Source organism: Corvus moneduloides, chromosome 1, assembly GCF_009650955.1.
Source record: "Corvus moneduloides isolate bCorMon1 chromosome 1, bCorMon1.pri, whole genome shotgun sequence".
Taxonomy (NCBI): domain Eukaryota; kingdom Metazoa; phylum Chordata; class Aves; order Passeriformes; family Corvidae; genus Corvus; species Corvus moneduloides.
The window spans coordinates 164,904,122-165,044,126 of NC_045476.1; the positions used below are offsets into that span (position 1 = coordinate 164,904,122).

Below are 140,005 nucleotides of genomic sequence, written 5' to 3' on the forward strand. Positions count from 1 at the left end.
GATATTCCTGAAATCTTCCAGCTGGTCCCATATGGCCCTCTGATATTTTGTCCCTCGCCAGAGCCAGGTGACAGAATGAAAGGAGCCCATGTGGGCAGGAAGGACACAGAGGACACGAGAAGAACCAAGGCAAAGGAGAAGATTAAATCCCAGTTTACAAGAATTTGGAATTCATGAAATTCAGGGAGATTCTGGAAAGAGTAGCAGGGGATTTAACGGGAGGTGAAAGTGGAAGGTGAGGTGGAAAGATTTATTTCCCTTGACAATGAAGTGGAGAAGGAAAAGAGAATGTTTTGCTTATCTTGTTCTAAACCTGGTTGAAATTGTCACATGAGAAGGGCAAACAATTGTTTATTTTGGGGGGAAAATGTGATTTTCATCGAACAAGTGCTGTAATGCAAAAGTAGCTGTGAAATTCAGATGTTGTTACTAAATGTGGAATTTTGAGTTGGCCAAAAGCTTTGAGAAGCGTCGCAGAAATGATTGTGATTAACATAAAGTGATGGGAAAAGCGATTAAAAAAAAGTGCAAAGCCCCAAGTTTCTGGGGAAATATTCCCCACAGAAATTCTACAACACTTCCACTTCAGTTATCCCACTGAAATAAATTCCAGAACACCCTTCTTGACCAGAAATTAAATCTTTATAAGATGACTAAACCTAATCCCTTCTTTACAACCTTAACCCAGCACTGCGGTTTCTCCCCTTGCACAGAAACACGTGGAATTTGCAGTGCTGTTGGAATAGGATTCCCCTAAAATCCAGCACAGGATTGTCCTCAAATCTATCACAGGATTGCCCTCAAATCCAGCACAAGATTCCCCTCAAATCCAGAGCAGTATTCCCCTCAAATAAAACCGGGCTGGAGGCCTTTTTTCCAGGTGCCTCTATAAAAACCTTCCCAAAATTCAGTGCTGCACTTTTAAGCTGGGAATCCCGCACTCCCCAGCTCCAAGATTATTTTATTTGCCTGTTTTAGCTGTAGTTCTGCTCCTCCAAGAGCAGAAGGGAATCTCCATCCCAAGAGCTGCAGTGGATCTCCATCCCATCTCCTCCATCCCCAAGCCTGGAAATGCAGCAGAAACCCTGGAAAGGGATGGAGCAGAGACCTCCCAACCAACTCAGACACCATCACCTTTCCCAGGCTCTTCCTGCCCATTTCCCACAGGAAAATCAGGAGCAATCATTCAGCAGCATCTCCAAGCAGGCACCGACGTGGCCTTTCCGTGAGGACAGATTCCAGCAGCGTTTTCCTTACCTTGGACATCTCCAGCATCTTGGGGTGAGACCTTTACCTGTTTTAAAAGCTGGAACAACCCACCTTGCAGAGATCCCAGGAGAACTTCCCGGTGCAAATTCCTGCAGGACCAAATTCCTGGTCCTGTCTCAGCATCTACAAAACAATTCCCACTGTTGTCTGCAATGGGAATAACACAAACATCTCTGACCTTTCCAGACTGACACCGTTCCTTATCTCTGAGGGGTCTGGGAGACCATCAAGCTCTGTGGAGTGTCTGGAGCTGCTGGATGGAAGAAAGTTGGGAAAGGCCTGGAGAAGTCTTCCAAGTGCTAAAAAGAGGAATTCAATGTGAAGCCAAGCTGATTTCTCAGGCTGGTCCTGGTGTGGATACAACAAACACACTCTAGAATAACACAAATCTTTATTTTTCCTGACAGTTATCACACACGTGCTATCAAAAGAGCTTTTCCAGGGAAAAATTAATATAAAACAACAGGGGGAAAAATAGGAGCTACACTGCCGTGTCACGTTGGGATCTGAAGCAGTGTCTGGGAATAAAACGGGGTCGCTGTTGGGAATATTTGGCTGAGGTTTCTCACTTGGGGAATACCTTGTGGCTTCTCGGGTGATCACATCTTCTGCCACCCCTGATCACAATCCTGCCCTGAGGACACAGATCAAACTTCCCACGATTCCCAGCAGGATCACGGCGTAGTTGATCCGGATGCTGTTGGCGCCGCTGAAGTTGCACAGGGAGGTGCTGCAGCACTTGGTGGAATAAGCGGCCATCCCAAAGTCCACGTTGGTCTCAGGACAGTCCACAGAGCATTTCTTGGTGATGCGGTGTCCTATATCCTTGCCTGGGTGGAGAAGGGATAAGAAAGGAGATCTGGGATTTAGGATTCTTCTGGAAGAGCTGAGAAGAGGAGGTGGATTTGCAATTTGCCTAATTTTCCACACAGCAATTAAAGCTCACAGGGGGTTTGATGGGGCTGGGTGTGATTCCACAATCCCTAGATAAAATGTGGGACACTGGAAAGTCCTTGATGGAAACCCACACCAGCCTAAATCGCTGGTCTGGTTGCCCAGGTGGTGGCCAGTCAAAGGTTGTCCTTGAGATCTTGGAGGTCTTTCTTAACCTAAATGATTCTGTGATTCCTGTAGGACAGCAATTCCAATGCATTCCCAGATTTTAAAATCCTGTTCTTGACACCCAACCCCTTTCCATTCTCCATACCAAAACATCTCAGATCAAACACCAGAGGCTGCTCCTGAAATCTGGGTGCTCCAGCCAGCCCTTCCACAAGGTGGTGAGGGCCTGGCACAGGTTTTCCAGAGAAGCTGTGGCTGCCCCATCCCTGGAAGTGTCCAAGGCCAGGCTGGAGCAACCTGGTCTAGTGGGAGGAGTCCCTGGAACGAGGTGATCCTGAAGGTCCCTTCTACCTCAAAGAGATATTTGAGGTATCTCCAAGATGCACAGCGAAGGATTCACACCCATCACATTGGGACCCTTAAACCTCAGAATCATCCTTTCCAATAAAACCAAACAATTCCCTAAAACAAAATTCCCCAGCAATGTCTCTAGAGGAAAAAAAAATCCAATTTCTGGGACTCACCAAAGCCAACAGAGCTGTATGTGGTCGTGCAGTATTTCTCATGGTCCTCACACTTGTAGGTTTTCAAGCAGTTCCAGTTGGAATGTTCATTGTCACAGGTGTAGCAAAACAGGGAGGAAGCTGGAAAAAACACCCACGACACAGATTAGTGGTTCCCAGCAGTTGCCTCCTGGGAAAAAAGGTGCCAAAAGCCTTGGAAAATACAAAGGGAAGAGTCTGGTGTGAACAACTTTTCACAGCAAGGGAAATAAGTTTGGGTTGGATTAATGGAGCTGAGGAAGCAAAGATAGAAAACAAACCAAGTTTTCTTCCTGGACTGGAGATTTTAGGTGGTTAAATTTACATTTTTCAGCCTGAGCAGCATTTTCAGGTGGTTTTTTCTTCTCCCCAGGATCCACGTTGGCCTTGTTGAAAACCAACCTCCAAAAGCATAGTCTGGCAAGGAGAGGAGGAACTGGTCCAATTCTAGAGCTCAGTTTTAAATGTTTTCCCTCTACAGCTGCAAAACCCTGCCCATACATGAATTAATTAATGAGTAATGATACCCCTGGGAGCCAAATTACTGAGGCACCACAATAAAGGGAGTTCCCTGGGAGAGGCTGTCCTGGACAATGGATGGATTATTCCTATCAGGACCTGGAACAACATGTTCTCCACGGAATTTTTTCCTCAGTGCCGAGCCAGGTTTATCACCGAGCCAGAAGAAAGTGGGATATTGCTGGGCACAACTGAAGTAAATTTAATCAAACTTCCAGGCTGGCCATTACAACACAGATGTGCCTTCTCGTTCCCTGGAGGTGGATTCACAATTGGTGGAAGTTATTTCCCTCCTGCCCAAAATTCCAAGGAATACTCCTCATTTCGGGGCAGGGGTAACAGAGGCAGCTGGGCTGCTCTCAGGAAATCCTGCTCCATTGTCACCAGCGGTGAAGAGCTCTTGGCTAAAGGTGAACAAAAATTACAAACCAGCAAGGGGTCTCCATGAGGCTGAGATTTCCCTGGTTCTGTTTTTCCCGACTTTCTCAGCCTGGGAAGGCTCTTTTTGCACAGAACAGCCCCTTCCAATTGAACTTGGGCTTGTTTTTAGCAAGGAATCCCTTCCCAGTGACCCTCCAAAGTTTGTTCTTGATTCAAGCTCTTGTCTGAGGTTGCGTCTGCCCATGACACTTGGTTAAACAATTCCAGAAGCAGTTTTAAAAGAGAGTTGAAATCCCTTTTAGTCTCTAACTATCCCAAGCAGGAGGGAAAAAAGCCTCCCCTCTGTGATCTGGGGAGCTCTGGGTGTCTCAGCGCAGGACTGACATGCTCTGAAACCTTCCCAGATGCTTCAAGGGAAGTTGGACGGGGCTTGGAACAACCTGGGATAGTGGAAAGTGCCCTGCCCATGGCAGGGGGTGGAACAGGAAGATCTTTAAGGTCCTTTCCAATCCAAACCATTTTATCATTTGCTGATTCTCTGCTCCTTTCCAGTGCCAGGTGTTGCAAGCTCAGGTGTTCTGCATAGCAGGAGGTAAAATCAGCCTTGTTGCAAACCAGATTTAAGTTCTCCTTCTCATCTCTCACTATTTCTCTATCACTTGGGAATTTTCAGCCTCCCACCTCTCCTCTGCAGGTTCCCTGACCCGAGCTGGGGGCTCCTGTTCTTTTGCAGGCAAAGAAAAACCCAGACCTGGCAAGAATTATTGCGTTTTACAGACTCCGGAGCGCTCCCTGATCTGTTTTTCTGCCAAATTTCCCAAACCACTTCCTGCTGCAGATGGAGCCGAGTCCTCAGCACGTGCCTGAGAGCAACTGAAAGCACTGATGTTCCCTAAGTGATCCAAGGAAAATCCCTTCCAGCCAGGAAACAATAACAGCTTGAGCCATTAGAGCTGCTCTAAAGCCTTTCCTGCGTCTTCCCTCCACCCTCCATTAGCTGGAGCTTTGCAAATGCAGCCAGAAATAACCCTAACGGTGCAAACTCTGCTCCTCAGGCTGGCAAATCCATGCCCAGAGCCAATATTTCCCAACTGGATATTCCCCCACAATTATCCAGGTAGGGCTGCACCTCCTTTTAAAGAGGACAAGAGCAGAGCGTTGTGCATCCCATTCCAAATACTCCCAGGCACTTAACAGCTCTTCCAATTTAGGAGCAAAGAGCTCTGAGGCCTCCAAATATCTGCCAGCAGCCTTGCTACTTAATGGGAATTGTGGGGAATAAAGTGAAGCGCTGGCAGGAGATGTGGTGCCAAGACCAGCCACGCTTTCGTCCACAACAGCTCCTCAAGTTTCATTCAGGAACAAAAACCAAACCAAAGGCAAAAACTCTGAGCCCTGCTTGATTCCTGTCAGCGTTTTTCAGGTCGTGTCTTCAGCTCTGAGTGGTTGGAGGTGGATATCTGAGGGTGTGAGAAACCAGAATTCTTCTCCTCTGGGTTACAGAGAACCCACCCAGGAGTGAAGACTCAACCACACCAAATATTTCTCGCCGTGGCTGACACCGAAAAAACCCCACCAAGACCTCAGCAGCTGCAACAAAAGCTGCCAAACCCTCTTGTCCCTCCTCTATCTCCTTGTTTTTCCTCTCCTCTGGCTCTCCCAACCTCCGGAGCTCCTTACCTTGCTGGGCACACAGCACTGCAGCCAGCAGGGCGACCAGAAAAGCCTTCATGGTTGGTCCTTGTGCCCTCAGAGCCAGAGCAGTGGGGGAAGATGCACCCCAGGAAGGTTTTATACCGGCACGGGCTCCTCTCTGGCTTCCTTTGATTGCAATAATTTGAGGTTTGGGCAGTGCCAGCACCCAAGATGTGATCAGTGCTGGGTGTGTTTGTGCGTAGCAGCCTATTATGAGGCTGCAGATAGCAATGTTTTTTACCTCCCCCTCTCATCCCATCTTTTTTTCCGAGGCCTACTCCTGTCTGCATTGCTAATTTGGGGAGCAATTTAGCTGATCCAAACACAGGAGTCCCTTCTTGGGCTGAGCCACGAAACCTGGAGCGAGTCAGAGGCAGTCGTGCCTGGCTGGGGTGGCTCCTTGCTTGCTGGCACCCTCCATCCTTTCTCTCTGCCATGGAATGGGAGCTTAATATCTCTGGGAAGTGGGAGAGGAGGCAAGGAAAGATTTCTGGATTGTCCAGAGCCATTCGGAATTATCTCACTTGTGCAAAATGCTTTAAGCAGGAAACAGCAGCATTCCTACAATCATGGAATCATGGAAAGGTTTGGGCTGAAAGGGACCTTAAAGATCCTCTTGTTCCCCCGCTGATCCCGCTCTTTGTGCCTGGAGATGTCACTCAGAGGCTCCCATGGTCGGACAGGGATGGGATCCCTGTTTTGTTCTTCTGTTCTCCAGAACCACCCAGGGTTTCCAGGTGACAATGTTTGTCGCTCTCTTGAGACCAGCTCTGGACTCTGTCAGGTTTTTCCAGTCCCCCGTGACCTTTCCAGTCTTTCTGGGCTCCCTCCTTCTGCTCCCACAACACCTCTTGACTCAGGGTGCAGAAGAGCCAAATGACTCAGGGTGCAGGAGAGGCGCAAAGTGCATGGAAACACCTGCAGGAGTTAAAAATCGACAAATAGGAGTGAAAATGACAGAGAAATAAAAGAAATCCTGGTCCAAAAGTCTTGGCAGGACCCTTTAGAGAGAGAAATCACCAAGGGGAGCTCAGGGTCAAGGTTTGTAAGGTCCCAAATGGTGTGGGAACAGAAGAAAGAACATCCAGGTACTCTTTGTTTTCCCCAAATGAATCACAGAACCACGGGATACCTTGAGTTGGGAGGGACCCAAAAGGATCAATGAGTCCAGCTCCTGCCCTGCACAGGACACCCCAAAAAATCCCACTGAGAGCTTTTTCCAAGCTCTTCTGGAACTCTGGCAGTCTTGGAGCTGTGATTACTTCCCTGGGGAACCCGGGAAGTCTCTTCATAGTCTCTTCCTGGGCCCACCTGCCTGCAAAATCCTGGAAAGCTGGACCCATTCCCAACCCCTTTTATGAGTTTTTTTTGCTTCCAATCATTTTTTCTTTGCCCAATTCCTCCTTTTCTGCAGCAGCTTCAACCCTCAGTGATTCTGTCTCAGTGTCCAGAGGGTGGAGGGGATGAGCCCCCAGTGTTCCAAGTTTTCCATCCTTCCCTCTGGTCTGACCTTGAGCAAGAATCTTGAACAATTTCATCCTTTGGGGAGGATGCGAAAGGCCCACGTGACAGATAATGCAGCAACAAGATTTCAGAAATAATCTGGGGAAAAAAAAAAATTCTCTCTGAGCAAGATTCCTTATAAATACAGGCATGAAAAACATCAGGCAGGAAACGGGATCTGCTGGAGCGGGGAGGGAAAAAACAGGTATTAATCCACATGTTTGTTTAATGTATAACACCAGGGCTGTCTCAGGCAGCTGGAAAAACGGAAAATGAAACTTCCCTTCCATCCCATCAAAAATCCCAAAATGAAAATGAATTATTGCCCCAAATCCAGCTCATCTCGGAGCCAATCGAGCAGAAAAATGCAGCTCCTCAGCGGGAAGAGGGAACAAGGCTTGAACACAGCCCACAACAAGCAAGGAGAAAAGCTTTGGAATTAAAACAAATGAGCAGTAAATAAATGAGGCTGTTAAAGCGAAGTGCAGCTGAATAGAAAAAAATGTCAAGTGAGAAATGGGCTGTGGGAAGTGGGAATGTGAGAGAGCTTTTAAATAGATTAGAGAGAGGGGAGGTTAATAATAATAATAATAATAAACAAGATTAATATTTCACACAGAAGTGGAAAGAGAGAAGGAGGGAGAGGGGAAATATTGGTGCAAAGCAAAATAATTCAAGGCAAGCACACAAAGCTTGGGGGGAAATAATTAAGGAGAGGCAGAGTGAGGGAAAGGAATAAGATGGGATGGGAGGGAAGTCCCTTCTATGTGGAAAATGTCCATTTTCTTATGTGCAGGTCCTGTTCAGGTGCTAAAAACAGCCCTTCAAGGGGCTGGGAAACTGCAGAACTCCCCAAATCCCAGTTTAACCAAACACTGGGGGCTCTTGTGCAACCTGGATGGGGAAAGCATCCAGGGCATCACCTGACCTCTATCCCAGTGTCCCTGGAGGAGGCTGCCAAGGCTTTGGGAGGCACCCCAGGCTCTGGCCAGGTCCCAAATCCACACTATTCTTAGGCCCTGTTGGCATTGCAGTCACGCCCAGGGCCACTGCAAGGGCTCTGGGCTCCAACCAGCACCATGGCACTGGGGGGAACAGTGCCTTTGGAAGCAGAATCCAGTTTTTCCAAGCAAAGGGTGAAAAGAGATGGAAGAAAATCCAGGGCAAAGAGAACTGAGGGAGTGGGAGTGCAGATGGTGCCAGGAGAACACAGCGGGGAGGTGTTAAAACCATTTCCCAGGGGCGTAAAAAAAGCAGGGTGAGGGGAGGGCAGCAGGGTGACTCTTGCAGCAGAAACTGGGCCAGGTGGGTGTCACCTGATGGGTGTCACCCAGTGAGTGTCACAAAGGGAATTAAACAGTTAACAGGGCCTGGGAGTTTTAGGAAAAAGAAACCTTCACCCACTTGGGGCTTGGCAGCCACAGAGGGTGTTTGTGCCAGACTTTGGGAATGCCTTGTGCAAGGCCAGGCCTTTTTGTGTAACTGGAGTCAGACAAAGCGTGGTTTCAATCCGGGATGGAGGGATGGGATGGAGGCAGATCCAGAGGAGTTTAAATGTCAACACTTCCCACTTTCTCCCCTTTTTTCTCTCTGGAGGGTGGCTCCAATCTCAGCTCCCCTCAATGGTGCAGGGAGGAATCTCTGCTTCAGCACAGGGTTGGGAAGTGCAGCCTCAAAAGGGAAGGGAGAGGCCATGGATAAGGTGGGAAGACATCGATGGTGCTCCTCATGTCCCTGAGTCACTCAGATGGTGCAAGAGGTCCAGCCTGACTCCAGACAACACCAGGCTGATCTGGTTTTGTCCTCTCCTCCTTCTTTGGAGGCTCAACGGAGGCCAGGTTGCTTCACCTGGACCTGCAATGGGTTTGGTGAAGGAGGAGGAGGGGGAAATCATGGGATCCAGAAACCCCTGGAAGAAAGGAAAAGCCAAGAGTGACATTTTGCCTTTTCCACCTAAGGCCTGCTGCAGGCAGCCTGCTCCGTTCCTCCCTTTCCCAAAGCACACCTGGCACAGCTGTTCTGGCAGGCTCCAAACAACAGGACACAGCTCCTCAGGTCATTCCCAGGGCAGAGGCTACCAAACTTCCAGCTGGGAAGGACGGGAGTAGCCCAAATCCACCATGTGTGGCTGAAATACAAAGTGATCCAGGTGGACTTCAAGGCCAGGTTGGATGGAGCTTGGAGCAGCATGAGGTAATAGGAGACATCCCTGCCCATGGCTGGGGTTGGAATGAGATGGTCTTTAAGATCCCTTTCAACCCCAAACATTCCATGATTCTGTGACTTCCAACTCAGCAGCTGTGACGGTCACCAGGAGCCTTCCTGTTGATCTCAAGAGTTGAGGAACTTGAGTCCTTTGGTGCTGCAGCCAACAGGGAACCGAAGCCATTTCATCACATTCCCTCAACCTCCAAGATCCTAAGGGATACTTCAGCCCCATCAGCTTGGAGCGACATCAAACAGCACCATCATGCCCGGAGTCAACCTCCATGATTCACACCCCCACCAAAATCCAGATGGAAAGGCCAGATCCTGACTCTGTCATCAAACAGGGCACCAACGCCACCCAAGGCGTTGGGCCACCAACATGGCTTGGGCACACCCCAGCCTGGACGGTGCCCTGGCATGGGGCTGCTCCTTGGAAGCCACTTGGATGTAACCACCCTGTTTGTGGAGGAAAGGGAGTTATGGACGTGAATCACCCTCCTCGGAGCCAGGGCCAAGGTTTGTTATTCGGTGGTGGCATCTCCACAGCCAGGAATGGGAAGGTTGGAGACCTGCGGGGTCTGAGGCGAAAAGGGCAGTGAAGAGGGTGGTTGGGAACAGAAAGAAAAGAAGAAAAGAGAGGAGAAAAATCCAGTATCCTCTTGGAATTTCCAAAAAAGAATTCATTCCAGTCCCCCTCAAGGAGGGCACCACTGGCTGCAACAATATTTGGGAAGAAATAACCCCTCTCCCTGACAAATCCCACATCTGCCATTTTTTTTTCACTGAAAGTGGAAATTTCCTCTTGTCCAATCCAACCCTCCTGATCCTGTTTCATAACACGAGGAGTCAACATGCAGGAGCTAAAATGGGATCATCCCCTGCACCACATGATCCCACAGGCCCTGACAAGATCTGATCCCTCTTTGGAAATCTTGGCCTGTGATAGGAATCTCAACCATGCCAGGACAAATAATTACAGAAAGATGACCAAAATCTTTGCCATGGAATATTTTGGCCGGGGTTTGAAGAAGACAAGTAGGTGACAGCTGCTGTGTTTGTCTTCACAACATCTCTGTGAGCACTGTGGGGGTTCTGTGTTTATTTTGTGGGTGTTTTTAAATTAAACTCCAAGATCCAGGATGGTGTAGGGAGCTGTCACCAGAACCTGCCAGGCTGGTGTGACACAGCTTTGGTGGCATTTTGAGGACATCCCCGGGTGTCTGTCCAAGACAGCTTCAGTCATCTGCATTTTGGGTCATCTTCCATAAGAACCAACATTTTCCATATCTACTCATTTCAATGTGCTTTGGGTTCCTGACTCATCTCTTCCACGATGGGTGTTCCAGGCATGGAAGTGATCCTCTGCACTGGAGCCAAGAGCTGGAATTTCCAAGCTTAGGTGAAAGCTGGGAATCAAAAGAGATAAATAAGTTTTTTTTATCTGTGGAAAATGTAGGATGAGCTCCATAGAAAATCTGTCTGCTCTTCATGGAATCACAGAATTGTTTGGATTGGAAGGGAACTTAAAGATCATTGAATTCCAGCTCCCTGCCATGGGCAGGCACACCTCCCACTATCCCAGGTTGCTCCAAGCCCCGTCCAACCTGTCCTGGAACACTTCCGGGGATGGAGCAGCCACAGCTTCTCTGGGCAACCTGTGCCAGGGCCTCCCCACCCTCCCAGGGAGGAATTCCTTCCCAATATCCCATCTAAATCCACCCTTTTCCAGTTTTAATCCACTCCCCCTCACCCTATCGCTACTCTTCATTTGTTTTAACTTCTCTGGGTCGGGTTTTTTCTCAAGAAGATCCCAAGTGAGACCAGAAAAATCCAACGAGAATGGAAAAAAACTCAGCCCATGTGTGGGAAGATCCGGATGCTCCGGTTTCTCTCCTGCCTCGCTCCCGCCACCACAGCCAGGCACGGCATCAAAAGCCCGGTTGGGCTGGTCCTCGTTACGTCCAGAAACTTGTCACACCTCGTGTAATGACCCCGCTGAAACCTCCCCAGCCACGGCCAGGGACAGCAAGGCTGTCCCCAGGGAGAGCCCATGCTTGCAGAGGAGCTCCAGAGCCAGGAAAAATCCTGGCTGAAACCATCCCAGCCCCACGGGTGTGGCCACCAGGGCAGAGGAACAAACAGTCCTATCTGAGAACTCCATCGTGTCCTTCACTGGAAGAGCTGATGGGCACTTTCCCAGGAGGGTTGGCCAAAAATTCAAGGCTGTGTTGTTGTTTGGGTTTTTTTTAATTATTATTATTATTTTGGGAAGGTGGGGAATGGTTGTATCAGGGTGGGACAGAAGGAGGGAAAGTTATTAGTCCAGCTCAGGTGCATCCCTGCACATTTCAGCTGCGTTTGGCTTCTTCCCACCACCCCTGGGGTTTGGTGAGAGCAGCTCAAGTGCCAAAATCAAACCCATCCACTGGCAGAGCATCCCCTCCAAGCCCAGCTTGGAAACCTCATGGATGGCAGCCTGGGAGTGGCATGGGAATCAAAATCCACCCACACAATCCAGGGAGCAACAGAAGGGTTGAAAATCCACCCTGGCTTTGAAGGCACCACCTGCTTGCCAAGGAAAGGGCACGGTGGGAACAACTTGCCCCATGTTGATTGTGCACATCGTGTTCCAGGCTTTGACTCCTTCCCAAATTATTAAAACTGTCAGGAAAAGGACAACCAGGTCTTGAGGGGATTTTAAAAATGTTTCAGCAAAGAATTCCAGGGCCTTGAAATCGAGTCTGAACAGGGAAAGGCATTCCCAAAGTCACAGGCATGGGAGAGATTTGGCTCCTTAGTCTCCCTCCTCTCAAGGAGCAGGGGAGGAGGAAGGAAGGAGGATCTCCAATGGAAAAAGAGGTCCATGAAAATTCCCACAAACTTATCCTTCCATTTCTGGAACAACATTCTGCAATGCTATTTCTTGGCATCAGGCCCCAGTTTTGCTCCCTGCCTCCCCACGTGGAAGAAAATCCACTTTCCTTCCAGCTGAAAGGGAAATGGGATGAAGGAAGTGCAAACAGAACCAAATTTGGGATCAGCTGAGCACCTGGAGACCAAAAGTTCTGCCTTTGTTCCCTGGGCATGGCTTTCCCAGAGACATCCTGGGAATCTCCTCTCCTCCACAGCCCTAAGCGGAGCCTCTGGTGGCACTTCCAGAGCCTAAATCCAGACATGACATCCCCTCTGTCCTCACTGCCACCTGGTCCTGGTGGTGGGATGGGTCCTGCCCACCCCCTCTGATCCATCTCATTCCCCTGGGGAAGGGTGACCAGAAGAGAGGAGGATGCACCACGCCATCCAAGCAATCCTCAGGAATCCTCAGGAATTGCTTCCTTTGGGTTTCTCAGCCAGCTGGTGGTCCTGGGCAGGTTCACAAAGTGCTCCGATAACGAAGAAGAGCTGTGAATAAACTTCTACACCAGTAAATCATTCAAAAACTTGGCATTTTCCCATTATCGACACTCCCATGCCAAGAAACTCCACCCGGTCCATGCCCAGGAGACGGATTGGGATGTGTTTTGGGGATGGAAAGGGTGCCACAAGCACGCTGTGCCACATGTCCTCACAGCTGGGGGACATCCCCTGCCCTGTGCTGTTTATCTGCCTGCATGGAGCCTCTCCCCATAGGATTTAACCTCGGGATCCTTCACGTGTTTGCTTCTTCCTGTTCCTGCGGTGCCGACTTTAGGGTGGAGGATTTGGGGTGGGAGGTGACACGATCTGTGGGGACACTGATGGGACAGCCTCCAACCCAGCTCCCTCTTGCTGCAGAGAAGAGGAAAGACCATTTCAGGAATGCCTGAACACCACTCCTGCCGGTTTCCTTGGAAGCAGGACAGCATCCAGGGGAAGCTCTGTGTTTCTGCCACCAAACCTTGGGGACCGGGGGTATTTTAGCAAATGAAATGTGGTTAAATGCAGAAAACCACCAGGCTCTGCTTCGCCAGAACCCATCAGCCCCAGAAGCAGGCAGCAAACCTTGGGAAGAGCATCTGTCTGCAGATAATCCAACCCTGCAGCAAGGGCCACGTGTCCAGGGAAAGCATGGAATTCTAAGCATAGGGAAAAGAGAAACATTTTTAAACTGCAAGAGGGGAGATTCGGATCAGATGTTAGGAAGGAATTCCTCCCTGGGAGGGTGGGGAGGCCCTGGCACAGGTTGCCCAGAGAAGCTGTGGCTGCCCCATCCCTGAAAGTGCCCAAGGCCAGGTTGGACGGGGCTTGGAGCAGCTGGGTCTGGTGAAAGGTTAGGGGGTGGAATGGGATGAGCTTTAAGGTCCTTTCCAATCCAAACTATTCCAGGATTCTTTGGGGTTTTTCTGCTATGGGGCGGGGGTAAAGCACCACCTCCCTCACTCCCTGCTGACATCCAGCTGGGAGCTGGCTGATGAGCAGACAAACCAGTTTCCCACTTTTCCAGGGTGGAGCTCATCCCTGAGATCCTCTTTGCTCTCCTGGGCGCTGTGGCAGAGCTGTGATAGTGGTGGGGAGGGGGCAGCTGCTGGAGGGGGAGGCAGGTCAGTGGAGCTTTCCAAGGTTTTCTGAGGACACAGGGTTCCCATCCTGAAACCCACCTCATTCCAGGGACCAAATCCTGGTCTCAGACCTCCTCTGTTTACACCTTCAAGACCCTCCAAGTTGAACAAGGGGTCCTGGATCCCACCAGACCTGCTGGGCAGCCTCAACCCATCGTGTTGTCACCCTGGTGACACCAAATCAGCCAGCGGCCAAGTGACCGAGGCCCTGAGCAATGGCCACACCCTCATCTGCTCCTCTGTGTCCACATCAAGCTCCTTTGTGACAGGGAGGAGGGCAGGAATGTCTTTCTGCAGCGTTTGCAGGCCTGGTTTCGAAGAGAACTCCCAACAAAAGCTTTCCAGTGAGTCAAGGAACAGCATTTCCGGAGGAGGGAGCGACGTGGGAGCAGCCCCGGCGTTGCCTCCACAGTTTCTGGGAAGGAGAAGTTGGAGCAGCACGGAGCTGCAGGGACCTGGGAGAGGCACAGACACTGTGGGTGGGCACCTGACCCTCCTCATCCTGCTCCAAGGTCATCCCTGGGCCAGCTGGATGAAACATTCCCAAGGGACTGAGATCCAAAGAGCCCTCCAGGTCACCTGGAGTTGTTATCTCCATTTTTATCACATGAATCAGACACTGAGTGACTCTCCCGAGGTCAGACACAGGGAAGTGGTGGAAAAGCTTGAAGTCCAACCTGGAACACCCTCTCCCAATAAAAAAACTCGGAGAACTTCTTCCCTGCTCCACTTCCCTGGAATTGCTGAAGGAATCAGGTCAAAGACAGGGTGAAAGCTCAGAGAAGAGGAGGGAAAAAGCGGAATTTCCATTATTAGGCCAAGTGCTGGCCCTGTGTTTTGGCTGTGGCCATTCCTGGAGGGAGTCAGGGACAGGAAGATGCTCAAGGAGTCCCTGCAAAGAGGGAATGTGTAGGAAAATCAGGAAAAGGCACCCAGAATGGGGCAAAAAGGCACAGCCCCATCCGATCTGATCCCCCCTTTACTCGCCAAAATTCCATGGGTGCCAAGAAAATAAAGTTCCCTTCATGCTGCCAGGCCCATCCCAACAATTTCGGGGATTCCCAGGAGTGGGACAGAGGGTCACATTTCCTTCCAAGCTGCCCATGGCTACAAGCTCTGGATTAAAACCGTGCAGGGCTTCGGGATTTGGATGGAAATGCCCCATTCTAACACAGGGTATTGGATGCTCCAGAATTATCCCAGAGTCCAAAGCAAGTCACATCCCAGATTGCCGACGGCGCAGGAGCGAGCAGACACTGGAGAACAGCCAGGACCTGGAATCAGCAGGATGGACCCACAGCCTGCGTGGATCCTTCCCTGGGCTGCTTCCAGCCCAGCCGGCTCATCCCTCACACGGCTGCTCGCTTTTTTTCCCTGGAAATTGCTCCTGGATCAGCGGCTTTCCATGGGCTGGCACAATTCCATGGCCTGGGACAGAGGCAGCAGCTCCCTCTCGTGGGGTTTTCTGGCTCTTCGTGCTGGAAACCAGCCAGAATTTCCCAGGAAAGTGGGGTTTTTATTGTTGTGTCTCCCTGTCCCTCAGTTCAGAATATTCATTAATGCCCCAGACATGGAAATTTTATGGAAAAGTGCCAACTTCTATCAAATTCCACCTCGTAGGCGGGTGGGTTTTTTATAGTTTTGCCACCTTTTTTTTTAAGTTGGTTTTATTTTCCTCACTCAGTCTGGGATTCAAAACAACTCATTTAGGCATGGAAAGGGTCGATCCTTTGGATTCACTCACCCAGGGCCTCTGGAAAGATTTGGGGGTCTCCATGGAGCCACTCAGGTGCTGTCCTGGCAGGGGGGGGGCCCCAATATCTGCAATTTGGGGAGAAGATACAGACTGAGGCATCCAGCATTTAGATAAGGCCAGGACACGAATCCCCAAAAGTTATTTCAGTTTGGAATGCTGGAAATCCAACGTGTTTCATGAAGTCAAAAGTTAAAAAAAAGGAGAATTAAAATTTTAAAAAGCACATTTTTGATTTTTTGTTTCACTCCATCTTGACCCCCAAGCAGCTCCAGTGATTTCAGCGTCCAGCTCTTGGTTTGGAACATTCCTGGTTTCCCCCAAAAGCTGGAATTTCCCCCAAAGCTGCATTCCCTGCAGCTTTTCCACCCAAACTCCCAGCAGGAAACTGTCACGAGCTCAGAGACGTGTTTGTGCATCTCTGGTACCTGCTGGGAACAGCCAGGTCACTTCTCCCCTCTCCATCTTCCCTGGTTTCCATGCCCCAGCCGGTCACTCTGGAATCCCAGTGCTCTTGGTTACTCCCCAAACCAAACGAGGACCTCACCCCCTTCCCTGAACCCTACAAAGAATTAGGAAACACCTCTGGGGTTGCTGTGCCTCAGAGAGGAGGTTTGGGGTTTTCCTGCCTGGCCCAACACTCATCTCACGTTGGGGGTGGCAGGGGCAACAATGAGGTGGCCACTGGTCACACGTCACCATCTGATGTCCCTTCTTCCATGGATCCCTGCCTTGGGAATTGTTCTCCCTCTTCTTCAAGGTTTGATGTCTCTATCCCATTCCTCCCTCCCTCCCAGCACTCCCTCAGCCTTGCCCACACACATGGATTGGCACAGGGATAAATTTCTCCACAGGATTTGGCTGTTGGTGGCTCTGATAGCAAAGGTTCCTTCAGGACCTGAAGGAACCACATCACGACTCCATCCAGCACGTCCCTGAGGTATTGAAACTGGTTATTATCCATGGCCAGGCATTTATTATTCCATGTGGAAGTGTTGCTCCATGTCAATTCCACGTGATCCTGCCGGCTCCAGCCGCTGAAAGGGCTCTGTGTTTGCTTTGTGCTGCCTCTTCCAGTGCCATGCTCAGGGAATTCTGCCTCCAAGGAGCTTTTTCCATGCCTTGGAGGACAGTATCTCCCTCTCCCCTCTGTCCCCATGTTCATCAGGTTGGGTGTTCCCTCCCCAAATTCCTGCAATAATGCCAGGATGAGCCTCTGGAGCATCTTCACCTCTGTCCAAGCCTTTGGATGGGGTCAGAGAAGCTCAGAGTGGTCTGGAGTGAGGAGAAAAAGATTTTGCCAACCCCTTTTTGTTTAGGATCCACCTTCCCAATCCAAGGGGTGGATGTTGCCTTGCAGGACACAGCTCAGGGTCATTTTCCGGGCAGCCTCATCCGTGCGTTAATGACTCCCATCTTTCTGTGGTCCCAACTGGCCCTAATTCCAGGTCAAAATTAGTGGTTGGGAATCACACCCTCCTCTCCTTCCTGCACATCTCAGATGTCTTGGAGAGGAGTAATTGCCACCAGGGTTGATTGGCATTATGGGAGGAGAGATTTCCATATCCTTGAGCTGCAGTGGGAATTACAGGATCATGGAATGGTTTGGGTTGGAAGGAACCTTCAGGACCGTCCAGTTCCAACCCCCTGCCATGGGAACACCTTCCCCTATCCCAGGTTGCTCCCAGCCCCATCCAACCTGGCCTTGAACATTTTCAGGGATGGGGCAGCCACAGCTTCCCTGGGAAATCCATTCCAGGGCCTCACCCCCTTCCCAATAAAGATTTTCTTCCCAATATCCCATCTAAGCCTTTCCTCTTTTACTTTATTTTTTTATGATGTAGAAAAATAACCCTTTGCTCTTCAACCAAGCCCAGGATGATTTATATTCCCTTTCTATTATCCCATGGATACAAGGAAGTTTTTCTGCAGCAAAGGCACAGCAAATCAAGCAAAAAACCCCAGCCAGTTTTGCTTTAAAGCAGCAAAAAGAAATTCCCAACTGTGTTTTCCTGCAGGCTGGGGGAGCCTCTGTCTCCATGACTGCAGGAAGAATAAATCCAACCCAATGAAATATTAATTATTAGAGCCTGTCCGACTGGGATTCCTCAGTACTTTCAGAGAGCAGAAAAACTCTGGCGCACAGGAGAAAAAGCACACAAATCCCTTTTTTGTTGTTGTTGTTTTTTGTTGTTTTTTATGAGGAAATATTGTGTGATGAGTAAATTAGGAGTTTTGGGTTGAGGGAAGGGAGGGGGCTGGGATTGCTTCAGGGTGGGAAATAAAAATTCCTGAAGAGGGTTGGGAAGAGATCGTGGTGTAAATAAGAGTAAAAGGTTCCTTCGCATGGTAAGAGGGAGTGAAGAAAAGAAGTTGATTAATAGAAGAGAGACACATCCCTGCAAATTCCCTGTTCTGCAGAACTTGGGAAGAAACCCTTTATCCTGAGAAGCCCCGGGCTCCAGCCTGAGGCAGCTCCGCTCAGCACAGCTCAAAGCCCCTTTTGTCCCCGTTGTTTACCAGGCTTGGGTTGGAAGCACAACACAGAGCGTCATCCCTTGGCTGAGGAATGTTTTGCAGATTTGGGAGCTTTGACTCGAGTTAAAGCATTCCCATGATTTTTCTAGAGCAAAATTCCTCCAAAAGGTGTTGTTTAGGAGAAAGGAGAGGCATTCAGAACACATCTGGCAATGAAAAACCTCTGTTGTCTTGTCATTGTTTATTTTTCCAGCTCCTTTTCACCCTCATTTCTCTGCAGCCTCTGGAAACATCTCCATTAAATATCTGGCCTCTCTGGAATCTCTGTTCTCCTTATAAACCTCTCCAAGTTTCCTCAGCAGCTCAACCCAAATGCTGCAAATGCTTTTCATGAGGGGAAGCAAAGGAGGCACCGATTTCTTCTCTCTGGTGCCCAGGACCTGAGGGAAAAACTCAGGTCCCTGTGTCAGGGAAGGTTAGGCTGGATTTTAGGAAAAGGTTCTTCATCTAGAGGGTCTTTGGGCACTGGAACTCCCCAGGGAAGTGGTCACAGCACCAAGCCTGACAGAGTTCCAGAAGTGCTTGGAAAAAGCTTTCAGGCACAGGGTGGGATTGTGCAGGGCCAGGAGTTGGACTTTGATGATCCTTGTGGGTCCCTTCCAACTCAGGATATTCCATGATTCCATGATTCCCCTGCTGGTGCTTTGGGAGATGGCAGAGGGAAAGCCAAATGAATGGATTGTTGGAAGACACAATTCCAAGTGGTAGTAATTGTGAATCCAGAGAGCTGCTGCCCCCCCCCCCCTCCCGACAACAGCAAAGCACGTGAAGGAAGGGATTCCCAAGGATGCTGGAAGCGGAGGTGGGGACAGATGTGCAGATAAGAGGGGTTGTTCTTTTTTCCCAGCACCTGCCACTCTGTGGCTCTGACTGCACCCAAAATAGGATAAAATTCCAGAAGAAACCCCTCTGGAGATGCAGGAAGTGCAGAAGGAGCATCTCCCTCCCAAAGCTGAAGGACAAAGACATTGAGGGGCTGGAGCGTGTCCAGAGAAGGGAACGGAGCTGGGGAAGGGGCTGGAGCCCCAAGAGCAGCTGAGGGAGCTGGGAAAGGGGCTCAGCCTGGAGAAAAGGAGGCTCAGGGGGAAATTTCTGGCTCTGCAAAACTCCCTGACAGGAGAGGGCAGCCAGGTAGGGGTCAGGCTCTGCTCCCAGAGAAAAAAGGACAGGACAAGAGGAAATGGCCTCAAGTTGTACCAGGGAAGGTTCAGGTTGGACATCAGGCAGAATTTCTTCATGGAAAGAGTGGTCAGGCATTGGAAGGAGCTGCTCAGGGAGGTGGTGGAGTCCCATCCCTGGAGGTGTCCAAGGAATGCCTGGATGTGGCACTCAGAACTCTGGTGGGGATACTGGAGCCACAGAGCTGAAGGTTGAGAAGAAAATGAGAAGAAGGTTGGGAGACACCACAGGGCAAGATGATGACCACAACACTTTATCTGTTCCTCATGTTTGATGTCCACACCTTCTTGGGGGAATCTGGCAAGGCTCTTCAGTCCTTCAGGATCCATTTTCCCCCAGCACCACTGAGCAGGTGAAGAAGGACATGGAATGGGCCTCCCTGGCACCTCATGGCCGAGCCAGCCGGGGCCCCGGGCACGCACTCAGGTTGCACAGGAAGCTTTGGCAGCAGTAGGAGGTGTAGGTGGCCAGGCCCAGTTTGAAGTTGTGGTGTGGGCAGGTGTCGGAGCACTTCTTGGTGATCCTCTTCCAAAAGGACAAAAAGCCTGGCCCAGAGAAGGGAGAGAGCAGAATTAGCAGTGGGATTTGTTGAGTGATCCTTTGTGCAGATGGATTTGGGTTGATGAGTCCCATTGTCCCCCCGCAGCCCCAGACATCAGCATGAGAGCCATCCTGGCCCCACCACAGCCTAGGAATTGTTGGTGGCCTCCTACGCAAGGAATTCCATATCCATGCTGGGCATCCAGCACTTCCCAGCATGGATCCACATATCAAGACATTTTTAGGTATGCAATGACAACGTTCCTTCCTGGATTTAAATCACATTTCCAGGCTTCTCTGCTTGAGGGAAATAATTCTGTTCCACTCCATACCTGGCTTGGATCAGAAATAGTGTGACCAGCAAGACCAGGGGAATGATTTTTCCCCTTTCTTGTCACCAGTGAGGCCACACCTCAAATCTTGGGGTCACTTTTTGGGCCCTCACTGCAACAAAGACTCTGAGGAGATGGAGCGTGTCCAGGGAAAGGAATGGAGCTGGGGAAGGGTCTGGAGCACCAGGAGAGGCTGAGGGAGCTGGAGGGGCTCAGCCTGGAGAAAAGGAGGCTCAGGAGGGACCTTCTGGCTCTCCATAACTCCATGAGGGTGCAGCCAGGTTGGGGTCGGACTCTGCTCCCAGGGAACAAGGAATCAAGGTTCAAATTTATTTATCCTTCCTCTGAAGGATCCTTCCTCTTCTCTCAATGTCCCTTGATTTTTCATGCAGGAATAAAACAACAGCTGAAGAGAACAATCTCAACGTGTGACGGGGAGGAGGATTTCAAACCTCCAGCACTGCCAGGCTAGGTTAGGAAGGACTCCACCTCCCACAGGTGCTTCCCAACAGCTCCTCAGCCCATAAAAAATCCAGCCCAAACCTCACGTCCTGTTCCTGAGCCCCCACGAGGGGATCCAGAGCCAGCACCTACCGATTCCTACGGAGGCCACATTGGTGACACAGTACTCGTCCTTGTCCGAGCACTTCTCGGCCTTCAGGCAGCTCCAGTTGCTTTGTTCCCAGTTGCAGGTGTAGCAGTACAGGGCATTTGCTGCAGGAAGAGACACAAAACATGGAAGAGGGAGATGGAATCATCCTGGTTTGTGCCAGCCACAGTGTGACCAGGAGGACCAGGACAGGGATTGTCCCTCTGTGCTGGGCACTGGTGAGGCCACACCTCAAATCCTGTGTCCAGTTTTGTCCCCTCATGACAAGACAGACATTGAGGGGCTGGAGCATGTCCAGGGAAGGGAGCAGAGCTGGGAAAGGGTCTGGAGCACCAGGAGCTGCTGAGGGAGCTGGGAAAGGGGCTCAGCCTAGAGAAAAGGAGGCTCAGGGGGAACCTTCTGGATCTGCACAACTCCCTGACGGGAGGGGGCAGCCAGGGGTGGGTCAGGCTCTGCTCCCAGGAACAAGGGACAGGACAAGAGGAGAAGGCCTCAAACTACACCAGGCAAGGTTCAGGTTGGACATCAGGAAGAATTTCTTCATGGAAAGGGTGGTCAGGCACTGGAAGGAGCTGCTCAGGGAGGTGGTGGAGACCCCATCCCTGGAGGTGGCACTCAGAGCCCTGGTGGTGATCAGCCAAAGGTTGGAGTCAAGGATCTTGGAGGTCTTTTCCAACCTAAATGATTCTGGGATTCTGTGAAATGCCAGCAGCAAAAATTATCCCCTACTTTTCATGGAGTCTCAAACACATGAGGTGCAGGTCTGATGAAAGCCATGGAGCTGAAGGACCTGAATCCACTCTTCCAATGCTACATCCAGCCTGGCGTTGGACACTTCTGGGGATGGGGCAGCCACAGCTTCTCTGGGCACCCTGTGCCAGGGCCTCAGCACCCTCACAGGGAAGATTTTTTTCCATATATCCAACCTAAATCTCCCCTCCTTCAATTTGATAGGCCAAGGGTGCTGGGTTTGATGTGATGCTTGGAGCAGGGAAGGGCAGGGACTCCTGGAGGAGTTTCCAAGGATGTCCCAAGGCCTGGGGTCACCTTTTCTACTTGCTGGGGACTATTAAACTGCAGCCTAATTAGGCAGAAAGCATTGGCAGATGAAGAGCATTAATTGGGACCTCCACAGCCTAAAGTCAGGCTCCCACGCCTTTGTGTTTGGGTGGGATATCAGTGCCCTCAAAAAATAAATCCAGAACCTGGTTTAAAGGAAAAAGAAGATGAGGAGAAGGACTTTTTACTCTCTGCTGTGAGTATTCAGCCCTAAGACACGTGCAGTGAATGCTTAATTTTTACTGCCTGGATAATCCAACGCGGATTAGGCCAGGCTTCATTTTGGCACTGAGGACAACCTCCCTGTCTCCCAGGCCTTGTTAACACTTGGAAATCTGTCAGGATCACTGTTCTGGTGAGTGAACAAAGCTAAATAGCAGAAAGGTATTCTTAGGCCACAATGGGCCAGAAATAACTATTCCAAGGAATTCTTTTTTTTGCACCGGACGTGTGGCACAATTCCAAGCGCTGGCAAAGCCCGTCCCGCTCTCCAAAATGAGGATAAGGTTTATTCTCTCTGGTCTATAGAGGATATAGGATCATATTCCTTTAAAAAGCTCTGATTTAATTTACCATCTCTCCAAGAAATAAAATGCACCATCTAAAACAAATTACTATGCAAATACCCACCACCATTAACCCATTCCGTCCACATCCCAACTTTTCCTCAATTCCCTGACTTTGTCCCAAAATCTCTGAAGTCAGCAAGCTGTGGGGTCTCTGAGATGGGTAGAAACAGCTGCACAAGGGCAGATGTTGGAGGTGTGGCCCTGTTCTCGTGGACCAGGAACACAGAGCATTGTACTGTCTTCATCAAAATTTAGGAATAACCACAGTCTTGCACCACCCCGACAGGAAAACTCCCTGGGAAGTCTCTCAAAGGCAGAACAGTGAGAACTGCCTCCTATTTTCTGTCTTGTTTCCATAAAAATCCAGTAGGACAGGGAAATTTCCCGTTGGAAAATAAACTTTTTGCACACCCAGACTGAGTTTCCAGATAAAAACTTCCAAAACGAGCAGTGTCCTTCACCTGCACCATTGCAAGAGCTGAGGAGCTCCCTTCCATGATTTCTTTCCCTGGATATGAGGCATACCTACCTCTAAAACACTCAGCTATACATTATCTAGGAGCAAATCTCACCTTGAGCTGCAAATAGGACCAAAGCCAGCACCGCAAGGAGGGAGAACTTCATCTTCTCCCGGTTGTCTCCGCAGCCCAGGAAAAACACCCTCACCTGGGGACAGGATATAAATCTTCCCTGCCTTTGGATGGAGTGATGAGGAAGCCAATGATTTGGAAAGAGTGGGCAGGGATGATGGATCAGATGAGAGGCCAGGAATGCACGTGGGTTGTTTTCTCACCTCAGCATTGCCTTCAGGCTGGGCTGGCGATTCCAGGGAGCAGTGAAAGCACTCTGGGAATTCACACCATTCATTGGGATTAATCCTTTAATTCATCTCTGGTCAGGCCAGCAGTGCTGCTGATGTCTGGGTGGGGGGTTTGTTCTGATCATTGCATCTGTGGCTGAAGAGTTCCTTTTCTCAAAGGAAAATGGGAACAAGTAGCATAAATTAATGGAATTGTTTGGGTGGATTGTGCCAAGCGCATTTCCAGGGCTAGGCCTGGAGAACTCCCAACATCTACAGTCAAGGTAAACCAAGCTGGATATTCATGGGGACAGGAAATGCATAACTTGGTTACCTGCAAAGTCTTAAATCATAAAATCATCGAATGGTTTGGGTTGGAAGGGACCTTAAAGACCATCTCATTCCAACCCCCTGCCATGGACAGGGACATCTTCCAGGTGCCTCCAAGCCCCATCCAACCTGGTTTTGAACACTTCCAGCAAGGGTTAAAAATACCTTTGTCCCCCTTTTCCATGGAGCATCCAATTCAAAGTGCTGCTCAATACCAGTCAGACAAAAATGTCCTCAGCCTTTAGGATTTCTCTGCGTGAAAGGGGTGGAGCTGGAGCTGACAACTTCATTCGTTCTGGGGCTTCCAGCTGACTGCCTGTCCCACTTGTGCTTCCAAGGAGTTATCAGGATATTTAGTGCTGGATATCAGCAGACATCTCCATGAATCACCAAGCCACCAAAGAGGGTGAAGCAGGAGGAGCCCCTTGGAGTGAAGCCGCTTGGGCAATCAGATGTCTGCTTATCCCATCCTTCTCCCTCCTGCAGGAAAAGAGAGCAGAGATCCACACAGCCTGGGCTTTAGGAGATGGAGAAGCAGAAGAAAAAGAGGCAGAGGCTCCAAAAACGTGTGGAAGAAAGATTGGGTGAGGTGAAGGTTAAAATGATTGGGGGTCAACATGATTTTCTTGGCAGGAGCCAAGTGAGGTGAACAAAATTCCCTGAAGCAGAGGAGATGCTCATCCAAGACATTCAGAGCATCAAGTGGGATCAATCACTGATCACAGTGAAGGCATGGCCAGAGGAAGTTCAAAGAGACACCAAAACCCACCACATCTTCCTTTCCAAGGAAACAAAAGGTGGGGGGATTCTTGCGGAGAGCTTTTTTTGGTCTATTGTCAGATATTTTGGAGGTTTCTGACACCACCGGCTCTGCTGACGTAAAACTGGATCAACAGGATGGGGAAGTCAGCCCTGATAACCCCAGGAGCTCCAGCCATTCCTCTCCCATGGATCTACACCTGGGCGTGGAGAGGATAAACCACATCTCTTGCCCAAGAGATGAAACCGTGCCAGGCTTGGGGACTGCGTGCCCCGGGAATGCCGGAGGAGGTGTGTCAGTGCTGCCAGGTGTCACAAGGCAGCGACCAAAGAGCAGGACCTGTTCCAGGGAATAAGGATTGGCCAGTGTGATTCATCGTGGCATCAGGAGTGACTCTTTGGGGGAGTCTGGAAATCAGCCTGGGAAGCCAAGGCTCAGTGTCGTGCAGCAGTGGGAGAACCCTGGAAAAGCTCAGTCCTCATGTTTTCACCAGTTTTGACTGGTTTTTTGTGGAAAAAAATGGAAAAATAATTGTGTTACTCTTCAGTATGATTTGGATTGTGGACTCCCCGCCCCTGGAAGTGTTCAAAGCCAGGTTGGATGGGGCTTGAAGCAACCTGGTCTAGTGGAAGGTGTCCCTGCCCATGGCAGGGGGTTGGAACAAGAGGATCATTAAGGTCCCTTTTAACCCAAACCATTCCATGATTAACAGGGTTTATTCCCTCAGTTCCAAGGACTGATGACACAAATATCTCTTGCCTGACCAGGGATTCAAATCTGCTCCTCACTGACAGCAGGAAGAGGATCTCCAAGGCCACGGGAAGTGGTCCACCACAGCTCCACTGGGAGAAGTGGATTGATGGACAAGAAGGATGATGGACAGAGGTGCACAATGGGTCAATTCCCATTCTGGGGGCTGCCAGTGGCCCACTGAGCCAGATTTTTGGGAAGTTACCATCCTGGCCTTGGGGATGTGTGATGCACATGTGAGGTGTGGCACTGCCATGGCTGGCATTTCCTCAGGAGCCTCGGGATGGTGGTGTCACCCTGGATGGCCAACACATGGCAGCAGCATGACTGGAGCATGGGAGGTTTGGCTGGGTCAGGGCAAAGATCTGGAAAAAAGATGTCCCAGTATCCATAGGCTACAGCTGGGGCAGTAAATTCAACTTTTCCAGGACCATCTCCAGCACAGAGGCCAAGAGGCGGATATCAGTCTCTTGGGAATAATCCTTCCTTTGTTCCACCTCCTTTGTTTTATTCCAGATATTCCATGGAGTAATGGTGGTTGATCCATCCTAGAATCTTGCCAGGGAACGTGCCAACAATTAAAACGATCAATTAAATGCTGTGGATGATGTTCCAGATCAGGGATGTTCCTAGCAACTGTTTATTTCCCTAGCTCAGGCTTATCCTCAGAGATCAGGCCCTTGCAGGTGTGTGAATCACATCCTTCAGGATGAGGACTTGATCCTGGATTTATTCTTGGCTCTGGAACACTGCGCTGCATGCCTGTGTTGGAGCCATGGAAACGTGGCTTTGTTTGCCTGACCTCTGGAATATTCTGTTGAGTCTTCCTGGATGTAGAACAGAGACTGGAAGTCAAGGAATAGGGATCCGCTCATTTTTTGGGAGCCTTATACTGGATTCTTCTCCAAAATGGCCTTGGGAAAAGTATCCACATAGGAAACGTGGTGATGAGGAAGGACAGAAACATCATGGATTGGCCTCATGGGACCTTTTCCTGTTATTTGTCCTGAAGTTTTCACCCACTCAGCTTCCCTGTGGTCAGAGGGTGACACACCTGCCTCACCCGTTCTCAGGTGGCATCTCAGATGATTCCCAGATAATTCCATCTATCCCAATCTCTGTTTTGCCATTCCCCCACCCCGTTCTAGCGCACCAGAGGTTGCAGGATGGAATTGGTTCTCAGCACCAGGGATATTCCAGTCCTAAATAAAACCTGGTGAAGCAATTGCAGAATCTTGTTCCCCATCCTTCATTTTTTGTGGAGTTTTGAGGGAGGAAGAGGCCAGATATGGCATCACTTTTTGGCAGGAATGACAACACTTTGAAGGACAAATGGCCCTGGGAGAAGAGGAACTTTGTGTGTTGAGCACCTCCTGGATGAGTGGGAGCTCCAGCTCCTCCCTTCCTCAACCCAATGACACTGAACAGTGATTTTTTCCTTCCCTCTTTTTTCCATCTTTATCCTTCTCCACAGGGATTTCCCTGTGCCGATCCTGCAAGGCTCATTCTTTGCATCCTTCCTGGTTGTGACCTCCTCAAAATCAGGACACCAAGGTGAGCTATCACCACCATCCCCCTGACACAGATTTATCCTCATATCAGACCTTCACAGCTGCTCAGATTCCAGGGAAACCAAGAAGATCTTGGATCCACACTGGTTTAAACCCTTTGCATGCCAAACACTGAAGGACTTGGTCTCTGTGGCTGCTCCTGCCAATCTCCTGCACTTTCCCCATTCCTGGGTGCTCTGGAGGTGTCCAGGTGCTTCACCATGTCTATTCCCATGGGGAAGATACTCAGGATCAGGACCCAAGTGTGGGCAGCCTCGGGCTGGGATACACCAAGGTGCTGAAATCCCAAGTATTTGCCCTTTGGCTTCCTCTCTTCCAAGCAGGACAGGGAAATGGTGCCCCAGGGCCATCCCGAATCCCTGGTTATGGATATGCCCTGGTTATGGATATGCCCTGGTTTTATGGTGTCTCTGGGACTCCTGTATTGCCCAAATCCCAGAGGGATCTGGATTAAGTCACATAAAGGATTACACTTGTAAGTGGGGACATTAATGGGGGGATCCAACAGAGACGTCCAGCTCCAAAGGAGCCCTTCAAGCTTCCGTGGGGCTGGAATCACTGCAGAAGAGCTGTCATGGAATCTATACCAATAATACATGGAAAACCCATGCACAATTCCAAGGGCTATCCCACAGCTGGCCACACTTTTTAATTGTTAATGCGTTCCTCCGTGTGGCTTTGACCTGACCAGGTGGGACCATCCCTGAAAATCTCATATCCAAAATCCCAGACCTTCTCCAGAGAGGACACTGGAACCATGCCACTGGAGCTGTAAATCCATTATTTTTCAAGACTTTTTTTTTTTTCCATAAACCTCCTGAAATTTCCATCTGGCTGAGACATGCAGAGAGCTGGGGCTGTGCTGATCTGGATTGGATCTTCCTCCTACTCACTTCCATTTGTTTTATTCCCTGTGTAATTCCATGAACAGCCTGTTCCCAACCAGCAGCCCTGCTATGAGTCAGCTCTCCATAAAAAGAGAATAAATAATAAACATCTTGGAATTGTTCGGGGGTTTTTTAATGCTGGATGTAGAGGGAATATTTAGATGGGATACTGGGAAAAAATTCTTCCCTGTGAGGGTGTTGAGGCCCTGTCACAGGTTGTCCACATAAGTTGGAATCCCTGAAAGTGTCCAAGGCCAGGTTGGATGGAGCTTGGAGCAACTGGGATAGTGGAAGGTGTCCCCACCCACAGAGGATGGAACAAGATAAGCTTTAAGGTCATTTCCAACCCAAACCATTCCATGATTCTGGAGAATCAGGATGGCAGAAGAAGCTTCCAAGTGAAGTGCACTTCAAGGCTGCAGCTCAAGATTTTTGGGAGCTGTGACAGCAAGAAGGAGAAGGAAAACCAGTCCCCAGGCCAGCCCTTAATACATCCCTGTCTACTGACTTCCTAAATACCCCAGGATGGGGATTCCTGGATTTCCATGGTTCTAGAGAAAAGGGGATGTGCTGGGTCCAGCCAGGAGAAACCACTCTGGGAGAACCAGGATCCCAGTTTTGATTGCTCAGTTGGGGTCAATCTTGGAGCCTTGGGAAGGGCTTGATCCTGCTATGGGCATGTGGATTTCTCTCCTGCGACTCCATAGAATATCCTGAGGTGTAAATGCTGCTCAAGGATCATCCAAGTCCTGCCTACTGCAGGGAAAGAAAGACTAATCCTATGCAGAACACCTGGGGAAAAGCTGGATAGAGGCTTTTCCATGCGTGTTAATTCCTGTTTCAAGGATGAATCATGGAATGGTTTGGGTTGGAAGGGACTTTAAAGATCATCTCGAACCAACCCCCTGCTACGGACAAGGACACCTTCCACTATCCCAGGTTACTCAGATCCTCTTCCAGCCTGGCCTTGGGCACTTCCAGGGATGGGGTAGCCATGACTTCTCTGGGCAACCTGTGCCTTACCCCATCCAATCATCCCACATTTCCCCTCCTCAAGACCTCCAAGCCGGAATTTCCCTATTCTGTGTCCTTAGATCAGAGTAACAAATCCTTTATCCTGCACTGAATTATGCCTTGGTGCTGCTATTTATACAAATCTACAGCTGCTCCATACAAAGCTAAACAAAAGCAGAGCTAATTAGCCAGAACCACTTGGTCAATTAGGAAAATTGCTCTTGCCACTCAGCCAAGATTAAAACAAAAAAAGAAGAAAAGCCCCAGGCAGGTCAAGACAAACTCAGTCCGAGCAAATCTAAGAAGCCTCAATCCAGAGGTTTTACAAACTCAAAGCTCGTGGCCAGTAGTAAAATCATGGAACAGCTTGGGTTGGAAGGGGCTTTGAAGATCATCCAGTTCCACCCCTGCTATGGGCAGGGACACCTTCCACTATCCCAGCTTGCTCCAAGCCCTGTCTGACCTGGCCTTGGACACTTCCAGGGATGGGGCAGCCACAGAGCCTCTGGGAATTCCATTCCAGCCCCTCACCACCCTCCCAGGGAAGAATTTCTTCCCAAAATCCCATCTAACTGTACCGTATTCCAGTTTAAAGCCATTCCCTGTGTCCTGTCCCTCCATCCCTTGTCCCCAGTCCCTCTCCAGCTCTCCTGGAGCCCCTTTAGGCACTGGAAGGGTCTCTGAGTTCTCCCTGGAGCCTTCTCTTGTCCAGGCTGGACATTCCCAGCTCTCCCAGCCTGACTGAGAGCAGAGGGGCTCCAGCCCTTGGAGCATCCCTGTGGCCTCCTCTGGACTCGCTCCAGCAGCTCCACGTCCTTCTGATCCCAGATCTGGACACAGTGCTCCAGGTGAGGCCTCACCTGAGAGGGGCAGAGGAGTATCCACAGAAAATACCAAATTAAAAGGATAACAAACAGCCTTGTCTCAGACTCAAAGAGGAAGACCTGGACTGAGCAATTCTCTGTTCTATTTCTGGAATTTTATCTCCCGCTTTTGTCATTTTTGTGGTGTTATTTTATGTTTCCCAGCACACAGGAAGGCCCTGTGAGGACGACCCAGCCCAGCACCTTGGAGGAGCTCTGTCAAATGTGAGAACAGAAAGGAAAATCAAATAAATAAAATAAATAAAAAAATAAAGATAACTTTTTTTTAATCACAAAAGGGAGTCAGGGGTTACACAGCCTCAGTTCAGCCAGGTTTTTGCTTAAAGGGCCACACTCCAAAGGCTGCTCAAGTGGCTAGAGGAAAAATGGAATGAAATTATGGCTGTAGCCTTCCAATAGAGGGTCCCACGAGCAAAGGAAGAGAAGCCAAATAAAAAAAATGGGATTGTGCCAAGTTCCTGGGCTTGGAAGAGCAGCCAGACCTTCTAGGGCCAGTTTATCTCCCCTCACCACCTTCAACCTTCCAGCCCCAGCAGCAGCAGGATTTGGGTTTGAGGACATTAGAGTTCATTGCCTGTTTTTGTCAGAAATCCTGTCTTGGATCCAAGGATGCACAGGAGAGGGGTGGAGGTGGAGATTTAACCCCTCCAGGTGTTCCCTTCCAACTGAAGTGCTGCTTCCTGCTCCAGGAATGGACTGTGCGAAAGTCAGGATCTGTTTCTGCTTGGGGGACAACCAGGAATGAAGCAGGAGCCCTAATTAAAGCTGGTTGAGTTAATTGCCACCCCATTCTCCTCCACTTTGGCAAATCCAGCCTTCAGGAGTAGAAGATCCCAACAAAAGCTTGAGAAACAGATGGAAGAGATTCCACGGAATGAGCTCATTCGACTCCAAGTGACCCTGGGAAAGGATTGGAGACTTCCTTGTTATCCCATCCTGTCAGGGAAATCGTCTGCCCTGTTTCCAAGAGGAAGGGCAGCCTGAGTTCCACCCACACACCTGGAAACATGGCATTTTTTGGGAAGTAATCAGCTGCCTGCCTACTGCAACACAGGGCAATCCCAGGGAACTTCTGGAAGCTCCTACCGTCTGGAGAGACCTCACATCACTTGGAAGAGGAACTTTTTACACTAAGACAAGGGGACTGGCTTCCCGCTGCCACAGGGCAGGGTTAGATGGGATACTGGGAAGGAATTGTCCCCTGTGAAGGTGGTGAGGCCCTGGAATGGAATTCCCAGAGAAGCTGTGGCTGCCCCATCCCTGGAGGTACTCCAAGGCCAGCTTGGACAGGGCTTGGAGCAAGCCACTCCATGGCAGGGGGATGGAATTCCATGATCTTTAAAGATCTTTTCCAACACAAACCATTCCATCATTCCATGATCCCTCTTCCTTCCAGGCTCTCAGCAGCTGAAGGAACTTAAAAGCCTCAATGCAGCTGGGAGAGCCTTTATCCCAAGGCTTATTCCTGAGCCAAGCCAATGAAATCATAATTGCAGTTTAATCCTGACTTGGATTAAGAATACTAACAAAGTAATTTATTGGGATTTCTCCTGCCCCAGCTTGCAGTGGCTCAGGATTAAGGTCTGGAGAAGCCAATCTCAGACCTTGGAACAACTCAGCTGAGCTTCTCCTGATTCTTTGTTTTGAGTAACAGAGGTGTCCACTGGCCAAAAATAGGGATGGGAAGAGCCAGGCTGGATGTTACCCACTCATTCCTAGGGGGAGACCCAGGATGTGCAGCCATCCTCACCCCACAGCCAGTGTCAGCTCTCCTTCACAGGGCACAAACCTGAAATCCTGGAATTTCATCCTTCCTTGGAAGCCTTTCCTCTGCCCTTCCTTAGCCAGTCCTTCAGCTGATCCCAGGGATCCGATTTCTCTCAGGTTGCTTTCCCTGCAGCCACTTTCCTTGGCATCAGCACTTCCAAACACGTGGCCTGGGATAATGGCTCTGCAATTTGGGCTGATTTTCCATCCGTCTGAGCCTGGCTGAGTGTGAAGGGACAGAAATCCAGGGAGCTCTTTCAGCACATGTTTTATTTATGCCAAACCACAGCCACGCTCTTATCTCCCACTAAAAAAGGTTGGGAAAGGAAATGTCTCCACTCACGGAGTTCAGAGACAGCGCCTGAATCACAGCAGCTGCAGCCTCAAATGTTCTTCCCCTTTCCTCTCAAGCCGACAAAACATTCCCTTCAAAGTTTCTGCTCTGTATTTCCCTTTTTTTTCCCTCATTTTTGCAACATCAGACCTCAGAGGGAGAAGGGCAGGAAGGAAAAACCCTCTGGAAATCCTTCACCTTTTCCTTCCTCAAATCCCCACAGGGGTTTCCCACCTTTCACGAGTCTGCCAGGCTGCAGCTGGGTGGTTTTCCCTTCATCCCATCGCTCCAGGGATTGGATGCAAGGGAGAAGCAGCAGTGGAGCAGCAAATGCCCCATCACCTCCCCTTCCCTCTCCACACCAATTAAGATAAATCAGCCAAAATTCCATGTCCCCTACGTTTGAAGGCCCCATCATTAAGCAGATGAGAGAGCAGCCAAGCAGAGCTGATGAACTCCCTTTCCCAAAGTGGCTGAGTCACCATTCCTGGAGGGATTTAAAAGACATGGAAATGTGGGGGGACATTGTCTTGTGGTGAACAGAGCAATTAACGGCTGCACTTGATGAACTTAAAGGGCTTTTCCAACCTAAAGGATTCCATGATTTAGATCACCTGATGGGCCAGGGGAGGGGAGGAGCCCTGCCAATGAGAAAATACAGAATGTGGCTCTGGAAAACAGGAGGCTGATGAGGTTTGTTCATCCACGAGGACCTGTTGGACAGGGAACAAGATTCTGACTCATCCCAAGGAGAGAGCACAATGTGGGAAGGTTCGTGATGTGATGAGCACAGCTCTGGCTAATGGATTTATAATTCCCAAGTCTTCAAGATGCTGATGGCAGAAGCAACAACCAGGGATGGATCCCACAGGAGCTTCCAGCTGCTCAAACAACTTCTGCAGGAAGGGGAATTGTTTGTAGAGTCCCCAGCCATCCTTAGGTTGGAGTCACCAGAGCTGGAGAGCTGAATCAATGCTGGGATCATCAGCACAAGGATATGGAGCTGCTGAGCAGATCCAGAGAATCTCCAAGATCCAGAGATGCTCCAAGGGCTGGAGCCCCTCTGCTCTGGAGCCAGGCTGGGACAGCTGGGAATGTCCAGCCTGGAGAAGAGAAGGCTCCAGGGAGAGCTTCTGGAGCCTCTTCCAGTGCCTAAAGGGGCTCCAAGAGAGCTGGAGAGGGACTTGGGACAAGGGATGGAGTGACAGGACACAGGAAATGGCTTCCCACTGCCAGAGGGCAGGGATAGATGGGATACTGGGAACCTGTAAGGGTTGTGAGGGGCTGGAATGGAATTCCCAGAGAAGCTGTGGCTGCCCCATCCCTGGAAGTGTCCAAGTCCAGGTTGGACAGGGCTTGGAGCAACCTGGGATAGTGCAAGATGTCCCTGCCCATGGCAGAGGGTTGGAATTCCATGATCTTTAAGGTCTCTTCCAACCCAAACCCTTCCATGATTCTTTGATTTAAGTTCAAAATCCCAGATTTGGGGCCAAATGACCCCATGGAACACGACAGGCTGAGGGGAAATGGAGTTGCTGCCTTTAACAGACAATCATGGAGCTGATGTCCAAGGATAATCTGGCTCTGGCTCTGCACAAAGGACAAGCAGCTGCTTCCAGATGCATCAAGGGAAACTCCAACCAGATCTAAGGAAGGAAAAGCTTTGCCAGGGGGACACTGAACTGTGCCATAAATCAAATCCCTCCTGATGGGAGAGAATTTTCTAAAAGTCCTTGCAAGGAGTTTCAAAGATAAACCAAAACTTTTCCTGGAGTTTCAATGCTGCTAGATAGCTGTTTATTAAGTCTTATCAGAGGAACAGAGCCACCAGCGTGACCCAGGTACAGCACAGAGCACAGAAAGCAGGAGTGAAGTCTCTAATTATCAAGATTTACACAGCCTTTTAAAGATAATTTAACCAATAGTTACTAAAAATGTATATTATTTTCACTTTCCTACCAATTATTCAGTAACACGGGCAGGAACTGTGGAATTCTCTATCCAGTCATCCCAAACTACTTTTACTGCAGAACATGGAGTAGTACAAGAAGGAGAAGAAGGTTTAGAGAACAACAACAATCCTCCATTTTGATATTTTTTACTCTTATCTATTTACTACAAAGAGAAGTCCAAAACCTTTAAACTTTTCACCCTGTGACAATCTTACACAGTAATCTATCACCTAATTCACACCACTGTATTTTCTAGTTCTTGCCTGACTGTTGGTAATTTTTTCCAAGGTTGGAGGTTAAAACAGTGTTGTTCAGGGGGCTAAGAACCCTTCAAAACAGGCAGAGAAATCTTCTCAGCATTCTGGGTTCCTACACCAGGGCAGTGATTCATTTCCAAAACAGTGACCCTGAGAGATGGTGGAGGAATCTCCCTCTGTGGAAACACTGAAATTAAGTTTGAGAAAACCCTGAACAACCCAGCCAAAGTTGACCCTCCTTTGAGGAGAAGGTTGAACTCGAGCCCTCCAAAGGCCATCACAACCCTGGATTTCTGGGAAGAGTCTGGGCAGGGGCAGCAGATACCAAAGCAAGGCAAGAGGAACTTCTCACCACCTCCTAAATTTATCTTCTCCAACAGCCCCTCTATCACCACTGCCCAGGGGCATCAATGTAGGACATCCCCAGGCTGCAGGAAGTGGACAAACTTCCCAACCCCCAGATGGTTTTTCAGGATTTTTTTTGTTTGTTTGGATTTTTTTTTTAATTTGTTCTTTAAAGCTCCATTATGTATCTAGAACAAGCCTAAGCTCATCCAGCACCAGCCTGAGCAGTCAACTTTGTCCCCGGTAGATTTTTGGTGAGGTCTCCTCCCACCCACAGTGAACAAAAGGCTCTTAAGAAAAGCAAATTAGGCAACCAAGAAGTCACAGGGGAAGGTGTCACTTCTGGTTTTGTCACAAACTACAACTTCCCTTTTTTAAAGAAAAAGAGGAAGCCATCACAATGGAAAAATGCTAAACTTTTGCCTTTCTGATTTTTGTTGTCATTATCTTGATTTTGGGTTACCCAAAGCCTCAAACACAGGTTTTCCTCTGCCTACATCATCACAGAAAGTTGGAAAGGACCTTTAGGACCATCAAGTCCAACCACCATGTTCACCACTAAACCATGTCCTCAAGTGCCATTTCCAGAGGTTTTCTGAGCACTGCCAGGGATGGAGACTTCGGAAAAACACTGGAAAAAGAGAGTTGAAACCATGCCTGGAAGGGCCAAAGTGAGGAGGGTTCATCCTAGCACACCAGTATTGCTTGGAGCCACTAAATAACCCCAAATGATTGGGATGGGAGAGGGATCGTCTTCTCTGGGATAAGAACATGATCCTGAGCAGTAGGAAAAGCTCCCGGGCATTAGGCCATGGGAAAGATCTATGGAATATTGCCAGAAACATTCAGAGGACTCCAGGAAAAACAGGATGAAGATGGACAGGACCATTTGGGACAGCAAAAAACCCAGCCTTTCTGGAATTACCCCTTTATTTTATAGAATCCCAGAATGGCTTGGATTGAAAGGAACCTTAAAGCTCATTCATGGGCAAGGACACCTTCCACTATCCCAGGTTGCTCCAAGCCTCATCCAACCTGGCTTTGGAGCAGGGATGGAACATCCAGAACCACACCTGGAATGAGTTGCAAAAAGCCTCCAGTCATGGATAGTCAGTAAAAATAAGCCACTCCCAGTTTTAATGAAATGCATTCCAAGCCCTCCATTTCCAACCAAAACAGCAACAATTTCAACACGAGAATGAGTGGAAATAAACACATGGGAAGCACCAGGAGCTTTGGAATACAGAGCCCTGGACATCAGCCCAGAGGTACCAGAAGGTTTTGCTGCCAATGCAACAGTTTGCTCACACCTGGTATCCACTGGGATGTGGGAATTCTGCCAGGAATGGGCTGAAAGGACCTTTTCGGGGATGTGGAAAGCAGGCAGTTAAGCAGCAAACACAACCAGTTTATGCTGTTGATCCCTGCCTGCTCCATTCACAGCTGGAGTGGGAAGGATGATGCCAAAGGTGTCATCCCAACACAGGAACAGCTCCAGGAATATTGGTCCCACTCCCCACCACCTGTCCCACAGAGCCTGGCCCAGCATTTTCCTGTTTCCTAGGAAATTTCCTATTTCCTAAACCTCTGTCTGGACAGTTCAGTTTCTGCTCTGGATACAGGAGCTGAGCCAGGGCCAAGTGAAGAAAATAAGGGAATAAACATGGCCTCAAGTGAGATGTCCTCTCCCAGACAAAAATTTAACCGCATGGGGATGCTCAAAATACACTTTGTTCATGGCCAAGGTGAATTTTAACCCCCTGCAATGTGAAACTGCTTTTAAATCCAACATCTTCCCTTCCCACCTTCTCCTGCCATGACACAAATTCCCTCCTGTATTTTTTCCATTTAATATCCCTGCCATTGCACAACTTTCTCCTCTCCTGGAGGTGAAAGGGCACAAAGTCCCCCAAAATGTAAAACCCTGAGGTTTTTCCTTTCCCCACAGTGCACCCCTAACCCAATCCTGGGGTTTTTATTGCAGTTCCCTGTTTTCCTGTTGTCATCACTTTGTGTTTCCCCATCTATCCCATTCAGTCTGGAAAGGGCAGCACAGCTCCACTACCCCAAGGAGACAGGATTAGACCTGATCTTGTTGATCAGCACAATTAAGGCTCTTATTTAATCTCCTTCCAAGACTCCAGAGGAAGAAAGAAAAAAAATCCCAAGTACTTGGCAACTCTGAAGAGGAATTAAGAGTTCCCAAAGTCCCAAATCCCAATCACCAATACCTGTTCCAACTGGAAATCCAGGTGTTTGCTTTTCCATACAAAAAAAAAAGGCACCAAACTCAGACAACCCTCAGTCCCCAGCAGCAGCAAATTTTTAAAAAGGGCTTCCCAACAGCACCAAATGAGTAGGATTTGGGATTTAACATGGAAGGCACCAGCTCAGAATTCAAAGTCCTCGCCGGCCATGTCGATGGCCCAGGCAAACTTCTCCCTCTGGGTCTTGTTGTAGATCTTCTCAATGGGAATCCCAAATTTCTTGCACCTGTGCAGACCACAAGACACCAGTGGGGACCAGTTACCCAGCAGGGTCCTCTCCACTGCATCCCTGCAGGTGTCCAAGGCCAAGCTGGATGGAGCTTGGAGCAACCTCGGATAGCGGAAGGTGTCCCTGCCCATGGAACAACAGGAATTTTAAGGTCCTTTCCAACCCAAACCATTCCATGATTTCACACCCAAGACTCACCAAGCCACGCTAATCCTGGGATCCAGGTAATTCAGCTTGGATGTGCCCAGAGCTATTTGCTTGTTCTCCTCCTTGTCCGTGGCCTGGACGTTCAGCCTGGCCAATTGCTCCTCCAGCCTCTTCAACAGCTTCTTCTTCCTCTCCACGTTCCTGAGGGCAGAGAAGACAACACAGAATGTCCCAAAGGCCAAGAATTCTCTGGAATGGCAGAGTCAGAGGTGCCATTCAGGACCAACCTGTTTCTCAACGACTTGGATCTGGTGAGATGCTTTTGTAATATTAAAAATTAACAATAAAAAAATGTAATTTCAACCACCAAAGTTGGGCAAACAAAATCCAGCATCCTGGAATGGGTTGCCCAGGGAAGCTGTGGCTGCCCCATCCCTGGAAGTGTTCAAGACCAGGTTGGACAAGGTTTGGAGCAACCTGGGATAGCAAAAGGCATCCCTTAAGGGAACCATCTACAAGATCTGAACCATCTTTCATGGGACAAGAAGGCCCCAATCCTAAACATGGGCATTCGTGTTCTGATGGGGTGTTGGGACACATCTTCCCCATCCGTGGGCCCTCTGGATACTTCTGCAAGCGAGGATTCCAAGGAAGAGCCACTCACGCTTCTGCTTTGGCATCTTTTGTGTCTTCGAACTCATCTTCAGCTTTTTTCACTTCTTCCTGGGCTTCCTCCACTTGTTTCTTCTTGGCATCAATCTGTGAAGGTGAAAATAAAGTCAGACAACACTTCCAAACTCCCTGAAGGTTTCAACCTCCTCCCTCTTTTCCTTCCCTCATCATTCCTTGTCCCTGCAGCATTTTCTGGGCTCAAGCATTTTTTAGCATTTTCTAAAATATCATCACAGCCCAGATGCCACAAACACTTGGAGCTCCTAAATCTGTTCATCTTCTGCACCTGCCTGAGACTGAGGGACTTGGGACAGCACCAGAGACCTCAAAAAAGTCCCAGTCCATCAGTGGGGTGTGAGCAAAAGCTGAGGACAATTAAAAGGGGTAATCTGAGGTATTTTCAAGCTGCTCTTTCTGCAGGAAAACCAATTTCCCTGATCTTGATCCAACTGGGCCAGAGCTGCCATCACAAAAGGCCCCCAGCTCAGTTTGAACACACAGTGATGAAAAATGCCCCAAACTCATAAAAACTCACCCAAATTCTGTGCCAAGTGTGCTTCCCCCCAGTATTTGAGGTCACCACATCCCTCTCCACCCCTGGGTTGCAATCCACTATTCCCAGGACATTCCCTGATGTTGTTGACCGAGGTAATTCCTTCAGATATCACCCCAGCCCAAAATAAAATTCAGAGGCCAGATTAGGTTTGGGATCTCTCATCTGGGTCTGTCTCACCTTTTCCTGAAGGAATTGCATGGACTTGGCAAAGGTTTTTGGTATAGACCTCTGATGGTTGCACAGGATGGCCACGGCTCGGTTGGCTCGGTTGTAGGACAGGAGCTTTCCTGCAACGTTGTCTTCAGCTGGAAAGAAATGAAAGCATCACTCTGTCTCCATTCCAGGAGTTGGGAAAAGCAGGGAATACAGAAGAAGGAAAGGTAAACAAGTTGCTGTCGCATTTTCTCTCCAGGGAGAGCAATCATGGTTGTAGAAATTGGGGAAGGACAATTGAGCACCACCACCTCATGCTGTGACTCATCACTCATGCACACAAAGAGGCAAAAATAGTGCAACCAACCAGCAGCACAAGGAAAAGAGGGAAAAATATTCCCATTTTGGCAAGCAGTTAGTCAGAGTATCCCCGAGTTCACCATTTCTCACTTACCAACATTCCCAACCTGCTGCTCACCCCCATAAGTTACTCCCACCCTGCTATGTGGAGCATCACCTGCCCAGGTGGGACATGGGCAGTTTTAGGGATCCTGAGGCAATGGACGGACATTCCAGAGCCCTTTGGTCCCAGGGTGCAGCTGGTGACACCACAACCACTGGAACTCACGGTTGGTGAGGGCCTTGAGCTGCTCCTGCAGGGTGATGGAGGCGTTGTAGGTCCTGAAGACTTTGGCCGTCAAACCATCCATGAGGTCCTGGAGGTGTTTGTTCAGGAAGTGTGTCTGGAGGAGGGAAAACAGAGGAAAAGTGTAGGGAAACTCACATCAGGAATTCTAGTGGTAGGACAAGGAGGAACAGCTTCAAACTGGTAAAGGGTTTGATGGGATATTGGGAAGGAATTCTTCCCTGGGAGGGTGGGGAGGCCCTGGAATGGAATTCCCAGAGAAGCTGTGGCTGCTCCATCCCTGGAATTGTTCAAGGCCAGGTTGGACAGGGCTTGGAGGAACCTGGGATAGTGGAAAGTGTCCCTGCCCATGGCAGGGCTTTGGAACTTGACAGTCTTTAGGGTCCCTTCCTACCCAAACCATTCCACGATTCCATGAAAGAGCAGGAATAGAACAAGCAGAAGCCGGGACAAATCTTTTTTTTTTCAGACCATCTTATGCCTACGCAACCAAAATTAGGCATTAAAAAAAAATTAAGTTCTGCAGCTTGTAGAGCTACTTGTGGGGTCAGATCAATCATCTACCCAAAACTGGCCTGAAATTCCGCCTAAATCCACAAAAAAATCTCTCTGGAAGTCAACAATTTCTGCGCATCTATGTCCAAGAGGACACACGCTGGCACCGGGGGACACGGTTTAGCAGTGGACCTGGCAGTGCTGGGTTAAGGCTTGGATTTGATGATCTGAGAGGTCTTTTCTGGCCTCACACCCAATATCACATCTCTGTTCTACAGAGCACATGGGGCTGCTCATGGATCACATATCCCATCCTGAGGAAGATGAGGGAGAAGGTTTTTCCAGGAGGGAAGGCAGCACATCCCTCCAGCAACCTCTCCCACTTCTGTGGAGCCCCGATGAGGTGCAAAAGCATCAAAAAGCCGAGGTCTGGTACCTCCAGGAATTTCCCAAATGTGGGCAGCCTTTCCCAGGCTAAAAAAGGCCCAAGTGGATGAGTTGGAGGAGGGAAGGAGCAGGAATCCAGCTCCTCAGCAGGGACACAGGGAAGCAGAGATGCTCCAGGGCAGAAGGAGGCTGGAAAACATCACAGGGTGTTCAAACAGTGACAGTGGTGTCCCTGGAGAGCAGAGAGTTAAAACCAGGCAAAGGGATGACCACCAACGGTGGCCAAGGGTGTCACGGTTTGACTTCTCCTCCCTCAGGGCCACCGGTGCTGTTTGAAAAGCTTCAAGGTGACAACTCACAGTGAGCTGGTCAAAGAGGTCATCGGTGGGGTCCTTGTTCTTCATGAACAGCTGCAGGTTCTTGAACACCTGAACAGGGAAAAAGGACAGCTCTGGTCAGAGCCAAGGAATGAATTGCTTCCAGACATCTCCCTCATCTCTGCCTCCTCCTCTTCCAGATGGACTCTGATTCACCCTCGTGTTGGCACATCCCACCAACCCTCTCAACTTCAAGGTGCCAATGGGTGTTTCCCCCATCTTTCCCATCTTCAACATTCCAGTTTCCCCACAAACAGCATTAAAATCTTCTTTCCCATGAGCAAAGGAAAAGAATTAAAGATAAATGGAGATATTTCAAGTCCTGATGCCCACAAGCCAACTGAGGGTGCTCCAGCAAGAGGTGAGACTTCTCCCTCATGGTTCCCAGGGTAGAACAACCTTGAAAGTTCTATCCCAAAATTTCTGCCATTCTCCGGGGCTAAAGCACAGGAGGCACCTTGGTAACCGGTTTTGGATGGAAATTTGGGACGGATAAACACTGAGGGAATCCAGATAACCAAGCACTTCCTCTATTCCTTCCCCACTCACCGGCCTCTCCACGGACACTTTGTTGTAGTAACGGATGGAGTCTTTCCCAAGGAAGTCAAACTCCACCACGTGCTCCTGCCCATCCAGCTGGGGGTGCAGCTGGATGTGCTCCACACGCAGGGAGCAGCAGCCAACCGTGTCTGCAGTCTCCCCTTCCTCCTTCTCATTCCCAGCTCGCAGGGCCAGCTGGAAGGAAACAGAGAGTCATCCATCCCATCCCACCTCAATTCCCCTTTCCCAGGCTGTTAAAGTGGACCAGGACTAGAGGAGATTGGGTCATCTCCATCTGTAGATTCACAGAATGATTTGGAAGGGACCTTCAGGATCGCTTGGTTCCAACCCCCTGCCATGGGCTGGGACACTTTCCCCTAGGGACAATTTTCATCTTGCACACCTCTGGAAATATTCAAATCCAGGCTGGATGGGCCTTGGAGCCACCTGGTCTAGTGGAAGGTGTGCCTGCCTATGGCAGGGGGTTGGAAAGAAATGATCTTTAAGGTCTTATCCAACCAAACCATTCCAGGATTCCATAATCATCCCCAGATTCCTCATGTAGAGCCACCCTGGGCGGTAGAACCAACAAACACCAAAAACTGCAAAGTGGGGTGGTTCAGGGGAGGGAATTCCCAATTTCCACATGGATGGGGGACCTGGGGTGAGGCTGTGGATACCTTATCAATGAAGTACAGGGCCACCGCTCTTTGCCGCTTCTTTATTTCCTTGGATTTCCAATCTTTTCTGTACTGAGCCCGGATTTCGTGGACAACATCCTTTAGGCGCCGAGCTACCTCATATTTCTGCCAGTCCTTCTCCCCCTGGAATGGGAAACCAGGATATTTTCCATTCTGTGCCCCATCTTTGTTCCACCCCTACCAGTCAAGTCCTGCTCTAGAAACACCTCCAGCATCTAAATCCTGCTCAAACCCCATTGTTTTCTTGGGAAAAATCCATGAAGGGAATAAATTGGAGAAGAAAGAGCTCATCCAGGGTTTCTGTGCCCTCTGCTGGCCGTGCTGGATCTGCATCCTGGCCAAGTCAGGGTGTTCTCCACCATCCAGAGCATAGCGAGGACCAAGTGGTCAAATCATGGCCAAAGGTGGCTCCCCAGACACTAGTGTGGACTGACACAGGACTTCCTCAGTTGTGTCCACACCTGGGCAGCATTCCCACTTTCCTGGAGCCCTTGGAAATAGCCTTAAATCCCCTTTCTCTTCCCACAGAGTTCAATCCCACCTCTTCCTACCCTCCACTTCCTGGTATAAATGAACTCAACCCAACTCTGGCCCATACGGATCTTCTCAGCCCCTTCCTGGCTTCCAGCAGCCTTCCCTGGACACACATGAGGAATGTGGCACCAGGATGACTCAGCCAGGAGCAACCCATTCCTTGGAATAAGTTTGATGCTTCACAATCATCTGTCCTTTCCCTCTCACCATTTCATTTTGCTTATCCCCTTTTTAGTAAAGGGCCAAAAAAAGGGAGCATTTTGTTGATATTCCATATCCCAGCTTTCCCAGATTTTTTCACCTGACCAAAGGCACCATTCCAACCTTCAGCTTGGAGCTGGGATTCAGCATGATGTACTTCAAGGTGTTCTGGATGTTCTCTGTCCACGAGGCCAGCCAGGTGACCGTGTTGTCAAAGCGCACCTCCTTCCACCTGTGACCTTCTGGGGGCTCGGGAATCTTGGAATCCCTGTGGGAAGAGCAGAATTAGAGCCCTCAGGCCATGAAGAAAGAGGTGAGCCAAGGATGGTCACCACCACTGAGAAAACATGGAATCCACCCAAAATTGCTCCACAACATGGAATCGTTAAAGTTGGAAGAGTCCTCCAAGATCGTGTCCAGCCATGAACCAGCACTGCCACGACCACCAAACCCACAAGTCCCCAGGTGCCACATCTACACAGCTTTCACATCCCTGCAGGACTGGTGACTCCACCACTGCCCTGGCAGCCTCTTCCAGTGCTTGACAACCCTTTCTGTGGAGAAGTTTTTCCCAATTATCCAACCTAAACCTCTTCTGGAACAACTTAAAGCCATTTCCTCTTTTCCTATCATTTATTATCCAGGAGAAGAGACCAAGCCCCACCTGGATCCACCCTCCTGTTGTGGAGAGCAATAAGGTCCCCCCTGAGCCTCTTTTTCTCCAGGCTGAGCCCCTCCAGCTCCCTCAGCTGCTCCCAGTGCTCCAGACCTTTCCCATAACCAGGTGTTTATCATTTGGATGCTGGGAACAACAGGAAAACTTTCTGGACTGGTGAGGAATGTTTTAAATCAAGGTCTCCAAATGGGTGGCTTAAGACCAGTCCAGCTCACATAACTCAGAGGGAAAAAATACTCTCAGGGTATGGAAAACAGGAATTGTAGAAGATGGAAAAACCCCAACTTTGGGCCCCCAATCCCAAAGGACGTCCCAGGAGCTCAGCACTTCCAAGACAACTCACCTGCTGCAGTTGATGACGACATCTTCTGGCATGATCCTCTTCTTCAGCATCCCCATTTTGGGGTGCTCCCCACGGCCACGGAAGAGCCCTGGAGGTTCAGTTTTGAAGTTGCCAATCTTCTCCCGGTGCCCATCCAGGATGCAGTATCCATATTCCTCCTGGATCTTATCCGCCTCCTCCTTCAGCTTCTGAAACCAGGACACCACAAAAAAATCAGGACGGTTTGGACTGGATTGGAAGGGATCTTTAACATTCCAAGCAACAAGTCTAAGTGCCACCATTCCCTTAGCCAGGTCCACAATCCTCTGCACAGAGAAGGACTCCAAAACATCATCCAAGGAAAACTGGCACCCAGTAAAGCCATGGAATGTGCAGGATCTGCTGATAAAATTCAGGAAGAGAGGGTGATGGCCATGGAGACAGAGCTGGATTGAAGAACTCCAAGCTCAAGGCACAACACCAGGAAAGACAACAAGGAAGAGACAAAATTCCCAAAACTGTACCCAAAACATGTCATAGGAACCACTCCTCACCTGCTTTTCCTCCTTGGGAAGAGCTTTCCGGGCCTCATTTTTTTCCACAAAATATTTGTGGATCTCCCTGAAGTCACACTTGTCCAGATCCTTGATTAACTCCTGCTCCTCTGAGGTCATTTCCTGGGAAAGAAATGAGGAGGACTGGGAAAAGCCAGGAGGCAAAACTAATTCCACACAGAGCTTCTGCTTGGGCTTCTCCTTCCCAGAAGAGGGAACAGAGACCTACATCCCAATTCCTCGGAAAAATCACAGCCAGTTCCAGGGTGGAAGAACCGCATATGGAAAAAAGCCCCCAAACACAACTGCAGGGACAGCACCAAAGGTATTTGGGAGGTGTAAACATTCCCTAGGAAGAGTTTTGCTCTTTTTTGGGATCAGAGGTCATTCCTTCATTCCTTTGGTGTCCCCATACTGGTTTTGGAGCTGTTTCCAGGACGCTCCACCACCTGCTTCCATCACTAAAACTCAGAGAGAGCACAGAGAGCAAATCCCAGTCCAAATCCACAAAAAAAAAACCATGGAAATAACTCAGGATTTAGAACCTTAATTATAAATAAGGAACAAATCCCGCTCCCATTCCCTCCATCCCGCACCACAGCCTGGGGATGATGGATTTCATGGATATCAAGGAGCAATCCCAGGGAAGGTACCTTCCTCCAGTCATGGAAGAAGTTGTTCTGGAAGATCTCCTTGGTCGTGTACTCATGATCCAACATTTTGGCATAGAAGGTGGCGATTTCCTCCGTGGCCAGGCTCAGCTTCAAGGGTTTTCCTGGGAAAAGAGAGGCACTGACACCTCCCACTATCCCAGGTTGCTCCAAGCCCTGTCCAACCTGGAACACCTCCAGGGATGGATGGGGCAGCCACAGCTTCTCTGGGTAGAATCTTGGATAATTTCTTAGCTTTTTCTAAGGATACTGAATCATTTCTTGGAGGTGGCAAAGCCACCATCCCCTCCTGAACCCTTTGGCTGGAGAAACACAACAAAACCAAGAAATATCTTGGCTCATCCTAGGAATTACCTAGAAAGAGCTTTTTTTAAGGAAAAAGCGCCCTGCAGAGATCCAGGGTGTGGTTGAATCCTACTTGAACCACTGGTTTTTGGGATTCCTGGACAGCAGGGAATGGAGCCTTGGAGCAGCCCCATGACAACCCACACACCCCAGCTCATCCATGGGCCCTTCCTACTTGGGGTTGTTGTCTGTCCACAAACACTTTTCCATCCAGGAACGGTGACTTTTTTTAGGAAAAAAAAAAGTCAACATCAAAGATGCCAAAGTCCAAAGCCACCAGCCCAGATCCACACAACACCCATCGGTGTCTCCAGCAACTCCGAGGTCACAGGAGAAGTCCAAACCCTGTCAAGGCTCCTCCTCATGGAGCCAAAATCCTTGACAGCCCCATGGATCTCCCAGCAATGCCCTCTCCGGGCACCTCCTTTTCCCAAACTGGGCTTTTTCCTACTGCAAAGAAACCCCCATGGGAAGCCACAGGGAACTGAGGATCACCAAGATCCCATGGGAATGTGATCCCTTGGCTAACCCCCAATGTCCTTACTGCCCCCGCCCCTTGATCTATCAGAAATGAGTTCAGGGATGACCTGAGGGCAGGGAAAGGGAGGAAATCCAGCAGGAATGGCAGGAAAACAAGGAGGCACCAAAGGCCTGGATCTGTCCTGCCAGTGACACCATGAGCTGCTCTAAGGTGATGCGAAGGGAGCCTGGGGACATCAGGAGCTTGGAGCAGCCCAGCCAAATCCTTGGATGTGTCAGTCACTGAGGCCATGGATCAGTAAAATCCCATTTTTTCCAGCTCGTGGGAAAACACGGATGAGCTGACAAAGCTCAAACCCAAAAATGCAGCTTAATGAGAAAAAACAGCCATTAGGATCAGCTCCCCAAAAACCCCGTAACTCCAACCATGTGCAAGATCCTCCAGCTCGACCCCATGGCTTTTCCAATGGGATATTCCTCTTCCCTAAGGAGAGGGCACCACCCCGAGCGCCAGGTCCCCCCACGGATGTACCATCGTAATAAAACTGCACATCCTCAGGCAAGGGCTCATAGGGGGGCACAAAGTAGGGCCCTCGGTGCTCCAGCTGCATCCATTTGACTCCATCTTCCTTCTTCTCCTCTTCCCACCTGGAACAGACACACAGGAATCCATGAGAATATCCCAAATCTGGGATCAGGCACCTCCTCCCAAGGTCACACCGGGAAAATGCTTGGAGCAGTGACAGCTGGCACAAACTCCAGGTGAAATCCCGTTTTCTCTGCTGCTGCCTCAGTTTCCCTGTTCTCTGAAAGAGACTGGAATGGAATCCAGGGAATTGAGGAAGGGAATGTTTGGTGTGGTGACACGGAAGGACTCAGGGGGAGAGCGAAGGGAACCTAAAAACCACCTCATTTCAACCCCTTTCCACAGGCGGGGCCACCTTCCACTAATCCAGGTTGCTCCAAACCCCATCCAATGCAAGGAATACTTCCAGGGATGGGGCAGCCACGATTCTCCGGGAAATCTGTGCCTCATGAATATTCGTAACTTGGTTTCAATGCAAATAAGATCTTAAGGCATCTCCCTCCTGCCAGAGCAAACGGGATTTTAAAGTCACTGCAAGTTTTAACTGGGAAGATTTAAGAAGCAGCAACAAAAATTCCAACAAAATTAAATCTAAAAAAAAAAAAAAAAAAATTGTTGAAAGATCCATCCGGAAAATCAGGAGCAGAAAAAAAAAAGCCAAGGATTTCTGGGAAAACACAGCAAGATTCCACACGGAGAAAGCAAAATTCCCGTTTCTTGTGTGATTGTTTTCCCTCCCCTTGGGAAACGGAGTGGAATAAACCCCTGGCATCCAAAGGTGCATTGTGCCGTAAAAACAGAGGAAATGAAATATTCAAGGAAAATCAACAAGCTCCAGGAATTTGGGCTGAAAGCATCGGAGAAAGGCAGCGTCAGGATCACAAAACTTTGGGATCCCAAATTCCGGCAGAGCATCCCCCACACTCACCTTCCACAGCCCCCCGAGCCCACGGAGGCCAAGGGGGGGGGGGGGGGGGGGACCCATGGGAATTTCCTCATGGGAAATGCAGTCCTGGATGGGATTTTTGGGATGAAATTCCTACGTACCGGCCTCCCTCCTCTGTGCCGGGATCCGGGCATTCCAAACAAGGCATTCGTTAGGAAAAAAAATATAAAATCCCACATTTCACGTCAGCCTGGATCCTCCAAGAGCCGCCTCAAAGCTCCAGGTATCCATGGATATCCCTGTCTGGGATAACATCTCCTCCCAGATCAGGGTTTGCCACAAGCTCCCAAAAAAGCATCCCAAAATTCCTCCTGCTCTAACCCAGATCTTGGGGAACTCTTGGAGAGAGTGACACCAAGTGGTTAAAGCCGCACTTCCAAAAATAATCCAGCGTCCAGCAGCCACATTCCTCATCCTTTCCTATAAAGCACCTGCCTGGATCATCCCAAAACTGCTGGAGAAGGAAGTGGGGAAGGAATTCAGTCCCTCGATAGAGGTGGTGCTGTCTTGCCAGATGTTTTATTATTAATATTAAAACATAATAATTATCTCCTTCCAATAATTATGAGCTTCTCCCTTCCTGGGATGGGCACCAGGAAAATCATTGGAGGAGAAATAAATATTATAAATAGTTATAAAAATTAAAATAATTACGATACAAATCCTGCTGTGCATTCAGGATCTTCCGTTATCTCTCACCCATTTCCAAGAGTGACAAGTTCAAGGCTCAAGGAAATACAGGAAAAGAGCCAAAAAATAGGAATTTTCACCGTTTTGTCCCACAAAATAAAATTTAAATCCCAATCCCTGGGTTAGAGCTGCCAAAGGCACGCTGGAATTTACCATTTCCATTTGGTTTCTGCCTCTTTTTCTTCCTCCTTCTGTTTTTTAGTCTTTTTATTGTTCTTTTCTTCCCCTTTCTTTTCTTCTCCTCCTTCCTTAGATTTCCTTTTCCCAGTTTTCCCCGGGGTTTCCTCCTCTGCACTCTTCTCCTCCTTTGTTTCCCCCTCTGGCTTTTTCTTCTTGTTTTTCCTCTTTTTCTCTTTCCCTGGAACATCTCCCTTCCCTTCATCCTCCTCCTTCACCTCCTGTCCTATCCCTGCACTCAGAATCTCTCCCAATCCCAATCCTTCCTCCCCTTTCTCATCCACTTCCTCCTCCTTTATTCCTTTTCCATCTCCACTTCCCTTTCCCACCCTCTCCTCCAGTTCACCTCCCACTCCTTCCTCTCCCTCCTCATGCTTCTCCATCTCTTCCAGCAATTTTTCCTTCTTTGTTTTCCTCTTCCCCACTTTTTCCACCCCCTTCACTTTCCCCTTCTTGTGCTTCCTTGCTTTCCCCTTCTCCCATTTTTTATTCCCATCATCCCATCCCTGGCTGCTGTTGCTCCTCCGTCTTTTGGCTCTTCCCTGTCCCCCTTCCCAGTTCCTGCCCTCATCCTCCTCCTCCTCCTCAATGCCATCCATCAAATCCTCGAATTTCTCCTTCTTCCCTCTTTTTCCCTTCAATCCCTTCTCCCGCTTATTTTCCTCCTGTTTCTTCCCTCTTCTTCTCTTCAATCCCTTTTCCTCCTTATTTTCCTCCTGTTTCTCCCCTCTTCTCCTCTTCAATCCCTTTTCCTCCTTATTTTCCTCCTGTTTCTTCCCTCTTTTTCTCTTCAATCTCCTTTCCTGCTTATTTTCCTCTTGTTTCTTCCCTCTTTTTCTTTTTGGGGCTTGGGAATCCTCTTCCTGCTGTGGGATAAGGGGATCCAGCTCCTTCTCTTCACTTTCCCTCATGGCTGAAAGCCCCAAATCCATCTCCAAAGGACCTCCAGAGGGGGATGCAACCCCAACCCCACCAGCAGCACCTTCACTTGGAACCTGTGGGAAGCAGGAACAAGGGAAGAGATGTTGGGAAAGGAGAGAGGTTATCCCAAATCCCAAATGAATGGAGGAGATGCAGGATTAAGTCCAGGGGGTGACAACCCCCCTGGTTTTCCTACCCCAGTTCCATTCTGGGTCTCCAAGGGCTGCTCTCCCACGGCAGGTCCTGTTCTCTGGGATTCATCCGGGGATCTACAACGACATCACAGCCAATTCTCACCACCAGCATTCCCTTCTTACATCCCAATTTAGGAAATTGCTCATTTCCCTCCAACCACGGCAGCACCACAGATAGAGATATCCCAAGGCAGCAGGAAATGGCCCCAAGATGAATTTTATGGGATGAGGAAGCTCAAAGGAGCAGGACCACGAGGTCTCCAGACCCAGTGGGGGAGGTCCCAAGGAAATATTCCCAGAAAAACCTCAGGGGAAAAGTTTGGACAGTTTGGCAGCACCAACAGCACAAAGGACGGGACCAGGTCGATCATGGACACACGGGAAAAGGAGACAGATGGGACACAACTCCTGGGACCGTGGGGATGATTCCAACAGGGAATGGGAAGGGAAGGACAGGGAAGCAGCCTCATCAATACAACAGGACAAGGAGTGTCCAGATCCATGATCTCCACCATCTGTACGGGTGAGGAATCCAGGAATGTTTCCCCGCTCAGCAGAGAGCTCAGGTGGATTTTTGGGAATTCTGTGGGTTTTGCAACCATTATAAAGCACCAGCCTGCCCCTATCATTTCTCCCAAGGCTTCTCCAAGCCACGCAGGGAGTTGGGAGTCTTCAAGTTGTTCATATTCCAGAAAAATCAAGGAAAATAAGAATGAGGGAACAGCGACACAGCCTAAACCAAGCTTATGCCTCTTAGACTGAGCCTACAACTCCATAGGGTGGATTTAGGTGGGATATTAGGAAAAAATTCCCCACTGAAAGGGTGGTCAAGCACTGGAAGAGGCTGGAATCACCATCCCTGGAAGTGTTCCAAAACCTTGGAGCTGTGATGCTTTGAGACACAGTTTAGTGGTGACCTTGGATGTTTTTTTCCAACCTTAAAGATTCCATGAGTTCAACGTTGAGGTGATGGTGTCCCTTTCCCGTAGGGAAACCTGGGGCTTTGCCTTCTCTGGTCATTGTCACCTCCCAACCAAATCCTCTGGTCCATCCTAGGTAAGCCTGGAGCTGAGCTCAAGCCATGGATCAGATCCATTCCCTGCTTTTCCCAGCTCCTGGATCCCCCCAGCTGGAACTCTTTGGAAGCACAGCGAGCTGTCCCAAAAAAAGAGTTGGAAATCCAGTTTCCTCCTCCCAAGCAGGATAATGATGGCTCTTCCTGGACTTCCAAAGAGAGAAGAGCCACAATTCCTGGTTTTAGCCAAAATATCCCAAAATTTTTGCAACAGAAAGTGGGAATTTTGGCCCCTTTAAATTAATTTAGGCTGATAATGAATTATCCGGCTGTGGGACATCAAAGTAACTGAGGAAAGCCTTCGAGCTGGCTTGGGATGGAAACAAGCTCCCCCAAAAAAAAAAACAGGAGCCGGATGCTTTTTCCACACTGGAACACACGTTACACAATTCCCACTAAACTCCTTAGGGAAAATCATCTAGCAAAACACGCTCAGCCCCTCCAATCCCATTGGCAGGGAGCAGATCCATGACTCAGAAAGCAAAATCCCGGCAACCTTTTGGGATCGGCTCTTTCCTCCCCAGGTTTTATTAGAATTTTTAAGAGGCAGAGAGAATTTAAGCAGCTTTAGGAATTCTGCTTCCTATCTCTGCCAGCATCTAAAGGGAAAGAACGGCCTTTTCCCAGGATTTGGGAGGGCGGTTGTTCCCACCAGGACTTTCCCAAATTTATGTAGGAATGTGCACCTGAGCGATCACACCCTGCTGGCTGGGGAGGGTGGATGGGGCTGGAACTTCCCTCTCCACCCTCAAGTCCCAGGACTGAGCCTCAAATTCCACTTGGGATGTTTTTGGGAAGCTTTAAAGTCATGGAAAACACCAGGACGTGGAGAAGCTGCTCCGTGAAGGCACCAGCGATCCAGGAGGGAAGACCAGGATTGTGCAGCTCCACAGGAGAAGAAAAAGAACAAAATTCCAGTTCCCTGGGATAAAAATTATCCAAAAAAAAAATTACTTATCCAAAAATTATCCAAAAAACCCAACGCACCTGGAAGAGTCTTCCAGCCCCACTGGTGGCCCTTGGGGGAGGTTTGCTTGGGTTTCCTCCTGGAAAATATCAAGGATTTGGGAAAGGTTCCCTGGCACAGGTACCCCAAACCCACACATCTCCCTTCCTCAGACACCTTGGCTGGAACCCAGGAGCCCAAAATCCCAGGTTTTTCCAAGTTTTGAGGTTTTATAGGGTTAGGAAATCCCTATTTTCCTTCCAACAGCACAATAAAGGAATTTCATGGATAAATATAGGAAAACTCCCAGCCCTCATCAACCACCTGCTCATTGGAAGCAGTGCTGGGAGAGCAATCCAGGGAACAGAAGGGATAGGAGGGCTCCAAAACAAAGATGGATCAAATTCCAGGTGCTTGGAAGATGAAATCACCCTTGCAGCAGATGGCAAAAGGGAAAGAGAGGTGGGGGGCAAAGCCACAGGGTGGGAAATACAATGGGGACGAGCAGAAAGCAAGGAAAAGGAAAAAGTATGGAAAATGGGGAGAGGATCTAAAAGGAATTGAGTTCAGAGAGGGCACAAGCACAGTCCTGAAATCTGACTCTTGGAAGCCACCAGAAACCCTGAAGAAAAGGAAAAATCAAAATATTGGAAAAACGGGGACCTAGAAGAAAATGAGCTCAGAGGGGACACAGAGCCCTAAAATCTGACCTGTGGAAGTCACTAAAAATCCTTGAGAAAGGAAAAAAAAATATCAAAACATAGGGAAAATGGGGATGGAACCTCAAAGAAAATTAGCTCAGAGGGGACACAAACATAGCCCTAAAATCTGACTTGTGGAGGCCACCAAAAATCCTGGAGAGAGGGGGGAAAAAAAGAAAAATATAGGGAAAATGGGGACTTAAAAGAAAACGAGCTCAGAGGGGACACAGAGCCCTAAAATCTGACCTGTGGAAGTCACTAAAAATCCTTGAGAAAGGAAAAAAAAATATCAAAACATAGGGAAAATGGGGATGGAACCTCAAAGAAAATTAGCTCAGAGGGGACACAAACACAGCCCTAAAACAGGACCTCTGGAGGCCACCAGAAATCCTGGAGAAAGGAAAAGCCATCAAAATATAGGGAAAATGGGGACCCTGAAGAAAACAAGCTCAGAGGGGACACAGAACCCTAAATTCTGTCCCTTGGAAGCCACCAGAAATTCCATCCCACGGTTTTTACACTTGTTTTCCAAGCTGGAACCATCTTCTCCTGCTCCTGACCACACAAGGCATCCCAAAACCCATCCCAGCCTCACCCAGGGCTTGCCAAGCACCGAGGTTCTCACTCTAAATCCCAACTTCCCCAAGTTTCTCTTCCCAAGGCTTTCAAGGGAAGCCAAAACCACACAGGGATTGTTCCTGAAAGCTGCTGGGTGAACTCATTAAGGGGAAAATAAAACCCCGAGTTAATTACAGGCTGGTTACGTCCATATAAACTTTCATTCCCTGGGAATACGCCTGCTCTTGGATTCACAATCCTTCAGAAACCCCGTTGGGAAATTCAGGAAGAGCCATGACCTTCCACAAAGTCATTCCTGCCTGCAAAGGCCTGATGGTTGTACTGGGAATACTGGGAGCACCAGGACCACAGGCACCCCTGAGGGGTTTCAAGGCTGCTCCTTGAATTTGATCCATCCAGGACAGTCTGGCAACATTTGGGATCCTGTTTGGGAGAGGGATGGAAAAACGGAAAAAGGAAAAGCATCTCTGCTGGATTTACGCACCAAGAGGACAAATTAATGTGGGAAAAGCAAAATGCAGCAGGAATTTTCTGGGATTTGTGCTCTCCAGCACCAGCCAAGAACCATGGAATGTTTTGGGTTGAAAAGGACCTTAAGGATCCATTCCACCCCCACTTTCCACTAGGCCAGGTTGCTCCAAGCCCCATCTCACCTGGCCTTGGACAATTCCAGGAAACGAGGCATGAACAAGGAAAGGAGTGAAGACCAAATTCCTGAGGAAGGGATTCCCAATCCCAAATTCCTGCTTCCAAAATGAGAGTCACCCATGTCCCGGTGCTCCCCACTGGTGCCAGTTTGGGCCAACCCCAAAATGTCATGGATTCAACCCAAAAACCAGGAAATTTATTGCTTAATTTAATTACAGATGCTCAAAAACTCCTTTTAGGGCCTTGCACCAAACCCCAGGAGCCCACCCTCCCAGCTCCCTTGGGAACAAACCATGGGAATTCTCCCAAATCCTTTAGCACAGTGATCACCACGTACCAACCCGGATGCAGCTCCCTCCTTGGCTTGGATCCCATTCCAGAGGCTCGAGCCAAGGCCTCTCCCACCTGCAGCCTCCTGCTTCAGGGAGCTTCTTGGCCAGAAAGGGAACAGAGAAGAGACAGACATTTTTTAGGATCATGGAATGGTTTGGGTTGGAAGGGATCCTGTTGTTCCAAGCTGCTTCCATGGGCAGGGACACTTCCCACCATCCCAGGGTTTTCCAAGCTCCATCCAACCCGGTCTTGGACACGTCCAGGGGTAGGGCAGCCACAACTTGCCTGGAAAACCTCTGTCAGTGCCTCACCACCCTCCCAGGGAAGAATTCCTTCCCAAAATCCAATCTAAACCCTCCATCCTTCAGCTTAAGGTGATTTCCCCCTTTCCCCATCACTCCAAGCCCTTCATTTTTCCTTATTAAAAACTCCTTTTGATAATCAAAGCACCACAAGGAAAGCAGAGCTGGACGTGCCATTCCCACACGCAGTTCTGGGATAACCCAGATGGAAGAGCCCAGCCCTACAGATCCCATCTCCATCCCGACCCAAGGATTTACCTGCTGATGATGTTCTCCTGCAGTGGCTTTTCCTTGACTTTTGATGGTTTCTTCTTCTCTTTTCCCATGGAAGGCTTTGCACCAGGATAAGGGAGAAGGAAGCTCATGCCACCGGTTTGATTCCCACAAAATTTTGGGGGTAATTACAAGGATCACCCCAAAGCATGTGGGGGGTGGTACCTTCACTGTGCATTCCAGCTCCTTCTTTTTCTTCTTCCTCACTGGGAGCATCTTTGGCTTATCCTGCCCCTTTTCCAACTCATTCTTTCGCTTCCTGAGACAGGGAAAAATTGATCCCACTGAAACCAACCCCTCAGTGGTGACAATGAACCACAGCAAGATGCCATAATTCCTAATCCTTACGCCCAACAGCACCAAAAATGGCTTCCCAAAAGGAACTTTGGAGGAATTTCTCTGCTTGAGCGCCGAAATTCCCAGGAAAACCAGTGGGATAAAGCTGGAGCCTCCCAAAATCTCCTGCCGTGCTCCACAGTACCCACCTGCTGCTGCTCTTCACCCCACTGGCTTTTGAGGCCCCCATGGCTCCGTCATCCACAATTTCTTGGGAACGTTAAGGTAGAGAATCCAAGGGTAGTCACTGGAACAAAACAGAAACAACACAGGGTTGGTTTTGCTCTCCAAGGAAACCCAAACATCCCAATCCCAAAGTTTGGATTCCACAGGGTCAAGCTCAGCTTTAATGAGGACCCAAGTTGAGGGGGGAAAAAAAAAAAAAAGGAAAATCCTTGAGCTCAGTCCCTGAACTGCTGTTGGAGGTGGTAAAATAAAAGAAAATAAAAGGAAAGAAGAAGAAATTCCCCAAAAATATTCATGAGTTTACAGCTTCCACCACCACAATTAGTAATAATTAAGCACAGCAGAGAAATGGGGTAAACTGAGATATTGAGTCCCCATCACCACCTCTCCCCTCTCCTATTCCCATGGCTGGAGCAGCCAGACTCTCCCAAATCCCTGCTTTCCCTAAAAATTCAAGAGTATTCAAGAAATACAGATCATATTCCTGGTCCTTATCCATAAAAAAACCCTCCACACTGAGGAAAATAAACCAGGATTTCTCAAGGAGAGAAGTGAAAACCAGCATGAAACATCCTGAAAACTTTTCTAGGAGTAGAAAACACTTGGAAAAATTCCATATTTCACCAGGCTTTGCTGTGCCAGGAGCACTTGGAGCTGCAGCAGGGATGAAGCTCAGTCGGCACAGGAGAACATTCCCAATCCCAGCCAGCCTGGAGAAGACCTCACTCCCCACCCAGCTGCTTCCCTAAGGGAAATCCCCCCTGTCCCGGGAAACTCCTTTAAAGTCTCCCTCAGCCTGATTGGAGGCTCCCACCCCAAGATGCATCCTGGGAAATGAAGTTTTAACCCAAAAGCGGAATTTTGGGAATGCCCCTCAACAGCAACTCCTCAGCAAGGAGACCTGGGAAGCAGGGAAATAGTTTGGACCACTCAGGTGGAGAACAGGGTCAAAACCACGGATTTTAAAATCGCTTGGATGAACCTGCTTCGCAGGAGATGCTTCCTCTTTAATTGCATCATTAAATTAATCCCCAAATCCATCTTTTCTCAGCTGCTTCTCATCCATCAGAGCTCCATAGTTGGATTTGGAGGAGTCTGGGAGCAAAGCCCAGATCCCACTGGATCCTACTGCCCATACCCCTCATCGTGAAACCCATCCTACTCCTCTCCAGCCTTTTTCACGGGATGAGCCCATCGCTTCCACCTGCCCCTGAAGTCATCAGGGACCTCATCCCAGCTGAGACCCATCCATCCCAAAGCAGGTGCAAGGAGCACACCTGGGAAGGGGATGGGGAACAGGGACAATGGGCAAAAGCTTTCCCCAAACTGGGAGAGAAAAGAAGGATCCAGGGAGACCTCAGAGCCCCTCCCAGTGCCTAAAGGGGCTCCAGGAAATCTGGAGAAGGACTTTGGATAAGGGATGGAGGGACAGGACACAGGGCATGGCTTCAAACTGGAATAGGGTGAGATGAGATGGGACATTGGGAAGAAATTCTTCCCTGTGAGGGTGGTGAGGGGCTGGAATAGAAATCCCAGAGAATCCATGGCTGCCCCATCCCTGGAAATGTCCAACGCCCCGGATCGACCTGGTCCTGTGGAAGGTCTCCCTGCTTCTGTTACTGAATGACCTTTCAAGCCCACTTCAACCCAAACCACCCCGAAATTCCAGGAAAACACTGGGATTTGGGTCAGTACCAGGCATTGTTCCATGTGGAATCCTCAGCCGGGATGAGTAGCGGGGCCCTGCGTTCCCCTGGGAAGGTCCCGCCTGGTTCTCTGCCGGGAGCGGAAACCCCTGGAGGAAGGGCTGGCTCTGGGAAAGCCTCTTTGATCCCAATTGCGCCATCCCAGGAAAAACACATCCAAGCCACCTTTCTGGCTGGATGAGTAGAAGTTGTCCAGGGATGGGAGCCAGCCCCGGGGAAGGGAGCAGGGAAGGACAACTTCAAGCCAGGGCTTGTTTGCCCTTGGCTCCTTCCAAGGACAGCCCGGGTTTGAATTCCTCCCATTTTCCCTGGATTCCGTAAGATTTATTCAGCTTGGTGGAGGTTTCTCCTAAGTTTTGTGTGTCCATGGTTAGAAAAGATGGGTTTTGCAGGGATGTGAGTTGGGAAAAACCTGTCCTAGCCTGGAGCAGCTCCAGTTTGCTCCTCACTCCCACCCAAACACAACCTGGGATAAATCCCTTAAAAATTAAGAGGAGTTTTGTGTATTTTTATGGATTTTCCCTTCACAGATGCTCTTTGCAATGGGGGAATGGGATGGCTCCATCCAGAGCTCCACTTGGGAAAAGTGGAGAACAGAGGGGGTTTGGCTCATCCTTTGGGAAAACCAGGCTGGAATGGGATCCCTGCACTGTTGTGGGGATGCATCAGTGACAATATTCCAGATTAATTCCACTTTTAGTTCCACAGTAATTCCACTTTTCTAGTATAGCAGCTCCTTTTGGATGGGAAAATCCAGGAGGGAGAAAAGCCCTTCCCTGGGATCACACAATCCTTGAAGCCCTGATGGGAAAAAAGGACCGGGAAAGGTGGAACTGGTTTAATAAATGCAGTTATAAAATAAATCCACACCCTATAAAATATTTACTGTATCCTGGGCTAACAGTTTCCACTCAATAAACAGCTGGATCTGCACAGAATTCCCTGTGTCCCTTCGATAGGAATGGGATTTATCATGCTTTAATTTCACTGTGGCCCAGGGAAAGACTAAGGGACCTTCTTGTGGTTGGTGACAAAGGTTCAGAGCAGGAATATGGGGCAGGATTTGCCCGGAAAAAGGAATAAAGTGGATTCGAGTTTATTTCTTCATTAATTTTTTTTATTATATTTGATATTAAATTATGGTTTCTACAGGAGCAGCATCCAGCGGTTGCAACAGGGCAAGGGAACAGCAGCCCAGATGTTGAGGAGAGGAGGGGGGAAGGCGGGGGAAGGTGGGTGCGGGGATTGTAGGAGCAGAATGAGGGAGGGACCGCCCAGATGTGGCCAGGGGAGTGAGGGAGAACACCTGGTTACCAGCTGAGTTGCCCAGATGTGGCTGGGGTCGGGGGTGGGTGGGGGGGGAGAACTCCTGGTTGCAGGTGGGGGTCATCCAGATGTGGCCGGACTGGGGGGGCGCCTGGTTGGAGTTGGGGGTCGCCCAGATGTGGCCAGGACGGGCAAGGTGCCCCTTGTTTTAGCTGGGATCATCCAGATGTGTCCGGACTGAGCTCGGAGCCCCCCAGATGTGGCGCGGGGGGGAGGGGGCGAGCCCAGCTGTGCCGGCGGGCGGGGCTTATAGCCCCGCCCCTCGCGTGACGTCACCCGCGTTCTAATTCCCACCGTTGCCACGGGCAACGGCCCCTCCGCTCCTCCCCCCCACCGCCTCTCCAAATCCCACTTCTCTATTGGGCAGAAACCCTGTCACTCAACGCCGCCCCGCTCTCCCATTGGCTCTCTGGCGAATAAGCCCCGCCCCCCGCCCTGCTTATGCCCCGCGCTCGGCGGAGCTGCCGCGATCGCTGCGGGGCTGGCGGGGCCTGAGGGGGCACCGGGGGTGAGCAGGGGCACGGCCGGGGGGCTCTCGGGGCACCCCGAGGTGGGGTCTGCACGGGGAAGGGTTGGGGAGTTGTAGGGCCGCGGGGTTTGACTCTGGAAGGAAGTTTGGGGCGGCGGGGTGGTGGGGGGGGAGGTCCCCCTTGGCTGGAGCATCTCTAGGAGGGGATTTTGGGGGGCTTTAACCCCCCCTATCCCATTTAGGGTCGCTGTGCAAGGTGGGTTTAAGCCCCCTCTGTTTTTCTGAAAAGGGGTTTTGGAAGGGTTTAAACTTCCCCCCCCACACAGTTAGGGTAGCTCTGCAAAGGGGTTTGGGGGGTTCCCCCCCCCCCCCATTTGGGGTAACCCTGTAAAGGGGTTTTCAGAGGGTTTAACTCCCTCCCCACCCCGGCTCTCTCTGTAAGGTGGGTTTGGGGGGTTTAATCCCCCCAACCCATTTGGACTAAATCTTGTAAGGGGGGTTTGTAGGGGTTTAAACATCCCCCCTTATTTAGGGTAGCTCTGCAAGGGGAGTTTGGAGGGTTTTAAACTCCGTCTTTCCCTTACTTAGAGCAGCTCTCTCAAGTGGGTTTTGGGGGGTTTAAACATCCCCCATTTAGGGTCTGGTAGGGTTTAACATCCCCCTATCTAGTGTAGCTTTACAACGGGGGTCTGTGGGGTTTGTGTCCCCCCCTTTTACCGAAATTTTCTCTGCCGGGGGGCGGGGGGGGACGCTGTGGGCTCACATCTGGCCAGATGTTAAGCGCAGGGGGCTTTGCAGCAGAACAGAGCAGGGGTTAGGGAGGGTTTAAGCCCCCACTTAGGACAGGCCTGGGGTCTAAAGGAGGGGTCACCGAGCCCTTAAACCCCCCTGAGCCAAACGCTGTGAGCTCAAGCAGGAGCCCCCCAGCTCCAGCCCCCCATTCCCTGCCTGTGGATGTCGCATCCCTGGAGATGATGCCCCCCGAGGAGGAGAGCCCGGATGGGGACAGGGACAGTGGCCTTGTCCTCCTGCATAGCCCGAAGAGCGGCAGCACACGGAAGGTGAGGATGGGATGGGCTGGCCCCATATCCCTGTCCTATCCATAGGGATGGCTGTCCCCATGGATGAGGGTACAGGGACATCCAACCCCGCTGGGGGTGACAGGGCCCAGGAGGGACTGGGGGTGGAAATGTTGTTGCTGCCCCATAAACGGCCCTAAAACCTCTCTCCCAGCTCCTCATCCCTAAAACTCTGTTCCTCGGTCCCATCTTTTCCGCTGGCTCCATCCCCAAGCTTCCCAGTGATTGCTTTTCACCAAATTCCCCGGTATTTTGGCTTTTTTTCCTCCTTCTTGCCTGCAGGAAGATGATCCAGGTGCTCCCTGTTCCTCCTCTCGCTCCCACAGGTGCTGGGCAGGGTGGTGCTTCCTGAGTTTTTCCCTCGGGAGCTGCTCCCGAGGAAAGTCGGGATGTGCGGGAGAGATGGGGCTGATTGCTCTGCTGGCATCGTTGTTTATTTAGGAACAATTGGGATGGAATCAGCGGGAATTGTCCTCAGGCTGCCACCAGCCCCCGATGTCTTGGGGTCAAAGACGTTTTAGGGAGCAAGAAAACATGGCAAACATTCATTTTTGGGTCTATTTAAGTGTTTTTCCCATTAGTTTTTTCCCCCTGAGATCCAGTGGGATAAACCAGCAGCGAGTTCACTCCATAATCTGAGCTCCTCTTGCAAATCCCTCACTTCCAGCAGAGCAAAAAGTCCCAACACCTAAAACACCCCTAAAAAGATTCCCAAATAACCAAGAAAGCCAAACTCAGCCACGCTCTGGAAGGGATTTGTTTTTTTTTCCCCTGGATCTGTCTGATCTGGAGTCACTTGAGCCTGGGCTGCAGCTCAAGAGGTTGCAACCTTAAGCCAGGTCGGGGTTTAAGCGCCAGGTCTAAGGAGCAGGTGCTGCTCGTGACGGAAGATTAAAGGGAGGGATTTGGGACTTTTTTCCCCCAATTTATTCTGTTTGGATCCGGAGCACAAAGAATAACATGGAAAATATTGCCGAGCTTTGGAGGGGGAGCCGGGCAGGGGATCAGCTCTGTCATAACATGATTATTTTTTAATCAAAGCAGCAGACCATCTGATCAGCTCTATTTGTTTATTTTTTTTATTAGCAGTAGTATTATTTAGAGAGAAATTATCAATATAAACTTTTCCTGCTCGTTTTATCACCCTGGCAACATCAGGAGTGTGGATCCCTGTTTTCCCCCTGGAAGGGGATTTTGAATGCTGAAAAAGTGCTTTTTAATGCTTTTTTTTTTTTTTTTGGCCAAGTTTTCTGTCCTAGGAGTGAAGATTTAATCCACCTGCTTCCTGCTGGCACCTTGCCCTGACTCCATGCCTCCCCCACCTCCCTAGAGCATTTTCACCCTAAAAATTCAATTTTTAGCCACAATTTGTGCTGTTTAAAACCCCCAACCCCCCAGATTTTTATTCCCACCCCCAGGTTTATTTTTCCTTCCTCTTGCTGACTGCACGAGCCACCAGTGAGGCCACTTGGGAAATTTAAAACCTTAATCCTCCCCTCATTTGTTCAAAGGCTCTGTGATGTAACCATATTCTCAATAAAAGGTTTTAGAGGTTTTAGCTGCTCCTGTCTCCCACAGAAACCCAGCTCGGAGCCAGGGTGCTCCATGAGATTAATTCCATGATAGGGAATTTCTGATTAAATAGATTTTTAGGGAGTAAAAGCCCACTTGTTGTCACCTCCTGCTTGTCTCGGAAGAGCTCATATAAATGTCTTAAATGCCTCTGGCTGGAAAAGGAAGGAAATTCTGGATAATTCTGGGGGAAAAAAGGAGAATTTCCAAGCCTGTTTTTGTGTGCACAGTGGTTCCCTGGCTTTTGTTTTGCTCTCTATCCCATGGGATAATGTGGCTAAAGCAGGGTCACTTGGCCACTTCTCCTGACTCAAAAACTTGTGGGTTCCAAAGAGGAATAAAAATTCCAGCTGACAGCTCTGGCTCTGTGAAAATGATTTAAAGACCAGTGTGGTTCTGGAATTAAAACAGGTGCTCAGGGTTATCCTATTCCAGGTTTTCCAACTGCTGGATCATCTGTGCACTTGGAAACTTTCTGTTTGGAGGGAAAACTGTGTTGGGAAATGCTGGTGCTGCTGGGAGGGGATGGAAATAAACCCCTGATTTTTTTGGTTTTGGGGTGGGAGATGTTGTGGGTGTTTAGTGGGAGAAATTTATGGGTTTGAGGTTGGAACCACAGACCACAGGCCCCCAGGATGGGGTTGGGATCAGGGATTGTGGTCCAGCATCAGGAGGATGTGGAACTGCTGGAGCAGATCCAGAGGAGGCCACAGAGATGCTCCAAGAGATGGAGTTCCTCTGCTCTGGATCAGGCTGGGGGAGCTGGGAATGTCCAGCCTGGAGAAGAGAAGGCTCCAGGGAGAGCTCAGAGCCCCTTCCACGGCCTCAAGGGGCTCCAGGAGAGCTGGAGAGGGACTTGGGACAAGGGATGGAGAGACAGGACACAGGGAATAGCTTTAAACTGGAATAGGGTAAGGTTAGATGGGATAGTGGGAAGGAATTCTTCGCTGTGAGGGGCTGGAATGGAATTCCCAGAGGATCTGTGGCTGCCCCATCCCTGGAAGTGTCCAAGTCCAGGCCAGACAGGGCTTGGAGCAAGCTGGGATAGTGGAAGGTTTCCCTGCCCATAGCAGGGGGTGGAATTCCATGATTTTGGTCTCTTCCAACCCAAACCATTCCATGATCCTGTCATCCCTTCAATATCCCTTTTCCTGGCACAGAGGGTCTCCGTGTGTTTGCCCACACCCGTGGCAGTGATCCAGGCTGGCTGGAGTCCTTCTTTCCTTCATTCCCTGTCCTTGGGAATGGGAAGGTGTCTCCCTGGAGGTGGGGCTGGCTGTGGAGCTGAGCTCAGCACCAGCTGATGACTCCTCTTCCCACATTATGGATGTCTCGAGTCTCCGTGCAAATTAAACTTCCTCAGTTTCTCTCTGGGCATTCCCTGGCTTCCCTAATTGGGAGGAATCCTGGTGGTGACTCCTTTGTGGCCAAAACTGGTCTTGGACATGGTCCGGCTTGGACAGCTTCTGGGATCCAGCTGGATTTTTCCAGTGTCTCCAGGAGCTTTTCCTGCAATTCCTTGCTGGGACTACAACTCCCAGTTACCAATCCCTTCCTCATTTCTGTGGGAAGATCCCCGCTTGGATTTTACCAGCACATTCCTGATCTGTGCCAGTTCTTCAGGACCTGGATCTGCATCTCCATTTCTCTCTTCCTTGAAACTAGCAGCACTTCCAAGGATCCCAATTTCTCCTTCCCACATTTGATCCCTTAATACCCTTCAGTTTCGCTTTTCCTCTGGTGCTTCCAGCTACAAAGGAGCAGAAATCAATCCCTTTGTCATGGAATTACCCTTTGGACTTGCTGGCCTCCACCTCTTCCTCCAGGGGATTCAGTTTGACCCCAGTGCTGGAAAACTGCAGCCTTGTTTTGGCCCCGAGGCCTTGTTTTCGTCAACAAGGTCACCAGGGACTCTCAGGGTGTGGCTGTCACCCAGGAGTCACCCAAGGCTTCATCTCCTGGGGGTGGGAAGTTCAGAGTCCGCCCTGAGCAAACATTCCCTAAGGACTCGTAATTGCCGCTCGGGATGGGCCCTTTGGAGCTGGGAGGGAAAAACGCCCTTGAGTCATTCCCATTGTTCCCTGCAAAGATAAGGTTGGAGAATCCTTGATGTCCCTCGGAGGGGAGCTGTTGGTCTTGTTCCCTTTTGGGAAAGGTCTTATGGAATCTTTTTTTCCCTCATGTGGAGACCCTGGATGAGGATTTTCGGTGCTGTTGTCACGTCCCCATGAGGGTGGAATGCAGAGGGATTTCCTCAGTTTTTCTCTGCCTAAGTGGCCTTTTTCCAATAAAATCATACGATAAGGGTTGGAATGGACTCATTGGGATCACAGAGTCCAATTCCTGACCCTAATCCTGCTTTGTCACAGGTGATAAACGTCAGGGCTGGCCGCACCTCACTGATTTTCATGGGTTTCTGATCTGTCATTCCCTGTGTACAAACAAAAGCTGCAGGTCCCTGGCTCCTACGCAATTTAAGGAAGAGTTCTGTGCTCGTTTTTCCTTTAAAACCTTTAAACCAGGAAGGAAAAGTAGGATTTTCTCCAGAGCCACTTCTTAAACCCCCAAATTCCCCTTTTCAGGTGTCCCCAGCTGCCCCCCAAAGCCTGGATGAAAGAGCCCCTCTTTCTTCTGACCTCTTACGAGGTGACCTCGAGAGCTTGAGCAAAGAGGAATTAAGTGAGGAAAATCCCTTTTGGAACCTAACTGTGGGATTTTGGTGGGATTTTTTCTTTTTCCCCTCTTATGCAAGTCATGTTTAAATCCCTAGAAACTCATTCTGTGGATTTTAGGTTTTGGTTGGAACTCAGGAAAAGCTTTGGGATCCTTTGAACAGTTGGAAGGTGAAATGCTCTTCCCTTGACTCCTTATTTCCCTTATCTATATTTGGATTTAAAGATGGCATTTTTTACTTTCCTGGAGCCCAATTTTCTTCTCGCTCCAAGATTTGTGGAATTGCAACGCAGATGGGGCTTGGTTGTTCCTCATGGAATGAGGTTTGTACTGATCCATGCAAGCCAGGGATGATTTCTGGGGATCAAGGCAGAGCACCTTGAGGGAAGATCAGCAGCAATCCCATATTCCTGCACTTTTCCAGCCTCATAAATGTTGAGGAAAACAAAATGTGTAGAGATCACAGGAAATCCTTGATCTTGAATTCCTGACTTAACCTCCCAAGGCTTTGGGTTTATATCAGGTGCTCCTGGTTTTCCAGCACCTTTTTGTTGCTGGCTTAGGAGCCTGGATAAGGGATTGAGAACTTATCTCGTTAAATCTGATGGAGAAGCCAGGGAAAAAGCCCCTCACAGCTCCACGAAGAGCTTTAGTGCTCCCCAGCAGGAGAAGTCAAATCAATTTGCTAAATCCCATCATGGCTCCTGCAGGGAAGAGGTTTTAACCCTCTTGGAATATCTTGTGGAGCCATCCCAGTGTCTTCTCATCCCACTTCTTTCCTTCCTTCATTCCCGGTGCTTTCCCTCCAGACAAGGATCTTCATTTTGGGTTTGGATAATCCTTCCACTTGTGCCTTTTCCATCATCCCAACCTGCACTTCCCAGGCCTCTTCCCTGTGTCTCCAGGTGGGTTTTGCTCCTTTTCCCCACAAAAAATCCCTTAAAATTCTCTGGCTGCTTCCAAGGAAACCTTTGCCAGAGGTGGAAAGGACTCCAGGGTGCTGGAATTTTCAGGAAGAGCTGGAGTCGGAGAAGAGAAACTTCCCACCTGTTGAGCTTTGCATGGATTTCTGTGCCTCTGGGGGCAAAGAGAGGGAGCCTGGAACGGTCTCATTTGCATATATTTGGGTATATTTGCATATTCCTTTGTCATTCTTGTCTCTGGATCTGTCAAGTTCTCAGAGATCTCATCTTGAAATTTGAAATTAAGCCTTAAAATTTTAATGAGCACCTTCTCTTTACATCTTGGATTGGTTTCCTCATCCTTTCCTTTTTTCCTCTGATTCCGAGATTTTTCTTTTCCCCCCCCCAGGGAGACAACAGAATTGGGTGGATTTTCCCCAGGACAAATCCAGAAGTGGCAATTCTGGATAAAACTTCCCTATATTTGCTCCTGGGTTTCACACGCAACATTTGTGCAGCTTTCGGGGTGTTTTCCTCAAACCCCACTGAACTGCTTTTCCAGAATAATTGGGATCTCGTGCTTCCAGCTTGTTCCTTTCATCAAATTCATGGATTACTGTAAAGCATTAATCCCAGAGATTTATGGACCAGCTGGAGTCCTTCTGATTCCTCAGTCTCCAAGGTGCCAGTTAGGAGCTCCAATCTTTCCCTTAAATGAAAATCCCAATGTTAATCCCAGACCCTTTTCCAAAGGAAGCGGCGCTCGCTGGACTTCAAATACGAGGAATTAATTTTAAGGAAGCTGAAGTCCATGGAAGTGCAAAATTTTCCATTTCCTCCTTGCCAGCTCCCACCAGAGTGGTGATCAAGCATTCCATGGAATTATGGAATGGTTTGTGTTGGAAAGGGCATTAAAGGTCATCTCATCTCATGGGCAGGGACACCTCCCACTATCCCAGGTTGCTCCAAGCCCCATCCAGCCTGGCCTGGAACACTTCCAGGGGCATCCACAACTTCTCTGGGAAACCTGTGCCAGGGCAGGGGTTGGAATGAGATGATCCTTAAGGTTTTTTCCAACCCAAACCATTCCATGATTTTGGGACCTTCCCGTGCTTTGCAGGCTCAGAACTTTTCATGCTCCTAAACTTCCCAACCCTGTGCCTTCCCAACCAGGGATTTTTTTATCCAGGGAACTTCCAGAGGCTCATTCCATCCTTCTAAATCTTCCCTTGCACAATGGGACTCATCCCCATTTCGGCAGAGCTTTTATGGCCCTGGATTTCGGGACGCTCCTTGTGACAGCCCCATTCCCTGGGGGCATCCCATAATAACCCTGTAAGCCAGAGGGAAATCTGCTGGCTGCTGTTTCCTGGAGTCGGGAATTCCACGTCTTTTCCCTGTCTGCAGAAATTCCGAGCTGGAGCCGAGGGAAGGATGGAATCAATTTAGTGCTTTGTGCCTCTCATTCCTGCATCCCCGTGAACTCCTGACTCCCTGTGCTGCATATCCCGGAGACAGCCTCGGGATCACATCTGTTCCCGAGCTTTGGGGTCATACTGAGCTCATCTCCAGCTCCCCCTGGACCTTGGTGCATGTCCAGAGCCTGGAAAGGGGATGTGGAATTCCTGTTCACGGCTGCCCTTGGGGATTGGGGAATAAAATGGTTACTCCAAGGTCAGTGTAAGGTCTGGGGGGTGAGAAACTCAACGTGACCTGGCTGTGGGTGCTCACATCCCAGAAATTCCCGGTGTCCTGGGCTCATCCCACTGCATGGGCAGCAGGAAAAGGGGGAATTCTGCCCCTCTACCCTGCTCAGATGAGATCCCACCTGGAATTCTGCATCCAGCTCTAGTGTCCAACAGCAGAAGGACGTGGAGCTTCTGGAGCAGGTCCAGAGGAGGCCACAGAGATGCGCCAAGGGCTGGAGCCCCTCTGCTCTGGAGCCAGGCTGGGACAGCTGGGAATGTCCAGCCTGGAGAAGGGAAGGCTCCAGGGAGAGCTTCTGGAGCATCTTCCAGGGCCTAAAGGGGCTCCAGAAGAGCTGGAGAGGGACTTGGGACAAGGGATGGAGGGACAGGACACAGGGAATGGCTTCCCACTGCCAGACGGCAGGGATAGATGGCATATTGGGAAGGAATTCTTCCCTGGGAGGGTGGTGAGGCCCTGGAATAGAATTCTTGGAGAATCTGCGGCTGCTCCATGTTTGGAAGTGTCCAAGTCCAGGTTGGAGCAAGCAAGGAACAAGCAAGCCCATGGCAGGGGTTGGAATTTCATGATCGTTAAACTCCCAACCTAAACCATTCCATGACTCTGGGCTCGGAAAGTGCACAATTTATGGAATGGATGGATATTTTTTTGAATCCCAAAATGTGGATTTGGGATGAGATCCTGCCCTTGTCTCTCAGCAGGGCTGTGACCCCTTTGCCCAGACCCAGCGCAGCAAACTCCAGCACCGCCGGGCCCGGATCAACCAACAGATCAACAAGGAAATGCGGATGAGAGCGGGAGCAGAAAACCTCTTCCGGTGAGTCCTGATCCCCCTGAGCATCCCCCAGCTCTGGAATTTGGTTGGAGACAGGAACAGAGTCTTGATATCCAAGATTCAGCTGGTGGAAGATTGTTAAAAAGCAGGATGGGAGCAGATGGGATAATGGGAATGAGGTTGGGCTTGGAATGCAGAGCTCCGGTGTGAAAACCCAGGAAGTGGATCCAATGGATATGGAACTGTTGGAGTGAGTCCATGTATTCCAAGGGCTGGAGCCCCTCTGCTCTGGAGCCAGGCTGGGAGAGCTGGGAATGTCCAGCCTGGAGAAGGGAAGGCTCCAAGGAGACCTCAGAGCCCCTTCCAGTGCCTAAAGGGGCTCCAGGAGAGCTGGAGAGGGACTTGGGACAAGGGATGGAGGGACAGGACACAGGGAATGGCTTCCCACTGCCAGAGGGCAGGGATGGATGGGATATTGGGAAGGAATTCTTCCCTGGGAAGGTGGTAAGTCCCTGGAATGGAATTCCCAGAGAAGCTGTGGCTGCCCCATCCCTGGAAGTGTCCGAGTCCGGGTTGGATGGGGCTTGGAGCCGCCTGGGATAGGGAAAGGTCCCTGCCCATGGCAGGGGGTGGAACTGGAGGTTCCTGAAGATCCTACCCAAACCATTCCATGAAATCCAGCTTTAGAATCAGAAAATCCCTTTAGGATTGAGTCCAACCATTCCCCCAGCACTGCCAAGGCTACCGCTTGCCCCGGGTGCCACATCCACATGGATTTTATCCCAAGGGTGACATTTTTTAGTGTAACTTGTGTTTATTTCATTTTTCCTTAATATTTTGGAGCACATTCCAGGCTGGGCAGGTCTTTAATAGAAAAAATTCCATAAATCTCCCTTAAAAAACAACTTTTTGGGAATATTTTGCCAGTTTTCTGATAGTTTCTATCCCAAATAAAAGAAGATAAAATTAACTTTCCACTCCTGAACTGGAATGATTTAACACCAACGGAGTGTTCCTGTTGCACCTGGAAGAAGGGGAATAACGGCTGATCCCTAAAAAAATGGCAGATGAGGACATCCCACTGCTCCATCCTGTGGAGCATCCACTGCTGTGCCCCATTTAATTATGGGGAAAAAAAGCCACGGAATCCCAACTTCTGCCTCTCCTCTGTGTTACAATAAAAAAAACCAAACACCAAACCAGAGGGAAATGTGCTGGCTCAGCAGAAATCAGCCTGGTTTTGGTTGGAATTTGAGCTGGGGGAAGGGGGAGTAAGGAAAAACGGGATGCAGAACACATCTTAATTATCAGGGAAAGGCACGGAGGGGGCTCCTTTTTTGCTGGCTCAGCACTCTGGGTGCCGCTTTCCTTCCCTCCCACAAATCCAGCTGAGTAACGAAGTTGATTTCTCGGCATTCCGGTGCTCCAAGCTTATGAAACTTTGGGAAATCTGGGGGGGGGGGTGGGAAGGAATAATTAAGCCTGACATTAAAGGCTGAGGAGGAGTGGGGATTATGTTGCAAGTCTGTAGTTTATTGCTTTTAAAATTAAAGATTTGTGTTGCGTGGATAAAATTCCTTTGGATCTCTAGCCTGGTGCTGGTGGGGAAAAGCTGTGGATTGTCCAGCCTGGAGCAGTTTGGAGCTGAATTTCCTGGGATTTTTGCTTCTAAACTTAAAAACAAACTACACCAATGCTTGGAAAAAATGATCCTGTTCAGCCTTTCTGTGTCTTTTCCTGGAAAAGTTGGCGGGAGTGGGGTATTGGAAAAAAAAAAATCCATGTGGTGGAAAAATCCATTATTTGTTTGCTGGGTAATTAAATGGGAAGAGCCAGAGGAAACCTTTTCGTTCCTTGCTCAAATCATGGGATTGAGTGGAGGAATGGGAGAGAGAAAAATGTCCAGGATTTTGGAAAGAAAGAAAATAAATCACAAAATAAATCCCAGAAATTCCCCGTGTCCTGGGCTCATCCCACAGCGTGGGCAGCAGGAAAAGGGGGAATTCTGCCCCGCTCAGGTGAGATCCCACCTGGAATTCTGCATCCAGCTCTGGAGCCCAACAGCAAAAGGATGTGGAGCTGCTGGAGCAAGTCCAGAGGAGGCCACGGAGCTGCTCCAAGGGCTGGAGCCCCTCTGCTCTGGAGCCAGGCTGGGAGAGCTGGGAATGTCCAGCCTGGAGAAGGGAAGGATCCAGGGAGAGCTCAGAGCCCCTTCCAGGGCCTAAAGGGGCTCCAGGAGAGCTGGAGAGGGACTTGGGACAAGGGATGGAGGGACAGGACACAGGGAATGGCTTCCCACTGCCAGAGGGCAGGATTGGATGGGATATTGGGAAGGAATTCCTCCCTGGGAAGGTGGTGAGGCCCTGGAATAGAATTCCAGAGAATCTGTGGCTGCACCATCCCTGGAAGTGTCCAAGTCCAGGCTGGAGCAGCCTGGGATAGTGGAAGGTGTCCCTGCCCATGGTAGTGGGGTGGAATTCCATGATTTTGAAGGTCCTTTCCAACCCAAACCGTTCCAGGATCATTTGCTGCGTGTGGCACTTGCAAAGTGCCCCAAGGAAATCTTTACCTGGTGACAGATTCCTGGCAAAATCATGGAGCAGATCCTCCTGGAAACTGTGCTAAAACAGCTGGAAAATAATCAAGTGGCTGCTGAGAGCCAAAGAAATTGTTGGCAGCTGGGAGCAAGGAGGGAAAACTCTCCTTAATCCATATGGGATGAAAAATGGACCAAGAGTGGCCTGGAGGTGTAGGGATGTATGGGGAAAATAAATAGGAATTAAAACCTGGTTTATAGGGATTAAATACTGGTTTATGTGGAAAGATGGGGTGGTGCTGCCTGGCAAATTGCAGGAATGCTGAGGGATTTTTCAGTGGAAGCAGCCACGGGGATCTTTGGACGTGCTGTGGCTTGGCTTTGTTTAGAATAAAAAAATTCCTTGTTCTTGGAAAATCCTGGTGAAGGAGAGGCAGGAGGAGACTCTGAACCACCAGATTTTCAAAGTAAAACCTTGGAGCTCCTTCTCCTGCCCTGAGCCAGGGCAGGGCAGGCCCAGAAGGATTCAATCCATAAAAAATCCACGTGAAAGGCAATACTCGGGAAGAGCTGGAGGGAAGCAGTTTCCGTGTGTTGTTTTCCCTGGATCCCAGCATGGTTCAGCAGCCAGAGCCCCTTTCAGCTCCGAGTTACCTCTCCCTGCTTTCCTTCGGAGCAGATAAGCAGGGAATAATCAGCCTGGGAGCTTGTCCTGCTGGGAACAGCTGGAATCAATCCCTGGTGTTTACAGCTCCTGCTGGGAGCAGGGAAGGGAGGGAAGAGAGCTCAGCAAATCCCTTCTCTTCCACAAGGATTCTTTGCACCCCAAAATGAGTTCTTCCTCCTCAAATCCCACCGTTTATTTGGGATGGGGGAGCACCTGGAGTGGTCACAGCCACTGCTGGAGGTGGGAGCGGGAATGAGCAAGGGGAAGGTGGCTCTGGAGCAGAAATTCCTGGATGCAGCACTGGGATGAATTTTTGCCTGGGCTCAGCCTCTACCTGGATGTTCTGACTTTCCTAATCCTGAAAGGCTGGGAGAGATGGGAATGTTCAGCCTGGAGGAGATTCCAGGAAGGGCTTAGAGCCCCTTCCAGTGCATAAAGGGGCTCCAGGAGAGCTGGAGAGGGACTTGGGACAAGGGATGGAGGGACAGGACACAGGGAATGCCAGAGGACAGGGTTAGATGGGATATTGGGAAGAAATTTTTCCCTGGGAGGGTGGTGAGACCCTGGAATAGAATTCTTGGAGAATCTGTTGCTGCCCCATCCTTGGAAGTGTCCAAGTCCAGGTTGGATGGAGCTTGGAGTACCCTGGGATAGTGGAAGGTGTCCCATGGCAGTGGTTGGAATGGGATGACCCTCCAGGGTCTTTTCCCTCCCAAACCTTTCCATCATCACCTGGAGGCACAATCCTGTGGGAAGGTTGGGCTGGATGCACCCAGATTGCACCTCTGGATAACTCAATCTGGAGTGGAAAAATAAATTTGTGGATGAAAAGAGGGAATTTTGATCCATTGGTTTCTTGCAGGGCCACCAGCAACCATAAGGTGAAGGAAACGGTGGCTCTGGAGCTGAGCTACGTCAACTCCAACCTTCAGCTCCTGAAGGAAGAGCTGGAAGAGCTCAACAGCAGCATGGACGTGTATCAGAACGACAGGTGGGTCTGGGAAGAGCAGCCTGTTCCCTTGGGATTCCATTTTTCCTGCTATTATGGAACTTTCCTGGGAGCAAGGCTCCTCTCGCCTCGTCCGCCCTGCTCTGTCCCATGGCCGAGGGTTGGGGTGACCTTCAGAGGTTCCCTTCCAACCCAGACTTTTCCATCGTCAGGGACCACGAGGTGGTGGCTGGGGAGGATTTGGGCAGGGGCCAGAATTCCTGGCAAGTTTTCATCCTGGGACTGTCAGTGTTTTCCTTCTAGAGCTGCAAGGAGAGAAAAATCAGCTTTTCCTAAGGGATACTGGGATGTTTCGGGATGGATGGAACATCCTTTGGACTCTGATATCCCAAAGCAGGAGGAATAGGGAAGAAAGAACCATCTTCCCTTGCATCATCCCCCTTTCCTGAGAATCCCACCGGAGCTCTTCCCAATGGGATATTTTGGTGATGGGAATCACCATCCCTGGAAGCGTCCAAGGAATGCCTGGATGTGGCACTCAGTGCTCTGGGCTGGGTGGGATCGGTCACAGGTTGGACTCGATGATCTTGGAAGTCTTTTCCAGCCTAAATGACTCTGGGATTTTTTCCTCCTTTTCCCCTCCTGAGGTGGATGGTGTTGGATGGCAACATGAGGTGTTGTGTGGGTGACATGGCTGAGGGATGGGATGGGATGGGATGGGATGGGATGGGATGGGATGGGATGGGATGGCATCCAGAGGGACCTGGATAAGCTCCACATGAACCTCACTGGGTTCAACAAAGCCAAGTGCAACATTCTGCACCTGGGTCGGGGCAATTCCAAGCACAAATCCAGGCTGGGGGATGAAAGGATGGAGAACAGCCCCAAGGAGAAGGATTTGGGAGTGTTGGGGGATAAAAAGCTGGAAATGCCTCATCCATGTGCCCTCACATCCCAGAAATCCCCCATATCCTGGGCTCATCCCACAGCATGGCCAGAGGGAAAATGGGGATTCTGCCCCTCTGCCCTGCTCAGGTGAGGCCTCACCTGGAATTCTGCCTCCAGCTCTGGGGTCCAACAGCAGGAGGACGTGGAGCTGCTGGAGCAGATCCAGAGAGAGCCATGGAGATGCTCCAAGCGCTGGAGCCCCTCTGCTCTGGAGCCAGGCTGGGAGAGCTGGGAATGTCCAGCCTGGAGAAGAGAAGGCTCCAGGGAGACCTCAGAGCCCCTTCCAGTGCCTAAAGGGGCTCCAGGAGAGCTGGAGAGGGACTTGGGACAGGATGGAGGGACAGGACACAGGGAATGGCTTTAAACTGGAATAGGGATAGTTAGATGGGATATTGGGAAGGAATTCTTCGCTGGGAGGGTGGTGAGGGGCTGGAATAGAATTCTTGGAGAAGCTGTGGCTGCCCCATCCCTGGAAGTGTCCAAGTCCAGGTCAGACAGGGCTTGGAGCAACCTGGTCTGGTGGAAGGTGTCCCTGCCCATGGCAGGGGATTGGAACGAGATGATCTCTAAAGCCCCTTCCAGCCCAAACCCTTCCATGATTCCACGTTTCTGTGCCCATCCACGTGCTTTTCCCAGCACATTCCTTGTCAGGGATGCTCAGTTTTCCCAATTTGCCACTTGCTTGCCCTGGCTTAAAAAGAAATCGGGAGCAGCAACAACAACAACCCCAAACCCTGCCCAGGCCAAACAAAAACCCCTTTGTTTATTCCAGGCATTGGATTCCAGTGGAATTCTCGTTAGGGAATGAGCAGTAATGGCTTTCTGCACTAATTATAACTCCTGGAGCAGTTTTTCCCAAGGAAAACGTGGGTGCAAATTCCCTGCCCTGCTCTCCTGGTTTTCATAACTTCCTTTGTCTCTTTTTCCTCCCCAATTAATGATTAATTAACGAGTTGTCAGTGATTTTGGGGGATAATGAGAGGGGGCTGTTGTGTTGGTGAGGGCTTGATCCTGCCTTGCCCACCCAACATCCAGGATTCCTCTGGGTGCTGGAAAAACAGGATGATTTCAGGGGTTTTTTGCATCTCTCCTCTTGTGCTGCCATTCCCAAATCTTTTTTGGGAAGAGCATTTTTTCCATGTGGAGTCTCTTAATAGGAGCAGCACAAGCCCAGGGCAAAAGCTGCTTCCTTTTAATCTCCAACCCGCAGGATCCATCCAAGATTTTTAATCCAACCTCCAAATAGATTCTTATCTTCTTCCAGTGAATCCATCAGCGTTCCCATGATCCCTCTGGGACTCAAGGAGACCAAGGAGCTGGATTTGTTGGTACCACTCAAGGTGAGCATTGGGGTCAAAGTGGGAGATGAGGGTCTGGAGATGCTGGAGAGTAGGAAAGGGAGGAGATGATTCCTGTGGCAGGAGGTTTCCCTGTGGGCAGAAGCAGTGAATTCCTTATGCAGAATTGCCCGAAGTCATCCTTAAAATCCTAAATTTCTCCTGTTTCCCCATCCAGGATTTCATCAGTGAACACTATGGAGAGGAGGGTGTCCTGTTTGAAAAGGAAATCAAGGAATTCATGGAGCTGCGACAGGTTGGTGTCCCTTGGCTTCCAAAGTTTGGCTTGTCCAGGATCACTCCTTGGAGATGCCTCATCTTCCTCCAGGAGTCCCCTCATCCTTTCTCTGAATTCCACATTTATCCATGTATTTCAGCCTGCAGCATTCCCATGCTAGAGCACCTTGGCTTTTGTTTATAGGTTTCAAAATGTTACAGACTCTCTCTCCAGGTAGGCCTTGGAGAAGAGGAAATTTAAAGCAATCTGGGAAAGGAGGGGGAAAATCCTGTTTATTCCCGAGGATTTCTCTAATCAGAATTTCCATGAGTTTCTCTTAACAAAAATCAGAATGGTTTCGTTCCCAGCCTGCTGCTTCCAGATCTGGGTGTCCCAGCACCCAAACTTTCCCCATGGATGAACCTTAAAATCATGGAATGGTTTGGGTTGGAAAGGCTCTTAAAGATCATCCAGTTCCATCCCCTTCCATGGGCAGGGACACCATCCACTATCCCAGGTTGCTCCAAGCCACATCCAACCTGGCCTTGGACACTTCCAGGGATGGGGCAGCCACAGCTTCTCTGGGAATTCCATTCCAGGGCCTCACCACCCTCCCAGGGAAGAATTCCTTCCCAATATCCCATCCATCCCTGCCCTCTGGCAGTGGGAAGCCATTCCCTGTGTCCTGTCCCTCCATCCCTTGTCCCAAGTCCCTCTCCAGCTCTCCTGGAGTCCCTTTAGGCCCTGGAAGATGCTCCAAGCTCTCCCTGGAGCCATCTCTTCTCCAGGTGAACACCCCCAGCTCTCCGTCACTCTTTGAGGGCTCTCAACCTGTGCCATGGAGCTTCCTTCTCTTTTCCCATCCGTGTCCTCTCCCATTCCCACAGGCCATGCGCACCCCGAGCCGCAACGAGGCCGGATTGGAGCTCCTGATGGAATATTACAACCAGCTCTACTTCCTTGACAGCCGGTTCTTCCCTCCCACCAAAACCTTGGGCATCTTCTTCCACTGGTGGGTGCAGCTTTCCCCATCGCACCTGGGTGGGGAGGGAGTCAGGATCCAAATTTCCACGATGGAATCGCTGCCAGTGCTGGTGGACACCGGGATCTGGGTTTGCTATTGCCTTGGGTGGGTTAATTTGGGGAGGGAGGGGGAAATACAAATCCCATGGGACGTACCACGATGGGAACGGTGCCTGCAAGCCCACCGGGAGCACGGAAAACCCTTCAGGCTCCTCGTGCATCCATGGGGATCATGGGGTGGTTTAGGTTGGAAAGGACTTTAGAGATCACCCAGTTCCGACCCCCTTTCCATGAACGAGGGCACTTTGGGGACCGTGACCAGGGGATGGGCAGCTGTTGGCTCTTCCCTTCTCCAGGTACGACTCCCTGACGGGGGTCCCATCCCACCAGAGGGCATTGGCCTTCGAGAAGGGAAGTGTCCTCTTCAACCTCGGAGCGCTGCACACCCAGATCGGAGCACGGCAGGACCGCGCCTCCCTGCCCGGCCTCAACCAGGCCATCGATGCCTTCCAGAAGGCAGCTGGTACGTAGCTTCCCCTCTTCTCCTCTTCCCAGGAAGCTTTTCCCAAAGGTGGGAATAATCCACGGAGGTGCAGGAAGGGGTGGGAGCAGTCGTGGGAAGAGGCGCCTCCAAGGGATCACAAATGGAGCGCCGAGGTGGCTCCACGTTGGTTGTGTGGGTTGGGAAGAGGAGTTGGGATAATCCAACAGCCACCCAATGGGATGTCCCAGCTGAGGGGAGGAGAGACGCTGATCCATCTTCTCATGGAAAAAAGGGAGCCTGGACTGGGATCACCCAGGGCTTTGGAGAAGAAATTGGGCACAGGGATGGTTTAGATGGCAAGGGTTGGACCCAAGATCTTCGTACCCACCACTGATGGTGAGATGTTTGATGTTCCTGGAGGGAAACCTGCCTGATCCCGAAGTCTGACCCTCCTCCTCACAAGCGTGGTAACTTCCAGGAGCTTTTCCCTCCTCCAGGTGCCTTTAACTACTTGAAGGAAAACTTCTCCAACGCTCCCAGCCTTGACATGAGCGCCGCCTCCCTGACCATGCTGGTGAGGCTGATGGTGGCCCAGGTCCAGGAGTGTGTCTTTGAGAAGATAACCTTGCTGCGTGCCCAGAACGACTTCCTGTCCCGCCTACAGCTGGCTCAGGAGGCAGCAAGGGTGAGGATTTTGGGAAGGAAAGGATTTGGTGGGATTTTGTGGTCGGCACAACCTTCCAGGAGAGCACAACCTGCTGTCACCATCTCCTGGTGGACATCCCACATCCCATCCCCTTCTCCCAACTCTTCAGGTGGAAGATGTTTATTCTGTGGTGCACCAGACCATGAGCCAGCCCCACGTCAAGGATTACGTTCCCTTCTCCTGGACCACCATGGTCCATGTCAAGTCGGAGCATTTTAAAGCCCTCTCCCATTATTTCGCTGCCATCGCTCTCTGCGACTGCCCTGGTGAGTGTCCGGCAAGTGGAGGGAGCTTCTTGCTCATCCAAGTGCTGATTCCATGTGTTGCCTGGTTTTTCAGGTGGGATTCCCAAAGAAAGAGGTGATAGGAGGTCAATGGATACAACACCTGAAGTTTTTGGAATGCTCTGAGCTGTGGGTCTTGGTTATGGACTCAGCGATTCATCCCCAAGGCAGATTTTCCCGTATTTCTGGTTTCCACAGGGAAAAATCCAAAGAAGGGGAGGGAAAAGCTGCTAGAGGGATGTCACCTGCTGTCCCCTTTGGGGCTGGGTGGGGAAATAGGGGTCACCTGCCTGCTGACCTCCTGCCAGTGTCCTCAGCCCAACATCCTTTGGGTCACCTTGTGTTGGGCCACCTGAGGGCTTCAAAAATCAAAAATCAATCCGAAAATCCCTTGGATTTGGTTCCCAGCCTCATGGATGGATGTCCTGGCAATCTCGGGGTGGTGGCAGCAGGGTACACATGGCTCCATGGAGTCACTTGGAGTGTGGCTTCAAGATGTGACCCTTGATCTCCATCTGTGCCACCACCGACACCCTGGGAGCAATTTTGGGATGGAGCAGAAGATCCGGGGGTGGGCAGCAGATGCTCCTGGTGGCCTTTGGGCTACCTGGTGATCTTCGGTGTCACATGGTGGGTGGCTGAGGAGCTTTTTGAGGGCTGGCTGCCAAAACTGGTGCTGTGGCAGTGACAGCAGTGGCTGCCAGACTGTCCTCACACCCTCCCCCGCTCCGGAGCCTGCCCAAAATCTTCCTTGTGCCGTGTGGGCGTTGCAGAAGCTGGATTCAGCAAGGAGGTGGGAGAGACTGGGATAATGTGGAGCTAGAAGAGCTTAAAGATCCAAACAGGAGAGGATGATGATGGAGGTGGAATTCCATGGGGCTCCAAGGGGCAGGGCAAAGCTTTCCCTTAAATTTTTTGGTGTCCTTAGGCACTGAGGGAAGCAGAAATCTGCAGGAGATGCCTACTTTGGGAATTTTTTTGCCTGCTGTTGGGATCTCGCATTCCTGCTCCCACCTCTCCCTTGTCAGAATAACAAATCTTTTGCTTCCATAACCAGCTGGGAATAAATTCCTTACGCTGCAGTTTCATCCCTCAAGGATGCTGACATGGCAGGAGCTGGCACGGGGAGAGCCAGCTCTGTAGCTGCCAGTTCCCAACCCTCTGGATCCCTGTGCTCACCAGGCTTTGGGATCCCCTGTTTGGAGCAACAAGGCTCCCTGGAATCCTCTGGGTTGTTTCTTATCCCACTCTGCATCCAGGGAAAGAAGCTCCTGTGCAACCTTGAGTGAGCCAAAGAGGATTAGGAACAATTTGGGCTGGGAAAAAGGGTTTAAAGAGCCCAGTGTGGGGTTTGGAGAGCCTGGGAGAGAGGTATCCATCTCTGGTTTTCCATGGAATGACTCCCAATTCCCATTTTTGTGAAATGACCATGGAATGACATGAATTGCACTGTGAGCTGGAGAAAAGGCTCCAGGGAGACCTCAGAGCCCCTCCCAGTGCTTAAAGGGGCTCCTGGAGAGCTGGAAAGGGACTTGGGACAAGGGATGGAGGGACAGGACACAGGGAATGGCTTCCCACTGCCCCATCCCTGGCAGTGTTCCAGGCCAGGATCGATGGGGCTTGAAGCCAAGTGGAAGCGTCCCTGCCCATGGAAAGGGGTTGGAACCAGAGTGTCTTGAAGGCCCCATCCAACCCAAACCATTCCATGATTCCCTGATTTCGTTGTCTCGTGTCTCCATGTCCGTGAGCTCCAGGTGGGGAATTCCCAGGGCTCTCTATTCCTGGTCCTGCTTCCAGATTGGAGCAAAGGAAGGAATGGAGGGCCTCAGCTTCAGATCCTGGTGCATCCGTGACTGGGATCATCCCTGTGCCCATCCATGATTCCCTGCAGGCTGTGGTTGGATGACAGGAAGGTGCTGCCAGGGCCACCTGAATGTGGATGTGGCTCCTGCTCCCCTTGTCCCCACTGCCACGGGAGGCAGGATGGCCCTGACCTCTCCCTAATCCCAGCTCCATCCCTTTGCTTCCCACAGCTCCCTCGGATGCTGAGCTGCCGGAGCAGGAGAAGGCTTTCCTGCAATTCCATGTCACCATGCCAGAGGGGCCATCACTCAGTGTCCTGCTGCAGGATCCCGAGGAGAGGAGGAAGCTAGGTGAGCACAAATTTCTGGATCCCATCATGATTCCTACAAATGATGAGATTTTAGGGGGATCTCTTCGTGCAAAGAGGAATTTCTCAGGAGATTCCTTCTCCTGGGAAGCAGGAAAGCATCAGAATCCTCTTGAGGGTGTGAGGACCAACTCATGGTGTTTGTTCCAACCTGTCCATCCATGTTTGACAGGAAAAATTCCAGGTGTTCCGAGCCAGGTAACATCACCCAACACTACGGAGAAATCTGTAGGGACATGGAGATCCTGGGAGCTCCTTGGTTTGGGCTGACTTGGCTGGAAAACAAGACACAGCAGATGCTCAGGGGGTGGCTTTTTCAGCTGCAGCGAATTCTTGGGAGACAAGAACTTCTTCCCATGCGGAATTTCAGGTCCAGGGAAAGAACAGACGCTGCTTATTCAGCTGAAGTCTTGTTTTGGCAGCCCCTCCTCAACGGGGCTGCATCGAGAGCAAACTCAGCACTCGGAATTCGGGGTGTTGCCTCCCCCAGGAGCTCTTTTCCCTCCTTGCACACGTGTGGAAGGAGGCAGATCCCACCAGGAATGAGTTTGGCCTCAGCAAAGTCCTTCAGGATGCTTGGCAAGATTTCCCTGCTGGGAATGGGAAGTGGAAACCTCCAAATAAACCCCAAAATCCAAGTGTTCTATGGTGACACCACCCCACACCCTCAGCTGCGGTCACCTGGTTTGCACCAGCTTTTCCAGCTCTGCCTGTTTTTCCTGGGGGAATGGGCTCTGTTCAACATTCCTGGTGAAAAATGGATATGCAGACACCAAGCTGAGCTTGGATTTGGTTTACAGGAAGGGAAAAGCCCGGAGAGGTTGTGGATCTCCATCCCTGAAAGTGTCCAAGACCAGGTCGGACAGGGCTTGGAGCAACCTGGGATAGTGAAAGGTGTCCCTTCCTGTAAGGTCTTTTCCAACCCAAACCATTCCATGATGATAATTATTATTATTATTATTATTATTATCATTATTCCTCATGATATCACATTTTATTAATTCGATAAAAATTCTGGGGGGGGAGTCTCCTCTCTGTTTCCCATCCAACCCCAAAGCATTCCCTCGGTTGCAAGTTCCTCTGGCTGTGGGTCCCGGGAGTCTGGAGCAAACCTCCTCTCCCTGGATTCTGTTGCCACCGTGTGTCCTGAGCGTGAAATGCCACAGGCACACGTGTTTCCATGAGACACACGGAGAGAGCTTTTCTGGGAGTTCAGCCTTGGATACGGCTGCCTTGGTTGCAGTTTCCCACGGAGGAGATGCTTTGCATTGATATCCGTGGGTCACTGGAATTTCAGCTCCTCTTTCCCGACCGCTTCCATTTCCCGAGGGTGGGAACACGTTGAAGGCAAGTGGAGAGGAGCAAAGAGCAGAGGATGGAGAGCAGGACCTGCAGGACAAGGAAAAGGCTTAGCCTAGAAAACAGGGATGTGTTGCACCTTCCCAAGGAGGACGGGGCTGGGTTGTTCTCCGTGTTCCCATTCCCGAGGGATCCGAGGCGATGGAGAGAAGTTAATTTGCTCAGGAGATTGAGGTTAAGCGTGAGGAGGGACGTCGGGGGTGGTTTTTCAGGAACATCTGCCAGCTCCAGCGCCAGGGGAGCGAAGTAGGTCACCCTTCAAGGTCCCTTCCCAGCCCTCCATCAGCTGGGACCGACCCCATTTAGAGCTGGGAACGTGACTGGGCTGTCCCTGAGTCACAGCAGGGTGGTGGCACCGCTCCTGAAATCCGTGGGCAGCCGAGCGGGAACGGCACCGGAGCTGCTGCTCCGTCGGGCTCAGCTCCCTCTGCTCCCTCACAGGCAAAGCTCACCTCAAAAAAGCCATCATGAAGCACGAGGAGGCCATGAGGATCCATGGATTGTGCAAGATCCTAAGGAAGATGGATATCCTGCAGGAGGTCCTGTCCTTTGCCCACAAACGCTCCCTGAGCAAATACTCCGAGATTGACCACGAGGAGGATTTCTTTGAGACGGGAGAAGCTCCGGACATCCATCGTGAGTGGGGGGTTTTTTGGGATTGTGGGTGGGGAGGGGGTTTGTGGGTGGGAAGACTTCACAGGGACTTCTGCTGTAGAGGGGGGTTGGACTGGGTGGTCTTTGAGTTCCAATCCAAACTATGCCAGGATTTTAGGTCCTGGCTCTTACGGGGTCACACTGTCCCTCTTTGGGATGGCAGCAGCTGCCTCAGCTGCCCGAGGTCACCTTCTGTCTGTGCTTTTCTCTCCCTCCCATCAGCCAAAACTCACCAGAAACCTGAAATCAAATCCCCCAACTTCTCCCAGGTGAAGGTGACCGACCTCTTCCACAGGCTGGTACGTACAGCTCCAGGAATGGGAATATCCCGAGGGAGCAGCCGTCTCCTCCTCCTCCCTTCCATGCTCTGCTTCCCTGGATCCCTTCCTCCCGCAGCCTCTTCTCCCTCTCTTCTGTGGTTTTCCAAGGAGAAGCAGCAGGAGGAGGGCTGGGATCTGTCTCTGTGACACCTAAAGGGTCACAAAGCTCCTCTGGTGACAGGGGAGCAGGCACAGGAATTTTGGGTGGGCTTTTCCCAAGGGACCCTTGGGAATCTGCTGGCAGGAGGTGCCAGGAAAATCTCCCTAGAGCTTTATCCCTGCCCTCTTTAGGTTTTTGGGGCCCTGGGAAGCAGGAATGGGGTTCAGGAGAGTGGTAGGATCTGTGGTGGGATCACCTTCTGAGTTCCCCAGGGAGAGCTTGTGCATCTCAACCCCAGGGCATTCCTGTGGGAATGGAAAAGCAGGGAAAAGTCAGGAGAATAGGAGAGAATTGGGGGAAAAGTGACCCTGAAGTGGTGACCTGTCCCACCACTCTGCTCCTGGACCAAGCAGGTCTGGCATCCCCCAGATCCAGACCGCATCAACCCCCATCATCCCTTCTTGGACATTTTCCCTGCAAAAGACAGGATTCCTTTCTCTGCCCCCTCCCCATCCCTGGAATTGTTTTTTTTACAAGGCTGCACAATTCCAGGGAGTTGAAAAGGTGCTTTCCATGTTTCTCCCTCATCCCAGGGCCCCCTCTCCGTGTTCTCAGCCAAGAACAAGTGGTACCCAGCCCGGAGAGTCCACCTGATGAGAGGAGAGAACGGCTTTGGATTCACCCTGCGAGGAGACTCCCCCGTCCTCATTGCCGGGGTCATCCCGGGGGGCTGCGCCGCTGTGAGTATCCCCATTTCTTGCTGTTCCCATGGGAATGCTGGAAAGGAGCTGCCTGGAGGGATTTCAGGTGTTTTCAGGTCTTCAAACTGCTCAAGGAGGAGACTCATCCCTGCTGGAGCTCAGCCTGGGGTTTGCAGGTGGGCGTCATGAAATGATTAAGATGAGTTTTTAGGAGATAGCTAAGGAAAAAACATGGAATTTTGCTCAGTTATTAACTGCTGGAAGCCCACCCAGCTCCCTTGTCGCTCGTTTTGGGATGTGACAGTGGCTGGAACAAGATGGCAGGTCCAAAAAGCAGGGGCAGCTTTGTTTTCCAGCAGAAGATGCTGGAGAATCCTGGTGGGATTCCCAAAAGGTCTCCCTGCTCCCTCAGCACCAACCCATCCATCCAAATCCCAGCATCTCTGGAACAACACTCTTCCTAGCAGCAGGATCACATCTGTCTTTGGAAGACTCAGAAGTTCCCAAAGATTGGGATATGGACCACTTATGGTCCATACCTGGAGCAGAGTTGCATCTTCTCAGCCTGGAGAAGGGAAGGATCCAGGGAGAGCTTGGAGCCCCTTCCAGTGCCTAAAGGGGCTCCGGGAGAGTTGGAGAGGGACTGGGGGCAAGGGATGGAGGGACAGGACACAGGGAATGGCTTCCCATTGCCAGAGGGCAGGGATGGATGGGATATTGGGAAGGAATTCCTCCTTGTGAGGGTGGTGAGGCCCTGGAATGGAATTCCCAGAGAAGCTGTGGCTGCTGCATCCCTGGAAGTGTCCAAGGCCAGGTTGGATGGGGCTTGGAGCAGCCTGGGATAGTGGAAGGAGTCCCTGGTGGAAGTGGATGATCTTGAAGGTCCCTTCCAAACCATTCCATGATTCTGTGACGATCCATGCGTGTTTCCGCTCATTCCCTGCAGGAAGCCGGCCTGAAGGAGGGCGACTACATCATCTCCGTGAATGGCAAGGACTGCAAGTGGTCCAAGCACGCCGAGGTTGTCCAGCTGCTGAAGAGCACCGGGAAGGAGGGGGTGGACATCGGAGTCATCACCCTGCAGGGCTCGGAATGTCCCAAAGCCGTAAGTCACATCCCACGGGAAACCACCGAATTCCTTGGAGCTCTGGGTGCTGCCCTGGCTTCACGCCCCTCTCCACCTTTCCCAAGCAGGTGGACAGGAAGGCAGCAGTGATGTCCTCGGGATCAGGGATGCTCAAGAGCGACAAGGAGAACAGCAGGAAGAGCCTGATGAACAGCAAGAGCGCCAGCACGCTCCTGGTGTGGAGCAAGAAGAGCAAGCGGAGCAAGAAGAGCACCTACAGCGGTGTCCCCTTCACCGCCGTGGGGGACAACGAGGCCATGTACTGACCACACGCCGTGGTGTCCCCTGAGCTCCAGGACTGGCTGCCCAGGAAGCTTCCCAAGCCTGGCTGGGCTGTGAGGACTCCCAGACCCGGGAATGCGCCGCTGGTCGGATCCGCGCCGAGAGGTGAGCGAGGCACCTCCACTTCCCAGCTCCTGCATCCAACGATCTCCTCAATCTGGGAGAAATTCGGGTTTATTGTTAATTTTGGGATTATTTTTTTGCTCTTAAGGGGGGTTGGGGGGAGCTGTGCTAAAGCAGGGCCTGGTTTGTGTCTTCTGCTTGGCCAAAGCCAGCCCCAGCCATTAAAGCAAAAGTGTCACCTTCTGTAGCATCTCCTGGGCTTTCTCTGCAAGGTGCAAGGTGGAACTGCTCTCCAAGAGCTGCTGAAGGAGCTGAATCCTCCCAAAACCCCTTTTTTGGGAGAGGGGACAGCGCGGGCATCGATGACTTGTGGCAATCCCATCACGGGGTCCAACCCCAGCAGCATCTCCCAGCTGGGGCTCTCCCAACAAAATGGGTTCAAATTAGGATGGTTTGACAATTTTTAGTGCTTTGGGGGTGGTTTTTTTGGGGGAATGAACCCCCAGCTTGGCTCAGCAAATCCAGCCCAGCTGCCCAGCCAGATTCTTTGGAAGAAAAGGGAAGGACTTAACGTGCAGTTGTTGTCTGGCTTTTTTAATCAGGAGAGGTGGATTGCCCTAAATATTCCGTGAGGAGATTAATAGCTAAGAGCCTTGGGGGGGTTTATTTTTCCTGGGAGGAGATTAAAATTCCAGGAAGATATCTCCTCCAGATTATTAAACTCCTAAATTTGTGCTACTCTTGGATCTTGCACACGTTGCTAATTCTCTAACGCTGCTGTCAGCGTTCCTGGGCTGGCCTGATGGATCCAGGCATCTTGGTAATTGTCCTGGAAATGCTGGGAGACTTCAGATCCACAAAACAGATTGGCAAAATTTCCTCCATCCTGTTTCTGCCTGGTGCATTGTTGTTTTTTTGAAAGCTCAGGAGTTGTCCGGCCTTCAGTGCTCGGATGATCTTGGGAGGTATAAAATTCCCTCGGGAGAGATAGGATTGTATTTTTGTACTTTTTAAGGAATTTTTAGGGGCGGTTTAAAGGAGCAGCGGAATCTCGTCATGACAGCACCCCTTGGGGTTGGGACTTCTTCTCGGTGGCTCCTTGTCCACTTGCCAAGCTCTTCATCCTGATTTTATTTAAGGAAAACTTCCAGAAACAAAGCCAGGTTGGACGAGGTTGGAGCAACCTGGGAGAGTGGAAGTTGTCCCATGGCAGGGCGTGGAACAGGATGGGCTTTAAGATCCCATCCAAGCCAAACCATCCTGGGATTTTATGAGCTCCGGGAGGGGGTTTTAGCTCTGTTGTTGTCCAAGAGGCCTCTCCATAGCCTGAGGCATCACCACAGCGGATTCCGGATCCGCCTTCCAGCAAGGGGCCATCTGGAGCAGCCAGACTTCCCACGTCATCTTCCCGGCTGCTCGGCGTGGGAGCGGGAAGGAAAGGAGGGGGTGGGGTCGCAGAAAAGGCCACCTTGCCCTTAAAACATCCCAGCAGCATCTTTCCACCGTCCTAAAAACGTGGGATGCCACCACAGACGTCTCCAAGCTGGAGAGGGATTTATTTAGGAGAAGCCGTCGCGCTCCGCCCGCATCACCCAACCCCGGCGTTGGCGAAGGGGTTGGGTTTTGTGGGATTGGGATCATTTTCCTGATTCCAGGGTTTTATGTTGGGTTTGGTTTGGTGGGGTTTTTTTTAATTTGTACATGGATTCTCACCTTTTACAGATTAAAAAGCACTGATTCAAATCCAGTTTGTAGCACTTTTGTTGGGAATTACGGGTACACCACTCATGAGGGGAAACAAACCTTGGCTGATCCTCCAAAACAGTCAATTTTGGGGCATTTTTTACACAAATCCGGAGCTGTTGAAGTTGGGAGGGATCCTTTGGATCCAGGATGGGCTGCTCCAGGCAAACCAAGGTCCCAAACATCCAAATTAAATTTGGTGAGCTGTGGTCTCCATTTTCAGTGTGGTGCAATGGGAGATGGTGGCTTTGTCACATGAATTCATGGAAGTCACATGGGAAGTGAAGGGTGGGGCTCAGGTTGGATCCCGTGAGGGCTTTTCTCCTGGGGAAAAAAGGGAATTGGTCCAAAATGTCATTTTTGCTTCACACAACAGGTTTTAAACTGCTTTTTGGGGGTTTCCATAAAGGATTTCGGATCCCTTTTTCTTTTTGGAAGAGCTGAGTGGGAATTCAGGCTGGAAAACAGCAAATCCTTGGCATGGGACCCCCTATTTTCCCTTGGGACCTGGACACTATCCTGGGAAATGACGAAGCCCATGGATTTGGGGCCGGATTATGGGAACATGCATCCCCCAGGAGAAAGGTGGGTTTAAACCCCCTTAAATGGGGAAAAAAACAGGGCCAGGACTTTCAAAATTGGATTTATTTATGGAATGTGGTGGGAGCTTTTTTGTTCCGTCTACCAAGCCGGGGTTAAAACAGCATCCAGCTTTTTTTTGGGACATAGTTTCAGAATTTAAGGAGTTTCCCCTTCCATCAGCCCTCCTTTGCCAGATTTTGGAAGCCACCCACACTGAAGTCGTTCTGCTGCAGAAGATCCTTTTCCCACCCACGTTCAGTGGATGTGGGAAACTCGTGACTCCGGAGCCAGGATCACCTCCCCCTCTGGTGATGTGTGCTCAGGTGGGATCTGTGCTGCTTCAGCAAGAGCCTGGTGCTCCTTCCCTCTTCCCTGAAATCCATGGAGCTGGATCTTTCCATGCGTGTCTTTTCCAGCTTGACCAGGAGGCAGAGGGGTCCTGTAGGGTAAAACATGGTCAAAAGCACAAAAAATAGGGCAAAAATAACTTTACATTAACCAAGAACTTGAGGTCTCTCTGTCCGTGCAGAGGGGAGCTCCAGGGGAATCAGGAACCAAGGAATGTTTGGATATCCTGGACTGGAACCAGTTCATGCAGCTCTTATGACCAGAGGATTTTTGGTACTTTTTTAATCCCTGATGATTTTTAGGGCCCTTGAGTCAGAAAACATCCTGGAAACCCCATCCTGGAGATCCCAGCAAACCCAAGGGAATTCAGCCAATTTTCCTGCCCTTGAGGTTGGATTTTCCTCCTCTTGGAGCTTCACCCTCCGTAATAAAAATCTCCCAGCCTATGGATCAGCCCTTCCAGCATGGTGGGACGGGGTTTGTGGTGGGCGCCAACTGGGGTAAAACCCACAAAAAATAGGGCAAAAGTAACTTTACATTAACCAAGAAGTTGAGGTTCTCTCTGTCCGTGCAGAGAGGAGCTCCTGGGAAATCAGGAGCCAAGGAATGTTTGGCTATCCTGGACTGGGACGAGTTCATGCAGCTCTTATGACCAGAAGGGAGATGGAAAGGGGATTTGGGGGATTTTTTTTTTAATCCCTAAGGAATTCTAGGGCCCCTGAATAGGAAAACAGTGGTGGCCACCAGCCTGGAAACCCCATCCTGGAGAACCCAGCAAACCCACAGGGATTCACCCAAATTTCCTGATTTTCCTCCTCTTGGAGCTTCACCCTCCATAACAAAAATCTCCCAGCCCTTGGATTTCGGGAAGGGGATTTAATTCCTTCCTTCATTGATGATACAACACAAGAGGAGAAGGCCCCTGTGGTGTCCTTGTCCCTTCACATCCCTTTGGCACTGTGACCCACAAAGGCTCCTCTGGAGCTGTCACTGGCTCCAAATCCATGCTCCTGCCTTTCCCTGGGATAACAGAGGGAAAAGAGCTACGGGGTTGATGTGGTTTGCTGGTGGGACGCTGGAGCCGTGCCAGCTGCTCTCACTGCTAATAAAATCTGGAATTTTTTAGAGGGATCAGGGGCTGGAGCTGCCTCCAACCACTCCTGGTCCAGGAGCAGGTCGGTGGGATTGTCTCAGGAGCAGGATGGGGCAAAGCAGGATTTCTCCTGCTCCAGGATTTCTCCTGCTCTGCCTGCGGGATCCCTTGTCCGCCGCTCGCTCTATCCTGTGGGACGGGACATCCTCAGCGCCACCTCTGCCTTCCCGAGCATCCGTGTGGAATTCCAGCCTCCTCTCCATCCTGAGCCCACTGGAGGGCAGCAGCTCCCTGTACAATGCACCCACTGCCCACGGCCCCCCCCAAAATCTGACCAGCCGGGCCCCCCCCACCCACGCTGGCACCCAAGGGTGGGCACGGGTGTCCCTGGGGTGCTTTGGAGCCCAGTGCATCCCAAAAAAAAAGGCACTAATAGCAGTTTTAATCCCTCTATCCTGCGAAATCCTGCTGGGAAAAGTGTGCAAGAAGGAGTGAAGCCGAGCATTGCAATGCGGCTACGCCCTGAGCTCGTAGCAAACTCCAGCCGTCCCATGAAAAAAGGGGTGGAATTCTCCCGGCAGCACCGGGAGCACCACTCTCATCCTAAAAGCTGAGCCTCGCCCCCCTGTAGGGCTGCAGAGAGGGAATTGCTCCCCTGGGCTGACCCTAAAAGCTTTGCCAAGGTGCTCGCTGAGATTTCCAAGGTCAGCTCTTGGCTGGAGGTCCCCTCCTGGCCCGAGGTCCCCTCCGGGCCCTGTCCTCCCAGGACCGCGGAGGTACAAAATCCCTTCTGTGTCACCTCAGGTGACAGCAAACACCGGGAAGTTCATCAGGGCCACCAAGAGGGGCTTCATCAGGGGGGTGTGAGGCCACCAGAGCCACCAGGGCTGGGGACCTCCGCTGGAGGACTGGGACCTGCGGGGGTGACGGCAGCAGGTTCAGGAGTGGCGATGGCACCTGGTGGAGCTGCACTAGAGGGCACAGTTGGGACATGCTGGGTCCTGTTCTCCACATCCCTTCGTCACCCTGAGCCACCCCGGTCCCAAATTGTCACATGTGGGACACGGGTGTGGCTCCACATCCTCTGGCCACCCTTGGGTGTCATGTGGGTGGGGGTTCAGGTGCACTCAAGGGTGCTCAGCGCCAGAAATTCCCTTGGTGCTGCCCGACAGCCTCTGCCCAGCTGGGGCGGGAGAGGAGGTGCCACCAGCAGCGACCTGCCTGTCCCCAAGGCCCCTCATCCTCAGCTGCTTCCTACTGGGAACGAAAGCTGGGATGGGGATAACCCCTTATCCCATCCCATGTGTGATCCATGGGGAGTGCTTGACCACCTTCCCATGATGGGAACAAGTGGGACAACCTGGGGATAACCCCTTATCCCATCCCATCCCATTCCATCCCATGTGTGACCCCTGGGGATTACTTGACCACCTTCCCATGCATGGGAACCTGGGGATAATTTAGGAATAACCCCTTATCCCATCCCATTCCCTCCCCTCCCATCCTCACTCCGCCATGTGTGATTCATGGGGAGTGCTTGACCACCTTCCCGTGCATGGGAACAAGTGGGATAACCTGGGGATAACCCCTTATCCCATCCCATCCTGTGGGTGATCCCTGGGGAGTGCTGGATCATATTCCCACAGATGGGAACGAGTGTCTCCCATGTGGAAGCAGTTTAGACCTGGCCCAGGTGGAGCTGGCCTGGCAGTGGGACAGGGATGGAGAAGGGAATCTCCTTGGATCCCTATTTTCTGTAGGATATCGGTGTTTTTGAAGGGTCTGTGCTCTATAGTCCAAAAGAGGAGGGTCATGGAATAGGGAAATGGGGGACTGGTGGGAAGAAGGGAATTTTAAGGATCTGGAAGTCAGTGGGGACACCGTCATGGCTCAGAAAAAGCCCAGATGGTGTCGCCTCACTCTGCATGGCCGGATCACAGAATCATGGAATGGTCTGGCTTGGGATCCATCCCATTCCAACCCCCACCATGGAGAGGGACACCTTTCCCTATCCTAGAGCTTCATCCAACCCGGCCTTGAACACTTCCAGGGGTGGGACATCCACAATTTCTCTGGAAAACCTGTGTGGCTGGGCCAGGCAGGGATTTGCCTCTGGATCTGGCTCAGCTTCTGGGAACCTGGGAAAACCAAATCTTGCAGCAGCTGGAAAAACTTCCTCTTGCAACACCCGGCAGTGCTTTGGAATGAAACTCCTGCATCTCCTCTTCCCTTTTTCTCTGACTCTTGCTATGCCCTTAGACTCCCCCAACAATCCCATCCTATTTGTTTTTCCGTCTCAGGAGCAATCCTCTTTTTCCCTGCAGCCACTCTTTCGTGGGGGTCCGGCCTTTAATGGGAAGGACAGAACGGAGGCGTTCGGAAATGGCTCCTGAATCTTTAATAAAGCAAACATTGCCTGGGCCATAAACATGGGATGACAGCTCCAGAGGCTCCCAGGATTCCTTACTTAACTCTGCCGTAATGGCTTTAATGGCCCGGCAGGGAGCTGAGGTGAAAGTCCTATTAAAAAATGGATTCCCGAATTTAATTGAGGCTCCATCTGTGGGGAAAGACGGAGGAGAGTTCGCTCCACAAGAGAGCTGGGAAAAAAATCCCCACTCCAGCAGCAATTCCCAGCCCAAGTGGTGGCCCTGGGAATGTGGGATATTCAGTGGTGCCTCCCTGGGGAACACCAGCAGCTCCCTGGGACTGTGCCTTGCCTGAGAGGAGACATCGCAGTTTGGATGTTCCCATTGCAGGATGGGGGATGAGGATCCACAAAGTCCAGCGGGAAGTGCTGGAAGTGCCTCCATCCATACTGGGAAGCACTGGCCTCACTGGAGGGATGAGGGATTTTCATCCCTCCTGTCCGACCTGCACGTGGCCTTCCAGTGACCCTTCAGTGTCGAGCTATTCCCACTGGATTCTTGGTCCCATCCACATCGGCGGCGTCAATCCGTTTGCTCCGATCCCATCAATATCCATTCCTCCATCGATCCATTAATTCACCTCTATCAGTTATCTATCCACCAGTCCAGCTCCCTATTTATCCATCCATCCATCCACCTATCCATCAGTCAGTCCGTCCATCCACCATCCATCCATCCATCCATCCATCCATCCATCCATCCATCCATCCATCTCTCTTCCCATCAATCCATCCATCCATCCATCCATCCATCCATCCATCTCTCTTCCCATCAATCCATCCATCCATCCATCCATCCATCCATCTCTCTTCCCATCAATCCATCTATCCATAGATCCACCCACCTCCTTCCTTCCATTGATTCATCGCTCCATCCATCCATTTCTCCATCTATCCCGAGCTTTTCCCCACCCAGGGAAGCTTTGCACACTGAGACCTTTGCGGGTCACCAGGGATGAGCAGAACATTCCAGCTGGGAGACATCCCAGTGTCCTGGATCATCATGACCCAGGGCTTAACACCCAGAGCTGGGGTTATTTTTCCCAAAGAAACTGTCGGCAGGTGGATGAACAAGGAGACAAGCAGACAAGAAGCAGATGGATGGAAAGGAGGAATGAAAGAGGAAATATTTGGGATCAGGCTGGGAGATCAGTGGGAATCAGCCACGGATTAGTGAGGAAGAGGAGTTGGGAAAGGAGGAATTCACTCCTTCCTCCCCCCGTGCTACTCCTGGCGAGCCCCACCCTGAGTCAGCAGCTCTGCCGAGGTCACGCCACCCATGCTATTAATTGGATTAATAAAGATGTTTGTCATGGAGGTAATTAGCCGCTAATTGGGGATGACAAGGTTGTCAGGCTTTGTCCCTCCAAGGGACAATTTCTCGTTCCAGGCCCTCCCCTTTCCCAACACGCTCCGAGTCAATGGCATTAATTAAAAATCACGGAGTCCATAACCTTGTGCTGCTGAGCTCTGGGGAAATTCCTGCCTCCGGAGCCCGGGGGACAGGGCAGGGTGGTGGCATTGTCACCTCCAGCCACCAGCTCAGTTGGGAATCCCAACTTTCTGAAGGAAAACCAAACTGCAACTCCCATAATACACAAGTATCATTTTCTTCCAGGCAAGGAAAAGCTCTTTGGAAAATGTTTTGTTAAAAGAAGATTCCCTGAGGAAAGATCTCAGCCCAACGATATCTCAGGGATGAGACATTCCCATTCTGCCCACATTTTCCCTGCCCTTTCCCTGGAGTGAATCCCTGTCAGTCACCAGCTGTGGATTGTCTCTGCCTCTCCCAGGAGTTCTTTTTTAGTGGGAATGGCCGACATGTATCCAAAATAATTCCAAACCTGTTGCCTCATACGGCCAGAACTCCCTGGGACAATCCTGCACAGCTGGATGCAGAATCCTGGAATGCTCTGCCCAGCTGGATGCTGCACAGCTGGATGCTGAGCTGGGCATGGATCCTACACAGGAATGAGGAGCCTGGCACAGCTGGATATGGCTCTGGCACAGCTTGAAAGTGAATCCAGAACATCTGGATGCTGAGCTCCACGTGGGAATCCAGAGCCTGCCACAGCTGGATACCAACTCCAGCCCAGCTCTGCACATCTGGATGCTGCCCAGCCCTGCAGGCAATCAGGTGCCACCTCAACACCTCCGTAGCCTGGAAGTTCTGAATTTTCGGGATCAAACAAATCCAGGTTTAACCGGGAGAACGGAGCTATTCCCATGGTGTGGGATGTGAGGAAAACCAGGGAGTCACCACCAGGCAAAACTCAAAAATTACCAGCAGGTGGGACTGGGAGAGTTGGGAATTCAGTGCCTGTTCCCGCAGCAGGAGCTGGTTGGGATGGGAGGTGACTCAAAGCTTAGAGAAAACAGGGAGGGTTCTGCAGTATGCAAGGATCTGGGCGGGTTTTCCTTGGATTCAGATCAGCCCTGCCTGAAAATGTGGCTTTTCCCGTGCCTGGTTGGCTTGGAGTCCCTAAATCCTTTGGATTTGCTCCACAGGGATGGGAAACTGAGGCACGTGGGGACAGCTCTGCTCTGCCCCCTTTTATCTTCCCTAATCACCAGGCTGAGGGATGGGCGGTGTTCCCTCAGCTTTTGATGGGATGCAATCCCATAATTTAATCCTTGCTGAGCCCAAATCTGCCTCCCTGCCCTGGGTCCATGTGCTGGAAAACACGGATAGATTAAAGTGGATATTAAAGTGCTGGAACAGCCATTAAAAATTGCCATCCACGTGGAATGCTGCTTGGATAATGATCCTACAGAGACGTGGAATTCTTAATTACCCAATTTGGGGTGTGTTGACTTTATCCCAATTTTTTAAATGCTTTTTTTTTTTTTTTTTAATCTTTCCTTTGAATCAGGCCAAGGTAAATACAATTATTCCTGTGGGTTGGGTATCCCAAAATAGCCATTTCCCTTCCCTATCCACAGGGAAAAGCTGCAGGTGTTGTGTCATCCTGATGTTTTTTCCAGCAAAACTCAGCAGAAAGGGATGGGAAAAGAAGCTGGGAAAGTGGGAAGCTCATCCAGCTGGATTTCTATCCTGATACCAGGACAGGTGGAACAGATGATGGAAAGAAGGGTTTCGATCCCTGAACCTGCCTGTTCCAAGAGATCTGGGCTCTGCTTTGCCTGTTTTTCTCCACAGAAGGGAAGGAAGAGGATGAAAACATGATTGGAGAAAGGAGATCAGGCTCAGGAAGATTCCAAGGCTCATTCCCAAAGGATGAAAGGTGAAAAGGAAAACAGGGAAGAGCCAGCAGCGCCGTTTCCCAAATTCCTCTGGGAACCCCTGCAATGGATGGGGAGGCCACAGGGATGTCACAGGGTTCGGAATGTCTCTGTTCCCTGCTTTTTAAGCCAGGAGCTGCTTTGGGAAAGCTCTGGAATGAGAAGGGCAGGAGGCTCCGAGGAAAATCACGGCCAGAGTGATAAATCCTTGGAGTGGGGCTGATGACATAATAATGGAGCTATGATGCCATCCCAATCCTTCCCATTGATTTTTCCTTCCTTTTTTTCCACTTTTCCTCTTGCTGAACTGGCTTTTCCCATCCATTACCCTGCCCAAGCCCACACTGACTCTGCTCCTGCAGCTCATTAGATCCGGAGGTATCGATTGATCCCAACGAAGGCAGAGGGTGGAAAAGAGGAGTTCTTGTGTGGATGCAGCATCCTGGGGGTCCCCTCTCCAGGGAGACCCTTCCTGAGGTGCCAGGATGCTCCTGGGAGCTGGGAATACCAGCTGGGCCCTTAAACCTCATCCAGAGGGAGCAGGAGGGTCTTGCCTCAGAGCTGGGCTGGAATTTTGTGCTCCTGTTGCATGAGCTCAGGATGGTTTTGGGAAGGACCTTTAAAGGTCATCCAGTCCAATTCCCTGCAATCATCAGGGATACCATTACTAGATCGGGTTGCTCAGAACCTCATCCCGCCCTATCCACATTTTCCCTTGGAATGGAAGAATTTTCTCTTTTCCCCCTCCAAATCCAGGTCAGCATTCCCATTGGAGCTGCTCTCCCACGCCATGAGGAATCCAAGCTGGAGCCCCAGCACCTTCCCCCTCACCTTGCAGGATTTTCCCTGTCCCGGCATTCCGGCTCCAGCAGGAAAAGTACCAGGCGAGCCGGCTCCTCCACAGCAGACAGAATTCCATCAGAAATGCAAGGACAAGCATTAATCCCGAGGCTCCGTGGAGCCCGGCTCTGCCAAGGAGCAGGGAGCAGCTTCCCAGCGGGATCCCTTCTCCAGCCCCACTGTCCCTCTCCACCACCACTTTTCCAGCCTCAGGGATGGAGGGAAAAGCAGGAACCCCCCTCATATCCAGCTTTCCAAGGAAGCAAAACCCATCCCACAACTGGGGTGTTGCCCAGAAGAGTTTCACATCCAAAATCTGGGAATAAAAAGATGGATGTGGAGATGATTCCTGGCAGGTTTGGAAGCACTGAAACCACGTCAAGCCCTGGGGAGTGTGAATCCCACCAGGATGTCCCCATTTCCTGGGAAGAGCTCCTCCCTTCCTTGCTCTGTCCCCATTCCCAGGCTTTCCAAGCCTTGGGGAAAGGCCATGGATGCCAAGTTCAGCTGGGAAAGGGGGAAATGGGGAGCAAGGAGCAGCTGATGGATCCGCGGAGCTGCTGCCAGTGATTTCCTGCCGGGAAAATCCATCCATCAGCCCGGCATGAGCCGAGGAGTCACCAGCAGCTGGAGCCACCAGCTGTGGAGCACATCTGGCAGGGGCAGGGGGACATCCCCATCCCAGAAAACCCCTGGAATTATCCTGATTTCCAGGAAAAAGCACCTGTCTAGGGAATGGAGCAGCAGTGAAGGATTGCAGCTGGCGCAAGGATCCCACCTCGGGATGGGAATTGGGATGAGGGTGGGATGAGACGGGATTTTTCACCCCAGATCCCAACAGATGCAATCCAGGGATGAGGAGGGACAGGGATGTCAAGCTCAAGGAATCCTGGGATGCCCGCAGGGTTTGGGAATGGTGTTCCCCAATTCAGCACCCAGGACTGAGCGAGGCCTTTGGAGCCTTGTCTGTCCCTATGGATCACGGACACATTGCTGGGGACATGGAATCTCCACCTTGGAGCATCTCCTCATCCTGGCTGTGATTTTTCAGCCCCATTTTTTCCCTGGAGCTCACCAGATCCTACTGAAAACTCCCAGAGAGCTCTGGGATTCTTCTTCTCACCCCTTCTTTTCCATCCTTTGCTTTTCCCTCCCTTCCTGCCCATTTCCACACCTCCCTGGAAAACCTCCAAGGGACACATTCAGAGCCGGGAGGGCTTGGAATGAGCACTTTGGAATTCCCACCCAGGCAGCATTTGAGGAAAACCCCTCCAATTCCCTGTGTGTGCTCAGTCTTTGCTTCCATGGATGAGCTTTTCCTGCAGGAGAGGGGCTGGATCTGACTCTGAGAGTGCAAATTCCCTGGAAAAGTGCTGTGTGTGCAAATCCATGCGCAGATGGTCCCTGCAGCCGGCTGGTCCCTCGTGGAGCATTTTTAGGGATGCATGGATGCCCCACAGAGGGATGCAGGGGGTTATGGAATGTGCTCCTTTAAGAGGGAACGGGCGTTTTTGTGGAGCTGGCACTTTGGAGCGTGGAATGTTAAGGCTGCAGTGGGAATTGCTCCCTGATATTGAACAGGTAAATAAAGCTTGGAAAAAGCCTCTGGAAAGGGGCTGTGGATGAAGCAGAATTCCCGGGAGTGTCCTTAACCCCCAGTTCCAGCCCCACAGCGGGGAGCCCTGAGCAGCTCCCGATCCTCTTAACCCTTTCCTCATCCTTTGGAATCCTGGAATCATAAAATTCCTGTGCTAGACTCGGATCAGGAGGGGCAGGACCAGAGAGGTCCAGCTCAGCAGGACCTCAGGTGGTCAGGAATAATCCTGGAGATCTGCACACTCCCAAAATTCCCTGTTTGCCCATGGAGCTGCTTTGCTTTGGGAGCAGCCTTGGAGAGGGAAAATCCAGGATTTTGGAGATTGGAGTGGTTTGTGTCCTACAGCAAATCCTGGAAGTCTGAAATCCTTCCTGCAACTCAGGCACAAGGTAGGGATGAATCCCATTTTTCCAGAGCTTCCAGCAGCAGGAGAAGGTCTCCTTCCAGTCTGGGAAATGAATCCCACAATCCTGCCCTCTTCCCAAATCCTTCCCACTCATCTCATCCCTCATCTGACCCCTCCCCATGGAATGTTTTCCTTGTGCCCATCCTCACTGATGATAACCAGGAAGGATTTTTGTGGCCTGAGCAGATTTTCAAGGATTTCAACTGGAAAAGTCTGGATGATGCTTCCCAACATCTCCATATGAGCACCACTGCTCCTATTCCTACAATTCCAAAAATCTACAGCTGGAAAAGTCCCAGCCACATCCCCCAGGCCTGGATTTATGGAGTGGAAACAAGCTCATGATCCCACGCTTCCTCCCCAATCCTACCTGGATGTAAAACATTCCAGTTCCACCAAAAGGGCCAATATTTTACTGGGATTTTCACGTCCCCTCAGGAATCCATCTTTGGAATTCTTGCTGGATTGTCCCCATACACCTGGTGGCCCTCAGTTGTGGGATTTGGGTGGATTCATGGTGGATCTCCTTCAGGAATAGCCAATGAAAATATGATGGTTTTTTAAATGGGAAAAAAAGGAGAAGAGGAATGAAAATAAAGGTGAAAACCCTGCAGAACTTGAATAAGAAGGAGTTGGGAATTGGAATTTGTTATTTAAACAAAATTCTCAGAAAAAAAGTGGTGTTTGGATGGGCTTTAACAGCCCAAATTCCACAGATATTCCAATGAACTTATGGTTCCATAATATTATTTCTGTGTCTATGTCTAAAACCAAGTGGTTTCCTCTGGCGGCTTTTTAGGAAGTGTTTTCATTTAGGGAAAAACTTGAGAATCAAAGCCATTTCATTTTCTCATGGAAAACAGAGAATTTCAGGAAAAATAAGGATAAATGAAAGAAAATCCCACCTGAGGTAAATCCAAGGATTTTTGTGCCTTTATTAATGGATTTTTAATTAATTCAGGAGTGAAAATGGGGCTGGCCTGATCCAGCCTGGAATTTGGTGGGATTAAAATCTGCAGCAATGTTTTCTCAGGGCAGGGGGAATGTTTTTGTGGATTCGCTCTGGGTTTCTCCATCCTAAACCCAAGGGAAGCGATGTCCGGAGGAAAGTTTTCCCTCTGCTCATGTGATCCATGCTGCCAAGTCACACCTGGAATTCCAACCAGCTCAGCAGAATGGACACAAAATCCCTGGAGGTGATGGGGGTGAATTGGGAATGAGACATTTGGGAGTGATGCCTCCACTTGTTCCCAAAAATGTGAGAGATCCATCCCAGGAACATCCTTATGAGTGATGGAAAAGCCATGAGGGCATGGAAAACCTCAGGAAGGCTGGGGTTTCCTGGATCCTTGGGGTCGAAGCAACCCATCTTCTCCTGGCATGGAAAACCCAGGTTTCCAGTAGATTCTCCGTTTGGAGAATTCCCTGCTGTTTGCCATCTCTCCATCACCCCAATTCCTGACCTGATTCCAGCTGATCTTCAGGAGAATCAAAATATCTGGGTTTGGAAGGGATCCATAAGGATCATTGAATCCAACTCCTGGCCCTGTACAGGAAAACTCCAAGAGTTCCACCATGAGAGCATTTTCCAAACTTTTCCTGAGCTCTGGCAGCCTTGGAGCTGTGGCCGTTCCCTGAGGATCCTGTTCCAAGGAGGGGATGCCAATACGGATTTATCCTCCAGCCTTACAGCATCATCCCATTGTCCCTGGCATGAATCCCTGCATTCCCACCATTTCCCAGCTTTTCCAAAGGCTCTGGAAGCAGGGCTGTGTCTATTTTTGGTCATTCCAGGATAGCTGGAGACTTCCCACACCAATCCCCTCAGCTGTGCCCTGCACACATCCCAAAAAACCTGATGGTGACACAACTCCAACTCCACAATCTCCCATGGGAAGCTCCAGGCCTCCATCCTTCCCTGAAGCCTTTCCCAGCTGCTCCAGATCCTCATTTGCAGGCCAGGATTACACAGGAATTTTCATCCCAGTATTTCTCAGCAGCTCTGCTGGGAATCCTCCTCCTCCCCACCACTTCTCCCTTTTCTTGCCCTCCATTCCAGGTTTTTTGGCACAGCAAAGCTGAAGAAACCTGAGCAGCTCCTGAGGACACCACAAAACCACCTGGATCTGTTTTGTCCAGGAGATGAGTCCCAAAATATTCCCTTTTAGGATGTTTCAACCCATTTCTGAAACCACCAGACTCTGGAATGGGAAGTGTCAATGGTAAAGAACCACAGGAGGAGCTGGATTTCCCAGCTCCAAGCAAGGAGCAAAGTTTAGGGAATGGCTGATCCCAAGGTTCCCCTTCTGTCTCCCTCCTGAAGGTCCCATCGCTCTCCCTCTGGGAGACCACTTGGATCAGGGACTGTCCCCAGAATTCCTGCTTTAGGGATGTAGGAAAAGGTGTCCTGAACGTCTCAATCCCAAGGTGCTCCTCAGCAGGAGCCTGCTGGACAGATGTCCCCAGGACACTTCCAGAGGGGACACTCAACCAAGTGCCACCTATCCCAGATCCGCTCCTGTACAAATTCAGGGATGAGTCCATCCAAAATTCCTTGCACTTCTTGCTTTCCCTCTTCCCTCCACTCCACCCATCCCAGCCCGGGCACGCCACGCTCTGTGTGACATCCTGGTGTCCCCAGCCCTGTGTGGCCTCTGCGGGAGCGTTGGCCTTGAGACGTCCCCCAGGTCCTGCTGAGGAGCCAATTCCTGAGCTGCTGACTTGGCTGCGCCGAGGAATTTTGGGAGCAGCTTCCCCACCTGGGCTCTGGAAGTTGAAATCCAACACCAGGCTGACCCTTGGAAAGGAGCTGAGTGTCCTGTCCCTGCCAGGATGCTGCTCCCAAATCCCGTGGTGGGACCAGGCCAAGCTTTCAAACGTTCCCACTCATCTCTCAGACCCACTTGGACCAAGGAAAAGTGGGAAGACCCTTCCCTGGACAAAATTCCTTGGATTTTGATGCAGTTTAACACTGCCCTCAGTGCCTCTCCCAAGAGCTTCGCTGGGTCCTTGTCCAAGCCCTGGAATGAGAAGATCCATAGGGTCCTGTTTTCCTGAGTTTTGGCCAAGATGAATCCATTGTTTTGTGCCAGGGCTGAGGACGCTGCTCTCATTCCATGGAACACATTCCAGCGCATCCTGCCTCATATCCAGGAGCAGCCTGGGAATGCTGTGCATGGAGGGAAGAGGCCCTGCCCCGCCAAGTGGGATGTTGGAATGTTTTATCCAGGATTAAAGCTCCCACGTGCTCCTCCATGAGAGGTGTTCCTGCAGCGTGTCCAGACTCCGGAGAGGGAAGAGAAGGCGAGACCCCAAAAGAGATGGGGAATTCCTGGGAGGGTCCTGGCAGGGCAGATCCAGCCATGTTCCCTCTCCCAGTGCCTTTCCCAGGCAGGAAAAGCTGCATCAAGCACCCAGATTCATCTCCCCATCCCTCTCCAACTTCCCAGGAGGAAAAATTCCCTGGTGCCTCAACCCCAAGTTGGAGACCACTGGATTGGAGTCATTCCTTGATTTTCCTTGTTCCTCCTGCTCCCTACATCCACTTCTTTTCCCTTGGCAGTCACGGTGTTCCCAATGGGAGCTGGTGCCGTAGGGACGTCCTGGGAATTCCTTAACACCATGAACCTGCTTTTTCCCTAATTCATCCCTAATTTATGGAACAGAGATAATAATTATATTTCCTTCTCCTTCATGGAGACATTTCCTGCCCATGCTGGCAGATTGTCCTCTCTGAAGAGGAAAAATTGGAAGTGGAGATGGATCAGGTCCCATGCCACCATCCTGCTCCACATCTGCAGGAAGATTTCTTCTTTTATGGAAAAAATTAAATTCCTTTGTCATAAAGACACGGGACCCTTTGGAGGAAAACACACAGGAAATGTTTCCAGTTCTTCCCAGAGGTTTGGAAAACCTCCTCAAAAGCAGGGATTTGCCAAAGGAGCCTCATTTTGGCCGGCAGGAGGATTTGAATGGTGGAAGGTAAATCATGGTATCAGGGAATGGTTTGGGGTGGAAGTGACCTTCAAAGATCATGGAATTCCACCCCTTTCCATGAGCAGGGACACCTTCCACTATCCCAGATTGCTCCAAGCCACATCCAGCCTGGCCTTGGACACTTCCAGGGATGGGGCAGCCACAGCTTTCTGGGCAGCCTGTGCCAGTGTTTCACCATCCTCTGAGTAAGGAATTTCTTCCTAATTTGAAGGCTTTCCCAAAAAACGGGAAAACCAGGGCCACCAGAATATCTCCGAGCCACAAAACAGGATGTTTTTCCCTTGATTTTTTTGGAACAGGACAAATCAGTGGCCTTAACCCACGGCTGGATCAGGACAAGCAGGGGAAAAAGCAGGAACAATGAATCCCCAGGAGCTGCCTCGATAACTTCACCCCTTAAACAGCCATAAAACAGTGCTCCCAACCCTCCAGGCTCCTTCCCCACTTCCCTGCATGGAAATAATTCCTTTTCACTTCTAAAGGGTCAAAGTTTAGTCCCTCCAAAACTAAAAAATCAAAATAATTCCAGGTGGGGGGAAAAAAAAAATCCTCGCTGTGCTTTGCTGGCAGAAAACAGCGAGGGGTGAGGGAAAAAAATCAATTTGAGCTTGGGTCAGCGGCGTGTGCCAGAGAGACCTTTGGAGCAATGGAGATTAATTTAGTGGGAGAGGGAAGGCAGAGTGGAAAAACAAGGAAGGAAGGGGGAGAGGAGAGAGCCCGGCCCCGCTCCGGGGGAGTCAGGGCCAAGTTTGGGATGTGCTGGCTCCTCTCAGAAGAGCCCAGTGATAATTAATCACTGCTTTGTTAGGACACAGATGCAAAAGTGCCAAGTCAGGTGTTGCACTAAAGGAAAAATCCTTGGAGCCGCTGTGTCCCAAAGCCACCTTCCCCAGGAAAAAGGGCCTCCTGTTCGTGATCCCTCCTGTTCGTCCCTGCTGGAAACGTTTTCCCAGACTTTTTTGTGGGATCAAAAGGGTTTTTTATCTCCAACTGAAGGTGAACGTCCAGCAGCCGCAAGGACCTCACCTGGAGCAGAGCCGAGATCCCTGTGGATAAAGGGAAGTCTGGACAGCTCCGGAGCCACTGGAAGCGCCTTAATGTCAGGAGGGATGGATCCATCACTCATCTCCACCTGTCAAAAGCATCATCCCTGGATTAGGCGTTGCTATAATTGGAGAGGGATAATAACTCCTAATCCAATGTCTGTCCCAGCCTTGGCGCATCCCGGTGGGAGATGAGCTCCCGAAAATCTGTCCTGCTCACCTCGGCCATCCCAGCGGTGGCTTCGGTGACGTGGGCATGGCCCTGAGCTGCTTAAGGGCTTATGAAGCCCAGCTGGCTCCTTAGAGGCACCTTCCAGGGCTTGGGGTGGGAAATAGGAATGTTTGAAGGGAAAGGGGGGAAACTGAGGCGGAGCAAGGAAAAGGCAAAATTCATTTATCCCAAAAAGTCACTTCACAGTGGGATGCAGGAGGTCTGGCCTGTGCCAGCTGGGAATGAGTCATTCATGGACTGATTGATTTTATCCCTAATAACCTCTGGAAGTTATTCCAGGGTGAATTCTGACCCCACTGACCTGGCCATCCGAGGCAGTATTGACAAGGATGAAAATTGCTCTGGACAGCATCCCAGGAGGACTGGGATGACAGAGGGAATGAAGGGAAAGACCAAGCCTTGTTTTTCCTAAAGATGATCCAAAACTGCCACGAATGCAAGGAACAATCCCAAGTGGGAAAGAGGAAGCAAAGGGGGACTCACGGCGTCTTCCCACCACTTGGAAAGTGCTCCGAGACTGATCCCAGGAGGGGGATAAAGGAGCAACCTGGCTCACCAGGATGGATTGGCAGGGATTTGGGAAGACTTTGTCTTCCTCTCCAGGCCAGGAGATGTTTGGCCACTGCCAAGAGCCATCCTAATGTGTGTCCATGGGAAATGTCCCATGTGGATGTGACAGCCTGGAAGGAAAACTGAAGCAGCTGAAAGATCCCATTTTATTGGGCCGGTTAAACCAGCGAGGGGAAGAGCCCTGTCTTAGAATCCTGGAATGGTTTGGCTTGGAAGGTCCCTTAAAGCTCATCTCATTCCACCTCTTTCCATGGGCAGGGACACTTCCCACTATCCCAGATTGCTCCAATCATGGATGAAAAGAGAAAGAAGCCCTCAGCAAGGAGAAATTTCTGTCTCAACCCCCTTGGGCCTCACAGCAAGAGATAAAGATAAGACCGGCTTAGTGCTGTGCTTGAAGCTCTGCTGCTCCAGCCTGGGCCCAAAGCTGGGTCTGACTCTTCCAGGCTCTCAGGAACAGTGGGATCTCACCCAGCTGGAGAGGGAAATATTGCCAACAAAGCTCCTGTCCAGCAGGATTAATGACTCCCGGAATGACCCCAGGCTTTCCTTGTCCTCGCTCTGCCAATCCCGCAACAGAAATGAGGAAAGACTTTTTTAGCGGTGTTTGAAAGGCTTTTAGGGAAAAAAACACCTCCCAAAACACCCAGCGACTCCCCCAAAACCTTTTAATTGAGTCTGAAAAGGATTTAAATGCTTGAGTGGTCAGGAATTGCTTAGAAATTACCTCAGGAGCCACAGGGACTTCCCAGCGTGGGCTTGGTGTCATCGAGCGTTTCTGCCTCGTGACATTCCCAAGGTTTGTTCCTTGTCATTGGAGGATGCTCATCCTCCAGGAGACCAGGATCGGGCCCCAAAAGGTGCCAAGCCGAGAGCTGAGCAATCAGGATCGCTGGGAATGCAGGCAGAGTGCCCGTGCCTCAGTTTCCCCCATGTCTAAAGTGGATTACATTGGGAATGAGGTGGATGGGAGAGGGGCCCAGCTTAAATACCAACATTTTAAGCCAAAGCAAAGGCCTGTCTTAAGTCTGTTTTGCTCACACGGATGCACATATATCCATATCCATGCCCATATCCATATCTATATCCACATCTATAGATTTATCTATATCTACATGAATTTCCTCCTCAGATTTAAGCTCAGTATGAAAACAGCCAAGGAGGAGCTCCCTCTGCTCCCAAGGACTTTGTTCCCTGCTTCCCTTAGGAAGAGCACCAAGATGCATAAAACCCAAAAGGAAAAATCACCTTGAAGTAGGAAAAAAAAAGAAAAAGAAAAAGAAGAAGAAAAGGAAGAAGAAAAAGAAAAAGAAAAAGAAAAAGAAAAAGAAAAAGAAAAAGAAAAAGAAAAAGAAAAAGAAAAAGAAAAAGAAAAAGAAAAAGAAAAAGAAAAAAGAAAAAGAAAAAAGAAAAAGAAAAAGAAGAAGAAGAAGAAGAAGAAAAAGAAAAAGAAAAAGAAAAAGAAAAAAAAGAAAAAGAAAAAGAAAAAGACCCAACTTGATTTGACTTTCATGAGACACCAGTTAATTTTTTTTTTTCCAAGCTTTCCCGCAAAACGGCCTAAAATTGTCTAAAATTAGATCCAGGGATGGGGAAAAGGCTGTTTGATACCACGACTGTGTAATGGGGAACTTCTCAGCTTCCCGAACACCTTAGGAAGATGCTTTTGATTTTTTCCCTTTTTCTCTTGTCTTGCCAAATGCTCCACTTGGGATTTAAAGAAAAATTCTGAGGTGTTCTCAGGCCTGGCTAAGCCCAAGGTAGAGATTTGGTTTAAAATAAAAGCCTGGATTGTGTTTTGGGATTTTTTTGCTCCGTGTTCTGAAACAACAGAAGATAAAGATAAAATCAGTCCTGTCATGATGCCACTCCCAGTGCTCCCTGTCCACCCCTCCCAGAAATCAGGGAATCCATGGGACCAAAAAAGTGGGACGGACAAAGAAAAGACCTTAAACTACAGAGAATCCTTCATGGGTTTGAGCTACAAAATCCTGGGAAAAGGGAGGGAGAGATCGGGAAATCTGCCATGAAGGTGTTCAAGCCTGTGATGAGCCCACCTGGAGCATTCAGCTCTGGCATCTCCAGTGTCAGAAGGATCTGGAGCTGCTGGAGCAGGTCCAGAGGAGGCCATGGAGATGCTCCAAGGGCTGGAGCCCCTCTACTCTGGAGCCAGGCTGGGAGAGCTGGGAATGTCCAGCCTGGAGAAGAGAAGGATCCAGGGAGAGCTTCTGGAGCATCTTCCAGGGCCTAAAGGGGCTCCAGGAGAGCTGGAGAGGGACTTGGGACAAGGGATGGAGGGACAGGACACAGGGAATGGCTTCCCACTGCCAGAGGGCAGGGATGGATGGGATATTGGGAAGAAATTCCTCCTTGTGAGGGTGGTGAGGCCTTGGAATGGAATTCCCAGAGAAGCTGTGGCTGCCCCATCCCTGGAAGTGTCCAAGTCCAGCTTGGATGGGGCTTGGAACAACCTGGGAAGGTGTCCCTGCTCATGGTAGTGGGGTTGGAATTCCATGATCTTGAAGGTCGTTTCCAACCCAAACCATTCCATGATTCTCTTTCCACCCTTGTGAGTGGCACGTCAAGGTTTGGGCTGCAACATTTGTGCCTCTTCAGGATCTCCTCGGGCTTGAGGAAGTGGGAAATTTGAATGTTTGGAATGGTGGGAAAGTGTCTGCACCCATGGAGAGGAAACATTCCCAGTGGGAAAACTCATCCTCAGGCTCCTCTTGGGATTTCCATCATCCTGCAAGTCCCTGAAAGCATCTTACACTCACGTGGGGTTGTGGAAGGGCTGATGTCACCACGTGGAGCTGCAAATGTGGGACAGCTCAGCCGGCTTGGGGACAAAACATCACCACGGATCCACTGCACGTAGCCCTGCAGGTGACAAATCCCCTGCCAGCCCCTCAGGTCACTGTCACTGGGCACAGGATGGGCCACAAGGGCAGGACTTGGGGTTTGGGCAACCTCAGGCACAGCTCGGGGCTGATTTTAGCCAGGGAATCACACGAGGAAAGACTGGGAACAGATTTTGGGGCCAGGAAGGTCCACTGGAGTCTTCCTGACCTGGTGATGACACCAGCTGGGTGAGGGTGACACAAAGTGACCAGAAATTCCCATCAACTCAGCTCCTTCATGCTGGCAAGGGACCAATCCCACCCATTTAAAGACCTCTTGGAGAGGGAAGAAAGTGAAAGTTTCTTCTGGTTTTGATTTTGTTTCTGCGTTCACAACTCCCAGGGGATTACGATCCACAGGGTCTGGATCTAAGCTCCTTATCCATCAGCATTTCTAAATAAAGATCCACGTCCTCCTGCCGCCCATGGAACTGTTCCACAGGTGGTCACAGATGTGGTCCACGTGACGGGTCCCATGTGAGGACCTGGAAAAGTCCCAGCAGGGTGGGAGGAGGGAGAATCCCACCTGGGCCCAGGAGGAAGGTCAGACCTTCAGGCTGCAGCTGGGACCATCTGGTTGTGTCGTTGCGACCTCCTGGAAAAGTCTGTCTGTGTTCACCTTCCCAAAGGCAGAATCACGGGATCATTTAGGGCAGGTTCAGGTTGGACACCGGGAGGAATTTCTTCCTGGGAAGAGTGGTCAGGGGCTGCCCAGGGAGGTTTGGAGTCCCCATTCCTGAAGGTATCCAAGGAGTGACTGGACATGGCACTCAGTGCTCTGGGCTGGTGGCAAGGTGGGGATTGGTCCCAGCTTGGACTCAATGATCTTGGAGGTCTTTTCCAACCTAAATAATTCAGGGATTCTGGATCTTGAGGGAAGGGAACAAGACAAAAAGAAGGATCACAGCCCTGGATATTTGGAGAGAAGATCAAGGACTGTTTGGACTAATCCCATGGGACACAGACATGGAAAGAAGAGGGGTCTGTGCCAGCTGATTGCTTTACAAGGAGCACGTCCTCCAAGCTCGAGAGCAGTCACAGGATCATGGGATGGTTTGGATTGGAAGGGACCTTCAAGATCATCTCATTCCAAACCCCTGCCACGGGCAGAGACACCTTCCACTATCCCAGGCTGCTCCAGCCCCTGTCCAACCACGCCTTGAACCCTTCCAGCGATGGGTGAACATCCCAAAGCTTGGACAGTCCAACAAAAGTCAAGCTGGAAGTGTGGCTTGTGGAAAAAAATAATTCAGCAAATCTGGAATCTCCCTACTCCAAACCATCTCCAGAAAAATCCATTCCCGACTGGGTGGAAAGCTCTGCTCAGAAACTGCTCCCTCCTCTTCTTCCCCACTCCACACAAGCTCAGCACAAACATTGGGCAGCAGGCCCAAAATCCCCTGGAAAAACTCCCTGGAACTTGGAAACCACAGCAGCAAAGGTGACCAGCTAATAGAGCCGCCGTCCTGGAGACCTCTGTTAGATCCCAAGGAAACCAGGGAAGCCAGGGAAGCGCGGTGCTCTGCCTGTCGTGTCATATTAATGGCCGAGATCATTTAAGCTTGGATAAAACCCACAACTTAATTTTTTTTCCCCTTTTTTTGGTGCTGGGGTTGTCGCCACTGCCTTTTCCAGATGATGAATGGTCCTGTTGGAGGCCGCTCCGCTTGTTTGAGCACTGTGGAGTTTTCCAGCCCTCATGCAAAAGAGGAGCCCTGGCCATTTTTCACTCGGAGAGATGAGCGACACGGGAATAAATTTTCCTGCTTAAAATTTGCTGGGCCCAGGGTTTCTCGGGAAGGCAGCTTTGACAGGCTGTCACTTTGTTGGATGTTTGGTGCTCCCGGGATTCTGGGGCCTTTTATTGCTTTTTAAAAGATTCCAAGGAAACAAAAGCCTGGTGCATTATGACATTTAGCAGGGTCGATGTGTGGCATTGACTCCATCCAGGCATCGCATCCCAACGTGCCAGGTCCTGATCCCACCTTTCCAGAGCCCAGTGTAAATCAGGAAGGGATCTGTGGCAGTGCAGGAATCCCAGGGATTGGGAAAGCTGTAAAGCAAAGGGAGGTGAGATCAGAGCAGCTCCAAAAGTACAACTCACCTCTGGCTCCTGGACAAGACTGAATGTTCTGCGCTTTTCCATGAGGAGGAGATTTTTCCAGGCCTGATAAAGAACAGGAGCATCCAGTGCAGGATGCTGGAGCTGGATGAGTTTGATCTGATGATCTCCAAGGATCCTCCCAAATGAGCAATGACTGAGACCCCCTCTAAGGGAAATATTTCTGTTTTAAAGCTGTAAATTCAGTCTCTGTTGTCTGACTTCACTTTGCCAGACACTTGGACTTTGGTTCAGTTTCCTGGGAAAAGCAGAATTCCCATCCACTCCAGTGCATGATCAGGACACGCTGGGCAGTGGGAATGGTCCATCCAACCCCCTCATGCTGAGCAATTCTTTAGACAAGTTTTCTCCTTGGAATATCAGGCACTTTGCAGAAGGAAAACTTGTTCTCTTCCATCTCCGGGACTCAGCATCCTGAGGACACTGGGACACACCACAGTGGGATGTAATTCCCGCAGTCAGGCCCCTCCAGAAGACTGGACCACTCCATGGAGGGTCAGCAATGGAGGAGGAATGGCATGAACTGGTTTTTCAAGGTTTTTCCTGTTGTTCCAGTTCCTCTCCACACTCCCATGGAAGAGCCTTTTCCCACTATTTCAACTAAACCTACTCTCAGCTTGAACCCATTCCCCCTTTTCTTGTCACTCCTTGATTTTGGGAATAGTTTGGCCCCATCTTTCCTGTAAATTCCCTTCAGGAACTGGAAGGCCACAATTTGGTCACCCCAAAGCTTCTCTTTTCCAGGCTGAATGATCCCAATTCAGCCTGAGAAAGCTGGGAAATGGGGAAGCACCAGCACCAATTCCCAGTTCCCCAGAGCCATCCCCACTCTCCACAGCTGGATGAGGCTGGGCAAGGAGCAGGATCAGTCCCAGGATGAGCAGGGAGAAGATTAAGCCAAGCTCTACTCTAAGACCTGGAAAGTGGAGAGGAGACACCCCCAGCTCAGGTCATCCCGGGAGAGCTGTTTGGGATGAAAGCCAGAGTTTAGGGAAGGCTGGAAACCATCAGCTGTAGGAACGGAGTCATCCCAGCCCTGCCTCAGCAGGGATTGTCCCGGGGAGGGGGAGAAAAGGGAACAGAGGATCAATTCCTCCAGGTTTGCCCCGGAGATGGGCACTGGGGGAATTTGGGCTTATAAATTCTTCATGGAATCCTGCAGGGACAGGGATTGGTGTCACTTTAAAAAGTAAACATCGGCAGCCTAATGAATGAGTTATATCCCAGGCGCTCCATTCCAGGAGAGGTATTTAACAGGAACTATTGGATTCTCCGCTATCTCTCTATCTGGAACCAGTGCATTATGACCATTAATGGATTTTTGAGGCTGGATTGATTTTTCATTAATTTGGTAAAAATCTTTTCCCTCTCCCATATAATTCTGTCTTAAAACGCCGGCCCTGACAGAGCGATAAGTCACTCACCTCATAATGCAAGGCTGGCTCATAAATCCCGGGATCTGAGGGCTGTGGGGGAGCAGACAGAGCTGGGGGAAGGAGGGGGAAGGGGGAACCTCTGTGGGGCTGGATGGAGCTGCCAGGCAGCTTCCATTACATGTGGAATAGGAAAGATCCATCAGCAATGGAGTGAGTGGGGATGTGGATGTGATGTTTGTGGGGCTGATGCTCATCCAAGAGTAGATTCCAGAGGCCACCTCATCTTCCCAAGTCTTGGGTTTGTAGGACAGTGCTGGGAAACACTGGGATCCACTCGGTGAGCCCTGGTGGGACTGATCCATGTGGCCCCAAAACTGGCAGAGGGGTGGAAATTCCTAGCACTACGTGGTGTTTATCCACGAGATTCCTGGCATGGATTTTGACTTTTCCCTGTGTGGTTTCACCTCTTTGCAGAGGGGCAGCCCTGATCCAAGGTTTTTCCCTTCCCAAAGTTGTATCTAGTCCCTGTGGAAGGCAGCCAAGCAGAGAAGAGGTAGCCCAGGACCTGTTTTCCTGAAGATGTCTGGGATACCCTGGGACTCTGTGAGATCTTGGATCCAAATTCCAAGGAGCCCCAAACTAAGTTCAGGAGGGTTTGTCTCTATCCTGGTGCATCCAGAAAGAGGTTTTCCCAAAAAATTAATCACATCCTCCCCTGAGTGACACATGGAATAAATTCTTGGGGAATCTTCACTCCAAGCAGATGCTCTGGGCGAGGAGGGAGCTGCCACAGGAAGCCGGAGTGGGAGTCCAAGAATCTTGGAAAGAGGTGAAGTGGTTTCTGCGCTCTTCAGAATCTGCTCTCCCCAGCACCATCCCCACAAATTCCCGTGGCTGCAGGAAAGTGGGAGAGCCCCACTTTAATTCCCACTATTGGATTTCCTGCCACGTCACCGGTGCATTATCACCATTAATGGATTTTTGAGGCTGGATTGATTTTCCATTCATTTGGCCCCCAAGAATAAGAGGAATCTTTCTTTTTCCCCCATCCCTTTGTCATTCTGCCTTTAAAAGCACCCCCCCGGCAGCAAAGCAAGGCAGTGCTTCCCATTGGGAAGGAAAAGGTGGAAAACCCACATTCCAGAAATCCTTGGCTCTTCCAGGTGGGAAACCAAATTTAGCAAGGCTCTGATGAGAGGCTCCAGACACCTCCGCACCTGCCCAGGTGCTCCCTGGCAGCCTCACCTGGGCAAAGTCTCATTCCCCAGCCTGATCTCCTGGTTCTGATCCAGAGAGGATTCCCTCCAGATCCTATAAAACCTCTGGCAGCCTCAGAAGGGTGTCCCAGATTCCAGAGAGATGTCACATTGATGTTTCTGAACTGAGCCCACACTGGAATCCTGGAGGGAAAAGGAGCAAGAGGAGCCTTGGGAAGGAAAAACAGAGCCTGGAGCTTTCACCATCCCAAATCCTATCCAGCCTCCTCACTGCCTCCATGTCCCATGGATTCAGGGATACTGGTCCTGTCCAACCATCTGCGGACCAAAGAAGAGACAGAAAAGCAGCTCCTTTTTGCTCCCAGAGTGGAGATTTTTCTGCATCCACAACATTCCTGGCACAAAGGGCACTGGTATTCCCTTAGTACTGTGGACACAGGAAATCAGTGACTCGTGGTCACATCCATCCCAGAAAACCCAATGATCCCACTGAAAGTGAGGGGAATTTTCTGAGAGGCTGCAAATTCTGCAGTTCAGTTCCCATTTTAAGGATGTTTTCCTGATTTTGGCACGTTTTGGAGGACACCACAAAGCGGAAACAAGTTGGGATCATAAAAATCTCAGGAAATCAAATCCAAGATCCACTTTCCTCCCTGGAAGACCTGCAAATGGACATCTTTTTTTTTTTTTGGGACGTCCTATCTGGAGGTGAGCAATGTCTCCCAAGAAAAGCTTCTGCTGGCTTCTGGATTATCTTCCAATGGTTGATTAAAACCCATCCTTAATGAAGACTAATGAGCAAATAATCAATACCCACCAGGTCATCCAGGAATAGATAAGCCTCAATAAACCCTTGGGAATCAGAGTGTTTATTAAGCAGACAATTAAGAAGGTAATGATTATTTGGGCAATTTAAAATTAATAAGATGGGATTGCATCCCATGGAAATGGAAACTGATGAATGGAATCACACGTGGAGTTGGAGTTTTGGGAATGGGTTTTAACCAGAGATAGGAGGGAAGGGCAGCGCTCAAAATCCTCATTAATCTCGTGGTTAAAAGCCAACTTTGAATTTTCCACAGGTCTGAATCGTAGAATCCAAAGACGTTTGGAAGGAACCTCCAGCAACCTCCTGTCCAAAGCTCTGCTTAAAGCATCTGAAGGTTGAAGATAAACTCAGTTTTAAACTTAGAACAGGATGCTCAGGGTTGGCCTCGTCTCCCAGGGCACAAGGGAGAGGACAAGAGGAAACAGCCTCAAACTGCACCAGGAGAGGTTCAGGTTGGACATCAGGGGGAATTTCTTCATGGAAAGGGTGGTCAGCCATTGGAAGAGGCTGCCCAGGGAGGTGGTGGAGTCTCCGTCCCTGTAGGTGTCCAAGGAATGACTGGAGGTGGCACTCGGTGCTCTGGTCTGGGTGACAAATTTGGGATACATCACAGGTCGGATGCGATGATCTTGGAGGTCTTTTCCAAACTCAGTGATCCTGTGATTTTCCAGCTGAGATCTGGATGCATCCAGGGATGGAGATCCCACACCTTATCCAAGTCCCTGGAGTAAGATCTGATCACCTTCACGAGCAAATGCTTTTGGCGTATAGGGGAAATTCCAAGTGGCATATCCTGGGGTTTTGGGAGTGGTGTCTCTCCTGGATTTCATGGAAGACATGACCTCACCTCCCAAATGTATCTCTGTCCTTCATGGGCAGAGACTGGAGCAGGGATTCTGCATCCAGAGGTGGAAGATATCCATGGATCTGTGGAGGTAGAGGGGGATACAACATTTGGATGGAATGTTGCCACATCAGGGAAGAGATCTGGACAGGGAGAATGGGGCAAGCAGAGAAGTTCCTTTTAGGTAGGTCTGCTTTAATTGGCTGTCATGGATGATATCCCTGTTTTTTGGACATTCCCGCCTGCTCTGAACGAAGCTGGATGGATCACAGCACCATCCTGTGGGGGCTTCCTGCTGCATGAATCCTTTGCCAGTGCAGCTTTCCATGATTTGTCTTTCCATAGAGTGGCACCAATTGCTGTCAAAGCCTCGTAATGATGAGGGATAAAAAATACAAATCCCAAACAAGCTGAGCATCCCTGTGGAACATTCCCAGGTGAGAGGCCATCAAAGGAGGCATCAGTGACAAGTTTGTGTCACCTCAGGATGGCAAAGCAACTTCCTGTCTCCCTTTCCTCTTCCCTGACAGCTCATTAGAGTTGGAAGCACTGAGGAGGGATCAGACCTGGAGTCGGGAAGCTCCATCAGCCCTCTGAGCCTGGCTTTGATCAGCAGAAACCAAAGGTGTGACTGCAGAAAGGCTCTTCACTAGCTGGGTTCTGGTTATGTGGGAAAAACTGTCTGGAAAAAAACCTGGAAAAGAGGGTGGAATAGACACTGAAGGGTCATGGAGAGGGCTGGAATATCTGCTCTGGAGCCAGGCTGGGAGAGCTGGGAGTGCTCAAACTGGGGAAGAGAAAACTCTGGGGAGACCTCAGAGCCCCTTCCAGGGCCTAAAGGGGCTCCAGGAGAGCTGGAGAGGGACTTGGGACAAGGGATGGAGGGACAGGACACAGGGAATGGCTTCAAACTTCCAGAGGGCAGAGTTAGATGGGATATTGGGAAGGAATCCTTGACTGGGAGGGTGGTGAGGCCCTGGCACAGGTTTTCCAGGGAAGCTGTGGTTGTTCCATCCCTGGAAGTGTCCAAGGCCAGGTTGGATGGGGCTTGGAGCAACCTGGGACAGTAGAAGGTGCCCCTGCCCTCAGAACTTCCTGAAGGTCCGTTCCAATCCAAACCATTCCAGGAGTCCATGGAGTCATTCCTTCTCCTCAGGGTAGGAGTAGCAAGATCCATGTTGTTCTTCCAAGGTTTTGCTTGACTTGGTCCTGAACTCTCCCAGAGTTTGGAGATCCTCCTCCTTCCCAGACACTCCTTCACTCACTCCATCTGGGAATCTTTTCCTAATGTCCAGCCCAAATCTTTCCTGCTGTGTCATCTTCTAAACCTCCCCACCAGGGACAGGGACACCAAACCCTTCCTTCCCTCTGGCTGGTTTGTGTGTTGGATTTGAAACCTGGATTTCTTCTTTTAGCCATAAACGACCCGAATTCCTGCAGGATTTCCCTGTAGTTCCTGCCTGTCACTCCCTGATTCTGGCTGTTTGTCTTGGGATCCATCCCTTTTGCCCCAAACTGGATTCTCCACCAACATTTCTGCTCCCTGTACTTTTCTCATCCCAGGTACTCCATCCAGCAAATTCCGTCTATCCAACAACATACCCTGATTAGGGACTTTCCTTGGAGTATGACACGGATCTGTTGGATCTTGGACTCCTGCTGGAAGAGAAAGTTCATTTTCTTCTACCCTGCTGTCCACAGATGGATTCCAACCCCACTGCATGAAAAACGGGGAAAACAAAAGCTCGGAAGAGAGGGAGGAGGTGTTTGTCTCACTTGCTGACTTCCCTGCAGCCGGGAAACCCACCCCATTTCTTGGAGGTGAAGTCACTGGAATTCGAGCATGGGAGAAGAAAGCCAAGAGCTGATCCTTTGGGAAATGCACATTTCTTGAACAACAACAAAAAAACCCAAACCACATTTGGGAAAGCAGCTGTGATCTGAGTCATCTCCTCGTTCCATTTGTGGAGTGAGTGATGCAAATGCTGCTCCAGAACAAATGGAAATCGATAAAAATGTCAGGTCTTATCTCCGAGAGGGATGGGAGAAATTCCATCCAAAACCACTCCGTGTCCTTCTTTACACCTGCCCACCTCAGCTGGGCTCTGGAATCAGCAGCGTTTGCATTGTGAGCCACGGGAACTCTGCTGGATGCAACGTCAGGAGTTATCCTGACTCCCAAGCCAGATTTTAGAGAACCTAAGCCTCGCTAGGCTGGATTTATTAGGATATGGGTAAAAGGACTATGTCCAGACCACCTTTCCAGCTGCTCCAACTGGATTTTGGTTGGAGAGAAAATTAAGAGTTGTTAACTCTCAGCAATTAACCTGTTTATTTTCATTTTGTCTCCCTGCTGTTCCTAAATCCCAGCTCTTTATTCCTGGGAGGCAATGGCATACAGCCCTAACAGCCTGACCAGCCTTGCCATGACTTTCCAAGTCCTTTTATCCAATTGTTTGGAGTAAAATCCCAGTAGCCAGATGGGAAATAAATATGAAGCCTCTCTCCACGCCAAGCTGGGATCAGCAAAACCGTTCCTATCCCTGCTTCAGTCATTAATACTCAACTGCGGACTCCGGGGGAGGAAAAAATAATCATAAAATTAAACTGTTACCCAGTGAAAATGCATTCCCTCTCTCCAGAAACGTCTGGAAGCTCGGGCTCCCTGCATCCAGTGGTGAGATTATAACTCACGGCTCTCCTGGCAGCTGGAGCTGTAGCTCCCCATTCATTTTATGGCTGCAAGCATTAACATTTCTGCAGAACATCGGGGTAATTTTCTGCAAAGAATGATCATTTTTTTAGTGACTCGCAACAATTAATTATCTGCCTCATAACAATTTCCCAGGATGAGTGATCACCAGGGAGAGGCCCTTGGGCACTCAGGGAAGCTCTGAGTGTAATGGCTCAAGTGGCAAGAGGTGAAGGAAGAATATTCGGCAGTTTGGGTGAGAGGCTGCTCTGGAACTGGGGTCGTGATGTACTTGGAAAACCACACAGGTCACACGTGAATGTGCTTGGAAAACCACCCAGGAGACAGGAAAATGTACGTGGGAAAACACGGGGTCACCCTTAAATGTCCTTGGAAAACCACCCAGGTCACACCTAAACAGGTGCGTGGTCAGGAATCTGCTTGGAGGTGTCAACCAGCATCTAAGGAGATCCAAGACCTTCTGCCCACTGGTTTGGGAGCAGCTTCCCAGGATGATTTGCAAAATGATTGGGTTTATTTTCAGTTGGTGCCTGGAGCCTGTGAGAACAGCTGGATGGAGGCTTTTCCATCCAGTTTTGGATGCAACTCATGGAATCCTGTGATGGTTTGTGTTGGAATGGATCTTAAAGATCATCCAGTTCCACAGACAGGGACACCTTCCACTATCCCAGGTTGCTCCAAGCCACATCCAACCTGGCCTTGGACACTTCCAGGGATGGGGCAGCCACAGCTTCTCTGGGAATTCCATTCCAGGGTCTCCCCACCCTCCCAGAAAAATTTCTTCCCAATATCCCACCTTACCCTGTCCTCTGGCAGTGGGAAGCCATTTCCCCTTTTCCAGTCACTCCAGGCCCTAGTAAATAGTCCCTCTCCATCTTTCCTGTAGGATCCCTCCAGACACTGGAATTAGGCCACCTCAAATATTCTCTTTTCCAGATTGAACAATCCCAATTTTCCCAGCCTTTCTTCACAGAACTGCTCCATCCCTCTGATCACCTTGGTGGCCTCATCTGGACTCTCTCCAAGTGAAAGTGGCCTTTTTCCAGATGAATTCCCATGAAATACCTCAGACACCTCACGGAATTCATGTCACTCCCTAAGAAAGGCTGGACCAGCTTGGCCTGGGAGCTCATCTCCCACCAGGATCTCATAAACACAAGATGATCTTAATGCAGACTCCCCAAAATACCATCCCTGTTTTCCAAACTGTCCAGTTTGCAACTCTGGAGCCAGAGGTAGTCTCGTATTTCACAGCCCTTCACAGATATTTCCCGGCTTCATCCATCCAGTTTTTCTTTTCCCTGTTTTTTTAACCCTTGTGGAACACCCACAACATCCCAACAATTACCTGAGTGTTTCCTGAAGCTCCGCTTCACTTTTCTGTTCTTTTCCAACCCTTTTCTCTCCCAGTTTTCAGTCCCTCCAGTCTGTGGAAGAGCCCAGGGGCAGTTCTACCTCTGAGGAAAAGGGGGGGATTAAACCTGAGCCTTAGAGATTGGAGACAGAATTTTCCTGTGATTTTCCTTTTCCACCTTTCTGCTGGTCCAACCCAAACATCTCCACCCCATCAATGCCATGAACAGGGAACACCTCCCAGTCTGGCACCACAAATCCCACAAAACCTCAGCTTCATCCACTAGTGAGCGACCGGAAGGTGACACCAGGCACTGCAGGAACCCTCTCAGAAGGTCATCCCAGCTCTGCAAAGCTGTCCCTTCAAATTCCGTGTGGGATTCATGTCCCCTAAGTGCCTACAAAAAGGGGGAATGTCCGTCCATGCCATTATGGCTGATGGCAATCAAGTCACGAGGGTCAGGTCATCATTTATCCAAGTGGGACAAATGTTCTTTGTGATGACAAAATCTCCATGGAATCGCTGCCCTTTGCCTACTGAGTGCTTGCAGAGTGAGGTCACACATCCATAACTCCATGAGGATGTGCATTAGCTCCATCCTCTGCCCTTTCCAGGTGGGAATGAGCGCCCACACCCCACACGGGCCGATCCCGTGGGAAAAGCAGCCTTCCATGATTTTGAGCCCCTGAAAGGAGAGAGAAGCGACTCCCGGGATGGCTGCAGGGGGAGCTGAGCGTGCCAGCAGGAGCCCAGCCCCGCTTGCAGCCTCAATCTGCTGAAGGCAGCACATTCCTGCAGCCTAAGCAAGTTTCCCAATAAAACCCTTTCCTAATCGAGGGAAGAGAGAGAGAGGGAGAGAGGGAGAGAGCAACTGGGCCACGCTGTCCGTGTGGAATAAGCACTGGAGATTTAAGTGGGAGAGAATTACCTTAAATATGTATCTAAAGAGGGAGAGAATCTATAGGTAAGCTTAAAAAAAAAATATTAAAAAGCACCACAGAAGAGGAGTAGAACCAATTTCCCAATTCCAATCTCCGGCGCGCCGGGATTCAGCTCCTCAGATGTTTCCTGCTCTGCAAAATTGGTCGGGCTGGTGCTGATTTGGGCTCATTGTGGTGCATTTATGAGGGGCTGTCACACGCCTGGGACACGGTGATGGATTGACCGGGCTCCCCTGAGCTCCGGGAAGGTGGGGAGGGAGGGGGAAAAGGTGATGGGAGCGAGGAGAGAGGGTGGGAGATGGGGGCAGAGGGAAGAGGAGGGGGGGAGACCATCCCAAATCGATTCCGCTGGCAATAAACAGCCAAAGCCAGAGGGAGGATCACGGATAGGGAGGGGGAGAGAGGCTGGAGAGAAAACAGCAACTTAAGCAATTTGTTGCACAATTCCCAGGGGTTTATTACGTGGGATTTACAGGAAAAACAAGACTTGGTGCTGCCAGGGTTGAGAATCCCAGATAAAACTGCACAGATGGATCCCATCTCTCGATCCCAGGATTTGGGGACCTCTCTGACAGTTGAATTTCAGGGTGATTTTCAGAGTGATGGGGAGCAGAGCAAACAGGAGAGGGGGTAAAGATGCAATTTAGGGCTTCTGTAGCATCAATCTCTTGGATATCCCATGCTCTCTCTTCCCTCCTCCTGTGTGTGGATCCAGGGAAAACATTTCCTTTATCCTGCAAAACAGAAAAGATCAAGTAAGTCGGGTGCTCATTGATAACAACCGAGGGGTGTAAAGGAGGTATAGATGTATTGATCTTTACCTGAGACAGATGGGCTCCGTCCAAATCCATCTCCCCAGCATATTTATCCATCCTCAGATCTCCCTCCAGGCCTTTTCCCATCTCCATTATCGATGCTTATCAATTTCCCTATCAAATTGGATGTCTGTCAGGCTCCCTCCTTCCTACGAAGCATCAACCAAACAATGGTGAGGGACAGCCCAATGTATCAACAAATATCACGTGGCAATGACAATAACCCTCTTGTCCCACGAGGTCTGGAAGAAGCTGCTTGGAAAACCTCAGGTGGTCCCCAAATCCCAAGGTGGTCCCTAAAGCCAAGCCTGCCCTGAGGAGTTGTAATTCCAAGAACTGGGAGCAGAAGAGGAGGAAGGAGAAGCAGGAATCCCTCAGAGGAGCTCTGGTTTTCCTCTTGACCATTGAAGAATTGTGGATATGTCCTGACTGGGGATTCCACATCCCTGGAAGTGTCCACGGCCAGGTTGGATGAGGATTGGAGCAACCTGGTCTAGTGGAAGGTGTCCCTGCCGATGTCAAGATGACCCAACCCAAACCATTCCATGATTCCATGGATCATTTTTCATGTCCAAGACCAGACAGGAGGTGAGTTCCTATCACAGGGAACAATTTGGCCTCACTGCAATCTCTGTGTCCAGGTTGTCTCCAACCTTTTTTTGCTGCGAATTTCCAATTTTGCAGGAAGATCTTCCTGATATTCCCATATTCCAGTCCATGTAACTACTCCCTAAAGGAGTGAAACAACAGAGGGAAAAATAGTCTTCTAAAATCCAATCATAAATTCCAGCAATATTAATATTGACTGTCCAGACCCATAATGCAGGAAATATACGGATAATATGATCCCTTCTCCACAAAATACATCCTAATAAATAATTATATCATCCCATAAATCTTCCCTGTGCACTAATAAGCAAATTTTTCCTACAGAAAATCCTGTCCTTCATCCCATTCCCAGCAGATATATCCCTTTTTATAATTACACGTGGTGTCAATTTCAAATCCAGTTAAAAATGTGCAAACGGAGTCAATTTTTACGCCGTAATTTTGGGTGATATAAAGTCCGACATCCAGACCCCCCTTCCCGATGTTCCTCATCCCTGATCCCGACATTAAACTGCTCCACTTAGTCTGGGTACCTGGAGCCAGGCGGGCTGACCTCATTAAAATGGATTAGTGCAGGAGTAAAATCTAAAAGGTAATAAAAATTGCTAATATTTTTTACCAGGACGCACATGGATTTTCCTTTTTTTTTTTCTTTTTTTTTCCCCTCTGTGGATAAAGCTCCTCCTCAGGTATCCAAATATCCTTTGAGTATCCACATTTTCAATATTTCCCTCCAGGCAAGATGTTAGGAGTGACCTGGACAAGTGTGGATGCTTTGCCTTTTCCTTCTTTTGCTGTTCCAGGAAATTCCACAGGCGAGGGAGTGATGTGAGATCAGCTAAAGCTTATAAAAAGGTGGAATTCCTATGGAGAGCCCATGAAAATATTCCTGGTTTTATTAATCATATCAAGTCCCTTTAAAAACTTCTATTTCTCAAAAATTCCTGGATGAAAGGCAGGAATTTTTAATTTGCCTCACTGTTTTTTTCCTTCTTTCCATCAGAAATGGCTCCTGTGGGGTAATTTCCAGGGATATCTCTAAGGAGTTTTGCTTCTTGGATCATAACCACAGGTGACTGAGCAGAAAAGGGACAAGGAAATGTGGGGATTTAGGGCCGCATCCAGAGGCACTTGAGCCAGGAGAATCCTGGAAACACCAGCAGGAAGGGGATCCATTTCCCGGTCAGTGTTCCCACAGGAAGCCGAAGGACAAGCTCCACCTCAACCATTCCAAGCTAATTTAATTTAGCCCACCAAATTTTGTCCAGGAGGATCAGGCTCTTCCAGGTTTTCTTGGGATAAATCCTTCTTCAAGATTCATGGGGTTAGAAGGGATCTCAAAGCTCATCCTGTTCCAACCCCTGCCGTGGGCAACCTTCCACTGTCCCAGGTTGCTCCAAATCAAATCCACCCTGGCCTTGAGCACTTCCAGGGATGTGAACACTCCTGGGTGAGCTCCTGGACAACCTTAGGAGGTGGGAATGCACCCGGAATGTGGCTCCACCTTTTCTTAACCACCCCAGAGGCCAAACTGTGGGGTTTGGTTGATGCCAGTGGCCTGGAGGTGGCCTGTAAATCCATGGAGTGGGAGAGCATCCCCCCTTAAACTGGAGCAGGGAGTGGGAAGTGGAGGCTGATTGTGCCATGGGTTTTCTGGATGGGATCAGAGAGGAACTCCTTGGTCCAGGAGAATTTTATCCACCCTTTCTGGGAAGGAAATGGATTGGCTCAAAGCAGGGATGTGGTCTTGTCCCTGAGAATGGCTAAAGGGGAGGAACAAAAGCCACGATGAGATGGCGTTATCCCAGGGAAAATTCCTGAAGGGATCAGGATTCACATCGCAGCTAAAGTTCACATTTCCATATCATCACAAAAAGGGGAGAAAACTGGAATTTGCAGCCAGAAAAAAAACCCTGATTCAGCTGATTTAGTGGGATCAAAACTAGGCCCAGGGAGGGAAGCCTTCAGCCTCTTCCCCAACTTTCCAAACCAGGAAAATAACGAGGAATACGGGATTTTGAAGTCCCACAGAAGGGAGGTCTGGCTGTGGGTGACCTGCACCCCCAGACTCCCCCAGTTTCCAGCTCCTCCAGAAGGAATTAAAAATCACATCCTCCTTTGCCCCCGGCGCTCTGGGAAGCCCTGGGAATGATTTACTCGGCGCAGGGGAAGGATTTATCAGTTCTTGGAACTGGTGTTTATGAATATTCCTAAAGAGGAAAATCAATCCCTTCTATCATAACATTGCCATTTTTCTAAATGATAGAACAAGCATTTTTATCCACCTCGTGCTGCCTGCTGGAGAATCGATAGGAATTACGAGCTTCTCCCTGGATTTACTCATGTCCTGGCATCAGCCCCTCCTGGCCCTGGAGCCAAGGCAGGGAAGGTGCTCAGAGACCTGGATTCGCTTCTTGTATCGCTCCCCTTTTTCCTCCCTGTTTATCCCACTTTTACCTCCTTGATTTTCCAGCCCAGTCTTCCCAGCATCCTCAAAGTGAGGAGAAAAATCCTGGGAAGCATCAGGAGGTTCAAACCAAGAGAATTCCCTTCTCATCCGTGCCAGCTTGGATTAAATACCTGGAAGCACAACTTACCTGTGGAAAAAAGTTTTCCCTATTTTTTCTCTCACCAGTGGATCCAATTTAAATGAAATCTGGGATTCCTGGAACCAACCAAACCCCTTAAAATTTCCAAGAACAGGTCACATTTTGGTAAACTTTCCGTATTTTTTTAAATAGGTCCCTGGAAGAGATTTTTCCCCAAACTTTTCTGATCCCTAAACAAAAACAGTTCAAGGGAAAAGCCATAACAGAACTTCCAAAATCCTCTCTCCTCTCAGGGCTGATCCTTGTGCTTCAGGATATGCATCAGTCCATCCCTGGGAAGATTATTCCCCTCTCCCGGGTGTGCCTCCATGTTTAGGGTGTTTTCCACTATGTGCTCCTACTCCTGGAATGACACCCAGTGCCAGGAAGCTCCTTCATGCTGCTCTGATCCATCCTACTCTAATTAACCTCTATTTTTTCCTTCCCCATGGAATTATCACCTTGCATATGGAATAATTGAATCCCAGAATGGTTTGGGTTGGGATATAAGGATCATTTTCCAACCCTCTGGCATGGGCAGGGACAATTTCCACTATGCCAGGTTGTTCCAAGCCCTGTCCAGCCTGAGCTTGGACACTTCCAGGGATGTGATTCCACAACTCTGTGTATCCCTTGCATATTTCACACCACGATATAAAATAATTTCTTTTCTAATTTCTTTTCCAAAGTAATTCAAGCAGGGATTAATCTGGGAAGAAATGCTCCTAATCCTCTCCCGTTAATATTCCCTTATTCTGTCCCCACCTCTCTATTTTCATAACCTTTGGAGCACCTTTTTCCCATTCCTGAGCTTTCCTGGTTCCCACCTCTGTCTGGAGAGCCTGGCTAAGGGATGTTCCACACCTCCCTTAGGATTTCTGTCCCCACAAACCAGATCTTCTCCCTCTCAATCCCAGACATTCCCTTTGGATTCACCCAGGGTCGCCTCCACGGGAAGAAGAGGGGAGTTCAGAGCCTCCAGCCCTGAGTTGAGCCACTTGGAATTTTTTTCCCTTCTTGGCAGCCATGGATCTTTGCAATAAGGGCCGGCAGGGCAGCCATAAATCCCACTAAAGGTAAAAGTGATTGATTTTAGAAGACACTGTTTCAGAATTTGTTTTTCTAATGGATCCTAAAGTCCTGTCATCAATTTTGCCAAGCTCAGCGGTGCCAGGAGACTGCTGCATCCCGGCCGGAGAGGAGGAGGGGGATGCAGAAAAGAAGGAAAGATGGAGCTGGTAAAACAGGGATGGAGGAGGAGGAGGAGGAGGAGGAGGAGGAGGAGGAGGAGGTGGAGGAGGAGGAGGAGGAGGAGGAGGAGGAGGAGGAGGAGGAGGAGGGGGGCTGCAAAAAAGGAGTTCATCATCTGTCCCTTTCCAGCTGCAATATCCTAAAATGACGATTATACCCAACCATAAATACTAATCCATTAGTTGCTCCTTCACACGCTCCTGGCTGGAATGCTGCTTCCATGAGAATCTATTTGAATATCAATGTGGCTCCATGTAAAACTGCTTCCCTTGGAGTTGCAGATGAAGGGCAGGCGTGGAGGGCCTGCGCTTTAGGGATAGGGCACCGTATCCGGGGCGTAATCAGGAGGTAATTTTTGAAATCGCTCCTCGATCCCAAAGCTTCCTCAGAGCTGACCAAAAAGCTAAAAAAAAAATCAGGAGAAAAAAAAAAAAATAGGAGCAAATCGGGCAGTGTTGCCTCAGTCTTTAATGGGACATTAAAAGAAAGTTCTGCGTTATTTTTAATTCCATCCAGGGATGGCATTGATTTGCTTCCTTCCCAGAGATGGGAAAGGCAAACACAGCCAAGGGATGCATCCCAGGGACTGCACTGAGGAAAGGGAATTGCTCCAGATAAATAAAATCCTTCCCCACCCCACCTCCTCCCAGCTGTGGAAGAGCCTGGAAGGTTCTCAAGAAAACTCCTACAATCCTGATCCCATCCCTTCCTGGTGTCTCTTACAGGGATTGGTTTTGTTTTGTGGGAATAAAGACAGGGAGAAGTGAAAGAATCCCAGAATGTGAAGGAAAATTGTCCTTGTTTATAAGGGCACAGAGACCTCATCTGCCCAAGCCAGTGCAAGGATCTGTGAAACCCTTGAAATTATTGATAAAACTGGGATTTGTGGCCACAGTATTGAGTCATTATCTCCGAATTTTATAGAATCATGGAATGGTTTGGGTTGGGATGGACCTTAAGGATCATCTTGGTCGAACTCCCTGCCATGGGCAGGGATGTCCCACACAAGACCAGGTTGCTCCAAGCCCCATCCAACCTGGCCTGGAACACTTCCAGGGATGGGGCAGCCACAGCTTCTCTGGGAAACCTGGGCCAGGGCCTCCCCACCCTCACAGGGAGGAATTTCTTCCCAATTTCCCATCTAACTCTGCCCTCTGGAAGTTTGAAGCAATTCGCCCTTGTCCTGTCATTCTATCCCTTGTCCAAAGTCTCTCTCCATGTTTCTTGTTGGCTCCCTCAAGCACTGGAAGGCCACAATTAGGTGACCCCAAACCTTCTCTTCTCCAGGCTGAACAATCCCAGTTTTCCCAGCCTTTCCCCACAGCAGAGCTGCTCCATCCTTCTGATCATCTTGGTGCTTCCTCTGGACTCTCTCCGACAGCTCCACATCCTTCCTGTGCTGAGAACTCCAGAGCTGGATGCAACATTCCAGGTGGGATCTCACCAGACAGGGTTGGAGGGGCAGAATCAGCTCATCCTCATCTGCATTAAAGAAAAAAATGGGTGGAAAAAGCTGAGGATTTTGCGTGGCTGACAAAAACCAGGAAGGTTTGTGTAGATCCCTGGAAGTGCTCAAGGCCAGGTTGGATGAGAATTGGAGCATCCTGGTCTAGTGGAAGGTGTCCTGCCCACGGCTGGAACCAGATGATCTTTAAGATCCCTTCCAACACCAACCATCACATGATTTTGTGAACACGGACACAGATGAAAGAGTTTCTTCTTAGCTGGCATTAAGGTGATGGGTGAAATCCTCATGGATTTTTCCAGCCAGACTTTTATGTATGCATCCCAAGCCTTTCACAGAATCATGGAATGCTTCAGGTTGGAAGGGACGGACCTTGAAGATCATCTCATTCCAAGCCTCCTGCCATGGAGGAGGTCGAGTAGTCAGGATCCTTGGAGCTGTATCCATGTTCCTTTTCTCCTCTTTCCTGCCTTCCTCCAACCCCTGCTCCATGCCTGGATTTCTGTGGGAATGCTCCTTGTTTTCCAGTTTTAAGCCCTTCACCACAGGCCAGCGGCCTGCATCAAGTAGATTTTGGATTTCCAAGGATTTTTGGAAAGCAAGGTCTCCAAGCAGCTCAAAAAGTATGTTGGGAGATTGGGGATTTAAGAATTGTGGGATTCAAATTGGCAGCTGAGCTGAGCTCTGGAAAATCTTGGAGAGGAGGAATATCCACATAAAGCACAGGAGAGTTTAAGGACTTTTAGGGATCTGGTCTCTTGTGTTTTCCCAGCAGACAGAAGATTAAATACAGCACTTTTTTTTTCACAGGAAAGTCAGAAAATGTATTGGAAAGAAAGGAATTTTAGTGGATGAAAAGTTCTGGGAAGCTGCAAAGATGTAGGAAAACCCAGCTTCCTGGCAGTACGGATGCTGCTCCTGGCTCTGAGGATTCTTCCAACTCAGACCTGGCTCTGCAAGGAAACTCCAGGAATGACAAGGCTCTGATTTCTGGGCTCTGCTGCTGCACCAGCTGCTCCCTTTTCCATGGAGATGATGGAGGCCGGGAAGGAGAAAGGCCCCCGATGCCAAGCACGGAGCACGCCCCACTGCATCCCTGCATCCCTGCCCTGCTGCCTCCTGCCTCCCTCCTCTCCGAGGCCTGGCAGAGAATCCTTTCCTCTCCACGCCTCATCCATCAAGCCAGATTTGCTGGTTGCCCACCCCACATTCCCGGGCCTGACAGCGTCCAGGGAAAACAATGATAAATAAACTGGCACTGGAGGAATTCTCTCCTGCTGCTTGATTTATCTTTCATTTGTGTTGCGATCTCAGCCCCTTCTTCTCTCCCCCTGCACCCCCATCCTTAACTCTTCTCCCTCTGCCTTGGGCTGTTTTCCTACCTGTAGCTTCCAGAGCCAGCAGGTGGATTTTTCCACGTTTTTTATCATCCTGGCTGGATTAGGCTCCCGAAGAAAATCAGATGTACCCACAAAGCCCTGGTGCAAGGTTAAGGAGGTGACATTGCAGGACCTAGGACCAGTTTTATTTCCTCCTGGCTCCAACATGTCTTTCCAAGTGCAGAGCCATCTCCAAGAAAGTTTTTGGAGGAATTTTGGTACAGAAAGAGCAAAAATCCACATGCCAGACAGAAATTGCACCATGCCAGGCAGATCCACGCCTGCCTGGATCCACATCCAGGAGAGGGTTTCCCTAATTCTCACCTGAACTAATGAATTCTGTCACCTTGAACCTCCCACCCTCAATGGTATGAGAAGATTCCATGGACATTTTCCCTGCTACTCCTTTACTCCCTCTTTACAGGATCAAGGAATTACAAAAAGGTTGAAGTTGGAAGGGACCTTTGAAGGTCATCCAGTTGCTTCCACTATCCCAGGTTGCTCCAAGCCCCGTCCAACCTGGCCTGGAACACTTCCAGGGATGGCGCAGCCACAGCTTCTCTGGGAATTCCACTCCAGGGCCTCCCCACCCTCAGAGGTGGGGAGGAATTTCTTCCCAATATCCCATCCATCCCTGCCCTCTGAAATGGGGTTTTTGAATACTCCCAGGGATGGTGATTCCACCACTTCCAGTGTTTGACCACTCTTCCAGTGAGGAAATCTTTCCCAATATCCAACCTGAACCTCCCCTGGTGCAACTTGAGGCCATTTCCCCTTGACCCACCACTGTTTTCCTGGGAAAAGAGGAACGCCAGGAGCCATGAATGACTTTGTTACCTGTGCAGGGCAGTTACTGGCGAGATTTCCGCCCTTCTGCCACCACACCAGGAATCAGGAACCATCCAGGAAAATCTGATGGGCATTCCAGCCCTATGGACAGCTGGCTCGTGCTGGAATTGCCCTGTCCTCTGCATGGGTCATATGGGATTGGAATGACACCTTTAGAGCTCCTCTTTTCCATCATCCCCAGCAGCGCCAAGGCTGGATCCTTCTCTCTCCAGCTGTGGACACCGAGGACCTGAGGTCTGAGACAGCAGCACCAGAGCTGAGGGGAATTATTCCCAAAATCATTCATTTTTTAAAGTGGTTTTTTTTTTTGTAGGAAATCCATAAAATCATGGGAATTTGCCGCAGGAGTCAACTGTGGCCTGTTGAAGTCAATGGGAGATTCTCAAGATTGAAAGTTTTGAGTTTGGCCCTGGAGAAATCCGATCTGTGCCCTCCAAACCCTATCCCTGCCCCTTCCTGGTCTAGGAAAAGTCCTATTTTTGGATTCATCTTCATTTCCAGTCTTGGTGTTCTCAAGATTCATGGAATTCTTTTGGACAGGCCCAGGAATGCTTCCAGCCTTAGTTAGTCTGCACTGATGAAGTCCAAGTGTTGCTGTCACATCTGTCACCATCCCTGGAAGTGTCCAAGGCCAGGTTGGATGGGACTCGGAGCAACCTGGGATAGTGGAAGGAACTGGACGACCTTCAAGGTCCCTCCCAACCAAAACCGTTCCATGATTCCATGATTTACTGTTCCTCATCGAAGCAGGGCCACTTTACCCCAAATATTTAAAAGCCCCTTGTCCAATATTCCACACTCTTTTGTCCAATATTCCAGAAACCTTGGTCAGGACACTCCACAGGGTCAGGACACTCCACAGGGCATCCAGCTGCCAAAATCTGGGCTGGAGCCACCACTGTTGGGAGCCAGGCTTTGGAATGCTACCTGTGACATGGAATCACATCCTGCTCCAAGCTTCATTTTTCACAGCTTATCTGTGCTAGAGAGGGATTTGAAATATTCCTCATAATCACCCCTCCCTGACCATCTTGCTCATGGAAAGCTCCAGGAAAACCTTGGCTATTATTAAGATGTTTCTTCCCAAGGAAGCCACTTCCATAACACCCAAAGCGGTAAAAATCTGTGGAATGTTTAATCAAACATTCCCCTCCTTTATTTTCCTCTCGGTTGCTGGTTATTACATCATCTCCATCCTTCCCTTTTTTTTTTTTTAAAGTGCCATAAAATTAAGTCTGGCTCTGGCAGTCTGGGAGTTTATGATTAATCAATTACTTAATCAATTACTTAGAGGAGTTATCTATTAAAAATCCAAATGTGACGCTCGCTGCACTTCCAATAAAGCCTCATCCAGCCAGAGATTCCTGGGCTAATCCTTTCGTCCTTATTCCCAGTAATTGTGTTCAGAGGATCACAGGAGTCATTGAATAAACAGGGTGCGTTAAAAGTGTGCGCAGCTTAACGAGGAAAATTACTTAATTAATGATAGGGCTGGAACAGATTAATTGAGGAGCCCTTTCCACCAGCTTTCCTCAGCCTGATTCATTTCTTGCTTGGAAAATCAAGGCTGGGTTGGATGGGGCTTGAAGCAGCCTGGAAGGGGGTGGAACAGGATGATCTTTAAGGACCTTTCCAATCCAGATCATTCCATGGTTCCATGATCTGCACCTCTGCAGAAGTGGGCTGGACCATAAACAGCAGAGGATGAGGATGGAACAGGGCTCTGGAATCTGCACTGGCAGCATGAGAGCTCAGAACCTCGTTTTAGGGGAGGAGTGGATGGTTGTGCTCACCTTCCCAGAAAACAGATCCCTCTTCCACATAATCGTGTCCAGGAGGGGATTCCAACTGTTCCCACAGCCTGCAAACCCCAGCCCATGGAGTCGTCACCTCCAGGATCCCAAGGAGAGCTCGTGATTGGAGTTGGCTGGATGTCATCACATCCCAACCCCTGTTGTCAGCAGCACAGCAAGGAGCAGACAGGGCCTGGTGCCTTAATTAGCAAAGACAGCCCCAAATTAACGAGAGGGGTTGGAATTCCCCCCTGCCAGATATTCCCATTTTTCCCACATTTTGACAGCACAGCTGGTGGAAAGGGCTGGGGCCTCTCCCAGGCTCCACATTCCCACTCCCAATTCACGCAGTGGAATTGTCACTTTGCAGAGCTCATTTAGAAACACCGAGCAATTAAAGATCCCACGGAATTCCTGTCCCCCTCGGAGCCTGACATCTCAGGAGCGACAGGGACTGCACTGCAGCTCTGTCCCCAGCCGGGGGAGTGGCTCGTCCCTGTCTTGGCCCACGCAGGCAGCGCTCAGTGGGGCTCATTTGTTTGCATTTGCCTGGTGCCTTGACATGATGAAGTAAAAAGTTTTAATATTCCAGCTCCATGAATTTTTAATGCCTGGCTCCTGCTCCTGTGTCATTATTTGCCTGCGCTTCAGCACTTTCCGAGCGTGTCTGTTTGGATAATGTTCCCTTAAAGGGAAAAGGGAATGGGGAGAGCCTGCACCTCTCTCCCCATAGTGACCATTAAATTCCACACCTGGTGTTCCACAGGTGCTGGCGATGCAAATTCTCCTCAGCCGCCCCTCTTGGAGCAAAAGGAATGGGAGAAATCAGGCCTGGAGGTTGGAAATGAGATTCCAAAGAGATTTGGGGTGAAGAGACCATTTCTGCTTTTTCCAGCTCTTCCTCAGCATCCCTCACACTCCTCCTGCCCTATGGCATGGGAACGAGAGGATGAGGGTGACAAAGAGGAAGAAAGGGAGGGAAAAGAGGGCTTTGGGGGATTTTAGGGAGAGGGGAAAATGGAACAGCACTGGGAGAGGGTGGTGCAGGCCTAAGCACTGTACCGAGGTCTCTTCCTGCAGTCCCACTGACTGAGCTTGAGAAGTGGGAAAAATGGGATAGACAGGATAGATCAGGGGGAGAAATGATTGGATCAGTGCTGCATCTGGCAGGAGAGGAATGGCGTGGGTCCAGGAATTATAAAATACTTCAGGTTGGAAAAGACCTTCAAGATCATGGAATTCCAACCCCCTTCCCCCATGGGCAGGGACACCTTCCACTATCCCAGGTTGCTCCAAGCCCCATCCAACCTGGCCTTGGACACTTCCAGGGATGGGGTGGCCACAGATTCTTTGAGAAACCTCTGCCAGGGCCTCGCCACCCTCACAAGGAAGGATTTATTCCCAATATCCCATCTAAACTTTTAGAGGGACCTTAATGTCCCACCCAACCCAAACCATTCCATGGTAAGAATTCAACCTCACCTTGCCCTTAAACCTTTGACCCCCACCCCCGAATAGTCCCACCAGCCAGTGGTGGTCATACAAGCCTTCCACTTTTTTATCCTTTCAAAATCCCTGAAGAAACTGTTGGAGGGACCACAGAATCATTAAGACTGCAAGGATAATCAAGTCCAAGGTTCAGGAGATGTCACCTCCACTCCTCAAACTTCCAGCTGGCAACTCTGAGCCAAATTGAGGCAAGAATGAATGGATCTGAAGGAGATCTGGGCAATGGATTTTTGCGGGAAAAGCAGCTCCCACTTTAATCCCATCTTTAATTCATCATTCCAACACAGCGGCTGAGAAAAGGGTCAAGAAGGTCAAGTCTAAAGTGCTGAAAACAGACCTGAGGCTCTTCCACGTGGACTTTTAGAGCCTCTCTGCATCTGGAGATTCCAGAATCCCTGGGATTCATCATAGGGATGTAAATGGAATCAATCCCATGGTGTGCTTGGAACAGGGAGCAGGGAACTCATTGAGTGAGTGCATTTCTTCTTTAGTTCCAGGCTTGGAAAAGGCCAAGTTGCCTTTCCTAATGTTGGATCTCAGCACCAGTCAAAGATTAAATGCTTTTAAGGGATTTTAGTGAGCTGGAGATGAGCTTTTAGAAGGACTCCAGGTTTTTTGAAAGCAATTCATGGTTGGACCGTGAACTGATCCTCACAGTTCTTGTGGGAGTAGGTGGAATCCAGGGTTCATGGGATAATTGCCCACCTTACCAAAAAGAAAAAAAGAGTTATGCTCAATATAAATTATACACTTGAGGACACGTCAGAGAATCACAAAATCAGGGAATTATGGAACCATTTGGGTTGAAAGGGACCTTAAAGATCATCCAATTCCAGCCCTTTTCCATGGGCAGGGACACCTTCCACCAGACCAGGTTGCTCCAAGCTGCCTCCAGCCTGGCCTTGAACACTTCCAGGGATGGGGCAGCCACAGCTTCTCTGGGAATTCCATTCCAGGGTGTCATCACCCTCCCAGGGAAGAATTTCTTCCCAATATCCCATCTGAACGTGCCCTCTGTCAGTTTGAAATGATTCCCCCTTGTCCTGTCACTCCAAGCCCTCATCCGAAGTCCCTCTCCATGTTTCTTGTTGGCTCCCTCAAGCACTGGAAGGCCACAATTAGGTCATCTCCAAGACTTCCCTTCTCCAGGCTGAACAATCCCAATTCTCTCAGCTTTTCCTCTTTTCCTCTCTTTTCCAGAGATCCCAAACCAACCATTCCTCTTTTTCCATGCAGTTCTCCCTGCATCAACAATGGATTTTCCCAGCAAGGAGCTGGGTGTCCTTTAGGAGAGCTCCAGGCTTGGAAAATATGGCTCAGAAATACCAGGAGCCTTCATCTCCCTGCGACCCAAGCCTGAGGGAGCTGCTGTCACTTCCTGGTCCTTTAAAAGATGGAGACAGCTCGAAATTGGGATGCCCTTGGCTCTTGTGCATGTCAGCAGTTTCCTGCCGTCACCAGCCCGGTCCCACACGGGGTCTGGTCACACTGGCGGCAAACTGGGAATTACATTTCATCCCTCTCCCTCCTTTATCACAGGGAGATAAGGAAAGCATGGCTCCATTAGGGAATATTCTTAAGTTACCTCTGTCTCGGCTCTGGATATGTAATCCAAGGAAAAGCAGGTGCTGGAGACGAGCACGGCTCTTTAAAGCCCAGGGATGAGCTAAGGGTAGAGGAGGAAAAATAAGGAGGGGAGTTTTACCTCCAAGAGGGAATTAGCACCCTCTGAGTGCTGTTAAAGGATCCACAATCCATGGGCATGTCAGGAACAAGCTCAGCCCTGATCCCTTTCCCAGGGAGCGGCATTAGCTCCCATTCCTGTTCTCACCAACTCCTAATCCTGCAGGGAAACAGGGGGATGCACTAAAGAGAGGCTTGAGTCATGTGATCCAGATAAAAGAGGAATTTCCTTTGCTGGGTGAAATATCTTCCTGGACCCGGTTTGGATTTGCCTTTCCTAATTTTAGGGAATACAAGCACCCATGTCCAACTGAGCAGTCTGGACTCCCAGGAAAGTCAGTGGAATGTGGTGGTCAGGGCTCCTCTGCTCCAAGGAGGCACCAGCTCTGGGATGAGCCCATCACATCCTGATGCCCACTGAGAACTCAAACCAAGGAGTTTAATTCATGGATGAGTCCATTAATCCATATTAATGGGTCGCTGAGCACCTAAAATTAGGGAAGTTTAACTCCACACCTCAGAAAGAAGGGACAGTGGTCTCAGATGAGACCTGGCAAGTTCCTAGAGGCAAGTCCCTAGAGGCAAGTCCCTGCTTTACCAAGAATTTGGAATACAAAGCCTGGCATTTATGGATAACTAGGAGAATGAAGGATTCTACTGCAGGACATTCCACATATAAGGCAGTTTTCCCAAAGTCTGTTACCTGACCTGCTTGCATCCATAGAACTTCATCCCAGAACTCTGTGAGGAATAAAAAGCTGCTGGGACTCTTTCATCTGGGAATTTGATTTCTCCACTCTTTACCTTCACAAGTCCCACTTTATTAAAGCCATCAAGCCCCCCATAAATACCCTGAGGATGATCCAGTGGCCCTTCTTTAACAGACAATGAGCAGCCTGCGACATCTCCATGAAGACATTTCCCACAAAGCCACTGCTTCTGCAGCATTTCCACCCTTCGGATACTTCGGGAGCTGTCACATCACGTCTGGATCCCGGCTGTCCTGATGCAGCTCTTTTCCTCCTGCCCTTGGAAATCAATCCCTGCAGCCTTCAGTCATTTGTTCTGAGATGAACTCGCTGCCGTTTGACAAAATCTGTCTGTGAAGGAGAAGGCCAGGAATGAGCACAACTTTCCATGTGCATTAACGTCGGAGCTGAGTTATCCCTCCGGGATTTTGCATCTTTTTGCTGTTCATTATTTCCAGGAGGCTGTGGGAGGTGGCTCTGCCTTGAAGTGGGAGCTGAGATTGGCAAAAAAAAAAAAGGCAAACAGGGGCTTTTCCCAGATTTTAAGTCTGTTCTTACACAATAAATGTGCCTGGATTGTCCCCTTATTCCCAAGGGAAAACCAGCACTGAACAACCCCAGGTGCACTTTTGAAATCCCTTCCCAAACTGTCCACGGCATGGGTTTGGAATTCCATGATCTTTAAGGTCCCTTCCACACCAAACCATCCCAGAATTCTGTGGTGATAACGGCTGGTGTTTGGTCACAATTCCTCATTCCTTGGAAGCATTTGAGAAAGGGCGTCATATCCCACATATTTTTTAGGATATGATGGGTTTGTGTGGATCTGAATTTGGTTTTATCAGGGAGAGCCCACCAAAGACCTTACAGAATTCCAGGTAAAGGAATAAATGTAGCCATCCCCTTGTTGCTTGTGGCCACTCTACCGTAAAAAGCCACTGGGTCGGTTAATCAACATTTCCATTTTTCGGGTCACCGGGAATGTCACCTCCCTGATGTGACTCTTCCAGGATCACAGAGCGTGGCCTGGCGGCAATTCCAGCCAATTCCTTCAGGATTCTCGGATGCATCCCATCAGGTCCCACAGAACGATGAACATCCAGGTTCCTCAGGGGTTCTGGAACCTGATGTTCTTTTGTAGTGGGAAGGACTTAGCTCCTCTCATCCCCACCTCATTGTCCATCCCCAGGAGAGGTGTGGAAAGAGAGGTTGCCATAAAAACTGTGGCAAAAAAAGTTGATTATTTCATCCTTCATCCATTGTTACCAGTTTTCCAGTCTTGCTTTTGGGGGGAAACACTTTCTTTGACCTTTTCCTGGCCTGTAGAAATCATTCTTATTATTCCCTGCATCCCTTGCCATGTTCAGCTCCAGCTGCACCTTGGCATTCCTGACCCCATCCCTACAAAACCAGGCAATTTCCCAATATTTCTTCCATCCCCAGGTTGAATCCAAGTCCGTGGCTGATGTCGACCCTGCTCTGTTGGCTCCACATCCAGCAGAAGGGTGTTAACGCCCAAAAAAACTGGGAATTAAGGGAAAAACTCCTATCTCCGTTAGCAAAGCCGCTTTCCCTGGGAGCCATATCCCTCTCTCCTCCCGGAGACGTGGGAAGGGACAATGAATTCATCAATCTGTCATTTAAGATTGTTCGCTTGACAGCTCCAAAATGCATCTTCAAAAAAAGCCCCGAACATTAAGGGCTTGAATAATTTAAGTTCCTCTTAAATACAAATCCTTGGAGTGGTTTAAACATTGGGAAGGAGTTCAACGTGGACAGCGATTTAAAGGGAAGATGGATGAGCTCAATTTGGCTGTGCACTGCAGACCTGGAAGGCCAAGGACCTGACATCACTTTGCACTGAGAGTCTCCAGGGATGTCCGGATGAAACAGGGATTAGGTGGAATGGATGCAGGGATATTGACAGTAAAAGCAGAGACTAAGAGGTGTTAGGATTAGTTTTGGTTCCTGCCTGAGCTAAAACCTGTCCATGGAGAGACAAATCTCAGCCTCCTTTGCTGGGAAAAATGACTTTGTGGTTTTCTAAACCAGAGTGCCTTCAGTGCTTCAGAAACATCTCAGGGACAATTTGTTTAAAATCAGGGAATAGTTTAGGTTAGGAAAGACCGTGAAGATCACAGAGTTCAATTCACCCCAGCACCACCAAGGCCACCACTAAACCATGCCTCCAAGTGCCACATCCACTAGGCTTTTACATCCCTTCAGGAATGAGGACTCCATCCCCGACCAGGGCTGAACAATTCTTTCAGTGAAGGAATTTTTCCTTATATCCAACTAAACCTCTCGTGGTGCAACTTGAGGCTGTTTCCTCAGCCTGTCACTTGTTCCCTGGAAGCAGAGCCTGATCCTCACTGGGCTCCTGTCGCAGAGTTGAGGAGAACTAGAAGGCCCCCCCCGCCCCAAGCCTCCTTTTTTCCAGGATGAGCCTCTCCAGCTCCCTCAGCCACTCCTGGTGCTCCAGATCCTTCAAGTGGGACAACACACTTCATCCAAATTCCAGTTTTTTCTCCATTAACTCTAAGAGAAATGAGCTCTTTTGAATTTGTCCTCTGACACCAGATCTTTTTATCAACACTCAAAAATGTGGTTACACCTGTAATGAAATTCCAAAGGGAAAGAGCATTACTGTTCTCCGTGGCAGGAGCGGATTTTCCAGCCCACAGGCAGAGGTTTGGGATCGTGAAGTGGTGAAGAGGAAGAAGAAGAAGATGAAGAAATCAAGTCTGTGGTTCTCCCACTACAGTTACTTTAAAAAAAAAAAATGTGCAAGTCATTTCTGTAAAACAAAAGACACTTGGAAATGCTCACGTGGAAATTCCATGTTGGAATCAATTAAAACAAGGGATGTATCTGTGTGTGTAGGGAATTTGGGGTTGGGAACAATGGATTTCAAGAGTATTCCTGAGGCTGTGAAGGTCCCAGCATCTCCTCATGTCCCCACACATCACAAGTGATACCGTGAGACCTAAAACACGTTTGGTTTTTTCCCCATTCCCACCTGGATTAAGACTGGAAAACTGATAAATTTGGTGCCAAATTGCAAATTAGGATACTCATCCCAGTTCACTGAAAGGAATCAAGGATGCCCCAAAAGCTTTGTGGAGATGAAGAGCCCCAGCACAGAACTGGTGTCATGAGCTGCCACCTTCCCTAAACTTCATCCCTGAGGATTAAACCTGATCCTGCCCCGCACGTTCCAGAGTCATCCCCAGTTAACAAGAGGCTGCTCCATCACTGACTGGAGATTAAATTATCACCACATCCAATTCCTTTCCCTCCACTCCCAGCAGTTTCATTACTCTCCATAATCAGACACCGACTCCCATTCATCCCGATCTCGCCTCCCATATTTCTCCATCAAAATTGCAGGTGAAGCCACGTCTGTGGGAATTAATTTTGGTAAGACAATGTTTGGATGAACCATTCCATTATCGACTTCTGTTTGCTGGGTCAATTTAGAAATTTATGCTCCCCCGGGATGCTCACATTGACCTCGGTTTCATCCCAGGTCAATATTCCCTTCCCAGGTCAATAAATCTCCAAACTGACTGGAGCAGAAGTCAATAAAATCTGCATATTCGGATATTATCCGAAGGTTGGGAATGCACAATTTTGTGTCGGAGGGGTGAGGAAGCACCAGAGACACCCAGAATTATTGGATGAGGAATGAAAATGGAATTCTTGCTCAATATTTCTCCTTCCATCCATCTCTAGAGTCCAAGCTGCCAGCAGCGGAGAAAATCGTTGGTGTTGTTATTTATTTGGGTGTAAACATGGGAATATTCCAGCATGGAGAGACACTGGAAGCAAAGAGGGAACGGGGGATTGTAGGTTCTGGCTCTAAAAAATTTCCAGGTGGGAAAGGTCAAAGCAATGGCGTAAATGTGTGGAGTGTAAAGACCACAAATAATCAGGGAAGTCTCAAAACATCCCATCAAATGAAAAGTTGACACTGGGATGAAAAGAAAACAGAGAGGCCACTTTGGAGGAGCTCATGGGAGGTTTAATCCAAGTCTGGGAAAGCATCAATCCGTCTGCATGGAAAACTGCTCCGTGAGCAATAACATCCCGCTCCTGGGTCCATCAGAGATGGGAACTTCTGGCTGTGATTGAGAGATGGAGACAGACTGAGAGCTCAGACAGACAAAACCAGGAGCTGATGCAGCAAATGGATCCCAAATAAAGCAGGAAAGCTCTGTCCAGAGGCTCCAGGACCAGGATGCCTTTGTGGAGAGAGTCACTTATTGATGGACAGTTTCACAATTTCTGGTTTCTGTGGTCTCTTCCCTCCTGCTGGGATTTTTGGGAGCCTGGAATATCCACATGGCCACAGTTGTCCCTCTACTTTCCAACCTCCTCTTCCCCATCCCTTTCTGTCCAGCCTTTACTCCATGGAGAACTCCAGATTATCTGACCCTACTTTGGGTTTTCACAATTTTTTCAGGAATTTAATTATTTAGAGCCCTCTTTTGCCATCAGACCTGATGAAACCTGGGAATTCAGGACTTACAGGTGCTGGGAATGGCCAACAGGGAAACAAATCCAAACAAACAAACAATTCCTGTCTGTCTCCTAAAAATTCTGCTGGGAATGAAACACCTCCCTCCTTCTGGATATGCCAAGAACCCTCCTGAGTCTCCACATGAAGATAGATTTTGTCCCAAAAGCCCTGGATTGTTCTTCTTCACAACCTTTCCTTTAAATCAGTGTTTTGTCTGGAAAAGTGTATCTGGAATGGGATTTCCCTCTGGCATTTCCCTCGTGATGGGCAATATTCACCCTGCTTGTTAAAAAGTTATCACATCCAGGTTTTTCCAGGAAATTTGTAGGAAAAAGCTCTTATCCAAGGAAATATTGGCAGTACATAGATGGAAGAACAGGAATATTTGTCATTTAAGGGAAATCCTGAAGGATTTTGAACCTTATTCCAAGTCATCCCTTCCAATTATCCAGAGATATCACTCATGATGTGTTGGCTGATGCCAGTGACACATGGAACATATTCCTGGAATGAGAATGTGAGAGAGCCAGGAGAGTGTGGATCCATGGGCAGAGGGTCCAGAGGGATCCATGGAACATGGCAAGATCAGTGTCAGGGCACTGCAAATCCTGGTTTGGGAATTGTGCCATGCTGGGATTGGCTGTGCAAAGCTGAGCATGGAATTCCCATCAGTGTAGGTAGGATAAACACCATATCCATGGTCCACTGAAAAGCCGGGAACAGAACTTGGAAATTCCTGAACAATCTCCTTTGATAAATTCCACATGTCCTGAAGGTGCCCGGATGTTATAGCCAGGCCTCACAACCTTCAAGAGATGGAATTCCCTTGGAGCCACATTTTTTTCCCTTCCAACCAGGAGATCCAGGCTCTGTTTTCCAGGTGCTCCCAGGGCTGGAGCTTGTTCCTGGTCTGATCCCTGTCTCCCTCATCCCTGGTGCTGCTGAGCTTTCATCCCAAGGACTTCTTTGGGATGCAGCCATTCCTGGATAAGGAATACAACTGGATTTCAAGCAAGTCCTCTTCCAGTTCCTGGGCTGAGAAAGCACAGCTGTTTCCTATTGTCTTTTCCTCCATAGCTCTGGAGCAGGATCCCGGATTCATCCACCAATCTTCCCTGCTTCAGGGCCTTCCTGACAGATCCAATGATCCACCAGCCCCAGTTAATGGAATTGTAATTGCCAATTAAAATCTGTCCTGTTAATTGCAGCAGCTTGAAGGTTTGAGTGGGGGTAGGTGAGAGCTCCTGAAGTCTCTCCTGATGGAATGGATGGGCTCCTTCCAAGGAGGTGAATTTGGGAATTCCAGGTATCCTGTGATATTTCCTGCTGTTGAAATCCCACCCAGAATTCCCCTGTGGATTGTTCAAGGTAAGGAACCAACTGAAAACAGGAGAGGAGGATGGAAAGGGGAGAATTTGGGGGAAACAAACAGGAGGAGCCATCCAATATTCCATCAGTCCAGAGGGGGCTCTTGATGGATACTTGGGAAAAGCCCTGCAGATTTACTAATGCAAATAATGGATTACCCAGTGAGGTCTGATAATTCATTTGTCCAGACCCAACGGACTTTTCCCGTAAATCTGAGGGACTTTTCAGCTTCAAGGAAAAGAAAACACCTGAACAGAGGGAAGAAAATGGAATTTTTTTCCTTGCAAGAGAGAGTGGAAACGGTCCTTTTTTTTTGTTTCAGGAACAAAGTGATTTTGAACTTCCTGCAAAATGTGAGCCAATCTCCACACTTCCCTTGGAATCCCGATTTCCTGTTGCTCTTTGTATTTCTCTCTGTGCCAAGAAGGTGTTTGACTGTCCAATTCCATGGGGAATTTCCCCTCTCCCACTGTTTCCTGGGTAAAACCAGACCCTTTCTTCAAATCCAAAATATTCTATGGTGAAGGGTCTGAAGAATGAGTGCTATGAGGAGCAGCTGAGGGAGCTGGGAATGTTTAGCCTGGAATAAAGGAGGCTCAGGGGGACCTTCTCTCTCCCCATAATTCCCTGAAAAGAAGGTGGAGCCAGGTGGGGGTCAGGCTCTGCTCCCAAGGAACAAGGGACAGGATGAGAGGAAACGGCCTCAAGCTACATCAAGGGAGGTTCAGGTTGGACATCAGGAGGAATTTCTTCATGGAAAGAGTGGTCAGGCATTGGAAGGAGCAGCCCAAAGAAGCAGTGGAGTCCCCATCCCTGGAAGTATCCAAGGAATGCCTGGATGTGGCACTCAGTGCTCTGATGGGGATTGGTCACAGGTTGGACTGGATGATCTCAGAGGTCTTTTCCAACCTCAATGATTCCATGACTCCGTGATTTAGGGAGGTATGGACAGCTTGGACACACAGAACCTTACGGAATCAGTCAGCTCCCGCCATTTTGCCTTCCCTGCTTTCCTCCTTCCTTAGGCTGGAAGCAACGAGGTCTCCTTGGATGAGGCTGGATGAAGAGTGCAGGTCCATTCCCAGGGGTAAAGGCTTTGCACGTTGACCACTTGGAGTCCTTCCAGATCCATTGCTGCTTTCCCATGGGATCATCCTGAGTGCCTCCCCTCCACCCCAGCCAGCCCAGGACCCTGCTGAGTGCACTTATCCTTCTCCGCTGCCAGGAGCCTCCAGGATCTATAGCCGGAGGAAATTAGCTCTTTGGCTGGGATTGGGAGACATCCATCTGCCAGAATGGCTCCGGACAAGCTGGGTCCGAGGGGCACATTTATCAGGGGAATAATCCCATTTATCAGGGGAGCTGGAGACATGGAAGGTCGTCAGTATGGGATTTCTCTTCCCTAGCTCCTGGTTTGTATCTTCCCATTCCATTTGGAACAGGGTCTACAGCAGTGGAATTACTGCACCTCTGCTCTGCTTGGAATGTTCTTCCAAGGAACGGATCCTTCTGCCATTTCCCTAGTTTTATCCTGCTTTTCTCACCCCATCCCAGGAGAAGGGTGTCCATACCAAGCCACCAAGGAGGACCGAAGTCCTTCCACAAGGTGGAATTCTTCTTGCCTCGATATTCTTCTCCAACTTTCTTCTGGTCACCTCAATCTTCAGACATTGAGCTGAGCCAGGAAGAGCTTCCCAGAATCCCAGACTCATTTCGGTTGGAAAATACCTCCAAGGTCATCGAGTCCAGCTTTGTGACCCAGCCCAGAGCAGTGAGTGACACATCCAGGCACTTCTTGGATATCTCCAGGGATGGTGACTCCACCACCTCCCTGGCCAGCCCATTCCAACATCTGATCACCCCTTCCATGAAGGAATTCCTCCTGATGTCCAACCTGAACCTCCCCTGGAGTAGCTTAAGCCAAGGTCACCTCATCCTGGCCCTTCTTCCCTGGGTGCAAATCCCGACCCCCACCTGGCTCCACCCTCCTTCCAGAGCGTCTTTATCCAGACCTTCCCTGAAAAACACTGAATACTTCCCTCCTGAATCCACATCTTCTGATAGGAATCCAAATGAATCCTAGAATGGTTCGAGTTGGAAGGGACCTTAAAGAGCCTCTAATTCCAAACCAAGTGCATGAAAAGGAATTCATGGAAGTGGGGTCAGTTCCCTCTCTGAGTCCTTTTTCCTTTGCCTGACCGCTCGTGGGGCTTTTGTTTGTTTTCCTTTTTCCTTTACATATTACCAGAATATCCCTTCCTGCAACTTTCAGCCATGGAGATCCCAATTGCCATCATGGCCATTCCCTGAGTTTTCCACCATAAAACCAGGAGAAGGGGGATGCTTTTACTCTTAAGATTCCTGAGACAACCTGCCTTTGCTTCCAGCAGTTTTCCCAGTCCCTCCCCTGCCCTGATTACCAGGATCTGAGACCCTGGGATATTTTTTGTGGTAACACCATCCCAATCAATCCAGCAAAGTGTCCTGGCAATCCAACCAATGGCCCCCAAATCACTGACTGAGTTTTCCAAATCATGAACTTACCTAAAAACCAGGATATTTTCCAAAGAAAACAAATATTGAGCTCATTTTTATTTTATTCCCTGACTTTGAGTCTGGACATTCCATCTTTTAATGTGTTTATTCCCAATTAGATCAATTAAACACCTGGGTCTGGAACATGAACTCATAAAAATCATCAGAATTTTAAAAAATTACCAATAAATTCAAACAAGATTCTCCTGACATCCCAAATCATGGAGCTGTGGGATTGATTCCCAGGGAATGTTTTGGATTCAGTTTCAAGGGGAGGCTGAGCACATCCTTGGAAAAGAGATCTGCTGAATGTTATTCCATAGAAAAGTGAGAACAGGCTCAGGAAATCCCCTGTGATAAGAACAGCTAGAGTTTGGGACATTGTTAGGAGAGGTTTGGCCTCTCCTTAATTTTTCCATTGAAAGGGCTTTGGGACACCATTGGAACTCTCTCCACTCTGGTGAGATCCCACCTGGAATGCTGCATCCAGCTCTGGGGTCCAACACAGGAAGGGCATGGAGCTGCTGGAACGAGTCCAGAGGAGGCACCAAGATGAGCAGAGGGATGGAGCAGCTCTGCTGTGAGGAAAGGCTGAGAGAATTGGGAATATTCAGCCTGGAAAAGGAAAGAGAAGCTTTGGGGGAACCTAATTGTGGTTTTCCAGTACCTGAAGGGATCCAGCAAGAAAGATGGAGAGAGGCTTTGGACAAGGGATGGAGTGACAGGACAAGGGGAATTGCTTCCCACTGCCAGAAGGCAGGGATAGATGGGACATTGGGAATAAATCCTTCACTCTGAGGTCGATGAGGCCCTGGCCCAGGTTTCCCAGAGAAGTTGTGGCTGCCCCATCCCTGGAATTGCCCAAGGCCAGGTTGGGCAGGGCTTGGAGCAACCTGGGATAGTGGGAGATGTCCCTGCCCATGGAAGGAGGTTGGAAGGAGATGATCTTTGTGGTCCATTCCAACCTGAACCATTCCATGATTCCGGGATTCTCTCTCATAAATCTGTGATGTTTTGAGGCCATGGAAAACTGTCAGGAATGACCACGTTGCCTTTGGCCCTTTGACATCATCTCCTCATCCACTTAAAACCAGTTTCAATAGGAGTTCGAGCCCTTCGGGTTTGGGAGTTGGGAATCTGAGTCAGCAAAGCAGAACTGCTTTAATCTCATTAAATCAAGAAGGCCCCAGCCCAAGGTTTCCAAAGGGATTTGTTTCCCTTTTGTGTCAGCTCCAGGCAGGATCTCCTCTGCCTAATTCCCCTTTCCCAAAGTTTTTTGGGGGGTGGCTGGATCAACAAGGCCATAGAAGGTGTTTGTTTCTTGGTCATTTGAAGAGTTTGAACTCTTTCCATCTCCCCCTCTTTGTACAAAGGGATCCTTGAGCTCAAGGGATGTTCCAAAGGGAAAATTCCCGGGCTCAGACCCTGGTGCTGGTGGTGGGCCCCAAGTTCACATCATTCTCATCACCTCACACTCCCTGCATGCATCCAAAATGAGTCCTGGTTTTCCCTCTTTTCCCTCCTTCCACATCACCATCCGACACCCTCACCAGCCTCAGTCAAAGAAAAACCCCATGGGATGGTTGAAACCAGTGAGGCAAGAATTGTTCCACCTTCTTAGGGATGCTTGGTGGGTGGAAAAGGAATATTCCTATGGACAGCAACAATCCTTGAGCCTCCCCTGGGTGCTGGGGAAGGCAAAGGGAGAGGGGAAGGTTTGGAAACCGGATCAGGAACACCTCTACAAAAAAAAATAAGCTCCAGATGGGGCATGGGGATGTCCATACGGTGCTGTCCCAATCCCATAAACCACTCTGGATTGGAGCAGCAGCTGCCTCGCCCCGTGATCTCCCCAGAACATCCCACAGGGATCATCTCAGCATTAAAAAAAATAATAAATCCTTCTTCTAGGCATTACATCCCCCTGAATCCCAGACATCCCTCCTGCTTGTCAGCACTGAACTGGAATTCCTGACTCCAAAGTCTTTTTGCGCTCAGCTAATTTCATATCCAAGGGAGAGGGTCGGGCAGGGAGCCAGTGCATCCTGCTGCTTCCCGGTTATAGGGGATGCTCCCAGCAGCTTTGGATGACCTGGATCTGCTGCCTGGTTGTCCCTGTCCCCAAAAAAGGGTCCTCAGGTTTGTAGAGAGGTGTCTGGAGGGCACGGGGCTCATTAGAACATGATAAAAGCTTGGATACAAACATCCCTGAGGATTCCAGCGAAACTGACCTGCTCCCTCTCTCCGGCTCAGGTCTGTGTCAGCTTTTTCTTTGTTGTTCCTTTAAGCAGCTTTTCCAGCTGATGTTATTGAGGGAAAAAAACCAAACAAAAAACAACTGGCTAAAAAAATCCCAGGAAAGGTTCGCAAGGCTTGTGGGGACTGTCCCAAAGCAGGCTGGACTTTGCCTGGGATGAGGTCCCAGAGCATTCCCAGATAATTCCCTGTTCCCATAGATCCAGCCCTGCTTTGTGTTCCCAGTCCCGGGCAGCGCCTGTCCCGAGATCCCTCCTTTCCTGGGATCCCACAGACCTGTACAGTCACA

The 140,005-nt window shown here is 49.9% G+C and overlaps 5 protein-coding genes across 12 annotated transcripts; 1 reads left to right on the forward strand and 4 right to left on the reverse strand.

The window, feature by feature from the left end:
- Positions 1–1,643: 1,643 nt before the first annotated feature.
- On the reverse strand, positions 1,644–5,614 carry LOC116435371 (lymphocyte antigen 6E-like). The gene is made up of 3 exons (XM_032091683.1): positions 5,454–5,614; positions 2,856–2,975; positions 1,644–2,099 (listed from the first exon to the last, which is right to left on the reverse strand). The coding sequence occupies exons 1-3, from the start codon at positions 5,503–5,505 to the stop codon at positions 1,891–1,893; spliced, it is 381 nt and encodes a 126-aa protein (XP_031947574.1). The 5' UTR covers positions 5,506–5,614; the 3' UTR covers positions 1,644–1,890.
- Positions 5,615–19,264: 13,650 nt separating this feature from the next.
- LOC116435410 (lymphocyte antigen 6E-like) lies at positions 19,265–23,018 on the reverse strand. Its single transcript, XM_032091735.1, has 3 exons — positions 22,870–23,018; positions 20,654–20,773; positions 19,265–19,732 (listed from the first exon to the last, which is right to left on the reverse strand). The coding sequence occupies exons 1-3, from the start codon at positions 22,919–22,921 to the stop codon at positions 19,575–19,577; spliced, it is 330 nt and encodes a 109-aa protein (XP_031947626.1). The 5' UTR covers positions 22,922–23,018; the 3' UTR covers positions 19,265–19,574.
- An 8,056-nt stretch (positions 23,019–31,074) lies between these two features.
- On the reverse strand, positions 31,075–47,928 carry TOP1MT (DNA topoisomerase I mitochondrial). Of its 5 annotated transcripts, none has more exons than XM_032091709.1 (14): positions 46,415–46,756; positions 45,433–45,548; positions 44,058–44,179; positions 43,405–43,527; positions 42,872–43,059; positions 41,976–42,120; positions 41,097–41,240; positions 40,426–40,611; positions 39,859–39,927; positions 38,600–38,714; positions 37,996–38,123; positions 37,255–37,349; positions 36,642–36,791; positions 31,075–31,281 (listed from the first exon to the last, which is right to left on the reverse strand). In XM_032091709.1, exons 1-14 carry the CDS (start codon positions 46,609–46,611, stop codon positions 31,173–31,175), a joined length of 1,887 nt encoding a protein of 628 aa, XP_031947600.1. In that variant the 5' UTR covers positions 46,612–46,756; the 3' UTR covers positions 31,075–31,172. The 5 variants fall into 5 exon arrangements, with proteins under 5 accessions (XP_031947600.1, XP_031947619.1, XP_031947608.1 ...); XM_032091728.1 differs by lacking the exons at positions 31,075–31,281; positions 46,415–46,756 and adding exons at positions 36,249–36,440; positions 47,276–47,312; XM_032091717.1 differs by lacking the exon at positions 31,075–31,281 and adding an exon at positions 36,249–36,440.
- Positions 47,929–48,084: 156 nt separating this feature from the next.
- Positions 48,085–54,506, reverse strand: LOC116444644 (the record flags this gene model as incomplete). The annotated part of the gene is made up of 8 exons (XM_032110294.1): positions 54,418–54,506; positions 53,757–53,854; positions 53,437–53,530; positions 53,257–53,330; positions 52,701–52,791; positions 50,477–50,535; positions 48,417–48,489; positions 48,085–48,294 (listed from the first exon to the last, which is right to left on the reverse strand). Coding segments are annotated over exons 2-8 (642 nt in total), but the record flags the coding sequence as incomplete, so codon positions are not given.
- A 2,915-nt stretch (positions 54,507–57,421) lies between these two features.
- Positions 57,422–83,675, forward strand: RHPN1 (rhophilin Rho GTPase binding protein 1). Of its 4 annotated transcripts, none has more exons than XM_032091748.1 (15): positions 57,422–58,355; positions 65,926–66,044; positions 70,068–70,196; positions 72,349–72,442; positions 72,618–72,695; positions 73,544–73,668; positions 74,036–74,202; positions 74,661–74,848; positions 74,979–75,135; positions 77,187–77,306; positions 79,124–79,318; positions 79,559–79,635; positions 80,350–80,496; positions 81,404–81,562; positions 81,649–83,675. In XM_032091748.1, exons 1-15 carry the CDS (start codon positions 58,266–58,268, stop codon positions 81,847–81,849), a joined length of 2,046 nt encoding a protein of 681 aa, XP_031947639.1. In that variant the 5' UTR covers positions 57,422–58,265; the 3' UTR covers positions 81,850–83,675. The 4 variants fall into 4 exon arrangements, with proteins under 4 accessions (XP_031947639.1, XP_031947647.1, XP_031947656.1 ...); XM_032091756.1 differs by having other exon boundaries at positions 57,424–58,355; positions 81,652–83,675; XM_032091765.1 differs by having other exon boundaries at positions 57,424–58,355; positions 72,367–72,442; positions 81,652–83,675.
- Positions 83,676–140,005: the final 56,330 nt, after the last annotated feature.

Bases quoted from the DNA above. Each gene is read 5' to 3' on its own strand.
- RHPN1 (XM_032091748.1), top strand. From the start codon at position 58,266: ATGATGCCCCCCGAGGAGGAGAGCCCGGATGGGGACAGGGACAGTGGC. The intron at 66,045-70,067 runs GTGAGTCCTGAT...GGTTTCTTGCAG, and splicing joins GGAGCAGAAAACCTCTTCCG to GGCCACCAGCAACCATAAGG. The intron at 79,636-80,349 runs GTACGTACAGCT...CCCTCATCCCAG, and splicing joins CCGACCTCTTCCACAGGCTG to GGCCCCCTCTCCGTGTTCTC.
- LOC116435410 (XM_032091735.1), bottom strand. From the start codon at position 22,921: ATGAAGTTCTCCCTCCTTGCGGTGCTGGCTTTGGTCCTATTTGCAGCT. The intron at 20,774-22,869 runs GTGAGATTTGCT...CTCTTCCTGCAG, and splicing joins GGTCCTATTTGCAGCTCAAG to CAAATGCCCTGTACTGCTAC. The intron at 19,733-20,653 runs GTAGGTGCTGGC...TCTCTGGGCCAG, and splicing joins TGTGGCCTCCGTAGGAATCG to GCTTTTTGTCCTTTTGGAAG.
- TOP1MT (XM_032091692.1), bottom strand. From the start codon at position 47,898: ATGGATGGCATTGAGGAGGAGGAGGAGGATGAGGGCAGGAACTGGGAA. The intron at 41,241-41,975 runs GTTGGAATGGTG...TTCCCATTCCAG, and splicing joins ATCCCAGCTCCAAGCTGAAG to GGGGAGAAGGACTGGCAGAA. The intron at 36,792-37,254 runs GTGAGTGGCTCT...CTCTGCCCTCAG, and splicing joins AAAGATGCCAAAGCAGAAGC to GAACGTGGAGAGGAAGAAGA.
- LOC116435371 (XM_032091683.1), bottom strand. From the start codon at position 5,505: ATGAAGGCTTTTCTGGTCGCCCTGCTGGCTGCAGTGCTGTGTGCCCAG. The intron at 2,976-5,453 runs GTAAGGAGCTCC...TGTTTTTTCCAG, and splicing joins AGTGCTGTGTGCCCAGCAAG to CTTCCTCCCTGTTTTGCTAC. The intron at 2,100-2,855 runs GTGAGTCCCAGA...TTCTCCACCCAG, and splicing joins ATACAGCTCTGTTGGCTTTG to GCAAGGATATAGGACACCGC.